This window comes from Sardina pilchardus, chromosome 2 (genome assembly GCF_963854185.1).
Source record: "Sardina pilchardus chromosome 2, fSarPil1.1, whole genome shotgun sequence".
NCBI classification, from domain to species: domain Eukaryota; kingdom Metazoa; phylum Chordata; class Actinopteri; order Clupeiformes; family Clupeidae; genus Sardina; species Sardina pilchardus.
The window spans coordinates 36,477,249-36,619,879 of record NC_084995.1 but is presented as its reverse complement, the minus strand read 5'-3'; the positions used below and the strand labels follow the sequence as shown (position 1 = coordinate 36,619,879).

At 43.2% G+C, this 142,631-nt stretch overlaps 10 protein-coding genes and 1 long non-coding RNA gene across 13 annotated transcripts; 3 read left to right on the top strand and 8 right to left on the bottom strand.

The window, feature by feature from the left end:
- Positions 1-418: 418 nt before the first annotated feature.
- vipr1a (vasoactive intestinal peptide receptor 1a) lies at positions 419-20,216 on the bottom strand. 2 transcript variants are annotated; one of them, XR_009937181.1, is made up of 14 exons: positions 19,961-20,216; positions 18,226-18,313; positions 15,214-15,324; positions 9,528-9,643; positions 9,267-9,364; positions 7,323-7,446; positions 5,904-6,057; positions 5,556-5,616; positions 4,780-4,846; positions 4,605-4,696; positions 4,298-4,427; positions 3,132-3,173; positions 2,734-2,985; positions 419-1,889 (listed from the first exon to the last, which is right to left on the bottom strand). XR_009937181.1 is itself a non-coding variant. In XM_062529326.1 (13 exons), exons 1-13 carry the CDS (start codon positions 20,012-20,014, stop codon positions 2,791-2,793), a joined length of 1,332 nt encoding a protein of 443 aa, XP_062385310.1. In that variant the 5' UTR covers positions 20,015-20,216; the 3' UTR covers positions 419-2,790. The 2 variants fall into 2 exon arrangements, 1 of the variants encoding a protein (XP_062385310.1); XM_062529326.1 differs by having other exon boundaries at positions 419-2,985.
- A 7,809-nt stretch (positions 20,217-28,025) lies between these two features.
- si:dkey-29d8.3 (uncharacterized protein LOC556220 homolog) lies at positions 28,026-32,111 on the bottom strand. The gene is made up of 7 exons (XM_062529314.1): positions 31,579-32,111; positions 31,315-31,459; positions 31,010-31,123; positions 30,718-30,862; positions 30,280-30,425; positions 30,026-30,165; positions 28,026-28,461 (listed from the first exon to the last, which is right to left on the bottom strand). Exons 1-7 carry the CDS (start codon positions 31,676-31,678, stop codon positions 28,325-28,327), a joined length of 927 nt encoding a protein of 308 aa, XP_062385298.1. The 5' UTR covers positions 31,679-32,111; the 3' UTR covers positions 28,026-28,324.
- An 8,973-nt stretch (positions 32,112-41,084) lies between these two features.
- LOC134072553 (methionine-R-sulfoxide reductase B2, mitochondrial-like) lies at positions 41,085-43,019 on the bottom strand. Its single transcript, XM_062529301.1, has 5 exons — positions 42,849-43,019; positions 42,323-42,429; positions 41,918-41,994; positions 41,566-41,713; positions 41,085-41,371 (listed from the first exon to the last, which is right to left on the bottom strand). Exons 1-5 carry the CDS (start codon positions 42,955-42,957, stop codon positions 41,264-41,266), a joined length of 549 nt encoding a protein of 182 aa, XP_062385285.1. The 5' UTR covers positions 42,958-43,019; the 3' UTR covers positions 41,085-41,263.
- A 1,226-nt stretch (positions 43,020-44,245) lies between these two features.
- dnajc1 (DnaJ (Hsp40) homolog, subfamily C, member 1) lies at positions 44,246-49,485 on the bottom strand. Its single transcript, XM_062529289.1, has 11 exons — positions 49,176-49,485; positions 48,227-48,328; positions 47,986-48,032; positions 47,371-47,536; positions 46,959-47,056; positions 46,657-46,841; positions 46,186-46,352; positions 45,948-46,067; positions 45,587-45,635; positions 44,960-45,441; positions 44,246-44,652 (listed from the first exon to the last, which is right to left on the bottom strand). Exons 1-11 carry the CDS (start codon positions 49,326-49,328, stop codon positions 44,584-44,586), a joined length of 1,638 nt encoding a protein of 545 aa, XP_062385273.1. The 5' UTR covers positions 49,329-49,485; the 3' UTR covers positions 44,246-44,583.
- A 4,591-nt stretch (positions 49,486-54,076) lies between these two features.
- bmi1b (bmi1 polycomb ring finger oncogene 1b) lies at positions 54,077-59,847 on the top strand. Its single transcript, XM_062556671.1, has 10 exons — positions 54,077-54,439; positions 57,277-57,403; positions 57,513-57,609; positions 57,737-57,792; positions 57,867-57,917; positions 58,040-58,148; positions 58,304-58,343; positions 58,482-58,577; positions 58,776-58,856; positions 58,996-59,847. Exons 2-10 carry the CDS (start codon positions 57,289-57,291, stop codon positions 59,398-59,400), a joined length of 1,050 nt encoding a protein of 349 aa, XP_062412655.1. The 5' UTR covers positions 54,077-54,439; positions 57,277-57,288; the 3' UTR covers positions 59,401-59,847.
- Positions 59,848-62,394: 2,547 nt separating this feature from the next.
- On the bottom strand, positions 62,395-88,104 carry pip4k2ab (phosphatidylinositol-5-phosphate 4-kinase, type II, alpha b). 2 transcript variants are annotated; one of them, XM_062529275.1, is made up of 11 exons: positions 87,241-88,104; positions 73,583-73,680; positions 73,226-73,322; positions 71,546-71,698; positions 71,170-71,316; positions 70,972-71,010; positions 68,329-68,436; positions 67,439-67,552; positions 66,971-67,223; positions 66,115-66,218; positions 62,395-64,648 (listed from the first exon to the last, which is right to left on the bottom strand). In XM_062529275.1, exons 1-11 carry the CDS (start codon positions 87,382-87,384, stop codon positions 64,568-64,570), a joined length of 1,338 nt encoding a protein of 445 aa, XP_062385259.1. In that variant the 5' UTR covers positions 87,385-88,104; the 3' UTR covers positions 62,395-64,567. The 2 variants fall into 2 exon arrangements, with proteins under 2 accessions (XP_062385259.1, XP_062385266.1); XM_062529282.1 differs by lacking the exon at positions 68,329-68,436.
- A 2,614-nt stretch (positions 88,105-90,718) lies between these two features.
- nebl (nebulette) lies at positions 90,719-93,951 on the top strand. Its single transcript, XM_062529261.1, has 7 exons — positions 90,719-90,970; positions 91,185-91,279; positions 91,376-91,460; positions 91,933-92,040; positions 92,132-92,309; positions 92,729-92,844; positions 93,067-93,951. The coding sequence occupies exons 1-7, from the start codon at positions 90,902-90,904 to the stop codon at positions 93,241-93,243; spliced, it is 828 nt and encodes a 275-aa protein (XP_062385245.1). The 5' UTR covers positions 90,719-90,901; the 3' UTR covers positions 93,244-93,951.
- A 295-nt stretch (positions 93,952-94,246) lies between these two features.
- Positions 94,247-101,609, bottom strand: riok1 (RIO kinase 1 (yeast)). The gene is made up of 17 exons (XM_062529250.1): positions 101,405-101,609; positions 100,860-101,067; positions 100,119-100,209; positions 98,409-98,478; positions 98,260-98,302; positions 97,890-97,982; positions 97,577-97,689; positions 97,396-97,476; positions 96,789-96,875; positions 96,472-96,609; positions 96,223-96,326; positions 96,026-96,132; positions 95,818-95,883; positions 95,606-95,725; positions 95,410-95,463; positions 94,725-94,862; positions 94,247-94,459 (listed from the first exon to the last, which is right to left on the bottom strand). The coding sequence occupies exons 1-17, from the start codon at positions 101,458-101,460 to the stop codon at positions 94,349-94,351; spliced, it is 1,680 nt and encodes a 559-aa protein (XP_062385234.1). The 5' UTR covers positions 101,461-101,609; the 3' UTR covers positions 94,247-94,348.
- Positions 101,610-102,320: 711 nt separating this feature from the next.
- Positions 102,321-116,129, bottom strand: rreb1b (ras responsive element binding protein 1b; the record flags this gene model as incomplete). Its single annotated transcript, XM_062552437.1, has 10 exons — positions 102,321-104,806; positions 105,105-105,881; positions 106,000-106,161; positions 106,309-109,078; positions 109,227-109,416; positions 109,725-109,867; positions 110,194-110,338; positions 113,015-113,178; positions 113,542-113,631; positions 115,947-116,129. Coding segments are annotated over 10 exons (5,247 nt in total), but the record flags the coding sequence as incomplete, so codon positions are not given.
- A 2-nt stretch (positions 116,130-116,131) lies between these two features.
- LOC134072512 (uncharacterized) lies at positions 116,132-133,740 on the bottom strand. Its single transcript, XR_009937176.1, has 4 exons — positions 133,393-133,740; positions 121,523-121,632; positions 116,608-116,718; positions 116,132-116,227 (listed from the first exon to the last, which is right to left on the bottom strand). It is a non-coding gene; the product is annotated as an uncharacterized LOC134072512 (long non-coding RNA).
- Positions 133,741-138,690: 4,950 nt separating this feature from the next.
- Positions 138,691-141,898, top strand: LOC134102526 (neuritin-like). The gene is made up of 3 exons (XM_062556659.1): positions 138,691-138,882; positions 139,989-140,133; positions 140,930-141,898. The coding sequence occupies exons 1-3, from the start codon at positions 138,825-138,827 to the stop codon at positions 141,156-141,158; spliced, it is 432 nt and encodes a 143-aa protein (XP_062412643.1). The 5' UTR covers positions 138,691-138,824; the 3' UTR covers positions 141,159-141,898.
- The last annotated feature ends 733 nt before the right edge of the window (positions 141,899-142,631 follow it).

Sequence of the window (142,631 nt, the reverse complement as noted above, 5' to 3'; positions counted from 1 at the left end):
AATGCTCAACGCTCAGTGCCCAGTGCCAGCGATGGTGTAGATAACAGATAGGATATGACAGAGACACAAGATAAACAAAACTGGGATCTTTCTCAATATCTCTCTCTCACTCCCGCTCAAGTTTTGAGTGTCATAACAAAGATGTACTTGGCAAGAGTATACAAGAAACATCAAAATGTTCTCGCTGAGATCAAAAACAAGGCCCTCTGCTGTCTAAGCTAGGAGTGAGTAAGTAAATATCATGTATATTGGCTTATCATTAAGCTGATAAGGATATTTTCTGATAGGGAAGATTCTGTTTTTGTTAAGAAAAGAAAAGCATCTTAAATATCTTCCAATAATTTTATAAAAACAGCATTTTAGAACACAGAATATAAATGAAAAACAGTGTAGGCTACTCTCTGCATTAGATATTTATTTGGTTTTCAACAAGTGCACATTTCAACTACAGTACCAAAATATTTACATGTCATTTACATCACAGAAGGAATGTGTCATGTGTGCATCTATTGACTAACTTTCCTAATTTCCATTATGGAAAATACATAATGACTTTTGAGGTTAGGGTTGCAAAGGAGCGGAACATTTCTAGTAAATTTCCGGAAACTTCCCATGGGAATTTAAGATGGGGAGTTTTGGAAATATTCAAAGTTGGAAACCTTCATGGAATGAATGGAAATTATGGGAATTTATGGTGATTAACTGGGACTTTTGGGCAATTACAAACTGCTTCATATATAAACATGCATATAAACATTTGGTTTATTATTATTATTATTATTAATAATAATAATAATAAGAATAAGCAATATGATTTTTTTTGTTCGTATTTTTCTTATCTTGGCATATGAAGCGAGCTAGCATAGCGGGAATCGCATTCTCCACCTATGGTTTGCATGCTAAGATAACCATCCAGTCTGTTTTTTTTTTTACTAGAATCAGGACAAAATGATGACAAGGCCACTGGGCAGCTCTGAACGGACCATAGGTTGCCGCTGATTGCTGTGTGCAGGGTAAATTTGAACTAGCATCTAATATTATGCTGCAAGATGGGTCTTTTCAACTACATTTAGGTTCTGTGTTATAGATTAAAAATGTCCAGTTCATTCCCATTAATTCCCATTTATTCCAGATCATTCCCAAATATTCCCATTAATTCCCATGGAAAGTTTCCAAGTTTAAAACAATTTCCCGGTATTTTGCGACCCTATATGAGGTATTCGTTTTTTTTATGTGCACGCATGCACCCGTGTACACATCATTACTCTATGATAGAAAATAGCCTACAGATCATGGACACCCACATTTTTAGCATCATCTTAACCACGGCTACTGATGACAAACTAGCGAAAGAAATTACATCAATGTGTGTGTAACATAGCCTACTGTATCTTATGACACATTATAATATCTATCACACAGAAAGAGAATTGAAAGAGTCTAGATCTATAAAATACTATTATTGTGCAATCCACATTATTCTGCAAACATCTGTACCATCAATAACTATATACACATCCATGCACTATAATTGCACAGTTCAGAATCATACAAACAAACATACAAACAAACAAACAAACATACAAACATAAACACAACCACATCATGTCTGTGGGACAAACATCTGCTAATTCACATTTGGCTACAGGGTGAAGAAAAATTTGCAGTTGGCCATAAAACCTAAGAATGTATGGGTCTCTATGCGTGTCATTTAGCCTACATATTATTTACACATACAAAATAGGTGAAGTGGTGCCTAAAAATAGTATTACCATTGTACTTGACATTTCTACGAGCACTGACTGATCAGCCCATCTCCAATGACCTCATTATGGAGAATAAGGTTAACCAGAGGTGTTCAACCCAAAGGCATCTGTGGTAGGTAAGTCCTGTAATAATTTGAACAGACAGCATTTCTTACTCATAATTGTCAACCTGCCTGAGAGTTGATCAATGGTGTGTTCAGCTTATGATCTCTTTTAAGACAACAGTTAATTAGTCTAGTTCTAAAACTCAGACAAACTTCTTAGCGAATGTAAATTTACTCTGCAGGATTGTATTTCCATTGAAGCTGATTTCCAAAAGACCAAAAACCCAGGACCCAATCACAACCACATATGCAGTAAAGGGCGGGCTTTATGTGATGACAAACAGAGAAGTACAATCAACAACACTGCTCAACACAACTAATGGCTACACTGATGCTGTCAGTATTAAACAATATTGATATTTTCCTTGGAATTTGGAAATAAACAACTGCATTTGAATTAACCTTCATTTACAAGAAATGTACAGCAAACACATAAGAATTGAATGTACCAATTCATAAGCTTAATTTCACTGCTGATTATGCCCCTGGGAAATCGGAAGTGAATGAAGTGTACCCTGACCGATTCTCAATTAAGATTAGAAAATTGGTCCGGTATCAGACAGACTAACAGTTAATCCCTAACTGTGGAAAACACCATTGATTTTCATGTTGGCGATTATCATGTTAAATTCCCTTTCTAAATCCACCGCTCCCAGGGCACATGATGGCCCTGAATGGAAATGGCAGAGACCAGGTGTGCTGGTGTACAGTGTAGTACATGGCAAACCCTCTGGAGCAATGCACTTTGCTTGCACTGCAAGTGACCTTGCTGCCCCACTTAGTGATAATGTCAATGTGCGTGCCATAGTAATCAGATCTATCACACTCTGCAGAGAGGAGGAAGAGGTTTGCTTGAGTCATACCCCTGTGTGGGGCACTTCTCCGACGACATGCGGTTTCCTGTCGCAGGGGCCAGGGGGTCAGACTGCTGAGAGATCGTCCGGGCCTTCGCTAGCTCGCCACGTGGTCGGACTGCATTTGGTCATCATGGTGATCTGGGTGCTGTTGTTCCCGTTGCTGGCCAGGGACGGCTGCTGGTACTGGTACTTTGTGCCATTTCCAAGAAATCTTTGCATGTGCCACCTCCTCCACTTGCGTTTGATCTCTGCCTGCACCTGAGATGGGGGAGAGAGGAAAAGAGGAGAGGGCATTAATGGTGTGTGTGTGTGTGGGTCTGAGGAGGTAAAATATGGATTATGTCTGTCATGACACTGACATAAGTCATCAGTGATAGAGTGAGATCAAGGTGATTTTGAATTACCTCTCCATTTAGGAAACAGTACAGAACAGCCACCACAAAACCCTGAGACGAGAAGAGATAGTGAGTAACAAAACACATATAATACAATTCTACTTCAGCATCTGTATAATATATTCATAAGTAACCACTTTGTGACTAGGCTTTGAATCGTATAAGCACATGCTAGTGAAACCTATTTGTTGCAGACAGAGGCTGCGGTATTGGTGATTTTGTGTTGTCTGGTCTGGTCTGATTTGGTTTGTTGTCTGTATTTATTGGTAGAGGCCCATCATGAGTGTGAAGGGGGCTGAGTCTGGGAAGCTAGATACCACTGTTGAGCCTCCTGGAGGCGTCATGGGCATAATTCAGTGAAACACCTATGAGGGAATATGTCTGCGCTATAACCCCATGCTTTTGAAGGCTGTTCTGTTGGTTGTTTTTGTTACTGTAATTTCTTGACTATTTTTAAATTATATATTTTTGGGCTTTTTGCCTTTATTTGTATAGGACAGTGAAGGGTGAGACAGGAGGTAAGTGGGAGAGAGAGATAGGGTGGGACTGGGAAATGACCGCAAGCCGGACTCAAACCTGGGTCCCCGTGGCACTCAGACCCTTACACGGCATGAGCGCTGCAGCTTAACATCTCTCCTGTGTACAATTGACAAAAATAAATAAATAAAGAGGCCATCTCCCTGAGGACAGAGTGGTCTCAATTGCGAAAGTGACAAATGAGAGGGACTAAGGGCACAATCAGAGGTCCAGCCACATGTGAAGGATCAAGATGTCATTTAGGATATATCCAGAAAGTTATGGAAACTTGTGTATAAAGATCCTACACAGATATTTACTAAGGTAGAGAGATATTAGCAGTGGACAGTAACTAAGTTGTACAAAATCATAAGTGTGATCAAATGTGTTACACATTTTTTTTTGTCTTTGGTCAGCAGTTTGGAAAAATATTGGAAATATAAGCAGTGGAAAAATATTGGAATATTTTTTTTGGAAGGATAAGAGATGAATAACACCCCACATTGCATTTATCACCTGACGATAAGACAAGCCGACATTTAAAGAATCTAGACCGTCTGCACCCGGCGGGAGGGAATCCCTGGGGCCTTTAAAAGAATTGCACATTTGTTTCCATGATGGAGAAGAGAGAAGATGCTGTGTGTGCTGTAGTGATTTACCTGGAATGACCCCAAGACCAGGTCGAACACATGCCTAATAGCAGGGGCTAGATGTACAGGAATGACTGCAAATACTATGTAGTTAATCCCAAACAGAGGAATCAACAGCAATGTTGATTTAGCCAACCTCCTGTGACACATACAACATTGGAATGATTATTAATGGTTAGACAAAAACATACACAAAGCAACAAAAAGCCTATACCAGTCTAATACCAATGTCATAGTGCCACCACTAAGCGTATCATAATGTACTAATGTGTTATCACATAAGTATCACATAAAAACATCTACAGGGGAAGCTCACAAGTATTGGTTTGACTCATGTCGCCCGATGTCTCTGCAGTTGATCTTCTGCCGAAGTATCCGTATGATACACATGAAGAGAATGAAGGTCACCTGCATGAATCAAATACACTGCATGAAAATGTCTGTGTCTCCCCCCAACAGGCTGTATGGCCCATGTCAAACTGATGCATTACCAATATAGTCAATATGATGGGTACTCGGATGATCAGCCAAATATGGTCATCAATCAAATCCCAGCATCTATAACACATGAATAAAGCTATTGTGAAATAATGATTAGGCTATGACAATGACAATAGATCTGCCCTCCTTTGATACTACTTTGATGCAATCATTCCTATTCTGATGCACACACTTCTGACACTTCTTGCATTACTGCCAAGTTTTGAAGAAATATAGAGTATAATTACTAACAGTCTTGATGTCATAAATCGTGTGAGTGATCATGCCATGATCCAATTCCGTATGAAATTCTAAAGTAGAAAGCACCTCAAGGGTGTCCTGCACTTGGCTAAAAATAGCCTTTTGGTGACCTCCTAGAGGAGCCATCGTCCATCACTTCTCAGAGGAAACAGCCTTGAGAGAAACGCGCTGAAATTGCATTTACAGTGTCATTTGAATCACCGCCAATGGCTCCGTTTGTAGAGTAAGACATGGTCATGGCCATATGAAGTGTACTGAATCCTACAATCTTCCTTAATCTCTAACAAGTGCCATGGGCCTCCTGAGCACTATGGAGCCTCAGGGTTATTCCTTTTTCCTCACTCCCTTTGTATTACACTTACACACCGTCGTCACCGATACACCGATTCGAGTGACACACCACCACGTTGGGTTTCCATGGAGCCGTCTTTGTGGAAATTGAATTTAGGAAAAAAAGAACAAGAACAACCTATTCCAATTCTGCAAATTGTGTTTCCCCAATGAAAGACAACAAGGTCGATCGTACCCGGCATCAGTCTGGTGAGCCATTGTGATGCTCCACGCCGTGATGAACACTGCAGGAACTCCTGGTCACGGCCGAGCGGTGAGTGGAGAGAGAACACAGATATAATTCAGCAATTGGGGAATTACACTCCAATTAAATATGGTAAACAATACACAGGGAAGAAAAGACTGACAGCCCAGTCAGATGGTGGTAGCGTTGGTCGCCGAACCATGAAATGGAAAATTACAAAACCGATAAGCCACCGACACTGATAAGTGTTTCAGGACTATCACTTTCAACAGTGTGTAGAGTGATTCTCATTCAGGAATGTTCCCTAGTACAATGAGATTCAGAATGCACTCCACTTACCCCAGCCAATGAGAATGTACCACCAGAAGTATTTTCTCTCGGAGAAGAACGACACCGCCAGAAGGGCATGAAGATACAGCACTTCCACCAGTAACCAAAAGTAACTGGCCATGGCTCCATACTGGAAGAATACCATTGCAGCCCTGCACCCCACCTGGGACACAAAACACAAGTCAGTGATCAAGTTAAGGCAGCAGCATAAAAACACACTGTTTTTATGACAAAATATTGGAAGAAGGTGTCCGTTGGAAACGCAGACTGAAAGAGGTTCAAAATATTTCTGACACCTGCAACTGAGCATTAACATGGTATTAATTTTTTTTTAGCTTTTCCTGACACGCTGCAATGATTGATATTTTTATTGATTGATATATTTATTCACTTCACACCATCATCCAAAAAGATACTAGTTTTTGATGCATAAAATAGTATTTCATTATCGAATATACAGTAAATCAATGGCTTCATATTGCAGCATGTCGTACAAAGACAAGAAGAGCAGAAAGTGCACTCTCTGACCACGACACCCAAGTGAACACGAGTCAGACAGACTCCTGTGAGAATATTCTATGTTGATGGAAGGTAAATCAGATGAAGTGCTTGACCATTAGCTGAGCAGACACCATTATCTTAACTCAGCAGCTGCAGCTAAGCTGCTTACGCCGTTAACAAGGCATCATTTACACGAATGTCTAAACAAATATCCAAACAGCCACCAGTCTCTGAGTGGAGACATAAAGAGGGACATGTGCATTTCCATGTTATATAGGGCGGCTTTCCCTCGGCCAGTCCCCATGCTCTATACACAAACTGCCGTTGCTCAATATTCTTAAGTGTTTGACAAACACCGCAGCTCCCTGTATCCGGATGTATGTAATGCCAGTGTTTCATAAGCAAGCCTTTCTTAAAAGGGATCGAGGACTCGACAAACACAGCTACACCCTCCGTGAAAGCAGCCGCCGTGAAAGAGCACTTGAACCTGTTCCGCGTATACAGTTAAGCTGGGGACAAAACATTCCCGCAGGTGGGCTTGTCACATGCACTGATTTAAAGCGGTGTGACTTGCAGTGGAGTGGTTGAGGATATAGGCAGATGCTGTAAATAAAGCTAAAGTGTCTTTGGCATATAGGCTAAACTCAGGGCAGGACATGGAACTGTTCTAATAGCCTATGACTGATACAACAAAACGTAACGTCGGAAAGTAATCTTGCTTCTCGGCTTTGTTAGGCAGTCTACAGGACAACTGCACAGGTGTGTGTGTGTGTGTGTGTGTGTGTGTGTGTGTGTGTGTGTGTGTGTGTGTGTGTGTGTGTGTGTGTGTGTGTGTGTGTGTGTGTGTGTGTGTGCTTGTTTGTTTGTGTGTGGGTGTGTGTGTGTTTGTGTTTGTGTATGTGCATGCCAGTAATGAGACTCACTTACTGATTCAGAGGGGCACTCCTGATCATCAAACAGAACCACATCCTTAACAAGCACTGCGATAGCCTTCAGTATGAAGGCCATAAACAGGTTGATGTGGATGTAGTTTCTTGTGCAATGTAGTTTCCTGGGGAAACAACAAGATGGGACATTCATCAGAAGTCTCAGCTGAAGCATAGTTAACAACACTGACTGAACGACATGCATCCTGAGATGGATTGTTGGATTTGTTCTGCATAATCTAGTCTAGACTACAGAGTCCTCCTAGTTTGAGGTAACCACTTTTCCCAGCGTCCCGGTTCATTTGACCTGACCTCTTGATGGGCGTGGAAGCGCAGCGGTTTGCTGCCTGGCTCGGGTATATATGAGTCCTGAATGTTGTGAGTCCCGGTTGCCTCGGATACCGAAGTCCCTTTAAATTCCTGTCTTTCCAGTTTCCTACTGGCCCACCCAGAACCCATCCCTGCACTATACGTTACTGACCACAATTGCCTGATTCCACCTCCCCCTCTGATTAACGATGGGTGACAACGCCATTTAGATAAGCTTTACAGGTGGACCATTTGCAGCCGTGGTGTACTGGTTAGGGCTTCGGGCTTGTAACCAGAGGGTTGCCGGTTCGATCCCCGACCAGTCCACCACGGCTGAAGTGCCCTTGAGCAAGGCACCTAACCCTTCACTGCTCCCCGAGCGCCGCTGGTTGGGCAGGCAGCTCACTGCTCTGGGTTAGTGTGTAATTCACCTCACTGTGTGTGTGCTGTGTGTGTTCACTAATTCGGTTAAATTGGGTTAAATGCAGAGAAACGAATTTCCCTCACAGGATCAAAAAAGTATATATTCTATTATTTTCTATTCACTAAGGGGCAGGGATAGGATGGATAAATAAGGATGTGCATGGAGGGAGACAGAGACACGCTTTAGACAGATCATAGAGATCCAACAGTTGTTTCTATTCCTCTTTCAATGATGATTACGTAACCTAGCATGTGCGGCCAGTGCAGAAGTGAAGTTTAAGAGCAGCCAAATGCTCCGTGTGAGTGATTAACGCTGTCAAACTTCACTGAATATGACACAACTGTTTTGCTGTTAGAGACGCCTGTCTAAACACAGTGTGCTTCATGCATCCCATTCCTACGGTCAAAAGTCTAGACCCTCACTGAACCCTGTAATGTTATTGCAGGACTGTGCGATGTAAACATATCACTCCCTTTATTTACTTGAACACACACACACATACACCCATAAACAGAAACACAGAGACCTCACCAACCGCCCACCCACCCACCAACCAACACACACACGCACTCACACACACACACACACACACACACACACACACACACACACACACACACACACACACACACACACACACACACACACACACACACACACACACACACACACACACACACACACACACACACACACACACACACACACACACACACACACACACACACACACACACACACACACACACACTTACAAACTTAATGAGAGAGAGGAAGACACCGAAAGTGACAGAGAGAAGTGGCGGTTGCGGGTTAATAGTGTGTGTAATGTTTTAAAAGCTAGGAGAGGAAGCTCCAGTGTTTAAGGCATGATTAACAACGAGCGCTAAGCATCATGTCTCTGCAGCTGCCTGCCAGGTGTCAGGCTGCACTGGGAGGTGCGCGCCACTAAGTGTTTGATTTTTTATAGGCAGTCATCTCCCCTCTGAGACCGCACTGTGCTTACGACGGGGTTGCAACATTAGGGAAAATGTCACCATGTGTTTGGTTTGCTCAAGAAAAGAACAGTTTTTGGGAACTGACAGCAATTTAGGAACAGCAAAGCCTTCAAAATTCATTTAAAAATCTTCAAATATACATAGTACTGTAGGTAATTTTGTTATATCTTTACAGCATTAGGAATAAAAATGTATGGTCTGTATGCAAACCTTACCTAAAGATGCACAGAATGACTATGGCTGCAGTCAGGGATACCAGAGAGAGTACATGACCGATGGTGTAGCCAATTCTCACTGATGACAAGAAATGCTCCTGTAATACATAAACAGAACATCATGCAGTGAGACAGTGCACTCTTTGAGACAGCAGCCCATTTTGATACCTACTCAACCCCAGGATAAAACAATTCCACAGAGATGACCGAGAAGAACAAATGGATACAATATAGTGGAGGCGTCAGAGGTAGCCTACGTACCAGACTCACTACTTCGTCACTGAAGGTGCTGTTGGGGTTGTAACCACAGCTCAGAGCAATGGCCAAAGGGTTGATCTCTGACCAGCCTTCCGAGGTGCAATACCTTGATACGTTTCCTGGAGGCAGAGGAAGCAATGCTGTTTTCAGGAATAGGCCATTTGCAAAGAGGAAGGACAGCATGTTCTTTGTAAACCACACAACTTTTGAGGGACACGTTCAAACCTGTGGGAAAAAGTGAACGGTCCAAAAAAAAATCTATATGAATTATGTCAGCAACTCCACCGGTGGCTTTAACAGTGGCTTTCCCAAATGTTCACATACCAACTAAAAGAGAGACATATCCATAACTAATAATATATAACACATCAAAATGCCCCTTACTGGTTATCATTGTACCTTGACAAATGATTAAACTGACCCACTGTGCCGGGGCTTTCGGCACTTATCACCACTTGTAACTAAGAAAACACTTCACATCCTCTGTAATGAATATATACACACTTGTCCTTATAACCTTGCCGGCAACCCAAACCTTTCAGAGTGGAAGAACATTACACCACTACACTTGCCCTATCCTCAGTGGAAGCTCGGCAGGGGAAAGCTGGCATCTACAAAGGGGTACATTCCCAAGTCCCCACTGAGGCTAAACACAAAGGCATGCAGCAAAGTGCAACAGGTGCCATTTTAAACGTGCACCACAAAAAGTCAGGTGACGTGGAACTGACTGACCATCCGCCATTCAGACTGTCCGCTGTTGTAGAACAGAGTACAATTCATGATCTTTATCAAATGCTATTACACATCTTGCTAAGCATTTACTAAATAAATTACATGCAAATAATGTTCAGCTGTGGTCATATATCAGGACCATGTCAAGTCACCATGTCACCAAGACAAAGCAGGTAGTTGGATTCATTCCCAATTTATCATGATCAGTCATCTCCATCTATTTTCACCTGATCATATCAATTCCACAACAGGGGAATTCTTACAGTATTTCTGGTTATGTATCTTCAATGTCAAGCTTATTTGTCTGAAACACAATAATAAGATCCCAACAGACTATGTGGCCTCATCTCAAAGGACATCCATAAATCATTAGATACTACAATTAGAGAGATTGGACATGAATAAAACATCAGTAAATGTACCCCATGCCACAGTTGCTCTCATTACAAAAGCATGCTCCCCTCCAGAAGTGTGTTGCACCTCCATATTTCTGTGAGTGGCAAACAAGTAAAATGGAACTGATTTAAGCGCTGTCTTCTTATGAAAGCCATAGATACACACATATATGCCTCTAACTTCATGAATCAATTACAATCATATGAGGACTTCTTGCATGATTTAAAATGAGCATGTTGTAAGATCAGGATGCCTCTTTTTTTGCACCACTACTCATAAGCAAAGAAAAGTCCTCAGGCTTTGTTGCAGTTCGGCTCAAATGAACAAAAAAAGAGTCTGCAGTATTCCCATCATATCAGTAATAGGTAGAAACACAAAAATACTCCTGTTATCCAAGGATTTAGGATGACTGTATCTTCAACACATCTGATATTAAAACGGCGAGAACAAAGCCTTTAATCTTGATCAGTGACTACAGGCTTCGGCTTCCTAATAAACACACTCTCACTCAAAATCAACCTCAATCCACTCATCCTAGATTTTGGAATGACATATGCCAAAGACAATTGTGTGGATAATCTCGGAGCAGGGAGGCTAAGTTAGGTGAGATCAGCTGCTGCTGTTTCAGTGCACAGCACAGAGAGATTTGTTTTGAATGAAGGCTTGCCAAAAGAATGCTTTCATCATCCCAAGAAACAAGAGGGGGAGGATTTTCAGCGACATGCGTGACGCCACCGCGTGTTTGGCGGGAGGTAATCAACCAGCATGCTGTTGTTGCAGCGCGGCCTTTTGAAGGGGCCTCATCACAACACTGCAAAGCATGCTGGGCTGTGGATCTGGACAAGGTCTTACCACACACACACACACACACACACACACACACACACACACACACACACACACACACACGTGTATGTGTGTGTGTGAGAGAGTGTGTGAGTGTGCGTGTTTGAGCAAATGAGTGAAAGGCCAAGAGGGCATATGTGTGTGTGTGTGTGTGTGTGTGTGTGTGTGTGTGTGTGTATGAGAGAGAAAGAGTATGCGAGAGAGTATAACGAATGTGCAGGTCCTAAAGGTCCCCTAATGACACAGTTGACCCATGTTAGGGGCACAAATAGCCATGACCATGCTCTCATGGGTTAGGCATCACGCGGTTGGCTGATGAAAGAGTGAGACTGCAGTCATTTCTCATTTGTGTATTTGATCAGAGCTATTGTAAACGGCATCATCAAGCATGAAATTCGTGCTGCACATCCTGGTTTGCGGTTGACATAAGCAAATTACCTACCCAATTTGCCAGGTCATTTATATCAGCACTTTGAATACGTAGGAGAAACACACAAGTTAGCGTGTCCCAGTCATAAAGCTTTGGCCTTGACAGCGGCATATATCAAATACAGTATTTGCCCACATGACGATGGACAGAAATCAATCCTCGCAATAACCTCACAAAAGTCAAACAAACTAGTAGACAGACAGTAAAGAAGATGGATGACTAGGAACGTTTCCCCGCATGAGCTCCTGGCTAAGGAGTTCAAATGTGTTGGGACATGGGAGTCTCCACCCAGGCTGAATTTATGGCATGTCCCTCGACCTGCGTGGCGCCAAGTTGCGTAACGCATGTTTTCGTTTCCAGAGCCGCATAAAAAGACATTACCACTCAATCTGAACATGCGTCAAGACACAGACTTTTCGCTGGAGTCTGTAATACCATAATGAGCAAAGGAGGATTTTGTAGGATTTTCCTATAACTGCAGAAGTATATTAATGTCTCACCTCTATTAAAGGTGAGAACCTTAATTGAACTAATATGTGGAAAGGGGAAATTGATCATTGTACACCGAAGTAGGTAAAAATTTTGGTGCACAATCCAAATACAATCCCAACCATATTGAGCACAGAAACCTGTTTGTATGTATTCGGTGATGGATTACAGACTGACTTTTGGTGTTGCACCTGCTGGATTGGCTGTGTAACCAGTCAGTGGAAATGTACAATCAACCAGGCATTCAAAACTCATGGGTGTCTTGCCAGCACATTTGAGGCTTTATTGGCTATTCTCCATCAACCCTATGATTGACAGGAGCTCCCTCTTGCCCTGGGCTTCACTGAAGTGGAGAGCTCTATGAAATACACCCCACTCCCCACAGCATCAACCTCCACATTCCTACAGCAACCCGTATCTGCCTGCTCTGTCCAAGGCTTCAGGAGTGCTATGCTTACAATAGGGGAACTTTATCCTATATGTACAGAAGGGATATATCTAAAGGTATTTATAGAGATACACATACACACATACACAGTTATGTGCACACTCACTGATATGCATTGCACAATACACATGGATCTACGAGTTCATGGATGCACTGTGGCTGCATTTCCCTCATGCACATCTGGGTTGCATCACTGATGTCCAGAGGCTATCTTTATGGTGAACTCCTGGCCCACGTGAAGACGATAAATCCACCGCATTTCACCCCCACAGCATCTAAATCCTTCAGGCCTTGCTCTGGAAGTGTTCCAAAAGCTACTCTCCCAAAGCAAGAATTTAAAACTCCAATAAAAAGCATACTCTATTCAAGACTTTGAACTGGCCTGAAATCAAAAAAAGATTAATTGCTTCAAAGCTTTGGCAGGTTTTGATTTAAAAATGATGGACTTCTGATTACAATTAATCGAATAGATAAAATTGTAAAACGCTTTTATTCAAAGTATGCAATGACAAATCACTACCCAATGACTAAAGTATGAAACAAGAAACTTTTACTTAATCTATTGTTTTATGTAGTGTTTTACTATCACTGTTGTTATGACATTGATGCAGACACACACACAACACACACACACACACACACACACACACACACACACACACACACACACACACACACACACACACACACACACACACACACACACACACACACACACACACACACACACACACACACACACACACACACACACATTTACCTAGTTAAATAGCCAAGACATAACCATAACAGCCAAAAGACATGGCACTCTGTGACAGACAGACAAACGGGGGCAGATACAGGAACAGAAATAATCATTTGCTGGTCCACCCCAAAACTCCCACGCTGGTTGCCATGTCTGTTTTCAGACACTGGCGCTTTTCCAGCGAGCAAGGCCCTCCAGCCTCACGAGAGCAGCCCGTCAAATTAACTAGCACATCTTTCTCCACTCAGGCACCCCGCTGAGCTGCCGAGACCCTCTAATTAATGAACGAGTTAAAAGTTTCACAACAACAGCAGGACAAACACACACATGCGTTCGGCCCATCTCAACGTCGCAGCAACCTCCTCAGGTCAGAGTGAGAGCTAATGATCTGCCTGCCAAGGATGCTGGGAAGAACGTACACACACAGAAAGTCTGCTTCTCCATGTGCGGCCCCCACAGCCATTAGGGGCTCAGCCTGAGCTGCTTCTTAATTACAGGCGACGATTCAAACAAGTAGACACCCCTACCCCTGCCCTGCTTTTCACAAAATATCCCTGCCAAGAAATAATAATAACAATGATATGATGTAGATATTTATCACTCCCTCTTGCCCTGTATGTTTGTGTGTGTGTGTGTGTGTGTGTGTGTGTGTGTGTGTGTGTGTGTGTGTGTGTGTGTGTGTGTGTGTGTGTGTGTGTGTGTGTGTGTGTGTGTGTGTGTGTGTGTGTGTGTGTGTGTGTGTGTGTGTGTGTGTGTGTGTGTGTGTGTGTGTGTGTGTGCGTGCGTGTGTGTGTGTCAGTCAGTGCGCACATTTGTCTGAGGCTAAGAGTTTAAACATGAACACTCTACATTTTGCGGTTTTCATGCATGTTCTCTACATGACACCTTTACCCATTTAGGCCTCAACTACCTCTTGCACCTTCCCTTCTGCATTCTACAGATTGTGACAAAGATGCAACCACAGGAGTCCATAAATATGTCAGCATGAGTCACGTAATTCCTTAAACTGCTCATGTCAGGTCACCGATCTTACTTCCTGTTCTGAATTTGAACGTCAAGTCAACATTTGCAACTAAGCTGTACACCATGCATGTGGGAGGGAGGAAGCAGCATCAGGCAGGTCTTCAGTAGGACAGGAAGAGTACATGCCTGACTATCTAGTTGAACTGCATTATATCCTTCCCTTTGATGTGCGAGAACCACATTCGGGGGGACTTTTTTCTTTACTGAAATGATAACACCCACACAATCAGTTTCATCATGTTTTGTTGCACATCATGTTTGACAGTCCTTCATGTCAGCCCTTCAATCGTCCAAGGGGGATCTGTTAATCCACTATTTCAAGAGGAATTTTTTTTCTACCATGCTCTTTAGGGTACACAATGTAAAACAAAAAGAAAACAATGACTCAGAACAGCTAAACGTCTATGCTTTTAAACCCTAAATAGAATCCAGTCTGAACATAGTTCACTAGACTGAAAAATGGAGAAACAGAAAGGCTTTGTTGTGGTACTGTAATGGAAGCACATACTGTAGGCATGACCCAGGTTACCCTATTCCATTCCAGTGGGACAGAGAGAACACCATCTTCAGTATGTGTTACCTTTGGGGTGGCCAGACACAAAGCTGAAATAATCCGGGCAGGGTATGGTGACCACCTCTCCCACATGGGCTGATGGCCAACAGGCAATCTTGTCCCACGAGCCCAGGCAACCTGAGAAAAGAAAATTGACATGTCAGAGGACGGGGAGAACACACAACAGACACAGGTTGGCAGGGGTTGAGTCTTATCAGTGCTGTTAAAGAAATGTAATAGACCCATATCAAATCTGATACAAGGATACTGTGGCACTGCCTCCTATATCAAATCTGATACAAGGATACTTTGGCACTGCGACAAAAAAAAATGTTAAATGCTTTAGCTATGATTCTGAACCCCATGCAGGGTTTAGGTGCAGGTGATGCAGGTGATTCTTTCTACATCGGCAAACAGTTTTATGACAGCTCCACTTACACAATTGAACACAGACCACCAACACTCAAAAGTGCTCCCCACTGTGTATCTCATTAGAAAACATGTACATCACTGCTTGACGTTTTCTGCACCAGAAAGCACACAATAGAGGAGGGCACTAGTACCTTCACAAGGCTGCCTGCATACTAAAAGCTGTTGCTCTCAAAAATCTTATTGTATGACGGGCAGCTCTCACAGACGGAGAACCATCTCCTTTGTGGTTGTTTTGAGGACTTGACCCTACGGCTAACAATCGAGGACAATACCACAGAAGAGACCATGCAATCTCAGCTCATTGCATCGCAAGCGAAACCAATCTGTGTATCAGCCTATTCCACATTACTCCTGGGACGAGTCGACGTTGTAATTGATAGCGCACGGTCTCACTGGCACTACACTAGCTGTATGATCTCAACTTGAACTGTGTCCAGTAACTGCTCTGTCAATTATAATCGTAATTACAGTAATATTACGCTGGTGTTACTGAGCATGGGAATCATAACACAATCACAACCACAACCACACAGTGAGGTTCACACTGACTGGGACCCTTTTACGTCTCTGAAGATTCTGGGAACCAGAGCCACCTATTTTTTTAAGTGATATACTGCGTGAGAACATTATATCTAACGTCGATATTTCTCTAGAGCCAGAGTAAAGAAAATGCAGCCTTGAGTGCACTGCAACAGCAAATAATAGAACACTAAATATTGAAAATATTCATTCAATCCTCTTGAAGAAAACGTTTCAATCATCTTGTGTTTCACTCAAATAATGAACCAAAAACAGCAGTGAGGCAGCACATGGTGACCCTCTACCTCGTTAAAAAATTGACATAAATCTGACCAACAGTTTTAAGTTATGAGAACCCAACTATAATACTCTCCACCCCACACAGGTCATTACCATTCCTGTGCCATCATCTCCGCTGTTTTATTGCTGTGCGTCTATAGAAGAGAAGCCACCTCATAGCCACCTCATTCATCATAATTAAGACCGTACAGGATGGGAGCACTCATGACATGAGAACACAAATCATCAGCTTGCTTACAGTTTTTTACAACTGTTTACACATTTTCCAAACTCTTTCGTCTCTATTTTTCAAAACTCTACACATAAAACCTACAATTGCTCACACCAAATGCAAAATGTGTTAAATCTCCAGCAAAATGATATCAACACATCTTTAAAGCAAACATTCGCCTCACAGTAAAAAGACTTTTGTCATAATATTACATTTTGGATACATCAAGCACACACTGTTGTTGAAAACCTAAAGCTCGTCAGTCTAATGTATATTTCCATACAAGAGTGAAAGTCATCTAGCGTACAGAGAGAAGTTGAAATACACAGTAAACATGTAAGCAATATTGAAACCAAAACTAGTGACTTTTCCCCAAAACCATTTGCTGTTGTGTACACAGTATTTTACAGCCAACAAGAAAAAGGGAAGCAAAATACAGTTTTAATTGTTTACACACTAAATATTTGCTTTCACATTTTTTCTAAACATGTATTTCTAACACCATAACCCCACACCAAATCTGCAAGACCATATACTAATTCTCAGTGTTTGACACAATTTTCAATTCCCTAAACACAATTTGCAAAACACTGCACACAATGTTCTCCCACACAAAAATCTAACAGGAAGTGACTTGATTTTGTTTTTCAAACACAACATATCAAAATGGCACATTCATTCAACAGTGCTTCACCATCTCTCTCCTGACATGTGTAAACACTCATTACTGAACACCATCCAATTACTGCCTTAGTATAGGTGAATAGATGTACTATATATAGGTATAGACCCTTTCAATCTGCTCCTTGAAGATTTCCAGTTGAGATGTTCAGAACCAACGCAGATACTTTTAAATGGGTGTGTATATTCATAGGCCTATTAGACCCTTTCAACTGCAGAAACAAAGATGTGTGTTCCCAAGGCATTTCCGGAGACACAGAAAACAACACGAGCTAATGGTAACTTGGGGACATTTCATTTCATTTCAATGTCATTTTCATTCCATTTATTGTGAATAAGTGGGGAATAAGTGTGCAATTTTGCAAGTTGTGTTTGAAAAAAATAATGTCAAGTTACTTCCTATCATTTCTGTCAATTATGTGTGAGGTTTTGCAAAATCTGTCGGGCTATGTTGTTTGAAAGACATGTTTAGAGAATTGTGTGTAAAGCAAAAACATTTGTTTGTAACCGAAAAAAAACTGTAATGTCAGTAAATGTATACCACGAAGATCTGGGTTGGCTTCAGTGGCTTCTAAGAAGCGATGTGTCAAAATGACACAGGGACAACACGATTTTGTGTTAATTTTGTGTTAATTTTGCAACAACAACAACAACAACAAGCAAACAAGCAAACAAAAAGGTAGGCCTACATCTTTTTGTATACACATTTTGTATACACATTGTTTTGAGAAAGCTTAACTCTGAGCACAGACAGAAAATATGTTAAAATTGCACATCTTTTTTTAGAGTGGTGTGCGTGTGCGGGTGTGTGTGTGTGTGCATGTGTTTGTGTGAGACAGAGAGAGAGAAAGAAAGAAAGAAAGAAAGAAAGAAAGACAGAAAGAGAGAGAGCATACCTGAAGTGACATTCTCCACTTGAGACAAGCACAACTCTCTCTTCTTCTCTGTGTTGATCTCAACACCACACGCCTGCACTGAGCTCAGCTACAGTGATGAAAGAGAGAATACACTTATTACACTTATCAGAGACAATGCTGCAAAAGGTTACATGTATCCATCATCAACCAACCATGGCAAATTAGAGCACGCTCAGAATAAAGTACAGACTGCCAGTGTATGAAACAATGTAAACATTTCATAGACTTGCATAGAGGTATGCAAAAGCTACGGTGAAATTTCTCGTTGTGAAGAAAAGACGAACTCCCAGTGCAGAAACCTCTTTTGCTTGAAATCAGGTTACTTTCACCTCGGGGTTTTAGAGGGTAAGGACTTTAGTACTTTAGTCTTTTAATTCTCAACCTCCTACATTATAGGGGGGATATTCTGTTTGGCAGTACAATGTCCATCTTAGTTCATAAGGTGACCATAGCACAGCATTATTACATCTATAGGTAGATTGGGAATGTTTATCTTCTATTGCAAATATACAAATGCTATCACTCTGAATATCAATGAGATTCAAATATTTATAAACCATGGTTATATGGTATCATAGATTGTCAGAGGGTTTTCCCCTATGTCTGCCACGACTTCTTGAAAGCATAGGCTATACTCTCAATTGTAGGATTGCTTACAGTATATGACCTGAGCCATACTGGACTGGGGCACTATTCAGATTTATCAGCTACTTTGGCAGATGAGGCGCTTCAGTGGCCACATAAATCAAGCCTTTACTACACCGCTATTGTTAGTCGCGCACTGTGCCCACATGGCCACAAAGGACGATTCCTTTAAGTATGAGTCAGCGTGATTCATCATCAGGTTAAAACCATAAAACGCCTTGATAAGATGGTACCCTTCATACCAAACACTGGTGCTGCTGTTACTGAACTTGCCTCCTATTGGTGAAGCCCTACTGTTACACAACATTAAAGAGGTAGCGTGCGTTATTGATCAAATCATAACATTAGCCTAGGGAAATTGCAAATTCGTAATCAAGTAGGCTACCTGAAGTCACAGACATCATGGAGTATTAGGATGAGTTGGTGATGTATAGCTGAATTCCTAATCAAGGACATCTGCTTGACAGGTGGACAACAATGGTTTCCAAGGCAGGAAGGCTAGTTTTATTACTTCGAACTGTGTTGCAACCAAGGGGGACACCATTCCGTTTATCATATATCATCAATAGCCAAACAAGCTGCTTCATCCAAAAGGGTTTAACTAAAGGAATGTGATTCAATTGTAGTTTTGCCACATCATCCTATGCAACATTTTACTCCTTCTTATCTACAGGCTCGACTTGAATATATAAATTTACCTTAATAACATGTTAATTTCCCCCCTCTATCAAAATAATCAGGTTTTCAGCGCATTGTAACACAGAGCATCGTGCAACAGTGGACGGTTTATGTATTTTAAATAAATTGTTAGGCCCTAACTTAAATAGCGACCTTTGTGTGGACAAAGTAGCTTATCTACCCAATAAATGTCTTCCCAATTTAACCAGGTCAATGATGAATAGTTTCGACTGTTCGGCAATAACGAAAGTATTTCAAGAGTTTAAATGCAGGCTACAACGCCAATTAACTAAATTATACATTATTTAAATTAGACGTACATTACATTTCATTAAAGTTGACCATCAACCAAAGGAAAACAATCTGTTATTTTGCAATTGCTTATACTCACCAATCGCAACGAAAACAGAAGAAAGGCAGATATGGCACAAGTATCCATGTCCATGTGTGCTTAACACTTCGACTTTTTACTTCTTCCGCTTTTGTCTGTGTCCTTGCCACGTAATGTCTACTTTTATATTTCACTGATTGGTTTAGCCTACTATGAATCTAGAACCGTGTGTGGCCGTCAGATACTCAGCTCAGGTCCAGGTACAAGTGATAATCCTTTTGATGGTACATCCTACCTCAGTGAAGTAGGCTTTAAGAATGGCTCCCTACCCACATGGATGTGCGCTCAGAACACAAACCTTTGGAGACTCACGGACGCTGGCAATTTAAGAAAGTAGGAGGATAAATGCAAGCTATTTCTAACCATACAGATTATGCTAAATTTGACATGGTATAATGCCTGATAGGCTCGCTATTGTAAGCGTCATAGTTTCAGTGTGTGTGTTTCAATCTGGTTTCTAATTGTATACCAGTATTTTAATGCCTAGAGTCATCTGTAAACCAGCGCACCAAAACAAACACCCTATTACCGTAGTTCAGAAAACTGTTCTTAGTGTGTAGTGGAGTGAGACATAAATCCTCGAACACCCCCTTGAATCCCGTGAAGCATCGTTAAAAACAACGTATACGGGTAATTCAATGATTAGAAGAGCAAGATGAGTGTGTTCAAGAAGAAGACTCAAATGTTACAAGAAGATTTGTATTGTTATTTTATTGCGTGTGTCATCTGAGATTGCATGGGACAAGGGCAACAATGCCATAAATCTCATCACCTGTGACGTATTTTTATGTATTTGTTTTTAATGGATTTTTAGGATGAACATATTTATATCATGCAAAAGTGCATGTTTTGATTCCGATAAGCATAAGCTATAGTTTTTGTCATTTAATGATTGGTCGTTCTTATTTTGTTAAAAGCCTTTTGCGCTATAGTTCTCATCTTCTTAGATAGAAACAGCCACAGATAAAAATCCTCAATATCATCCTGCTTAATTATTTGCATAGTGACAGGGATCAGCACATGTCCGTGAAGGCATATGCAAAGAGAACAGCCTACAGGTGAATTGAGTGCAGCAGAGGAAAGAAAACGATCTTGTTGAGTTCACACAGAGAATCCTTGAGCTCCACATCTCTCATATTGCAGGATCAGGAGCCATTAACTCCCTGAACAGAGGTCAGTATCAATCAGACTTTAAGTGCACAAATGAAAAAAAAGAGAAACATAAATACAGTTTCTCTCACCTGCACAGCAATTATGGCTTCATCAGCATACAGGAAGTTTTAATGGCCATTTAGAGTAACTAAGGTCAAATCTTGAGATGAAAAGTCCATGACACATAGTGTCCATGCATAAGGTGTGAGAAAGTGCTATGCTCAAATCATTCTGCACTATTTCAGTAAAGTCAACAATCTCATAAACAGTGGTTGGTTTGTACTAAAAAAAATCTGTTCTCTGTGCACTGAGACCCTAGAGTAGGGAGGATGCGTGCCAAAGCCCATCAGCTCCATATTCATGTGCCGTTGGATCCTACGGCTGGGAATGGAGTCGGCACCTTGACTGGCGGAGCAGATAACATGTAAATTGTTTTCTCTCTGCATTCTCTTGGTCTTAAGCGGGTGCAGAGCTGCCTGTGTCAGTGCGTCCAGCTGTCCTAGCTGCACAGACATAATCCAGTCCTGCAGTGCAGCTATACCCCTGAGGGAGTTAAAAAATACTACCAACTATCACTGGAGTTTGCATACAAAGATTTTATGCATAACAATGAATTCACATTACAGACCATTCAGTGCCTTTCAGATGTAAATGCCCTTCAAAAGAAGACAGCGCTCAGTGCAATTGTGTACTGAATGCAAAGAAACATGATGATTATAATATTATTGGGCCACCGGACTAAAGTTGTTTTTTGTTTTCCACTTTTAGTTGAAGTTTGACTTTTAATGACAGCAAACTTGTAATGAAAATCTTTGAGTGTTACAATATTTTCCAGAGTGGATCAGGCACCAAATGAATAAATGGTGCATAACTTAAATCCAGGATTCTAGCCAGCTTACAAGAGGCAGTGGGTACTTTCCCAGAGAAGTTGATTTTTTTGGGACCATTTCAGTGTGCACTGCAGGGAAAGCAGAGGGGGATGGGATGGGGCTCTGAATACTGTACATAGTTGTACACCTCTTTAGGCTGCAACACCCACCCTATGAAATTACTTGTAATGAGTTATGTACATGCAGGTTAAAGAAGAAACCTGAACCTGAAACACTTTCACTTCACAATTGAAAGTCTATGGCCGATTCACTGTCTTCTATTGAACCAAGATACTGGGACTTAAACGTATTGCTGTGTGTGTGTGTGTGGGGGGGGGGGGGGGGGGGGGGGGGGTATGTTGGAAGGGGGTGTAGCCTAATCAATCAAACTACATATGTTAACATCTGTATTGAACTATGTCCACTGCATTCATTTCACATTTGCAAAACATTTTTTTTACTCAGTAAATCTGTATACTGCAATACCTACCTCTTCAAATGAAATATGTATTTTTAATGACCACGTCTGTTATTGTACAAAAGTTTTCAATTGATTGCTGTTATTGTTATATCCAGCTGTTTGTCATTCATCATATTTTGATTGGAACCATTACAGATCTCGATAGTACAACAGATTTTTGTAATTTTCCTATTAATATCACAATGTGGTATTATTTACAGTTGCCATTACTGTCAAGACAGAGGTTCCTGCAGTTTCTCATTACAATTCTGCTGACTTGGAAAGCAGAGCAAACTTTTAATTTGCTTAACTTTTTTCAATGAAAACAAAGATGTAGCTTGGAGGTCCTTTGGGAAAACATAGATCTTCTCTATGGAGAGAGATAGCGTGACAGAGAATGTGGTTAGAGACAGCATGACTAATTACCTGTCTTGCCTCCACACAACTTTGCAGAGCCTCTCTCAGCTTTATTCATACAGTTTCACACTGCAAAGAAGTCCTTTGCAGGTACATGGGCGGTGGCAGAGATAGCAGAACCTCTCCTGGGTGATCCATGTTATCAACAGAAGTTGATACAAGTTCAAACACCTGCAAACACCAGCAAGGCCTAGATCTTTGAGTCCATTGTTTGCATTGTCACTGTATCTGGAGGTAACATAAAATATCCAGCGTTCCAGACACATGAGCTTGAGTATTTAAATATGATGTTGGATTGTGTAAGTCCCTGTCAAAACATTCAGTGTTTTGTTTTTTAAAAGAAAACAAAAACAAAAAACAAAAAAATCTATGCACCTTTTACCCATTAGCCTTCAAATCAGACCTCACATCAGACTTCCCTCTCCGCTGGGTCATCATGAAGATTCCTTAAATTCCATAGCTGTCACGGCTGTCTGAATCCATGCTACCAATGGTTAACCATAGCTTAATATATTCCTAAATAATCCCTTCATCGTAGCTGACTTATCACACAGTTGTTTTTCCGAAACATTTGCATCTCCACTAAGCTTCTCTGAGTTGCTCAGTTGTTGCTCAAGTTTCTTCCTTAGAACCACCCAGTGGCCTCTCCACTGCTCAAGACCCCCTCAGACTGCCGTGTTGCTGCTCGTCCAAACCTAACTGCATCAACAGCCTGTCATGTTCAGGTTAATCTGTTTAAAGGTGTTCAGACCTGGATGCTGAGTGATGCCTGTATTCATCATCAAAGACCTGTGTCTTTAAGGCACCTCCAGCGGGGACAATAACATAAATGGCATTAGGAGACATAGGGTGCTAATGGCATGGGGGGGAAGAGGGGGGGGGGGCCTGTGCTGTTGTAATAGGCACGGTTGTGTCTCTGAAGGGCTTTGGACAAGTTTAGACTCTCCTCTGGTTAGGGTAAGCTTTGATCTGGTTAAGCCCATTTTGAAATCACAACACCTACAGGGGATTTTGGCCACCCCCCAAAGTGCCAGGCATCATAATGCGCAAAAGGCTCATTGCACGTCATTCTAACTGATGCTTACTGCAAAATTATTTACAGGCCATTTGTGATGCACTTCAGGCGAGAGAGAGACATACAAAGAGAGAGAGAGAGAGAGAGAGAGAGAGAGAGAGAGCTTATACCTTACATGTACATTAGGTGCATGAATACTGCTTGAGAGTTCCACAGCAGGACATTTCCCAGGTCCACTGTCTTTAACAAGCCCCACTCTCTATCAAATGCCCATCTGTTGTCCATATGATGACACATTCTCAGTGTTTCAACGTCTAATCATTAACCAAATACAGACGAGTGTTCCAAGCCATTCATGCTGAGTAAATTTACAGTAGGCTCTTATTTCACTCAGAATGAAGCTTTCATCTGGTTCATGATTCATGAGTTGAGCTTTACTGTTGCTTGTGTGCTTTTTGTTGAGTGCAGTGTGTGTAGGGATTCCAGTTGCAGATGAATGACTTTCGACTTGATCAGGATGTTCCAAGTGACCGTTTTGGAGAGCAGGATGCATCTGATAAGTCTCTGCAACTCATATCAGCGCCCACCCTTAATTATTCATACGGCAACACTTTTAACCAGATGAGGACGGAGGGACGCTGGAGTCACTGGCCACAGCAAGGACACGATAGCCTGATACTCCTGACCGAGGAGGTCTGTGTGTGTGTGTGTGTGTCTGTGTGTGTGTCTGTGTGTGTGTCTGTGTGTCTGTGTGTCTCTCTGTGTGTGTGTGTGTGTGTGTGTGGTGGGGTGCTTATGTATGTGTAATGTCTAAAGATGATGTCATGTAATGTGTAAAGAGTAGATGTAAACAAACCAAAAATAGAGATTCTTCTGAGAGTTTCAGAAAGAATAAATGCATGATATGGTGGACATGGCTAGATGTTAAGATGAATATCAATGCATCTAGAATCATGATAAATACTAGCATCATTGCACAATTTTAAGTCTTGATATGCCCAAGCAAGCACTGCAGAAATCTTGTGTCTTCCCACAATCTAGGAATCACTCAGGCAGAGATAAATCCTGTGTAGGTGTGCACATGTTGCAAAACCCTCGGCAGTCTAACAGAAAACGCACCACCAGAGCCACTGACTGAACATTACAGAATTTTGAATTAATTTGATGAATCAATTATTATGTTAAGACTCAGTGGATGTATTACCAGAACATCAGTAAGCTAGGGGTTTGTTACTTTAAAGGGACTCTTCACCGATTAGCATTTAGCTTTGTATCTTTAGAAAACCAGTCATGTTTTTGAATGGTCGTGCATCATTCCCTCTGTTTGCCTTGAGATGGGAGAAATATGGATTTCAATGAAATCCATGAGTAGGACTTCCTGGTTTCAATGATGTAAAATGATGATTTTTACATCATTGAAAGCAGGAAGTCCAACATTGAAATCCGTATTTCTCCCATCTCAAGGCAAACTGAGGGAATGATGCACGACCATTCAAAAAGATGACTGGTTTTCTGAAGATACAAAGCTTAATGCTAATCGGTGAAGTGTCCCTTTAAGTCGCCCTTCAGTCTACATTTACATTGATAAATTTATCAGACATGGTTGTCCAAAGTAACTTACATATGTCAACTATATTCCAAAGGATTATATTGTCCCCGGAGCAACTTGGGTTGCACTTTCAGGATACTGCACGCTAGCCCATCTCCTTAATCACTACACTACCACCGCCCCAGTAACAATAATAACAGTAACAGTAACCGGCATGAATAATCTCATTCATGCCGGTATACTGTGTCTTTCAATCGCCATTTCCCAAGTTGTGAGGAATGGTTTTGTTTTCCAACATACTGAAACAGCATAGAGGTTGGATCAAAGATCCTTCATTACTATCCACTTTAACCAGCCCTCTCTGGTTGGATCGTAAAAGATGAATGTGATGCCCTTGTGCTGATGTGAGGGGTGCCAGAACAGACACAGAGGTCTCCGTCAAGACCCTTCTGATCATCTGATTCCAACAGGGCTAGATCTCAGCAGTGTACTCCGCCTTCATCCCGACCCATCGGAGCATATGGCTGTTTTTTTATAGTGTAGATTAAATCTACGATGACCTTTGACCTCTACCTATAGGAGACTGCCAAACGGAATTCACTTAAGTTTGATTGGAGTGGCAGACCAAGATGTCTTGTGTCAAGAGGTGCTCTCCAGTAAATTCTTTCTATAAATCAAGATTCGACCAGAAATAAAGTGAGCCTCTTCTCTGCAATATGCTCCACTGGCTTTTATGTGGAACTATGAACGTGAATCTTATATTGTCTCATCGCCATTTCAGCTGGAAAAAAAAATTGCACACTGAAACCAGCAGACCATAGAAATCATGACTAATGTAAATATGATGTCTGTGATAGTTCATCAAACCATACAGGAAGGTGCACATTGATTACAGATATCTAGGAGGAAACATGTCACGGGATTTACCTAATCTTAGATTTGGTGTGTTTTATAGACCTATCTGATGTTGAACTGCAAGTAGCATTCCATAGAAACACACTGTTTGCACATATATAAACAAACACCGATCACCATGTTTGCCGGGTGATACACTGCACCCATCTATTTGAAGGTCCAACAGACTACATACACCCTTTATGTAGTAAACCATTCAGAGTCCATGTAAGTGTTTGCTCAGAGACAGATGTTGACTTTGGTATACAAATGCATAGTATCTGTTTGAGAATATACAGCTATAACGACTGTAATTTATCAACTTGTGACATGTTCCTCAGATTTTTAACAGATCTGGTTGCGTGGTGAACTAATAAGCTCATACAAACATCAGCCGTTGAAAGACACTTGTTTGGTGCCTTCATTTTTTTGTGATTTCACTGTCCATTGGCAGCCTCTTATTACAGACATGCATTTTTGGTTTGATTTCAGATTGGTCCTATCGTTTGCCTAAAAAAGGGTTTCAGAGAAGGTTGTTGATATTTATAGCAGATGGTAACCCTCCTAATAATAGCCCTGTGGCTTTATTTCGCAATAACAGGGCTGTTCTGTTAAGAGAGACACCTCTTACTCAGAGTACTGTTTCCCACTAAACTACAGTATGTACTAGCCTGATTACCATCGACTTTCAAAGGCTCTGCGAGACTTTAGTCTGACCAACAGCCTGTGCTAACACGGTTTCTTGCCAGCGCTGGTTGACCCGCCTCCTTTAAGTGCCTCGATTTGCTACTGGTAGATGTCAGAAAGCGGATTGCCGAGTTTAAACCAATAACAACACTCTTTCCTCTGCCTTGAACACGCCTCTACCCAGAGCCGTTGGAGCTGCTCAAAGTTGATTGGTTCTCGACCAAAGGGGGCAGTTCCGCAGATTTCGGGAACTCAGAAATCCTTCTCAATGAGCAGTTGACCAGACCAGCAGCAAAAGCCTGAAGGCGTTGCGTCACTGGGAGGGCGTGCCAGGCTAAGTATGTACAGTACATGGAATAATCCCCATGTGTCCATGAAACTGATGGGCAGTGAAGAGCAATTTGCTAAAGTTGATTTTAAAAAAAGAATGGCTACTAGACTACTTTAGCACATAGCTTCCTTAGAGGGCTGATTCATATCAATTACAGTATGTGTTTCCTCAAGTGTAATTTCTTTAGTTGTAAAAGAGATTAAAAAAAACAGGACGAAGACTTTAGCTTTACCATGAATGACTTGAATAACATGCATTAAAGTGCCTTTAAGTTCCATCTCAGACCCATCTGATGTGAGGCACTGACATAAGAGTTCTTCATTTATCAGTACGGTCTGTGACTGTGCTGAATGTCCTCTGATTATAGCAGATGTTTCTCTGTGTACACAGCAGTTCATTTACGACTGGCAAGGTGAAATCCCCAACACTCAAGACAAATTATTTCCCAACATGTTTGCGGCGGCCGATGACGCATCCATCACAATACTGCACTGGCGTGTGCTGAAGCAGAAAGAGACAGGCAGTGGTGAGGCTGACCTCCATGGGCCCTCTCCACAGAGAAAAGACCTCAGCCAACACTGCTACAGCCAACACTGCTACAGCCAACACTGCTCTCCCATTCCTGGCAAACTGAAGAAGCTCACGCAAGGGCTCACGCAACACACAATGAGGACACTTTCAATAATTATTTAGCTATAGAGTCATTTATTGATCATAATAAATATAAAAATAGAAAATGTGAGTAGGCTATTGCAAGTTGTGTCTTGTTAAAAATACATCATTACTTTGACCTTTCAAGAAAATGTTAATGAGGTATCTGTTATACAAATATAGGGCTGTTAAAGATCAGTAAAATACCTTCTAGATACTGTATGGCAAGCAAGATAGTTATGGCATATCATGCCTGTATGTGTTGCTGACGTGTCAACTGGGGCTAGTGTTGATGTGGAGTACTGTATATGTAGGTAACAGTGCCGCATAGGGGTTTTATCACTGCTTGGTTTCATTTCTGGGTGACATTGTAGAGACACCACTGGACCCCTGATAAAGTGGCTGCTTCCTGTGTTTCCATATCACCATGATGACTCGAACTACAAACAGCAAACAGGCCAGGACGAGGAGGACAACTGTGAGACACAAATCAGCACCCAAAAGGTTAATCTGAGTTCGGATTTCACCTCCGAGGCTCATTAACAGAGGGCTCACTAACAGAATTCTGCAAGAATGATTTTATTTGTACTTGAGAACCAATTCTGAACTATTTTTGTTTTTTGCTGAGCATGAACATTTGAAGTCCAAATAGGTGAATTGCAAATCAGCTGATTTTGACAATCTCTAGCACCCCCAGATGGCCACATGCAAGCCAATGTGTGGGAGATGTTGCGAACATCATAATACAATTATGACTTAATCCCACAAAATAATGTGTCTAGACAGTTTAGATTAAGTTAGACACACATGAAACCATTTTGTCAACCATATGCTAAGCATTTAGTCATTAGTGTTGAATGAACAATTTAACATTGAAAATGGTTGCACAGGAAGAACGGGGAGGGGTTGCTTTTTCTCTCTTTTTTTCTTTTTTTAAGAATATGTACCCATTTTCGAGCTTCTATTGCGTTCCCTCACAATAGTTTTACATTCCTTCGTAAAATCAAAACTATTGCGAGGGAATGCAAAAGGAGCTCTAATAGTCGGGCCTACATCTCTTATGCTGATATCTTCAGGCACAATCACCAGACAAAGGCTCGGTCAAGTGTCAAAAAACAGGATGAGTAATAATTTTGAGTGTACGTTTGGAGAGGGAATTGCTGTTTTTATGCCTTATGGGCACAGGCCTATACTTAATTGCTTAATTGGCCAAACTAAATTAGCCTGGATGCCAGACCGAAGTTTAGCCCCGCCTACATCCTTTTTCTGCAGGGAACTTCGGTCTGGCACTGCTCCGTTCAGCTGCTACTATTCCAGATACAGATCTGTTCGGCCCAATCACATTGTCAGGGCGGGCTTTACGTGATGATTGACAGATGAACAGCAGTGACGTTCACGGCTGCATGCGTCCTCGTTCGACGAGTTGGGTGTGAGAGACCATGTTGGCTTAGGTTGATTTTGATTGCAACAGAAACGCTATGGCTATGAATGCATAATTTGTTCATGCAGTTTGGCCTTTCGTTTAGCTTAGCTATTGAAACGGAGGTTTTATCACGGATTCACACAACTATTTCTGAACACTTAGACCAACGTGGATATGTGGGAAAACTTCACTTCAAATACTTCATAATCGCAGCTGAATGGAGCAGTTTCAGACTCAAGAATTGAGTATGACGTCGTCAGGCTAAAACTAAATGGCATTTTTAGAACTTTAGACAACCATGGAGTTTAAACAGCATTTTCATTTTGCAAAGTGTGAAGCATGTTTCAATTATTAAACCATCAAAGTGATTCTTTTGTGCATCTGAGTTGTAGAGATGGCTGTGTGTGGCTAAGGGCAGTTAGGATTTTTAAGAGAATTTGATGGGTTCAAATGTTCTCTACAAAATGGTTATGCTGACCTACAAAGGATTAACCCTTTAATCTTTAATCTTGAGCTATGTTGCTTTTACCTTTTACACAATGTACAAAACACACCTCCCATTTTAGAGTTCCCAAAAGAGCTACAGAAACATTTACTTGACACCTGCAATGGCTCACCTGTAAACTTAGCATTTCGTCCAGGTGCTTCAGGGTCATAGTGTTTGTAGACATTACCGACCAGAGCCATTATCACCACAGGATATATTGTGAGGATGTATCGCACATGTCGGTCAATCACAAAATTCTCCACAATAAACCTACACCCAGGAAAAAAATGATTCACTTATTATTAGAGGTATGTTTTCTCATCACACCTGCACACAGCAATGAAATAAATAAAAATAATAAGTGAGAAGAAATGTCTGGCTTACCACCCAATGACCTCAATCAGAAGAAGACAAAGAGAGGCTGTGGCCGCATCTGTTTTTGACACCCCAGAGATATCCAGCACGATTGTGAAATTAATGAGTGTGGCGATAGTCGTCCATGTAGCGTAAAGAGCAATGCCATTCTGGACCTTTGGGAACACATAATAATAACCATGTTAACCAAAATAACAAAGAGATATTATGAAAAGTAGAAGGAACGGACAGTCCAACTATCTCTACAAAACAACACTCTTAACCATGAAAGCGTAATTAATAAATAAATAAATAAATAGGTTAAAATAAAATAAATACATTAATGTAAAATGCTTGATTAATAGAAAATTGCAGAAGGGGGAAATCATGGTCCTTATTCTCTCAAATCTGAAGGTCTGTGATTGATTGCCAGACCCTATCATAAGACAATGTTGTTGTGACACATACGAGTACTCTGATGCACCAGAGATCTTTGGGGTGATGCTGACTGAGCCAGTTGCCATGTGCACTGAGGCCACGACAGGAGAAGAATATCGTCAGGTAGTTGGAGAAGGCAACCAGAGCTAGGACTATCAGTCCAGGGATCATCTGCCTGTGGGCATGAAGATGCAAAATATGACAAATAAATTAATTGAACCATCACAAAACTGTAAGGACATGCTGTCTATTGCAGCTGTCAAAAAAAAAGTCAGGTTTTTGCTACGAAAGTAAACAGTGCTTCAATGTCACTTTAGCCTACTCTCTGTCCCATAGGATTAGCCAGGTGATGTTTAGAATCATATTAATGATCCAGGAGATGAAAAATCCGTAGGGAAGAACTGCTGGGCTGCAGTACATCCAACCACTGGAGTCCCTGCACATAGCGCACAAGTCACACACATGAGTAGTACCAGATCTCAGGGTGGCAATGATGAGTGTCTCTCTGTGTGTGTGTGTGTGTGTGTGTGTGTGTGTGTGTGTGTGTGTGTGTGTGTGTGTGTGTGTGTGTGTGTGTGTGTGTGTGTGTGTGTGTGTGTGTGTGTGTGTGTGTGTGTGTGGCCCTACCTTCTACAAAGCCACGTGAGGATATAAATAAGCATGATTAAGAGCCAGGTATATATAAGACCCCAAATGGAGAAAGTCCATCCCGCAGGTGTGATTTCAGTCTCGTATTTACCGGACACATCTCCTGTACTTTGTGAGAATGGACCTATGATATAAAGTACATTTAAAGCAAACGTTGATGACTCGCGTGAACAGAGGCTACCGAAACAAGTCTTATCAGGCTGAAAATGTCAAAAACACTAAATAGGCAGCGACCGGTCCTACCTTTCCCAGGACCTGCCAGACCGTTAAATGCCAGGGCCGCGACGTAAACCACAAAAGATAGTAGGATAATCGCCACACGGGATGGGCTGTGGTCTCCCATAATGATAATTGGCAAAACAAACCGTATGTTTGGAGAAGTAGGCGCCTGGTGAAAAATCACAAAGTAACAGGCTATCAAACGTTCTTTGGCAACTTTTAAAGTCACCTATAATGTTGATTTCAAAGCCTGCTTCAAAGAGAATATTTTAAAGTTTGATGGACTAGGCTTATTACATAGGGGTTTTTTCATGCGCTCATGCTGTTATACAAACATGACTTCCTGTTTTGACATATTCTGCTTCTGTTTCGCAACTAGCCTACCATAAACTTCAGAGTAAATGTGCATCCAAAAATCAATGTCTGCCAGTTTGGCGCACAGCAAGCCCTAGCTAGCTCACACCTTCACCAAGATATTCTAAGAAGAAATCATTAAAACCCTCGAAACAAGAAAATCACTCGCATCTTCTCGATCTTCTGCTTTCTGTGCATGAAAGGCTACCCTTGTCTCTGCTCAGACCGAGCCAACTTATGCTTTCGGGTGTTTCTCTTTTCTTTTGCCCCTCTTTTATCCTGTCTCACTACTTTGCACACAAACGTCATTGTCCCCGTATTTCGATGTACTTGCAACAGCTGTGGTAGCGCTACAGCACCGTGGTCGACAGATGAGCTGCGCCTGAACCAGTGTGCAGCCTATTAAGTGCAATATCGCCACCTATTGGATAGCGTAGGCTAAGGACGACAGAATGGAGACCTAAATTGACCTAGCCTAAATAAATCTGCCAACAACTTGAAACTTGAAACTTGAAACTTGAACTTTGCAATTCCTTCAGACATGATATCTCAGAAAAGTATTGACTCAGATTACTAATCCATTAGGCCTCTGAGACTATAGAGACCACACACCATTTTTTGAAATCAGTAGGCTACCATAATTCATTGATTAGCCTACAAAAATAATGTAATGTAATCTGAATAAAATGCCTCTGGATTACGTCAAAATAAAATAGTCAAAAATGAAATGCAAAAATTTGTTCCACCAATATTTCTTTTCTTTTTCACTTTCAAGATCATTGTGATGCAGCATTAGCCTACGTAATAGCCTACTCTTGGTAGGAGCATGGCACTTTTTGTCTGTTTAAGGTGACCAAATTAGGAGACTTAATTCTTGACTTCCTGTGTTATTTGATCACTTACTTCCCCTTAATGTTTAGATGTTATTCAAGACAACTTGTAACTGGACTACAAGGTGCCTAGAATGCCTGGAAACAAATGCCTAAAAACACCCTAATTGTGTATGCAGACATCTAAAAGAACATGGGTAAGGACCTCATTTGTTGTATTTGATTAGGAAACAGTTATATTTGTTGTCATTATCAACTTTCTACAGTTAAATAGTCTATACATTCATGGTCCTGTTTCTGTTACACAATATTCAGGGAGATACACAATTAGAAGATTCCCACCACTGCCGTGTAAGTTACCAGCATGTCAAATTCATGATATTGTTTCTTTGATTCTGATTCCAAAACCTATTTTTTTTATAGCCTATATATATATTTTTAAAATTCTCTCTACTTCTTTTCCAGGGTTTTTGGGTCCATCCTATCGATACTTCTTATTTGGCATGTGGATTTCCATTATTTTGGCAATATTCATTCTTATCCATTTAAGAAAGCAAATCGAGGAAGTCATACAGAGAGTTAAAGCATTGATGCATGAAAATGTGACTTCAGCACAGGATAATGCATCTGTGAATGATGATTATTGGGAAGTAGAGATACCTGAGTAATCTTTTCTAAGATCATTGCCACCTGAAGGCCAAACTGCTGTTTTCTGATTATAGGCTACACGATCACTCTCTCTATCACCATACTACGCTCAATCTTTGTTAGAATGTGTGTCTGACACAACTTGCCAACCAATGACAGTTACAGCCACCTTCTCCTGAAGTAGCCTAATGTTGACCTCATACAGTACAAACTGCATGGATCCACACAAAACATTGTATTTCCTTGATATTTGCTAATTGTGTGAGCTGTTTAAATGTCTCTGAGAGAAAATTTTAGTTTTGATATGTTTCATTGCTCCATCAATGTCTATTCTTTATTTTTTTATACTGAACACCACCTCTCAATGTTGTCTTTCTGTAAACCATGGGCATACTGTACCTCAAGGCTGTAGCCATGCAGTCAACATTGTGTGTGTGTGTGTGTGTGTGTGTGTGTGTGTGTGTGTGTGTGTGTGTGTGTGTGTGTGTGTGTGTGTGTGTGTGTGTGTGTGTGTGTGTGTGTGTGTGTGTGAGTGTGAGAGTGTGTGTGAGTGTGTGTGGTTGGAGTGGGGGCAAATGTGCATAGGTGAAATCAGTCCCTGCCATTGTATCACACAAATCTATGAAACGATGGGGTATATGTGTATCTGTATATGTAAGGGGAGTGGCCCGGTTTAAGGATGAATTACACACACACACACACACACACACACACACACACACACATACACTTCACTTAACAGAGATCAGACCATCACACTCTCGTTATTAAACCAGTAAGCGTACCACTTTCCAGTTTTTAACAAGTGATTATTTTGGACAACAGTGAGTGATACTAGCATAACATTTTTGGTAATGGGGAGACATTTTTTTGAGCATTTTTGAATACTCAAAGTATATTGGTTACAGCCTTGACATACCTAGCCTGACTCTCGCCAGACCCTTGTAGTTCCGCCATGCTCCACCAGAGGCATTTCGCTGAGCTCAGACAGCGAACTACAGGATCTGGCGAGAGTCAGGTTATGACATACCTGCTTCTAACCCTATTTGGGGGGAGCCATTGGGCTAATTGATAGTCAACAATCACCCCTTTCCCTGGGGATTTAAGACCTCCTTACCTGTCCATATACATCACACGCATCATCACAGTGTTTGGAAAGCCTCCCACTTTACCTCCATTTCACTTGGAACGCTAAGCTCATATTAGCCCTTGTCCATAGGGGGGTGCCAGATAGCATCACTAACAGGTAATTTCCATCACAGGCATCCCAAGACCAAGCTTGCTACCAGAGGTGAAGTCCGGCTTCAGAAAGTAAAAATCCTTCCAGTTTTATTTTTTTACAACCATTCACTTCATCAAATGATTCCAATGAGCAAAACTCTTAGGTAGATTGGCTAATCACTGAAATCATCTGTGTTAAGTGCATGCAGGTAAAACCATTACATGGCAGGACTGACTTTCTGTAGCTGGACTTTTACATAAATGAACATGAGCTTGACCTAACATAGCTCCAGTTCAGTTCTAAATGGCCTTCATACAGTACATGATGAGATTGGGTGTGTGTGTGTGTGTGTGTGTGTGTGTGTGTGTGTGTGTGTGTGTGTGTGTGTGTGTGTGTGTGTGTGTGTGTGTGTGTCAGAAAATGACAGACGAAAAGTAAATAAATCATATAGTTTCAAGCAACACCACAAGCAATCTTTGTGAAGATGCTTTAAGAAGATGCCTTAAGAATTTACTTAAGAAATGATTTGGTATATTTAGATGAGTCCAATGATATGTCATTGAATAGCCTATAGAAACATACAGAGCTCAAACTCTGATGAACTCAAATTATTTTCAAGCTTGCCAGTGCAATGCGAGCGTGAATTCAAAATTGTGTCATCTAGTGTTTTCTCACCACAGCCACCACACCCTGACCTTGATACTTCTTGGGTGGGTCTGTATATACAACACATCAGACAAGAGCCACGCATTATATCCATCCTGACTGCTTTGATATGTCATTTACTACGAATTTCAACTATGATACACACATTTAATTCTAAAGCTTGAGGATTTGAGGATTTCATTGCTTTCACTGAACAAAATGGAAGACATCTGGGGTAGGTCTGAAACAGCATCTAAATTGTGATGTGAATAAGCACAAATACAACATGTTTTTTTGAATGAATTTCTGCTTTTGTAGGTCTGGTAAAGGAATTCTCGCTGGTCAGTCCATCCACTGAATACATTGGCACATGGTATCGCTACTCTCTACTTGCAGCTGGTGTCCTCAATATCTTGTTGATGCTTCTAATAAAATATTTGGAGAACGGCTCAAGGAAGTGGTGTAGAAAACTACATTCACAGTACTCCTCTAACCCACACAAATCCTGGCAATTAAAGACGTCCAGTAGAAGACAGAAATATTATTTGAGCAAGCTGTGAACTCTGAAAGCCGATTAAAAAAAAAAAGTTCCGGCCTAGACTATTGAATTAAAAGGAAAAGGTTTGCTTTTGTTAATAAAATGCTTGACTTCAATGAAATGGTTTGTTGTGAAATGCTTTGAGGTCTGCAGTCATCAGCATAGATAATAGCTATATATTATAGATAGTATCATTTATTGCATATTGACACTTTGATCAATAATTTCACAACTGTATAAGTGCTTATTATTTTGTGTTATGTGTTTATTTATGTGTCAAGAAAGGTTTTTGATCATGACATGTCTCCACTAAATACATTTCTATGTGGCTTTGATTATAATTATAATGGAATTACAGAAATATAGCTAAGTGTATTTCCAAAAGGTGATCGATAGAAAGAAAATGTTTTGCTTTTTCATGCAGATTTCATTCAACATTTTCCTCTGCCATCCAATTGTCTCCAATGATTGCAGAATAAGTGAAGATGAACAGCCATTAAAATTACCCACCTTGTTCTATACACCTGAAGCACCATGCTGAGGTTGGGATTGTTCACGGCTCAGCCCAAGCCACTGTGCTTTTGTCTTATTTACAAAGTCAGGACATTTTGAACTCTAACACTGAATGGACAGTTAAAGGTTGAGGAGCAATTTGCTGAATCTTGCAACAAAATGTATGGGATTAGAATTATAGACTGCAATTTTAGACTATGATGGCATGAGGATAAATGAATATTTTTTTTGACATACCCGGAATATGCTGTCATATTTAAATTGAGAATGTGTTGCAGTGAATAAACAGCACTAATTATCACGACTTTCTGAGGACTACAGCTTGAAACGGTCAACCACAAAAAGGCTGCAGTGGTTAGCATGGGCTTCACCCACTGGAGGAAAACAACAACCCTGTGACCCTAAGCTTAACAAGCAATTGCATGTTTAGCCTATGTTTGACATTGTTCTTGAATATAAAAGATCAGCTGTTGAATGAAACGACTGATCCTGACAATTACTTTGTGTATTAAAAATAAATGGGAAACAAGGTGCAACAGTGTTTTGTCTGTTTTGTGGTTTGATTTCATTGTTTTTTGCTCTCAAGGCTTGTTTCTCTGTGACAGTGGCGATTCTAGACCGTTTTAACAAGGGTGGGGCACTGATTAATTCAAGGGAGGCATCTAGATGAACAGAATCAGGCTTAAGTTGTTAAATTAGCACATATGCATGAGTAAAGCACCAAACACCATACTCATAAATTGAAGGACAAAGAAGGACAAAGACCATACTCTCACAGCAAATTTCTTTGCATTCGGATAAAATGCAAATATAAATAAACAAACATATTAAAGTTATTTACCTAAGTTGTCTACTGCCTGCTTGTTTGAAACTAATGTTGTTTTTGGCAGCTTGTTTATAATTTTAGTTTTAGCTTGACACAAAGACTAGACTGTCATTTTAGTTTTTAGTAGTCAAGTTCATATTCTTTTTAGTCTAGGCAAATTTCTGTCTACTAAGATTCTGAGAATGTTGGTCTTATTTCAGTCAGAATGATCCATCTCTATTTTACACCAATTAAAGGCTAACCTTAATCTAAACTAATGTATTTAAACTGGCTTGCTGATTAGCCAGCTATCTGCCCATGAGGTAGAATCCATGGAAGTATACTGTAATGTTACATTCATGATGCTACAAGAGAGAATATTACCCTAGGCTATGGGAAGTATAATCTCAATTTAGTGAATTGTGCACACATTTTACTATATTGTGACAGAAATTACAGAAATTAAAAAAAGAGCACAATTACTAATAGTTCCTGCTCCTGAGGTCCTTTCTGCCCCAAGGCGGTTCCAGCACATGAATTGGCTCCTGATCCAGAGCCGTCCAATGGCTTTCTAAATGTGTACTAATTGTGCCCAAAGTGCTCTTGCTCTCTGATTGCTTCAGACCCTCTCCATCCACCCAGTTTGAATTTGTGGATGTCTGACATCCATTTTGTCAAGGTACGGTCAGGGTTTTGGATTGGACGTTTGACCTGTTTCTGTGGCTGGTCCTTTCCTCGTATTCTTATGTTTTATTTTATTTTATTTTTGTTGCTTAATTTCCCCCAGTCTGCCTCTGTGATGCTTGTCATCTGTTTTGCTCACTGTGTCTTGTTCCTGTTTTTTGGCTAAGGTATCAGTGGTCAGAGCCTACACATGTCATCAAGGCCACAAAGGCAGATGCTGCAAGCTCTCGAGAACTTCAGACGAACACATCTGGCAGGTCTGTGTATTCACTCGAGCGTCAGGAAACACTAGGTATACTTTGAGGTGTTGTGCTGTATATTAGCTTGTTGCATTCATTTTTTGAGTGATTTTGATGTATTTGATGACAAAGAAAATTTAAATTACGTAATATTCTCCTTTCATTACAGATATGGAAGGGGAGTGGCCCGGTAAGGATGAATTATTGTGGTTTTTTTCTCAGCACTAGCTAAAATATTTCCAAAATGGCAATATAGGCTGCTGTTGCACTTGCATCCCTCAGCATGAGAAGGCTATTCATTGTATCAAATTCTCTTATAGGGTTTTTTGGACCATGGATCCGTTACTTCCTCTTCTCTCTTTTTTGTCTTGATGTCCTGTTGATCTATCTGAACACCTACCTGTATAGAGATCTGAGAGAACGATTAAGGGCACATATGACTTACATGAGATCTACTGTTGTGACAAACATCGAGTCTCAAGAGCATATTGATGAAGATGTTTAAGATGCATCTTGAAAATGTTCAGCTGAAACTGAAGCAGAATGACTCAAAGCATTATTTCACTTAAAGAGCAAAACATGATTTGCAGTTAATACCACTTGACTCTTGTCAGACTCCTGAGGTTACAATTTTTAAGAAATTATATCTTCCTGGAATATTGCACTAGCAACTAGAATATCAATTGCAATTCATGCAATCTAACATCATATGGAAACACACTGATATTGTGTTCAATAAATTAATTTGTGTTAATAATTATGTGACTCCTGTTGTTACCTTGCCAAAGATAGAAGGTTAGGATTGCATATTATAATCTGTAGTCTTTGATCATCCTGTAGACCTCTATGTGTCCTCACCACAGTCACTACACCTTGACTGAGTGACCTCTTGGGTGGGTCTGTATTTACAAGCATTTAATGCAAGACTCAAGCATTATACCCTATCCTAGCTGCTTTGGTATAATTATATGAATGTCATTTGTGATACACTCACTTAATTGTAAACCTTGATGTCAGGATTTTATTGTTTTGATTAAATGAACATTTGAGGAAAAAGCAATGTACCAATCAAAACCATTCAAACTGTACATTTGCATTACGAGAGCTTTCTGAACACAATGCTACGAACATTTTCACACAAAACAAGAAGTAAAGGCCTAATATCTCTCACCAGAGGATGTGCAGTGGTCTTATCAATGCTAAACTTCTCTGGAGCAGAGCTTACTTTTCCTGAGCAACTTTTGCTTCGCTGAGAAACTGTCATCACGGAAAATTGTTTTCATGAAAAGGTATACATTGGGGGCAGGGAGTAGGGGTCAGGCACTGTGGTGCAACAGGCTACAACGCTCACACCGCCCACGGGGACCCAGGCTCAAATCTGACCTGCGGTCATATCCCGATCCCACCCAATGTCTCTACCACTTGCTTCCTGTCTACCTCTTCACTGTCCCATCATCAAAAAGGCCAAACATGTCCTTTTTTAAAAGAAAAAAAAAGAAAGAAAGAAAATGTGTACATGGTCTGCAAGCCTAGATGGTATGTGTCAACAACATCCACATGAATAACAGGACCCAAGTTTTCCCAGCAAAAAAATTGCCCAAAGCATCACACTGCCAATTTGCTCTCTTTGCAGTGCATCCTGGTTCCCCAGGTAAGCGACACACACACAATCACACACACACACACACACACACACACACACACACACACACACACACACACACACTCAGCCATCCAAGTGATGTAAAAAAATACTTAATAAAGTTAAAACAAAAAACAAAACAAAAAATTAAAATAATTTGCTTCCCCTAGTCTGCTTCTGTGATGCCTGTCTGCTATTTTGCTCACTGTGTCTTGTTCCTGTTTTTTTTGTTAATACTAGCAGTGGTCAGAGCCTACAAATGCGACCAAAGGCCACAAAGGCAAATGCTGCAAGCCAGAGAACTTCAACCGAACACATCTTGCAAGTCTGTGTATTCGCTCCAGTATCAGGAAACACTAGGTACGTGTTGATACATATTGGTGAGTTCCATTCATTTTTTGAGTGATTCTAACGTATTTGAAAAAAAAGAAAATTAAAATGATGTAATATTCTCTTTTTATCACAGCTATATGGAAGGGGAGTGGCCCAGTAAGTATGAATTATTAATATTATTATTAAAAAATAATATTTCTAAAATTTCAGGCTGCTGTTGCATCCCTCAGCATGATAAGGCTATACTCATCGTATCAAATTCTCTTACAGGGTTTGTTGGACCACCGATTCGTTACTTCCTCTTCTCAATCCTTTGTCTTAATTTGCTGTTGCTCTATCTGAGCGTCAACGTGTATAGAGATCTGAGAGAACGATCAAGGGCACATATGACATGCATGAGATCTACTGTTGTGACAAACATCGACTCTCAAGAGGATATTTATGAAGATGTTTAAGATGCATTGTGAAAGTGTTTAGCTTAGTGAAACTGAAGCAGAATGACTCAAGGCATTATTTCACTTAAAGATCAAAACATGATTTGCAGTAAGCACTGCTTGACTCTTGTCAGACTCCTGAGGTTACCATTTTTAAGAAATGATGCCTGGAATATTGCACTAGCAACTAATATCAGTTGCTTCATGCAATCTAACATCCTACAGAAACACACTGATAATGTGTTCAATAAATTACATTTGAATTTGTGTTGATCATTCTGTGACTTGTCGTTACCTTGTCAAAGACACAAGGTTAGGATGGCATATTATAAACTGTAGTCTTTGATCCTCCTGCAGACCTCTATAGTGTGTCCTCACCACAGTCTATTGACAGTGAGTGACTTCTTGGGTGGGTCTGTATTTACATGCATTTAATGCAAGGCTCAAGCATTATATACCCTGTAACCTGGCTGCTTTGGTATGTAATTAACATATGAATATCATTTGTGATGTACCCATTTAATTCTAAACCTTGATGTAAGGATTTCATTGTTTTGAAGACAAAGTGGAGGACAAGTTTAACATTGGGGGTATGTCTGACATTAGTCTAAATTGTAATGTGAATAAGCACAAATGCAACATGTTACAGAATTCTTGGTTTTATAGCTCTGGTTAAGTCATTTTCACTCACTACTTTCAGTTGGTGTCCTTTGCAATGAACTGCAGTACATAGTAAAGTCAACTTGTCTGACGGCTCGGTCAGTCATGTTACAGGAAATCCTGTGTTACTCTAGAATGACGCTGCTGTGCCAGTAAGACCCCTTATTCTTTCACACTTGGTTTGAAGCTGAGAGCGATGCTGTTGATACAGAAGCGCTGACCGCTGGGCTCTGGGCCGTCCTCAAACACGTGGCCCAGGTGAGCGTCACACTGTCAGAGTGCACAGGGACAAAACACACAGGCCAACTGCATTACAGAGGAACAGTATAAAGTCATTTGTCAAACATCAATTAGAAAACAGTGAAATAGTCACAATATAATTCCAGCTCCATGATCAGTATCGTGTCAGTATAAGATGTAAGCATTATGCCACACATATCTCGTATGAATTTGGGGCATCTTACCTGCTTACAAATGACTTCGGTTGCTGTGCTACCCAGTGAGTTATCAGCCCGCCGCAGGATGTTGGCATGACCTTCATCCCGCTCCCATGTTCCATGGGCCTCAGTGAAAGATGGCCACCCGGCCCCCGAATCAAATTTAGACTTAGAGCTAGACACATGACAGAGGGATATGTCATCATGCATTTCATCAGTCAAACTCAGGCTCGCTGTTTGTTACATCAGTGTGAAGGTATATAAAATAATGCAATCTGTTTGAGTCACAGTTTCCAGAGCATAGACATCTTCACCATCTATGAGAGAACTCATTATGAACTCATTTCATTTCCATTCGGCACAGTACGTATGAGCCTACCTAAAAAGGGGAGTGTCACAGCACACACAGTGGTACATGCCCTCTTCCGAGTGGTTTAAGTAGATGCCAGTGAAAGGCTAGAGAAGGAAAGTAAAATGCATGAGCTCACTATTTTAGTGAACATGGAGATACCGGACTTCTGCTTTCTAACAGATGGTAAGTTATTTTAGAGTTGAAGGAAGCAGTTTTACATCTCTCCCAACTGTCTCTTCTCAAAAAAGCTTGTGTTTGCTTGTGTCTACAGAAACATGTATAATTAATTGCCAGTTTTTACTGCAACTCAACTTCAAGTCATTGTTACTATAGCATAGCCTACATACTCAATGTAATTCATATTGACCTTGTTGTCCTCTAAAGCTTCTTACATGGCATTGCAAGTGAGCTGTCACCACCCTATGCACTCACCTCTTCTGTACGCCTCTCTCTTGTGACTGTGTACTGTTCTGGGGTCAGTTTCTTCTTCCAGTCTGTGTTCGCCCATGACTTATCGTAACGTGTCAGCGACCTCAGCTCTGGGGGCATTAAGCCACAGTGTTGGCACCAGGTGAGTGGCAGAGTTCACTTCATTATTATACACTGGCTATAACACAAGGGTTATTTGGTAGCCTACTTTGATTATTCTCCTTTTGTATTTTGATATTGACATTTACCAGACCTTCAACTGAACACAGATTTGTACTTTGGTTAATCTGAAATCAGTTGTTCATGTTTAAATACATTTGATTAGTTTTTCTTTTCTTTTTTTTTTGGAGTGCACTGTGGATTTTCATTGGCTGGCAGTGAATAAATATAATTGGATTCAGAAACTAACAATGTCAATTTGACAACCATTCCCATTCTAAATTTGCATTATGAGAGCTTTCCAAACACAATACTCACTTCTACAAACACATTCACTCAAAAAAAGAAGTAAAGGCTGAATGTCTCTCACCAGAAGATGTGCGCAGTGGTCTTATCAACACTAAACTTCTCAGAGGCAGAGGAGACTTTATAGACACTTCACCAAGCAGCTGACAGAAGCGACTGACCATCCGAGCCATTTTCTAATAGACCCCTCAGCAGAGGCTATAGCACAGTAAGTTAGACAGACAAGTGTGTGTGGACACAGTCCGCGTTTCTACTTGCTACCTCTCCCATTACACAAACGCTGATGAATCGGTTGGCAATAGAGAGGGGGGTCAAAGTATACTGATAAAGAGTTCGGAGGATATGTAGGTCAAGATCATTTATGAATAGAGAACAGACTCTTGTGAAAATAGGCAGTTTATTGGTGAGAGGAAGTGTTCCAATATTCAGAGGAATCTTCAAGCTGGACTGCATTTCTTTTTGCTTCAGAGCATTGGATCCTTCACAATTCTATGATTTGAGATGGTTTTTTTCCCAGAATGAAGCTAAGCTAACACAGACTGTATGTGTGCTCTCAGTGTGATGTAGGCATCATCTCATTGATATTGGCTTAGATACCAGTGGGTTTGTTTCGATGGGGCGCAGAGCTGTAACTGACCACACAGTCTGGTTTTGATCACGCTCTCATGGGCATACATGCCATGCATACATGGCCATAAGCAACACTATAGTGACCGGTGAAAAGCATCCGAATACTTTTGAAGTGTCAATCATAGTATTTTTTATGAAAACGATGTGAATATCCCATGTGCCCAGAATGTACATATAAATACTAACGAATACTACCAGGGGTCACATGCAGTCAGAAATGTACACTGTCATGTAATAAACACTGGTGGACATTCAAATTGTTTACATACACGGGCAGAGCGAATACTGGGTCTGCATACTCTATCCACCGAAACACGTAGGCCTTACAGTCCACTGCACTCAGGAGCATGAATATGTCTGGTATTGCCATCCCTTCACACAAGGCAATCTCTGCTCAGGCATGTCTCATTTATAACAAGCTTACAAATGTAACCAGAGGGAGGTGTGTTCTTCTCTATCTTCCAGTCTTCACCTCTTCACCTTCCACCCTTCTAACACCTGTGCACTCACTGGGCCATTTTCCTCTTACTACCTTCTGTTTTGTCAGATTGAGTAGACGTGATAAGTGTGTATTTACTCCAAATAAGTCCTATCTTGAGGAGTCTTCACCCTCCGCCCTTCTAACACTTACTGGGCCCACTTCCTCTTTCTACTTCCTTCAGTTTTGTCAGACCGAGTAGACTTGATACTGTGTATTTACTCTAAGTAAGTCTCCCAACTCACTGTTGATTGGTTGTTATTCCTTAACTGTAAGTCACTGTTGGATAACAGAGCCTGCCAAATGATTTTGTGGAAATAACGTTTAAATGAACACACTCCATAATGCCTCTGAAAAGTTATTTGATTCATGGATTTATAAAAACACCTTAAACAATGTTGACAGCTTCCCACTGAAAACAGATAAACTATGAAGCAAAAAGGGGGCAAGGCAAGGGATGAAATGCAAAATGAAAAATAAATAAAAACATTTTCAGCATATATTGCAACAGACGGTTTCGCAAAGGAGATGTGAAATTCTCCTGAAGTATAATGCTAAGGCTTCCATATCGAGTAGAATCTTGGGAATTGCAGATGTCTGGTAACTGGGTTCTCTTTCAGTGTGGAGCTTAAGGCACATGACAGACAGGTGAGAGGTAAAGTGAAAACCCAAGATGGCTGCCGGAGGGGAGTCAGCTTTTCGCTTGCTTCCGTTTCTGTATGAGTTCAGCCAGCAACTTATAACGAATCATACACTCCTCCTAGGAAAAACAAAATGGAAAGACACGTTGGTTAGGTTCACAAGGGATCAAAACCAAATGGATGAAATTCGATCAAACATTCTGTCAATCAAACATGTTCAGTGGAAGGAAGTGGCCATACATAAGGATGATAGATTTTACTAGCCTTCCTTTATTAAAAATGCCACCCTGTACTAACTAAAAATAACACAAATGCATTCTCGCTCATACTTCTACTTGAAGTAATTTATATGACGGCTCTTTCCGTTGCTTATTTCCATGCTCTGACTGTGGTGGTGATTGTCAGCTCAGGCCACTGGTCACCCACCTTGCTCTTTCCGGGCACCACTTTAGCAATCTTGTCCCAGCGTTCCGTGGTGCCACGTGGGTACTGCTGCAGCGCCAGCTCCAGAAGTTTCTGCTGGTTCTGTGTCCACACGTCCTCCGCGGGGGCAGCGCTGGCTTTCTCCTTCTGCGCCGCCGGCGCTTGCGCCTGCCTGTCCTCGTCGCTGTCCTCCTCCACGGCGTCAGGGTCAAAGTCCCTCTGGCGACGGCTCCGGTTGGGCTTGTCCTCCGCAGCCGCGGCGCCGCTCCCGTTCCCGCTCCCGCTCCCCGCGCCGCCCGCGGTCCTCTTCGCTCTCCTCCTCAGGCCCTTCGCCTCCGTCTCCTCCCCGCCGTCTGGCTCCGCTGGCTGCTCCTGGGCCAGTGGCAGCTCCTCGCGCTGGGTCATCAGGTTGTCCGGCACCGCGCCGGATTTGGACACTTTACCCCCTAAAGAGGCACCCTTCAGATCCGAGAGCTTCACCATCCCTGCACGGATCACAGATCACAGAGTCAGACATCAAAGACAAAGGGAGTGGCCCAGTTCCTGACTGGTGCGATTCAAAGCCTTCGCACATACTGTACCAGTATGGACTTATTATTGAATAATCTTCAATCATTTTAATAATCTTACCTGGTGTGATGGTGATATTGTCTTTGGCTTGTTTGACCTTTGTAGTTACCTATCAATGATGATAGCTTGATTAAGTTGCATTTATGGCATGAACATAAACATGAACATGGTAAGCACTTGGTTCTGTACTGCACAACCACAACAATCTGGGGTTAAATATTAAATATGTGCTATCTGCAGGTTAAATATGGACGGCATATCTGACATGAGACAGGCAGACAAATAGAGACACACACACACACACACACACACACACACACACATTGTTATTCTCCATTTACAACACAGCCACTCACTAATGATTCACCACTAGTAACATACTATATGCGTTTTGAATGAAGCCGCACAAATACACACACACCTCTGCCACGGACCTGCCCAGGTCATGGGCAATCTTCTCCCACCGTCCCGGAGTGCCACCAGGAAACTTCACCATGCACCTGCTTAGCTGGCTGAGGTCTTCCTCTGTCCACTCAGGGACCTGGGGCAAATAATCAACAGCACAGACGGTTAAATAGGTCCTCTGCTGCCCTCAGCAGGAAGAACATATGTGTGAAGGGAAACAAGTGCATTATGGGAACTGGTAAAGAGGTACATACTTTCTTTTTCTGGGATTTTCTGTCTTCTAGCCAGTCATCCATCTGGTCTTCGATGTCTTCAATGGATGCTGCCTGGTCATATGGAGCTGCATAGTTTGCATCGGAGGTGCTGGGTTCATAGACAGGGAATTCTATCTTCGGCTTCTTTACTTTGGGGCGCTTTTCCTCTACAAAGAGTCAATTTAAAAATATGTCTCATTATGAAGAATCAGGTCATTACATCTCTCTATGCTGTGGGTTTAGATTTTGTGTTAGATTTGTACAACCCTATTTATAAATGGGCTTTATTCAAAATAGAAGAAATTCTTGACTGCGACGGCTGAAGTATTTCCAATAACAATGTCTTATAGCAACTTTAAGAGACGTCCCATATCAATTGCTTTCTGGTGTGTCAATAACTGTGTATAAATCTGATCATCCTCTCATAACAATTCCTTAAAATGTGCTCCTTAAAGCGAGTAGGTGGCTCACTTTGTTGTGCCTCCTGTGCAGCCAAGGCCTCAGCTTCCTCCTTCTCCTGGACCTTCATTGCTTGATAGTCTTCATAGTACTGCTTCACCTCCTGAATGACCTGAGGGAGGGACTTCACGGAGAAGTACAGCCAGATGCTCAGTTTGAGCGGCAGGATGTCATGCCACTGGGGCTTGTCATAGGACCTGATTAATTCAGAAGATGGGATGGAATATAGCTCAGTGTTCACTGGTAGTTCGATGACAACAAGCTGGGTGATCTGATCTCCATTAAAAACGTATCCAAAGACAATGACTTCTTACCGTTCATTCTTCTCCTGGTTGACACCCTTCCCATCCTCCGTGCCCTTGTTACTCATCTTTTTCTTTTTCTCTTTCTTCTTTTTACTCAGAAGTTCATCCTGCACAAAATGACAAGGAGAGTGAAGCAAAAAGGCATTAACGAACACACCTAATCAAACATTAGGACTAGAGCTGTTTGGATGGACTGGACTACAGTCTTCATGCAACATGGCTTCTGTAGCTTCTTCCACTCTAAAAGAATCATTCACCCAGTAGGCCTGGCCTCATCATCAATTCAAGTCAATTCAATACAAGTGTACTTAATGTTGGGTTGAGTACCATGAATTCTTACACACAGTAATGTGCTCAAACCATTAAGAACTACAAAGAGGGGGCAACAATGTCTATTAACACGATCATGTGAGCTACTCACCAGCTGCTTCTCCAGATAAATAGACCATATGACTGCGTAGTGACCAACAGTCAAGATCAGGAAGAGAAGGAAGCCTAGCTCTGCATTGCTCATCTTCCTCACCCGCCGGTAGTAGAACACTGGCTGTCTCCAATCAGGGAGTCCATTGACCAGAATGTCATTGTACCTGTGGATGGACATTGCGAGAGACCAAGCAGTTTGTTGTATGAACCCTTGTGACCACAGAGAAAAGTGTAAATGGCAAACAAAAGACATGATGCATGCATAAGTAGTCGATACTTTGAATGATTACTAACTGCAGGATATACAGGGACAAAGAATGGCGACACATATGTTGAGGGTAGATGGATAAAGAACATTTGTGCTGACTGCTCAACCGGCTGTACATTTCAGTCTATACCATTTGCTTAACAGCCACATCCAACTACTTAATAGCTTGTTAGCAATCACTGTTGTAACACTAGTAAAGGCAGAGTGGTGGAACAGCAAGCACGCCATAGAAAACCGTGCAGTAGATTGTTTACAACCAATTACTGCAACTGCTAACCTGCATTGTTTGTCAGAAGTAGCATCTCACTTGAATATTAAAAGTAAAGATAAAAAGCAGGAACTCACGTTTGTCTCCTTTCTTCATCCTTCAAGACCTCATAAATTGCCACTAGCTGAAAAGCAATTACCAAAAGACAATTAAGCTTTAGTCTCAGTATTCTCCAAACAGCCACACCACACAAGCATCATACAGTCAACAGAATGTCTTCACAAATGTTTATACTAGGGGCCTGACTGCAAACCTTTAGACCTGAAAAAGGTCTAAAGATGGAGACAGATGACGGTAATTTGGGACTGCAGGGCTTACCTGCCTGAACTGTGTTTCTGCATTTTCATCTTTGTTCTTGTCTGGATGCAGGGTGAGGGAAAGCCTTCGATAGGCCTTCCTAATGTCTGCGGACGGAGCATCCTTAATGGAGAGCAAAGAGAAAGAATGCGTAAGATACATGGGGATTTAGGGGAGTGTTGCATGGGGAACATATGGGTGAGTGTCCAAGACAGCTCCTCTCCTGTCCTGTGCCACATCACTGGTGCCACCTAGTGCATTTTCTAGCTTTAGTAGCGCTAGTATTAGTGTGAAAAACAATTCAAAACGAAATCGAAAGAATTGGTCCTAAAAAAAGATTAGAGTCGGTCGAAAAAGCCATGACAATTCATAAGACAGGGCTCTGGGCAAAGTTTATAGCATCAGGTATTTCGAGGGTTAGGCTAATGTTTGCTAGATTCTTTGCATCAAAATAGGGTCGGCTAACATTATTATTTTTAAAAGGATCCTTGTGTGTGAACTTTCCACAGGAACAGAGTTTGTAAACTACTACTCGATTATTTTATCAAATAAGCCCGACATGTCTCTGTAGCGTGGAGTTTTCAGCCCAGTAAAGACACGTAGTTGCCACATATGTTAGCCGACATCTGTTCTGACCATGGAACACTGAAGTGACCAGTCAATCGAAAGCCGACTGGTTTAGCCGTACCGCGTCCGCGTCTCGGCCAGGGCATGCACTCATATCCACAACAATGCGTTGACTAGAATCTCAAGATCTAATGGTGCTGATTAAACGGCATTAAAACAAGACTGTAGATAGTGCATAGCCCATAGTAGGCTACGCAATGGCCCAGTGACGACGAGAAAAGCTTTCTGTTTAGCATAAGGATTAGGACAGCAAAGTGCATACCATTACGGTTTAGGTCTCGGATACGCGTACATTCAACAAAGCGCAATGTAACAATTGAATTATATGAGCTCTGTCTGTTACCTGATCCACCGACAAGAATTCATAGAATGTTTGCGGTATTTCTTCAACGAGATCGAACAGCTCCAGGTCTGCATCCCATGCAAGTGTGGGGATTGGTTTCTCGATGGAAAGGCAGAGTAGTAAAGCACACATGGAGACCCATGATGAGGTCATTCTTAAAGGTTTCCCTTTCAATTACTCATATAAAAAAACTAGGCCACTAGAAGCCTCGAAAACAACTGATATATCCGATTCTTCTGTTGGGCCTACAAGTCAAGGCATACTCTCTTTTCCTCCTGAAGTCGAACGTGGCTACCGCTTCCCCATTGCTCTTAAAGGGAACGTGTCACTGTTGCCAAAGCTACTGAGGATTTCCTCTCTCTTGGCCCTCGGTGCACCTCAGAAGTCTGCCACAGGGTGGCGCTGCGTCTTCCCCATGGCCAAGCCATCCGAGACTGTCCTTCAAGGTTATTGGCTACATAATGCTCACTAAATATATTACCCATCATATCCAAGGCTGTATATCTTCGGCCTCAAGTAGCCCACACATGCTTACGCATACATAGTAACACTATGGGCTACGTTCTAAAATGAAAGAGCACAAGAATGAAACTTCACATCATAACAGGAACAAAACTTTAGCCTACTGTGTTGCCCTTATGTGGATCCGTGAAGGTTGGCATTACTATCACATTATTTCATTCTTGTCCATGCACAAAACGATGCAAAGCAACAGCTTATTAATGTATAAAGGCCCATGCGTAATGGGTTGAATGCCCAATGCGTAAAGAATTGAATTTTAATTGAAAAGTCGTTAGTGATAGGCCTATAGGCTGCGAATAGACTGCGAACAATAGGCCATTTAATAATGTTAATTTAGCCTAATATATTTCAAAAGACATCAGGCCTAGATTATGAAAGTACTTTATATACTGGCAAAGGAATGCTAGGCTTTGGTTTCCAATTGAAATAAAGTGATGGGCTTTGCAAGCGTGGCAACTCGTTGAGATCCTTTTGCAAATATCTTGTCAGAATGTCGGAACAAGTGCCCTATACCTGTTCTGTTATCCCTGCTATAACTTATATAAGGTGCACCCAATGGCCAGGGATCAACAAAATGGCTCCAATCTAATCACTTATCACGCCACAGTTAACTTTCAAATATAGAAGATTTAGTTTTTTTTTTATTATAGGGATTGACTCAAACTCAATTACTCCTCTACCCGCACGGCCAGTTTCAGTGTGAATATAGCCTAGCCTATATGTAAAACAAATACAGGTCTATCTGAAAACAAAACAAAATCACTAGGCTAATAATATTCGTCATTGCCGTTGGGGCGATTCGTTTAAATATATATAATAAATAAAAACTGATCTATTGATATTTCATCAGTTAAAATAAGAACTTTTGAAGTGGACTATACGAATTACACACATCATCAGGCCGTTAATTTCAGACATTCTCCGGGAGTTTTATCGGTATCATGATTTAATTATGGACAGAGACATGCCTTCATGGCAGCAGATGAGGAATGCATAAGCTCAGGTGTGATCGGCAAAACAAATGACTTTGCCCATGAAAAATGCATTAGCCTAAACATAAATATCCGTTTATCAATAGTCTTCCAAATTTAATCAAAAGTTAAATCCTGATCGTTTCATATATTCAAGAGTGAACAGCGCTTGCTATTTGCAACATCGCGTTGGGGATGCGCATTATTCGGATAAGAAGGCATGTGTTTGACACTAACCCGTCACTTATGGACAGTTTGCTCTCCGCAAAATGAATGTAGGCTACAAGACAGACAAAAGACTATCCCACTTTCGTGAACTTTATAAAATAGGCAACACTTAAATTAGCCTAAATAAACAGATAGGCTAAATAAATAACTAATGAAAAAAAATGTTGACTAGTTGACGAGTTTATAATGAAACATGTCTGAAGGTGATTACTGACATGGTAAAGAAAATGACTGTTTCCATCTTCATCCACATGTCCCAAATCGCAACATTTTTTGTCCATAAAATATTCAGCGAGACATTACAGAGTTGACGCGGCAAGTTCTTTAGTTCTTTCGCTTTATCTGGCTGAAGATCACATGCACCGTTTAGCCGTTAAATGTCCTATATTGATCTGTTTTCTACTGCTGTCTGTGTAAAGCACTTTGAACTGCATTGGTATGAAATGCACTGTAAATAAAACTGCCTCGCATTGTCTTGCATATGTGATTCAACTTCAGTAATTAGGCTTTACATTCTGATAGCATCTATTTGGAATGAAGGCTATCGACTGGTGTGCAAAGACTGTATCGTAACCAAGAAGGTTAAGCCTCTAATATGACTGCAGTAACATGCATTTGGATGAACTGAAGACTTCACCTGATTGACACGCGCCACAGTGTGCATGCCAATTATGAAGGCCCATTGACTTGAGTGAAAGCCATTCTTAGAAGCAGCTTCTTAGAAGGCCATAACACAATGAAGTAAGCTTTATTAGAAAACTGGCAGTGATAACATGTCAGTGTCAACGTGTAACCAAGAGAAAATTGTAGTGATATTATAGTCCATAGGCTACATAATAACACAGCCTAGCCTATTTGTTTTACAAATAAATAGATTTCTGCAACCTATGCGCGCTCTCTCTCTCTCCCCTTCTCCTTCTTCTTCTTTTCTAGCAAGTCTTTCTTGTCTGTGAGATACCTTTTCTTCCGTGTAAGCTACCCTTCAAGTAGGCCTAGGCTAGGCAGCTCACATGGGCATATAGCCTACATCCCTAACTTTGCCGCACTGCCTTATCTGAGGATATTCCGTAATTGTTGATCATAGAAGACCATAATAGAATGTCTTGTGGTCACCGGATATCACAACAAAAGCATCGAAAACCTACTCAGTCACTTTTACAGGTTACTTTCACTTTTTTGACTGTGTAATTTTTTATCATTATTATTATTATTATTATTATTATTATTGATCGCGGATAGGTTGATTTCCACAACTGTCATATGAGCGCCTAAACCAAATGGTTGGTGGCTGCTGGATCCTGAGTTATACTGCTGTAGTTCCGTGTATGTAGCGTAGCCTAACTTAAACTTAGTCGTATTTACCCACTCGTCATCTAAACACATAAAACTGGAAGGCTGAAAGGTTCTCGTCGTAGCTCAGGAATATTTCGGCTAGGCCTACTCTAGAAAGAATCATTCCGCGCAGCTCGTTTGGTCTGAATCAAGGTTAGCGGTAGGCGTCGTTTCTATCATCAGTTAGGCCTATGTTGAGCTAATTTGCGGGGTCGTGTCTGACTTTAAAACGTACCCAAAAATCAACAGTTTTGCTGCGCTCAGCTGTGATCCTTTGTTTTAGTCCCAACGTGCTCTCGCGCATGACGTCAGGGAACCTCCTTGACTTGTAACACGTAGCAGACTGCCCTTTCTCAGCAGGCTGTGCGGTCATTTATCGTCATATGTCTAAAATTAGCCAGCGCATATATTTCGCACATTTGCGTGTAGGTTTCAGAGACAGGAGAGTGATGTAGGCCTATGTTACTGTTTGCCACATTACAGGAACACCTAAAAAAGAAGAATAAAGTTCAGTGATAAATGCTTCACGTCTCAGCACATATCCTCACTGTCACAAACAATTAGGCGATGTCGGGCTGCGCTTGTAACCTGAGACTAACATATAAAATGTGTGCGGTTCAAATGTGATAAGTACGATACTAGATAGACCTATTTAACATTCGGACCCAATGATAATGCTAAAGCGTATAGTTGGTCTGAATAAATCCAACGCACCTTTCAGTCATGTCACATTAGACTAAATAAAGTTATTCTCGAAGGATAGTTTTGTTTGTTCTGTAAAATAAAGTCTATTTTAGACATACTTAGACATCATATGTGTATTTGTTCCTTTAGTGGATGACTGCTGTGGGCGGCTGTCCCAGGACAAGATGAGAGATCGAAAGGGTTCTTGCCAGGCCAAGCATTTCTTATCTCCATAGATCCACGCATGCACAATACCTTTTCGCTATAAGCTATATCCCTACTCATAAACACGGCACCCAACAAGAAGTCGGTTGTTTGGACGTATGAATTGTGAAGTGCTTCTTGCCCACCTGACATCCTGAGCTCAAAAGTAGTTCGGCCCATCTTGTTAAATTGCCCCCTCTCTTTCAATGAGAATGAGTGATCGGTCAACTTTCTCTGTTTTCTTTTTCTTTTCTTTTTTTTTGTAATCCTTTCACACTAATGAAGATGCTCTTGGTTAGCTCTTGCTTCTCTAATACATGTAGCCAACCTTTGTGATGTGACTACAAAATAAATAGCCTACAAATAGGCTAATACATAGGCCTATTTCGAGTAAAACAGTCGTCAGTCCAATATTCGGTCACGTTTCGACAAAAACCCGCAGCGTCGAAACGGCAGCAGATTTAAAAAAAAAAAAAAAAATCAACGATACAATCGATAAACATTCAACCATTAGATAAGGTGTCTTTGAGAAAAATAACACTAAAACACAGACTTGAATGTGCAATATGAAGAAGATAACTTGAGAAGTAACCATAAAGCATTTGTGTAGTGCATGGACCTAGGCTACTTTTCAGTGCTTCTCAGATTTAACTACACAATTAGTCTACATTTTAATCATGGCCCGGTAGAGCATGCAACTATAGCATCAAGGAAATTATGGCACACAAATTGCCCAAACTGCATGATACCAATTCGAATTGATAGCAGCCTGCTCTATCGCTTTGGTAAAGTAGGAAGCGCTGGTCTTCATCTCTCATCTATCTACTGACTGGTGCTGCTGGAGGAGAGTGCACCCGAAGACAAAAAAAGAGACCCTCCTCCAAGGTTGGGGTATTGATGATCTCCTACACACCGCTTCTAATTCCCAGGCTACCCTCAGGAATGGGACCACGTGACAGCACGGGGCGGTCGAACTACAAGCCATTTTGGGGACGGTGTCAGTTTCCACTGAACCATCAGACACGGCATTTTTTAAACCGCTGAATTGCGCGATAGACCTCAACAGTTCGATGAGAGAAGTGAAATAATTGCTTTGGAGATCAAATCATTCCGTCACCTTGAATGTTCAAGGCTTACCGTGGCGCGTAAAAGGCAATTGCGTAACTACAATGAACTCGACGGTGGTGCGTTAGAGCTCTTGCAATTGACAGCGTCTGCAGCTCAATCCAAGATGGCCGCTTTGGCTGCATTCATTTTTCTCTGATCGACTTTCAAGTTTCATTGTCTATCAATCTCGCTTGGATACCATCTTGGATAAACCTGGTGAGTAGGATGGAATTTGACTTAAAATTCTGACGAGCGATGATGATATAGGCTATTGAAATATTCGTACCGCTATAGGGAGTAGCTGTTGTTGACTGCTTGCTTGGTGCGAACATGCTCTTTGCTCAATGCAGAAATGTTTAAAATGTGTCTCTCTTTGATACGTGTCACTGTAATTCTCTCAAAAATAACGCCGCCAGTACATGCACATCTTATCCAAAACATTCTAATAGTGATACAATTATGTTTCGCTTTCTTTAATATGTGTAGAAGGCGTCAGGTTGAGGAAAGCCAGTGGAGAAATGAGTTAGATCTCAGGATGGATCACATTTTAACAGTTATTTAAGTCCTATTATTCAACATGATGAGCTGATATTATAGAAATGAGAACTGTTGGTGATGTAGTGATGGGCAAAATTGACAGCTGGACATTCAATGATTCTTTCAGCATTTTAGGAACTTATGTTCGTAAGCAGAGGTTTCTCGTTAGATGTGGATGCAGTAGGAAGTCATAGTTTCCAACATTGTTTAAATAATATGTTTTTATGTCGACCTGTTAGCTTAGGTCATCTTGTATAGATCAATAGAGTAGCCCCATATGCTTTCTTTGCTCGTTTTTGGTTTCTTTGACGCTTTTGGTTCTTCTCTTGAGTCTATTTGTAGGCTACCGACGATAACGTGTATCCTCTGCTTCAGTCAGATGTCAGCTTCCACAATAATTTTGTATCATGCTGTTCCGTTTTCACTTTACAATCACAACAATTAAATGATGTCAGGTTGTCTTAATTTTAAACAATAATTTCATTGTGAGAGATGGTTTTGGCCCCTGTAAGGTGTTCTGGTCATAAACGCTTTAGAGCAATGACAAATCATGACACACAAAAATCACACACAAATGTGTGGAAAACATGAGGTACATGACTATGGTAGGCCGATTATGTAGGCCTAGAAGCATGTAAAAAAAAATCATTAACAGTGTTTCAATCTGGTTAATCTTACTCGGTGAACTGGTAGTCGTGCGTCAGGCTTTACGCGTCATTTTAATAGTAGTGTCGCCTAGTTGGACGGCCATCCCATCATTTAGAAGTCTACAATAGGATCATCTGGTCATACTTGTGTCATTATCAGCAGCATATAACCTCAAAGCTGAAGTCATAGATGCTTCTCCTCAAGAAACACTAGCCTACAGTTTACTGTAGTCTATAGGCTACTACGACAGGAACTTTTCAAACTTCTCAAATCTTCCCTGTCTGTTTGTTCCAATCAACATGGGGATAATCTGAAGAAATCAGTAGGCTATAATGTCAGTCATTAACATGCCTTTGTTGGGCTGAAATGATGACTTTATTGGTTGACTGCCTGACAACAAGTAATTGTTTAGGACATTACAGTTAATTACATCTTATTTCTTGTCTTAGTTTGGCAAGACAACAATGTTTCTAAACCTATAAGCCTTGTCTCTATCACCCTTCCACGCCCCTGGAAAAGGAACCAGGAGTTAGGCTACTCTTGCCGTCTTCATTTTCTCAATCAATGCGAAATTAACATAACACCTAACATAGTTGCGAGTTCTAACAGCTGTTACAGTAACATATTCACTATTAGTGTGACGAGCACGGCACTCTTGCAAAGTTATGCCATGGTTTTGGCGCCAATGCTGATTTTTTTTTTTTTTTTTTTTTTTTCTCTCCCCGTGTTTTACAACCGTGCAACCAAAGCCTTGTCCTGTCAGGCTAGTTCACGCCAGAGTAAGGTGTGCGATAGGCTACTTTCTAAAGGCACAACTGTGGTGCTTTTGGTTGTAATGACTTACAGGTGTAGGATAGACCGGTCTTGGTTAAAATCTGTATTTCTAAATGGTTGAAGGAAGTCTTTCTTGGAGAAAAAAAACTAGCGTCTCAACCTTGGATCTAGCCTAAGCAATTGAAACCCATTGCTTAGACATGAGTCTGCAATATTAAATAGCGTTGCCAACGCAATAGCATGAATGAAGTTAGGCCTTGTTGGGTTTTTTTTTATTATTATTATTATAAGGGCCTATTTTTATTATTAATCATATTATTTTTTTAGGTTTTTTATTGCCTTGCATTCGTTTATCAACTCAGGAGTGTCATGCCCCACTGTATGATAAGTTAGCTTTCTTCACAAAGAGAAAGTCCGTTTTCTCGAGAACCAGTCAAGGGTCAACATTGTAACAAGCTTTTGATACTCCCTCCGTCCTGATGGGAAAACCACCCGCTCAAGATCGTCACGATTTAGATTACTTAACTCAATCGCGGAGTTGTGTGAATATATCTTGACAGTAGAACATCATCCTTTATGTAACAACTATGCATCCTTTTAGGAATATCATAAACACTTTGGACATCGTGCTCGCACAATCACGTGAACAAACTCGCGCATGAAAGGGCCAATATGGCAGCCACGGCTGAGCTGCACGCCGATTGTGATTCCGAGAACCATTGAGTGTGCCGCTAAAATGTAACGGATTATGTGGCACCTATGACATTTTGTCGTCACATTGGTCTACACCAACACCCATACCTCCGAAATACTCACCGCTCAATTGGCATGGTGCCAAAAATTACCAGTTGCTATAGTAACTGTTAGTGCTGGTATTTTGGCATCTGTCCATAATTATCCTTACAATATTGGTTCACCTTATCCGCGTAGGCTAATATGTTTGCGGACTGATGGGTTTCGTCTTGCGCAGTTCACGTGTTAAAGATAAAAAATAAATAAATAAATAAAAACCATCAGTTAGACTGAATGATAACCTTAGCTGTTGGGCTGTTTGTGGGTATTTGCCACATTTTAATTAAATACATTTTCTGCAGACTTCTAATTCCATGATGCACAGAACAACAAGAATTAAGATAACAGAGCTGAATCCCCACTTGATGTGTGTGTTATGTGGAGGTTACTTCATAGATGCCACAACCATTGTTGAATGCCTACATTCCTGTAAGTTCCTCCTTTCAACTCATTTTCATTGCCTGATTTATCATGCTTCAATGTAAAACAGATTCACACACTTTGTTATATCCTGATTTAATTATGTCTGTGTCCCTAGTTTGCAAAATGTGCATTGTGCGGTATCTTGAGACCAGCAAGTACTGCCCTATCTGTGATGTTCAGGTCCACAAAACAAAGCCTTTGCTGAATATAAGGTAGGCCTACAGTGTATCCTGTTGAAAACATATGTATCAAGTGGCAGCTTTGAGAATAGGATACAACAGATACAATTTACAACAAAACAGAAGAGACTATGTTTTTTTTTTTTTACTCTTTTGGAAGGTCGGACAAGACTCTTCAAGACATTGTGTACAAGTTGGTTCCGGGTCTTTTCAAAAGTAAGTTTGTGTTTAATACAAAAACTAATGGTCTGGTTGTTTGGAACATAAATAACTGTAGTATATTTTCTCAGATGAAATGAAACGGAGACGAGATTTCTATGCCGAACATCCTTCAGTTGATGGTAAATGAATCAAAAGATTTCACTTGCATTACTCAAACCTGTACAGAGGGTGAAGTTGTTGTGTTGAGTGATATATGTTTTTTTTGTTGTTGTTGTTGTTTTTTACTGACCTCCTGTCACAGCTGCAAATGGATCGAATGAAGACAGAGGAGAAGTGGCTGACGAGGACAAGAGAATAATTACGGATGATGAGATTATCAGCCTCTCCATAGAGTTCTTTGACCAAAACAAGTAAGGCTCATCTGTTTTTTTTAAAACTGTCAGCGATCACAGAAGTCATTGCATTTGATTAGAAAAAGGTGTAAAAATATTTGGGCCATACAGGTGTTTACTGTGTATGAGGTTGGTTCCATTTAAACCTTTTTTCTTTTTGCTGTTGTTTACAGACAAGAAAAATCTGGAGAGGCTAAAAGTGTCACTAAAGAGGTGAGAAAAATATTACTGTTACTGTTTTAGATAGTAAACGAGGTAAAGATTGTCATACGCAGTTCAGTTGGAAAAATAAGACTGACCGTTGATCGCTGAAGTTTTTAAAGTATTTTGTATTTTGTATTTCTATTATAGAGTGTGAAAAGGTACTTACAGTGTCCAGCTGCAATGACTGTCCTGCATCTAAGAAAATTTCTGAGGAGTAAGATGGACATACCTTGTACCTTTCAGGTAGGATTCTCATATCATTCCCTTCACAAACGAGTTACATGTTGTTTTTCATATATTTTATGTGTGTATAGTTAAATGAGCCAATATTGTAGGCCTTGTCTTCTAGTCAAATGAATATGTGATGGTAGGTATTGTATCTGGCATATTAATTTGTGCTGTATAATATGGCTCATGTTTTTCTCACTTTTTCCACTCCAGATTGATGTTATGTATGAAGATGAACCACTTAAAGATTATTACACATTAATGGACATTGCTTATATCTACACTTGGAGAAGGGTATGGAAACTGATTTATCCACTTATCCATGTATTTTTGGTTTTGAGTGGTTTGATGTTTCAGTTACAATTTCAATAAGGTCCATTATATGTTTTGGAATATATGATGGCATGATCGAATGACTGCATTCATCTTCCAGAATGGACCACTGCCCCTGAAGTACCGCGTGCGACCCAGCTGTAAGAAGATGAAGCTCTGCAGTCCCAGAGAGGAGCTGAGCAGTGGCAGCGCTGGCAGCGCTGGCAGCCGCCCCGAAGGGGAGAGTGATTCGGGCAGTGATAAACCCTGCAGCCCTGCTGCCAGAGACCCCTCCACCTCCACCTCCACCCCCCCACTAGCCAGCCCCAGAACTGCGTTGCAGTCGGCCCAGTCTGGACTCTCACACACCTCCACGATCAATGGCCTGTGCTCCTCCTCCGGCTCTGCCACCGCCACCACCACCAACAACAACAACTGCAGCTCTGGCCCAGCAAACAGACAGCTACCCCTGAACAGCAAAGCCTGCAAGCCCTCGGCTGTGAATGGCTCACCCCCTCTGGGGTGACTTGACCAAAGACTGACCCCTGTTCTGTCCCTGTCCATGCCAACAGAGCTGATCTTTTTGTTTGTTTGTTTATTGTAGTTGTGGTCATTTGTGATAAAAGAAGAAAAAACAAACACAGTCAAATATTTTGACATCACATGCATACGTTTGTCAATGTATGTAGCCCCTAAATGAAAATTGAAGTGATGCACAACTTAAGTGACCCTGGTGTTTTACCCGCAGATATGGGTTTTTTTGATCAAGGTGAAATTCTGAAGCTTTTCAGTTTCAGTCAAGTTTGCTGATTTTGGTTTTAATTTGACTTTCCGTAAATAATTTATATTTCATTTTGTCTCTAAAAAATCCTTGGACTTTCATCATAGATCTTCTCAAAAGAGATTCCAGTCAGGCCCAAGGTTGCCCCTGGAAATGTTAAGTTTATAATATAGCCTTATTATTGAACTTAAAGACAGTATTATGGGGGTGGAGTGGGGTGGGGTGGGGGGGATTAGACTTTATTGTGAGTGAGAAATATGTCTTCAGTTTTATTTTATTTTCACTAAACTGAAAATATCCGTTATCAGATTATTGGACATACATTATTGTCAAATTGAAACATCAAGACAAAAATGAAAGAAAAGTTGCAGTAAGGGGGTCACCATGACATTTTGAGAAGATACATCTGTGTAAGCATTTATGAGGTGATTGCTCTCGCTCAGTGTTTAGAGTTTGCTGTCATGACTTCTTGTACCCACTAGTTATTTGTTAAATTTATTGTACCATTTAGCCTACTGTTGCTGCATAGAGGGCGAAGAAACTTGTATAAAATAAACATTTTACATTTTATTATGAAACCCTACTTACTGTTTGTGTGTTGGCTTCAATTTTACACTTTTTGGGAATAGACCAAATAAAGCAATGGATAATCACTAAAATTGCACTGCCATGGGCTAAAATGACAAACTGACCATTTCTAAGAAACACTTCTGTACGCGTGGTAATTAGGCTACAAGAAAAACAAGCCTACAGTTTGTGTTTTTTTGACTTAGACAAACCATAGCCTATAAATTAGTTGCAGTGTTTGACCTAATCCCCACTGGTAGGATCTGAAGAATTATGAGACATTTATTGACCGTTATTGTCATTTCCCTCAAAGCCTATGCTGCAATCAACAGCACCAGTTTTCAGTAAAGCGAGATACTGTAGGCCTAAACGGCATCGGTAATGATTCACTTGCCGTTTTCAAGTTGCTCAAAAAATCTGCCCTCCTTTGTGAGGCACCTCTTGAGATTTCAATGCCTTGTCTTTGTTAGTTTGCAGGCCTAATAACTGTTGAATGAAATAAATAAACAACAACAAAACCCCTCATACTTTTATATCGATTTTTTACCTTTCAGATGGACGATGAGGCCTGAAGCGGTGAGTGTAGCCTACTATCCACCGTTCATATAGATGTTATAATCTATCGAATACAAATAAAACACAATATTTTATCAGCCTATTTATAACAAAAGTTAGCCTATAAAGGTAGTCTATAAAATGTAGGCTATTTATTAATCAGGAAGACATAAAATAGCCTAAGGGGACACTAACATTTGACTGTGGTGAATGACTTGGCACGCCTATATTCTAAAAGAAAATTGACCATTTATTCATCAGATTATTTTATTTTTCAAGCCAAAAATGTTTATTTTGCCCTCATCAGTGCTCTAGCCTATTTAGACTTGAAACAGTTGACCTAAGAATGACTGACACCACCCAATAGGCTAGCAGTTGATCCCATAAGGACAAATTTGAGTCTAGCAGCGGCCTTTTTTTGAATGGTCAATACGTCGACGCACTTGACTTAAAAAACATTGGCTACATTTACCGAATCTCCCCTCCGCTCGGACCTTTACGAGAGGTTAGACTAGGCTACCCCATAGGCTACCTTACGCATGGGTCACGGTCGCAAAACCTTGATGCTCAATGTACATGGCCTTAACACCCCGTTTTCACCAGAAAATCAGGGAATGAGGTTGTTCTGATATCAACGGGCAATATTTGAATTACGGCTGCAAAGGCCAAAGACCTCAGGGAGAGATCCATTTATGTTAAATATCCATCAGTTGGTCCGTCTTAAGCCACAGCCTCCCAAGGCCGATATGTCTCAATATAGCCTACGCGATGTATTTTTAGTGTAGACCCTAGCCTAAACGGGAAATGGAATAACCTGTGAAGCCCATCATTTTATGGGAATTTCTGAAACATGTGACAAACAGTCTAGCACTCACCGTAAAAAATAGCGGTGGCCTTTTGACCAAAATATAGATCACAAGATGTGGATAAATTGTTGTTAATGTAGGCTAGGCAATCACTAGAATTTCGATTGGGACAACATAGGCTATGGATTAAAAGTCATTCGGTTGCTTATAAGGTCAAGTTTGACCCGTCACCCCTAGTCGAAGTTTTGACTGAACTGTTATGTTTCGTCTTTACATATATTTGCTGTAGTAGAGAAACACAGATTTAATGGCTCCTTCCTGGTAACTCCTATTTATGCCTTCGGGGAAGGACATGACGCCAGTTTGCGCACTGATTGACAAGCGCTCCGGCCTGCACACGTGCTTGCTATGGAGCGCTGTGGGAAAATGTGTAGTATGTCGCCTCCTGCCGGTGACCAACACACCTTGCATGTAATGCAGATTCATTGCACAAACCAATCAATATGCAGTACTTCTTTAGGTCCGTTTGTGGGCATGCATCTGTCATTTTCAGAAAGAGTAGTCTAATCTCGCCTAATGCAGTTCATTTGGATCTCTTAAGATACGAAATGACATGATTCCAGGTATTATGGGCATACCATCATTTCTTATGTATGCAATTATATGTAATATGACAGACAATGCAGAATTTCTACTTGCTAGTATGCTTACAGTGTCATTCTCATCTACAGTCGTCAAGACATCCAATGTATGACACTGAGGAATGCAGACATTAAAAATGCCCCAAATCACTTGAGAAAAAAACACCCGGCAGAGCAATGATCAGATTTATTGAGGAGTGTCTTGAGAATGGGGTGCATTACAGCACATGAACATGAGATTGACACTGGCTCCCACAACTGAATTCACAACAACTATGATGCATAGACAACAATGGATTACAATGTTCTACCTTTCACCAGATTGATGATGTTCATCACCTCATTATCATTTACATGCTCCTTCTCAAATGAAAACCACATTTCACTATCACCATGGGGGGTGGGGGTCAGTTCAATGCTCGTATTCAATGTGAACTTACTGTAACCTTTTATAAATTTACAATGCATATAGGGTTACAAAGTCAATTACTAAACAAGCCCGGAGCTCACCTACTGCTAAAAATGAGTTCAACTTTGAGTGAGAAGTTCTTAAGTCAAAGTTGAGAGGTTCAAATTTATGTATAAAGGCATTTTTTTTTTTTTTTTTTCACAAAGACCTTCTGGCAAATCCATTGCACCTGACATAGCTGAGGGTTTCATTTTTGTATGAGCTACATGTAAATGTAAATAATGTTTCAAGGGGTAGTGCAAGCTTTAAACTGTTCAACGTCCAATGGGATTACAAACACCAGCCAATGAACTCCAACAATTCGGGGTTCAATAATCCAACTTCAGACAGCCATCGGCAGAAGCAGCAAAACAGGTACAAGCTGTTAAAGTAGACTAGTAACGGGCAATGAACCCACAGCAATTAAAGTCAACATGTTAAAGGTTTGCTTGATCATTGAGCTTAAGGAGTAACATTCAATGATAAATCACAAAGTTAACATACACTATGTCTACACCAGAATAGCAGAGCAACCTCAATATTCTTTCGTTATATATATCCATTTTTAAAAAATAACATATATTCAATCTTTTGTTTTTAAAAAAGAAATATAAAATTAAACAATTCAGAGTAAAAAAAAAGGCACACCCCTCGCACAGTGTAAATATTTAGAACATTACGTAGCGTATTTTTAGGATTGCTTAGAATTGCAAATGAAAATGCCGAGGAAAACAAATACATCCACATACTTCACTTAACACTATGCCAAGACTACACCAGATTATAACTACGTAAAGAGAAACATGACCAAATCCTGTTGTTTTACGCAACATTCTCTCATTCTTTGATGTGCTGCAATGTTTCACAAAGCGTTAGAATTCCTTGAAAAGTTTTGCATTCCCATCAAGAGAATGGCACACATACTAACACTTGTTCTTATAATATTAAAACAAACAAATGTAAAAATATATATTATATTGTATTCTATAAGACAAAAAAAACCAAGCAAACAAACAAACAAACAAAAAACGCAACGGACCATATTTCTTTTCAACTCTCTAGACTATACTATAGTGATTTTATGCCAATATGGTATGTGGTCTACAACTCTATGAACTAATACACATAGTACAGTACCACTACTATTGCATTTGTCTTAGTTTTTTTTTCTGCAACCAGTTTCATTTGCATAAACAGTTTGGTGCGTTAGAATAAGTGCAAAGTATAACATTGTCATTTTTGGAGTCCATTTCAAATGGGCAAATCCATAAAATCTACACTCTGAGTGTAAGCCCTCATGACCACAGAGGGAGTTTAGTCTGACAATGTAAATCTCTTTCTCTGATATTCCCTTCTTACCTATTCCCAAATACAAAATATACTGAAATGTTGAACTTAAAATGAATATCACTTAGCTATTTCAATTCCACAGGCAAACAGCAACATGCTTGTTCATTTAAGATACACCATCTCAGCAATATATATTTATATATAAAAAGTAAACAAACGGAACATAATATAAAGCAGCTTTGACAATGCCAGTGAGGATGTCAAATACAGAAGAACTCACAAGAACACCACTCAACTTCCCACTCAACGATATCTAACATACAGGTATATATTTGACACATAACTACATTACATCATCCCACCCTTATAGTTTGAAGAAACTATAGTAATAATAATATTATTAATAATAATAATAATAATAACAATAATAATAACAATAATAATAAAACACAAGGGGAAAAAAATGTAAACGGCCCTGGGCTTGGAGTCCAAGGTGATGGGTGTGTGCCGGTTCCGTCCCCCTGGAGCAGAAGCTCCATTGCTGGGCTCGCGCTCTCCCCATCCAGCTCTGCTGAACACCACTCACAGTTCTAGCTCACGCCAGGTTAGGACATGATGGTGGTGATGAAGTCGTAGAACCTCTTGGAGTATTGCTCAGGGTTGACGGTTGAAATCTCTGCCCCAGACTGCATTGAGAGAGGTCAGTACAAATGGAAATTTAGTCGGGCACACCACCAGAAGTCAGCTACCTGTTTGTGAAATTGTTTAATGGTTAAATGCATACCACAATATTCCTTCTAGTTTGCCAGATGAACTATGGCATATTAACTCATACACTTGCTGCAGTTTCAGTATATTAAAGTAGTTAAAGTATATTATAAATGACCTGAATAAGGCACCTTACAGAGTGTGTAAGAAGTTAAACATCAATTCATCAAAGCAAGTTGATACACTATTCAATTGGTGCTTGTCACAATATTATTATCAAAATTTAATATAAATTTACCTCCTTTTCACTGTCAAAAGCATACAACAACTGACAATAAACAGCCATCTATGATCTAAGCATGCTGATCTTCTACTTATGATTAAGTGTTAGTAGAAGTGCAAGGAGTGCAAGGAGTGCTAGGCTATCTGCTTCACCAAGACCGGGTTGAATGAGAGCAACCCAGATACGACCGTCTCACCTCCCCGATTTACAACATACCGGGCTGACAGGTCAGCAAAACTTCTCTCAAAAGTCTAATTAGCTAGGGTACAGTAGATTTCATTGTTGCTATACCCAAATCCTTCAGCTTTCTATGATTCTGCTTGTTACCTTGCTAGATAGTGTTATCACAAGTTATTTAACCATGGAATGTATCACGTTTACACGTGTTGGCAAAATTAGATTTTAAGAAAATTTGATATTTTAGCGATAAAATCAGTTTAATTAGGCTAGGCTATATTGTTTTCAATCTAAATATCCTGACAGTAGGCCTACGCGACTTGAAGCTGGTGGTGTGCTGTGGTGTGCAACGCAAGGCAACACGATTAGAGCAGACCTTTTGTTGGATGACCCATTTCTATTCTATTTCTGTCATTCGCGATACTCTACTATTTTGAATGAGAAATATGATGCCTATAACTATGCATATGAAAGTGTTGCTTGCTACTCTCCTATCTACAATCTTCTGTTTCTGTGATCTGAAATCATCCACCACTGTCAGGTATGGGAGTTCAGACTGTCGCACCAAAAGGAAATTAGAGCGAGTTGTTACCAAAGCCTCTGACATACAGTAATTGGGTGTGAGCTCCCTACAGTCCATGTTGCGCTCCTCTGAGCGCAAACCATGCTCGATAAAATTGACTTGACTTGACTTGTGCTTCCAGATCATCAAAGATTCCTCTCACTAGAGTTGGGGGAAAATTGATTCTGTTCAGTGTCGCAATATTTTGTGCATGCAATTATATCGATACTAGTAGCTCAAAGTATTGCTTGACCTGCACCATGCCATGACAAAGTTGAACAATGTTATTTTCCTTGTTTTTTTGTAATGCCTTCGAATAATATGGGACACGTGAATAGCAATGTATCGCAGAATTGAGTTGCAATACTTGTTGTATGGCAATATGCTAAGAATCAGTGGTTTGATCTGGTTTGATCACTCACCCCATGCTTTACTGTTTTGGCTGCATGAGCGGCTTTCTTCTTTGCGTCATAAGGAGTGAGGATGTCAATCACTCCCATGAAGTAGACCTCTCGTTTAGGAGCATCTGATGAAAAGAGAGACATGATCTGTCTGAATAGTTGTAAGTCACACCACAATATTAACAATAGGACTGAGACATTACAAGCATGTTTCCAAACCCTCGCCCTACGCATAAACAACAAGTGTCCTATGAATATGAATACATGAATATTGGATATCATTCAAAACCACCTTAGATGTTTAGTCATGTCTGTTGAAACCATCAAGATATGCCATGAGATTACGGAGCACAGCTGCCATGTTGTTCCTCATAGAACAAGTGATTAACTTTTTCCATCAGTGTAGTTTTGAGACCGTTATAAACAAGACTACACTTGTTTATATGTCTACATATGTCTTGTTTATTAGACTACACTGTCAAGTTTCCACATTGACATTACTTTATCTACACATTCATGTGTAAAGACACCTTAAATATTTACCTTCCCTGCACTTAAACATTAATTGTGCTCTTTGAAAATCAAACAACTGAAAATTGGTGCTAAATCTTTTGTGGAACCTTGCCACTTTGTCCAATTTTTACGCATGAGGAAACCATTGCAGCATTTTGTCATCCAAAAGTAGTTTATCTCCATATAATGATCTCGGTAGAAAATGTTCAGAAGCTCTACAAATTTATCGAATTCAAGTAATTTAAGCTAAACACTGGATTTGAAAAGCCAAAAAGCCCAATGAATCACAGCATTTTCATTCAGTTACCTGTGCTTGGAATGAAACACAAATGACTCAAACTCAAGCTGGAGACTTGACACTCACTGTCATGACTCCGGATGGCGTACACATCGATGGTGGGGTCAAACTCGCCGGGCCCCAGGGGCTTGTTGCTGTCCAAGGTGTTGCTGGGGCTGTCTGGGGGGGTGCCCGTGGCCCCGCCATCACTCTCCGCCCCCTCCTCCTCCCCGGCGTCGTTGTCCTCGCTCTCCTCCTCGGGCTGCTCCTGCTCCCCTCGCTCCACGTCATGGATGCCCACCAGCAGGCTGTAGTCCATCAGCTTCAGCTGGGACAGAAACTGCACAGCGGAGGACAGAGAGAGACAGAGAGAGACAGACAGGGAGGAGAATGAGGTGCCGTTAGGACCAAAGGGAGAAGAGTTGTAGAAGAGTGTAGTTGTGTGGAAGAAGGCAAAAATGAGGGAAGGAAGGAGAACGTTATTTCATGCCAACGAAATCAGAAAGCGGAAGTATGCCAAAAGAATTCTAATGTCACTTGGGAGTGAAAGCAAACCTCAACATCGTTCTTTAGCTTCTCCAGAAACATTTTTTTGCTTTCCTCGTCAATGTAGATCTTCTGGCCATCGTTGATGAAGTCATTGTCTTTGTATGTAGGGAGCTCCTTAGTCTGGACATAAACAGAATAATGCAAAGCATACACAAACATCTGTTTTTGAATACATTTTTCATCACTTCTATTAATTAAACAATCCGTATCTGTGCTGATAAATTAAAATATATTGTTGATTTACACTACTATATGTTGTTGACTAAAAAGATGACTTATCTGACACACATTGGTTAACCTTAAAATGAAAACATATAAAACTCAATACACTCATAATGTTACGTAAACCAAATGTGCACTAGAACACATTCAGGTTATAGACCATGAAAGATGCTGGTGAGATCATTGGATGAGAGCTACGTTATCCGCTCCCAACACCCAGTCACGTTTGTGTCACATTTGTAGGTAGCTGAACAGAGACACTGTGCAGGGGACAGAAACAGTTTCATTAGTGGCCCCTGGCCCCACATTGTACAGTAGCTCTACAGCTGCCAATTAACAGGCCGCATGGCTTCCAAACACACTTCCAAGCAGTCTACTTTGTCTGCTGTGCTGTCCTCTTCAAATAAATCTCCACTACTCGTTAGTCTCTAAAGCCCAACAGCTGTCAAAGCGAGGAAGGGAGATCCCTGACTCCCTCCAGGAGAGAGTCAGGCCAGCCTGGAGACTCCAGACACATTTCAGTTGCGTCTATTGTGGACTAAAGGTAAGGCAGCTATGAGGCCTGAGCCCAGGCTAGAAGCGTCAAGTCTGCTGGGGTGGGGGGTCGGGTGGGATGGGGGGGTGGGGGGGGGGATGGGGGGATGGGGGCACACGTCCTGCCGGCGGGTCCTTACGTGTTTGATGGCACAGTAAAATCGCGTGGCGATCCGGATGGTTTGCAGCTTTTGGCTCATGCGAGACTTGGGCGCGGGCGGAGCACCCTCCTCGGTTTGGCGTGGTTGCTAAGGAAGTTGGGGGAGAAGCAGCAAGCCTGGTTCATTATCAACTCACAACCTCGGGGGCCTGTGCTGCCTGGAATCCCATAATATGGAAAATGATAGGACCGAATATAAACAGCTAGGGGTGCATCTCAGTGAAAATAATTCACCAATGGTTGTTACCAGTACTTTCAAAGAGAATTCAACATTTGTATGTAAATAAATATCCATTAGTTTAATCATGACTACACTGTGATTTTAAGTTGGAAATACTGTGTTTGTGGTAAAAAAATATATTCCAGAAAGCACAAGCTTGAATAGCCAATTTCAGCATTGGCTTCTTGCAAATCAGAAAGCTTAAAATGACAGTGGGTATAATATAACATTATCGTACACGATACTAATCACTATGTAATGCATTTCATAGTTCTACATTTGTTTAACATGGTAGACATTAATGTTTAGTGAGTTTTAATTGTTCGTTACTCTTAAATAATGTCTTGCATAGGCCTACATGATCACTCGCTTCCAACACTATACTGTAGTACAGTCAGTTTGCAATAAGTGTCTTCTTGTGAAATGAAATATTAGCATTATCGACCTAATCGATATTAGCATTATCGACCTAATCGACATTTAGCACCATGTCTCAAACTTCAACAGACTGCAATATACATGCAGAGTTGTTAATGATCACCTTTGCACCCTCACTGCCATTTTGAAGTTATTTGAAATAAGTATTTTTATCTATGATAATTCATGAAAACTACATCATGAACAAAAACATGTATGGCTAAGCATTATGAGTAGAAATGTCATGCTTGGAAGCAGAATATACACAGACCAGAAAACAAGGAACCAAAAGCAGAGTTGATCATTTTGCACCAACATTAAAAGTAAAACATGTAACAGTATTATTATTATTTCAAGCAATACAGATAGCTGTATGTAACACAATAAGACAACAGAAGAAGAACATGATGACTGAATCTTTGAGTGTAAACTTCAACAGACCTCAGTTCTAAATTCTACATTTAGCTGTTCATATGTCTTAATGCCTGGTCTGTCTATCAATCATATCAATATCTAGGGGTACATAAACAGGGGGATTCTCAATCATATCAAAAGGGTAACATGCAACATTTGGGGAAACAGATGCACATGCATTTCATACACATGCCCATACATGATGCATGTATGAGAGAAACACTTAAACATTTCTATGCTTCTGAGTAAGAGAAATAACAAGTTAATTGTTGAAGGACCTTTACTACTTATATGTGTGCTGCTCTAACTGTGGACAACAATATAGACAAAAATATTCTTGCATTTCAATAATTGTCTTTGACATACTGTAGATCATGAAGACACTCTAAAAGGACATTTTCTTGTGAGTTTTAACATGAGAACTCATCCTGAAAAAGCGATATACAGCGCCCTCTACATTCACATTATTTGGGAGATTCTTCTTATTTTCAAAATGATTTATTTTCTAACTCTTCTATGACATCCCATAACATTGGAAATAAAAGGTGAGGATTTGAGACCATTCCCCTTTACAGAATCTCTCAAAATCGTCAAAATCTGGGGACTGAGATAACCCTGTCAGAAGACTCGGCATGTGTTTCTCTCCATTCATTCTTGCAAAACCCACCTTGAGTGTGTGTTGGCAAATGGCTCTTACTTAAGCCGACCATAGACCATAATTCAAGTCCCACTAGCATTAAGCCACACCAGACAGCCATTTACATGTGTCACTTAATGACAAAAAAAGCCCTTTTCCCGACAATCTATTAGCATGGAGGTTACGTCTGATGTTTGTTTTTAGACTTGGTGACCCCAAGATGCATTTATTTCAGTAACTATCCAGCGGGGAGAATATGTTACCTGTCTTACCATCCTCCTCACGTAAGGGTAAAATAAACATGTGTCCCTTTCCATGCCTTTTTTTTAACACCTCTTTTTACTGTTTACTGTTTCCGAGGGGTAGCAATAAATGTAGAGGGTGCTGTATGATCATTTGTAGATGTAATTCCCACAGTATAACAGAACGAGGGTAACAAATCATCCAATATGTGCAGCTGCGGAGAGCTTTAGTAGAGGGCATACACAAAATACATGAAATGTCCCACTGCATAGTCACACACCTACTGCCTTCCTGTGTCAGATATCATGTACTAGGTACTCCGTTCATTTACAAATATTACCAACATAGCAAGTGTAAACCAGAAGTAAGGCCAGGATAAAAACAAATGAAACCAATGACGGAAACGAAAGGCAAAGGAGGAGGACCACAACAAGAGAATGATCACATGATCAACTGTGTTCTTCTGCGTGATGTTGTTATCACAGGAATGGAACAGGGGGTTAAGGGGTGCCCTCCCAAAACAGATCTCTCACTGGCCACATCAACAAAAGCAGACATGCAATGGATCTCACATGCAAGTTTCATGCCCTATATCTGAAGTGTTCCCAGATGCATACATGCAACATAAGCTGCCTCTGTCAGTCACAAATTCATTTTGGTCAATTTTTTGCAAAAAAAAAAAAAAAATGTACCTTTTCCTTCTCACTAGCCTCTCTGGACACAGTAGATCCCTAAAGAAAGAAAAGAAACAGATCACTTGGGAATAATTCATTGCAGTTTTATGGCCATGGAATATTGTTGATTTTTAGAATACAGGATTCACTATATCAAGGGAATCAATCAGCACTGTCGTTACAATATATTGGTGCTGCATCCCCGATTTCCTTTACCTTGAGGTCGTATTTTTTGTAGACAGCCAGGCGGTGGCTGAACACGTTGCGCGTGACGATCATGTACGTCTCGTCACCGTCCACTGTGAGGCGGTACATGCCCAGGAACTGAGGGAGCAGTGTGTTGCCATGGCACTCCACAATGTACTAGAAAGGATGCAGACACACACCGAGACAGGCAGGCACACACACACACACACACACACACACACACACACACACACACACACACACACACACACACACACACACACACACACACACACACAGAAACATACACACAGAGAACATGACTAAGTGACCCCTGAGATGGAAATTGCCCAGCAGCCTGCAGCAAGATGCCCGCCAAGCGCCGAGCCTGTGCGCGTCCTCTCACCTGGTGGTACTTCTTGAGGATGTTGTGCATCTCGGCTACGTCCTCGCTGGTGATGATCTTGATGACGTACCTCTTGTTGTAGGACGTGTGGAAGCGAGCGCCGCTGCGGCCCTGAGCATCGCTGGGGATGGGAGCGCTCCGAGTCAGAGAGTTCTGCCAAGGGTGGGGGGGAGAGTGGAGGGCAGAGGAATGGTGTGTGTGCGTGTGTGTGTGTGTGTGTGTGTGTGAGTGTGTGTGTGTGTGTGCGTGTGTGTGCGTGTGTGGGTGGGTGGGTGTGGGTGGGTGGGTGTGGGTAGGTGGGTGTGGGTAGATGTGTGGGTTGGGTGTGTGTGTGTGTGTGTGTGTGGGTAGATGTGTGGGTTGGGTATGTGGGTGGGGGGTGGGGGGTGAGTGAGGAGTGAGAGTAAAGGAAAGATGGAGATTATTCAAAATCATATTCCTGCCTGACATCATGAGCAAAAACCAAGAGTATTAGCCATCACATGAATAGATTTATGTAAATGCCCCCGAGCAAGAGCTTAATAATCGGCAAGGCCACCAGAGTGTTGTTATCCCGCAGCTCTGGAACACAGATGGATTAAAGGTTACTGCCGCGGAGGCGCAGTGGGACATGCCATGGTGTGTGTCCTGAGGAATTCTGGGAGAGGAGCCAAGGCCACCGTACATGTTCTGTTTGGGCATCTGGCTACGAATTTGGGGATTCATTTGCTGTCCACCTGCACAGCCCAAGCGGCAGACTGGGTCTAATGTTGCACACATTACACATAGCATCTGACTGTAATGCTATTATGAAAGACGAGACATAATCCGTCCTATTTCGGGATAATCTGCAAAGGTAAAAGTTATGGTTTACCCCTGCGGGACAAATGCCAGGTGTCACAAGCAAACACCTCAGGATGAAGCAGTGCAGCCATCGCTCCTCTGTGCAGAGCGGTTACCCTGGCAGCCCACGCACTTGAGGAGACTGGGAGCTTAGCTGATAAACGACAAGCTGACACTCCTTTTCTCTGTGTGGCTCAGGCTGATGAAAGCTCTCCTGCTTCAAGGCTGCTGCTGCTCTCCTTTGATTTAGACGTACTAGCGTGTGTGTGTGTGTGTGTGTGTGTGTGTGTGTGTGTGTGTGTGTGTGTGAAAGACTGTGTCTTTCTTTCTGTATTTTTCCATGCATGCTTTTCTTTGATTTTGAAGAATTTTGCTTATGTGTGTGTGTGTGTGTGTGTGTGTGTGTGTGTGTGTGTGTGTGTGTGTGTGTGTGTGTGTGACAAAGTATGACAGTATATGGGTAGGACTGCATCTCTTCTTTATTTTTCCTGGTGTACTTTTCCTTTTTAGTAGAATAGTAGATTTTAATAGATTTAGTAGAATTGTGCTTATATTTGAATGTGTGTGTGTGTGTGTGTGTGTGTGTGTGTGTGTGTGTGTGTCTGTGTCAAAGACAGAAAGTAAATGAGTAAGACTGTCTTTCCTTCATTGTTTTTCCTTGTGTTCTTTTTCTTCTGATTTAGAAGATTTAATTACTATTATAAATTATTATTATAGTACGACGTGTGTGTGTGTGTGTGTGTGTGTGTGCGTGTGTGTGTGTGTGTGTGTGTGTGTGTGTGTGTGTGTGTGTGTGTGTGTGTGTTTTGTTTCGATCTGTGTTTTTCAAAAAAGAAGGAATAAGCAAATCAAGCCTACCTGGAACTCCTGGTCATCAATAGAGAATCTCTCCCTGAGATTCCGGAAGACAAGCGGACAGTACTCCTTGAATTTGAAATGGCTTGGCATGTTTTCCCTTGGGTTTTCAACATCACAAAAACATCCATCACAATTTGCACATGATGTCACAAAATACTAAGTACAGGAAAACTGAAAATCTGTTACGCTAACGTCAAACTGTTTACAATACATTGCATAGTCTGGACATAACTCACTACCTCACTCACTCAATACTCACCTGACACAAATTTATTTAAGAAATGTGTGATATCAGATTCTACTTTCTTTTTCAATTCTAAATTGAAGGGGAAAACTGTGATGGGATGGGTTTCTCACTTGTTGAAGAGGTGGTTGTCCACCTTGATCTTCGAGTTGGCTTTGAAATCATCAGGCATCAGCATGATGGGAATCTGGATGTGACTGAGTTCATTAATCTACAGAGAAAGAGAGAGAGAGGAGAGAAAAAGAGAGAAAAGAGCAGAGCCAACATGTTTACCACCTGACCATATAACAAATGCAGTTGTGCTCAGGTTTATGAACCCATGCTAAAGTTGCCAAAAAGAGGAATAATAATAAAAAAAAACAATCTTCATTGTGAATGAATAATGTATCGTAAATAAATAAATGTTCTTGAAGGCCTGTTATTTCATGGATCCAGGATACTATGCATCCTGATAAAGTTCCCTTGGCCTTTGGAATTAAAATAGCCCCACATCATCACATACCCTTAACCATACCTAAAGATTGGCATTGTTTTATTTCAGTTAGCCTAATAGCTGTCTCGATTTGCATTAAGAGATTATCGGAAAGTACCCCATGCCAATCTCTAGGTATGGTGAAGAAAATAACCGTTAAGTTGCTGCACAAGTTCATGGTTATTTCTAGTTCTGCTCCACATCTGACAAATACCTCAAAATGATGTCTTGGTAATGCAACAGTTTCAGGCCTTGTGCTCAACAGTTATTTCCTGTCATAACGGCTAAACTGTCTCTGTCTCTGAATATATAGGTGATGACAAAATGCTGCTTTCAACTAGCAGACAGCAAAGATTTACTGTCAGCAGACTAGGAGGTGCACTGTTGGCTCAGGGTCAAAAACTACCTTCCATTTCCATCCAATATTTCAACACACAGGCAAAAAACAGCTAACACAATGTGCACGGATCAATGACAAAGTCCTTAGTGGCCAGGCAAGGAGTAAATATATCCCACCATAAACAAAATGGCTTCAACAAAAAGGTCAAACCCCACTGAAAATGTCACACATACGCAGAACTGAATCTTCTCATTTGCCAAGACTGATATTGTCTGAATGACCTCTGATAAGGTTGACTGCTCACTCCGGTCCATCTGGCACACACAAACACCGGTCGAGCAAGCAGTGCATTTCCCCACCGGAGACTTTGGTATCCAGCCTGCCCGTATGACATGCTCTCCATCAAACATCCCTAATACAAACACAAACACACACACGCACACGCACACACGCACGCACACACACACACACACACACACACACACACGCACACGCACACACGTTCATGTGATGTGCTATTTCTGCACTTCTTCCTGTATCCTCCATCTGTCTGCGGCACCAGGGGGCTCACTCTCATCTGTGAAGTAGCCACTCCACCAGCCCTGGCTCTTATGGCCGTCTTAACACTGCAAACTGCTGCTGCTGGAGCTGACGCAGCTACAGATTATTCTCACTTCCTGGACAGCTTTCATACAGGCTGTATGAAGGGCCAGCGTTTTTTTTTTTTTTTTTATGTCTTCTTTGGGGAATATGACTAAGGCTTCCAACCTAGAGGTGACTGTATACCCAGAGTTCTGAGCATGCTTTTAAAGGCAAACTGTAGCCTAGTTGTGAATAACAAACAAAATCTGAAAGTGTTGTTAATTCAAATTTCAACAGCAGTAATTCACAGCGCAACACTGAACACAGATCCTACTGTGTGTGGGGGTTAATGCCAACACTAATGTTGCAGTGAGGTGTATACACAGATAACAAGGTATAGTAGGTCAGATTTAATCCACTCAAAATTCTATATTTACTTCCATTAAATTGCAGTGACAGACTATCTATTTGTTTTACTGAACCAAGGACAGAAAACAGATAGATATTACAGATAGATAGACTAGACTAAAGATAGATATCCTACTAAATAACTGACAATATAGATAGATAGAAAGATAGAAGTTGAACCTACACATCTGCATCTAACCAGAATACGAAACCAGAACTCATAAAAAGAAAATGACACAAACCTAACTCATCTCTTCCACAATCTGGCTCCTCTAAATGCACTGCTAAGCTTAATGTTTCCCTCGGCCTCCAGGATGGGGGCCAGCCAGCTATCAGAGGGGATGTCATTAGTTTCAATATGAAAAGTGGCAGTGGAGGCAATAAAACGGTAGTAGCAACGGCAGCAATCATCAAAGAACTGCAGCCGTAAGAATATACTGCCAATGGGGTGTATTATCAGTTTGCAAAGGTAAGTGGCAAAGTAGGCAGTAACGTTAGGAATCCTTTATCAATGCAATTGGCTAGGCGGGACCAATGATTTCAAAGTTAACATAGAGTCTATGCCCATTAGAATGCTACGATTGGAACCATCACAGACCCTTTTCCCGAAGTGAATGAGAACAAAAAGGCATAGCAAATACATACCCTGCCTTAGTGTCTTTGCTTACTCACACGATCAATGCATACCAATCGATTACAAAACAGTAAAAAACCTATACTCTCATCTAATTAGCCATCTCACCCCAGAAGATACCTCCTCACTTTATTTGAGGCCATCCATCATCGCCCGTCGTCATCAGCATCTTCCTCTGCGTCTCACCTATAGCCTGACTTACGAGCCGCTCAAGGGACTCGTGGTTCTGGCGGCGGTCCCGAGAAATGATTCAGAGGGTACGGTCTTCTGACACGCTCCAGATTTGCTGTGCAGCAGACACAGTATGGGATAGTTAGTCTTTCACCTAACTGCTCACATCAGGCCCACACGCACAAATTGCTGTAGAGTCATTTCCCATCCCTTAGCGCTAACGCAGCCTCTATGAATGTGAAGAGGAGCACTCCAAATTTAATATACTCTCTCATCTCAGGGAGAATTACGCATTCCTTACAGCAAATAGAAGCTTTTTGAATCTTAAGACATATCTGCTCCAACTCTATCTGGCCTGTGGTGTCCAATGTCAAACGAAGTCTATACACACACAACACAACCCACACAAAAATGGTTAAAAATCTAATTAAATATCTGGCCATAGTCACACTGGTTTCCCTTTGCATTCAGCGTGCTCCCTACAGCTCTAATAAAAACACCCACATACTGGCATAATCTCACATCAGGGAACACATTAACACAAGACAATAACACAAAACTGCAGACAGAGGGAAGGAGTCTGGCAGCAGTGCAGCAGGAGAACCATGAACAGACCAGCAGCGTCTCTGGGAGGCCCGGCCTTTAAACAGATAGAGAGGGTGGCTGCGCACAGTGATTACATTTGCTGCTCAATTATAATGGAGACCACCGAAAGTCAAAGATGACAAATGTTCCACTGGGGTATATTTTTAGATTGTATGATAGAAGGTGAACGTCAGCACAGGAGGTACTTTGCATTTGTATGAGACGATTTTGTTCAAGAATGGCAAGCTCTGCTGCAAAGCTAACATTATTGAAGTCATCAAGGGTTTTGAATTGACTGATGGCTGAAGTGTGGTAAGACGTAGTTAGAAAATTGATGCGTTTAAGAGCAGAAGTGAACTGTGATTTTGGTGGTGTTGAGGAGTAGGTCATTGTGAGAGCTTCTACTTCCTGGATATCCATTTAAAAAGCACAAGTCTCTGATTAGAACTTTGCTCTACATACAGTGTTCATCCAAAATGTATCCAAAAGCAATACAATTAAATTCATATGGGCATTTATTTATATATTAGTATCATTGATTTTATTCAAATAAACTGAGGGTTTAAAATAGCTAGATAACAAATAGAGACATCTTCTCAGACCGTATAAGGCTACAAACTCAGGTCCTGTTGAACAGACATGTGGTGTCTGTGCAAATTAATTGTCTTGTATAATGTCACAGTTCCGCAACGAGACCATCATAATTAACCCATTTATAGAGAGACTCAAGTGTCTCATTTGTTGGCTGACACCACCTCATCTTTGCGCTACAGGGGAAATTGAACTGTGGAGTGCAAAGGAGTTAGACTGGTCTTTGTCAGCCCATTTTTTTTTTTTATATATAATGTTTTGATGTGACGTTCCAAATTAGCATTGATCACTTCTCAGAGTGATGCTGTTTTAGAAGTGCCTGTGAGGTTTTGTACAGAATTAAATGTATATTAATATTGAGTGAGAGGATGAATCAGAGCCAACAGCTCCACCCCCTCTTGGCTGTTTGAAGCAGGGCCTGCCATCTCTGATTATGTCAGTGAGCAGGGAAGCTGGACCAAGCACATATACACATACACACACACGAGCGCGCGCACACACATGCACACACACACACACACGCACACACACACACGCATGCACTCACATACACACACACACACCAAGGCCCACAGGGAGCGGTATTCAAGCTGCAGCTGCTTAGGCTGAGACAGAAGAGGACAATCCAGGGTCAACCTTTTTCTCTAGCCCTCTCCCTGATTCTGTCCATCTCTCTCTTTCTCTTTCTCTAACACACACACACACACACAGAAAAAGAGAGAGTCCTTTCCATAGAACATTTTAACATTCATTGCAGCTACCTGAACATTTATGCAATCATTGCAGACACACAGAAATGAGTCAGCTCTTCATTTCAAGAGTAGCTGTCTTTCAACTCAGTGCTCTGGGCACTCTATTCTTCAGCCTGTACCACAGTGCTGTGCTGTGCCCATTAAAATAATCCAACTCCCCGGATATCCACACATACTGAACGCTGACTACTGTACATGTCAGGCAAAATTCTCTGTCAGCTGAATCCAAATCCCATGTAATAGTCTAAATCCTGTCTGCATGATTTCTGCATGAGTGGGTAAATGTTCATGCACTAGTTCCCTTTTGGTCGCAGAAAGGTTATGCAATCAACATACAATGTGGTCTGAATGAAGCGATTGAAATCAAGCAGACTGGAAAGGCACAGAGCGGCCAGCGACACCATCAGAGTGGAGCACCATCCTAAACAACCATCAGCGCGTTCAGCAGGAGATGGCTCTGCACCTGCTGCCCATATGGACCAACCCGCCATCTCCCACAGGCTGTGTCGTCAAAACAAACAGACGGAAACCACAACACTTATGTCCATCAAATGCAGGCACACCACAACAGAGTCACTTTTGCCGATTATCTTTTGACAAATGAGTTATTAGAAAGCATCAGAGCAGCAGATCTGTGATCATGAATAATGTAGCACAGTCTTTCGGATTTCAGTCAAGTATCAACACTCCAAATGACCACACATCAAGAGTTCGCGAGAAACTGCAGCACGTTTCTACAGGTTTTCCTCCTCTTGTTCCTTTAGAGGTTGCCTAGGGCTGCCTTTGGTCACCAGACAGCCTTTCCATATTCTCATCCTTTCCAGAACGCAGTTGCCCTTGACTCACCACCACATGCTCCCATTCTCTCCAAGAAAAACAAAGAAAATCTGTGCCAATACTCCAGCTATTCTCCATCAGAATGCAGCAGCCATCTGTTAGGTGCACACACAGGTTCCATCCCTTTGCTGATTTCCTGCCTATCCACACACAACTTTTTTGAGGCCTTTGAGGCCTGCACTTTCAAACTATTTTCAGGTCCTCAACCCCCATGGGTACTGCTCTTTCTATGGATCTTCAGCGCAGGTTGGGTTGGCTTGTAATTAGGGCAATTCATCAGCATTCATAGGTCACATTAAAAAAAAATAAAAGTGGATGAAAAGTGGAGACAAATGAAAGACAAATGAGAGTCATGGATGTGGATAGGAAAAGCGGAGGATGTACAAAACTGGCTTTAAATGAAAAGGTAATGGCAGAGAGCAGAGATAACAAAGCCCACCGTCAGCATAGATAAGATGAACAGCAATCGGATCCGGGCCTGATATTGATTACATGGTTTCCAGCTGTAGCACTGTTGGAGCAACACAACCAACAGGATAATCTACGGCCCTGCCATCTGGGAGTATCCAGCTGTTTTTTTTAACAGACAGCACTAACACTTCTAGTAGTAGTAGTGCTAGTAGTAGTAGTAGGTGGCTAGTAGTTGCAATAATTATAATAATAATTATAATAATACCAGTAATAAATATAAATATAATGTCAATATTGTTGTTAACATGCATAAAATGCAAATGCGAGGGCATCTGTGCGCTGGTCTGGTCAATTAGCAGTGAGTGCACTCCCGAGAGGTCTGAAGCGATCCTCCTCACCCCCTCCAGGTTGGAAAAGGAGGGAGGATGACTCAGCCCGTCCTCTCTGCACACACGGTGCACTAATCCCCTCCAACTGGTCTAAAAGGAGCGGCTAGCCCACTGGGGAGAACAGCCAAGGCTGGCAGAGCACAATCAATCTGAAGGGGACGGGGGGAGCAGAAAAAAAATCTGTCCGTTTTAGCAGAACGGAGATTTAATCCGCCCAATGGAAACCCAAACTCGACATGCCCTGTCCTTAGATTAAGGTTGGAGGATAGAACATGAAGTATTATTGTTTTGGGGTTGTTTGGATGGAAAAATTACTTCTCGTTGTCTGTTATGATACGAAACTGTACGGCTACAGTATGATATAGAATAGGTGAAGATAAGCACAAATGACATCTACAGTACATATAATTTAGAAACAAACGAAGGCGAAGAAGAAGCTATACAGTGTTAGCTTTAGATGATTCCAGCAGGCTAAGAAAGAGCACTGTTGTCATAAATGCATCTTGCAGTTAATGAGATTAATCTTGCAAACTCCAATGAGTCGTGAGTAAATATAATCACTTAAAATTAGGCCTGATGCTGGTCTGGTGCTTGTAAAAATTTAATTAGCAAGGCATTAATGCAATCGTATGACTGGTGATGAAACACTTGTGTTCCTCCTTGCCACATGGTTGCAAACGTTACTTTTAAATTCACATAATACATTATATAGCTTGCTTACATTTGAATTATAACGCTGCATACTGAGAACTGTTTAAAAAACCTTCATGCCTCCCACCCTAGGACAAAGAAATTGCAATTCATTGCTGCTGTGATTTGCTGCTTGAACTCTAATAATAAGGTATATAATAAGGTAATCACCTATTGCTAAACACATAATGTAGTCTATGTTTCTCTCTGCCACCGTGGCACATTGTTTAGCTTTGTTGGACGCCCTCTCTATCTAGATGCAGCAGGTTCGTGGATGCCTCTCAGCCCCATATTCCTCCAGCAACACAGGGGAAGTGGGGTGGTAGTGTCAAAAACAAGGTCCTTCCTGGCAAACTCTATTGCTCAAATTCCAACCCTCAATTTCATCAAACTGAATAATTCTGATGAACCAACACACAAAGTCTCACCGGCAGGGAGGAGAGGCAGTCCCCACTGCACCACACAGTCAAGGATTTTTGAGAGGACTTGTGGTCATTTTTTCAAATTTTTTTTGTTGAGGGAGATTTAAGATCTAAGATCAGCTCGCACTGCATGTTCTCAGAGCCTGTATTTCAGAGCCTCGGTGCTTCAGTTGTGCCTTCAGGTCTGTTTTCACTCTCCCAGACCGCAGTCAGCAGTTCATTACCGAAGTCAATACTTCTGATGTGTGAGTGGGCGCTGTGCTCTCCCAGTGCTCAAAGGCAGACAAAAAGATCCATCCTCAAGCTTTCTTTCTCAGAGACTGTAATTTTGTGTGTCACTACTACGTTGGTAACTGGACTGACTACAAAAATCTGCTTGCCTGACTGCATGATACCCTGTGGGCCTTGCTGTGCATGACCTCTGGATTGCTTAGTAAAATTATCTAAACTTCACTACAGTTCACTACATCTGTCTGGTCCCTGCAGATGAGTCAATTTTGTAGTTTCATCTGTTGCAACTTGAAAACGCATTATGAATAAACTTAAAAAGCATTATAAACAACACTTTGATTTGATTCAGAGAGAGCAGTGGTCCTAGCTTTCTTTACTTGAAAGCTACCTGCCTGGTATCACCGCTCATGAATAAACGTAAAAAGCATTATAAACAACACTTTGATTTGATTCAGAGAGAGCAGTGTTCCTAGCTTTCATTACTCGAAAGCTACCTGCCTGGTATCACCCCTCATTTTCATCTCACTGAGATACTAGTCTGGCTCGTCTCAATGTATTCACATTTCCCTCGAGAGGGGAAGACATCAGTTTCGAAAATCGAAAGTGGCTGTGCTAAATGATAGTAGCAATGACTGCAAACATAAAAAGAAAACCTGCAGTCGGATGAATGTGTACTTTTATACAGCAAAGGTAAATACATTTCCTGACTGCCAATGTGGTTTATTATCAGTTTGTAAAGGTTAAAAAAAGTAAGAAGTAACGTTAGAAATTCCTGATCAATATGATTGGTTAGACAGGAGTCAGGACCAATGATTTCAGAGTTAACACAAAGTACATGCCTATTACGATGCTAGGGTTGGAAGCCATTCCCAATGGAGAGTGCCCAGGCTCTCTTCAAAAAGTGGAACAAAAGCCAGTTTGATGGAATTAGAGCCCATACGGTAAATCGGTTTGCTGATATTGTCGGACGATATTAGCTATTTGCCGATCTATGGGTATCGGTGTTTATAATAGCTGACAATTAGTTCTAAATTAAGTAGTTATTTGAGGTTTTTGAAATCCTCAAATATCAAATTCAGTATCTGTCTTTAGGTTCAGGCACTAGGTGAAACCTAGAAACCTTGAAAAGCATTAGTGAAAGTCTGATTCTTCCAAATCACAACAATTTACAAGCACCATTCCCACAACAGGGAACAGTGTTGGACAGTCTTGAACATGGTGGATGTGTTCTGAAAGAGGTGAGCCAGTCAAGGACACAGGATGACCGTGAGCAGTCTGCTGACAGTGGCCTTTCTGGTCTGCTGCCATTGGGTCAGTGGCTGACTCACTGTAATGCTGCTTTGAGATCAATCCTGCTCATTCTCCCCCCGGGTATATTTGCATCACTTATTTACAAATAGGAAAGTGAATGGGCTCTGCTTCTAAATTGGTGGTTGATGGATTTGTGCTGGTGCAGAGAGCACTAGTTTGTAAGCACTTGCACTTTTAAATCAATACATCGCTAGATCCAAGAAGTGCTTTGTGTGTTATACAAATGGGCCTTTAGGCCTACTGGTCTTTTATAGTGCTTTGCCATCTTGATGGCAAACCAGCTAACCTGTCTTTTTTTATCAGGTGCATCAATTAGTGATCTTATGGAAATGTGAATATACACAGTATGCTATTGTAACACCTAACTGGGCCTTAATCCAATTTTTAGAGAGCACAACACTGTTGACCATTTAAACAGTGTTCGATAGATTGTTCCAGTGGTTTAATAGCTTGAGGAAAACAGATGACTATTGGATCATCAAAATGAGTACGGCTGTGTCCTCTCTGTGCACTCATGCCTCAACAATCACTGCAATCCCCCTTTATGTGTAAACCCATGAGCTGCATTTGAATCTACTCTGAGATGTGATAAGGGTTAAGAATATCACCAGCTCTCAAGGAAGACCAGATGCTTTCTTAAGCCGCCTCATCTGTGGGGGTTATACCTAGCTAGTAGCCAAGCACTGTAGTAATATGTCAGTTAGATTGAATCTCAACAGACCTACAATGCCAGCTGCATTCTATAATCAGTTTGAACAACGTTGAACAATGAAACATCTGCAATGCTTAATATACGACTGGTTCAAGAAGTAGGCATGCAGCGTTTTCTTTAACTTCATGAAGGGAGATGTTTTTTATGGTATGGGATGTGGGAGTGGAGAAAACTGCAGGGGCACTAAACTAGGCTAAGGTAGGATAAAGTGCAGTTCAGTAAGTAATTGCAAGCTTTATGTCTTTTATAACGAGACATTTTGGGAAAATCTATTCAACATCAGGAAAATCTGAGTGCATGGCCATTCTAAACAATTAACTATTTCCACCTTAGCTGATAAAAAAAAGTCCACTTCAACTCAATTTTGGTAAAATATGAATAATACAATGTCATCAGCATGTGAGTGACTGTATAAATAGACAATGAACCGATTCTGATGTCATGGTGTACAATTATTTTGAAACAAAAGGTTTTTTTTTTTTAATTATTATTATTTCCAGAAAAGTAACACTTTTTAGGATCAATAGGGACTTGGGCTTGAGTCGGATTTAAAAGAAATTACTTGGACTAGACTCGAACACTAGGGACTCGAGATTGGACTCTAATTTTTGGTTTAGTGACTGGACTACAATACTAGTACAAGGTCAGATGTAAGTTAACTGTATTTCAAACAAACAATCCACTATCCACTCTAACTAATCACAAAAGCTGCAGCTAATCGTGCCGCTCGCAACTCTGTGCAATGGTTAAGTTTGACTTCACAACTATGAGTTTTAATTCATGTCATCTTTCTTGTGTGACAGACAGTGAAGGTCACCCAACAGGAGTGCTGAGCTTCTTATGCACTAAGCATACTCACCAATCAGAAGTGGCCCAACTCAGTGACATTTTCATAACTATGTCACTAATCAAATCGCAATCTGTCAGAAAAATTGCAATTACATATTTTCTCCAAATCAACAAAGTGGATAAAAGACTACAACTTAAAATAGGCTCAATTTTTTTTCCAATTTTGAGTGTGTACAGTATGTGTGTGTCTGAGATATTGATCTCTCCTGCTTCCTGTCCGTGTATGCTGGAACCAATCACAAACGACCTTATCCACCAGACGCACCCAGATCATCCGTCTAGATTGGTTGAAGGACTATCCAAATGCATACAGAATAATTTGAACTATGCCTATTGAGCATGCCTCTTGTGCAGTAGAAATACAGAGCAGACTCCCCAGGCTAATGTTCAATCTTAAAAGATTGAGCTAAGTCTGGTGATAGCCAGACTAACAAATCCCACCATGCCCTTGAAACAGCTTGTACATCTCTACTCATCCCCTGCTTGTAGCATGGAGCTTCAGTATGAGTGTCGAAACGGTCTGAAACCATGAATTTACAGAGCGCCACAATGGTAAACTCTAAAATTGCAGTAGGCCTAATTCAGCCAAGGTTGCCAAGTTCATACATAAGAATAATAATTTGCTTTCTTGTACAACGTTAGAAATGGTAAGATAATACAAACTTGGATCCTTGGGAAAACTACTTTAAAAAATGATTTGGGAAACCCCACAAGTGAGTCAGAATTGGGCCCCATCTAAACCAAAGTCGGTGGAATGGGTGATCTTGCTGCTCATGAGCCCATCTCATTAATAATTTGTATGGTAGGAGCAGGCTTCACTCAGTCTCTTAGGTTTGTTTTTGAGAGTGCTAGTCTGCTAGACCAAACTTATATGTTTACTAAGAAAAGGAAAAAAGGTCGCACTTTGCATTTAAACGTGTTTTTATTGCACGTTTAAATGCAAAGTGCAACCTTTTTTCCCATCTCATTAATAGGCATATAGGCCAAATTCACAAAGAGTTTCCATAACATCAGATTTTCCCAGGTATTCAAGAGTGAAAAATCTTTCACAGACAGTCTATGGGTCATGCATTCCTTCCCATCACTGAACACTCAAGAAAGAAACAACCACAACAAGAAATAAACTACAAAACAAAAAAGAAAGCTCACTACATACGACAGTAAAATGCACCATGCATGAGCACATGAATGAACAACGTGTAGGCCTATCTGCTTCAATCTAAAGGAGTTCATAAACTCTCCCAGTTGCATCTCAAAGCCGGCATAAAATACCCTACACTTTCTCTTTCTTGAGAGCGTTTAACTACTAGACAACTCCATCATTAACTCAAAAGTCAATGGGCTGCTGAGAGTTGCAATTGTAACCTGTGTCTGCATCTATATGAGCCAAGCCTTTCAATCCTTTCCCACAAAACTTTGCTTGAGCAAAGATGTGAAATACTATCAGATTGATTACGCAACAAATAATCGAGGAATGGACCCACATTCAGACATTCCGACACCAAAGGTAGGGAACCATCACTTTCTTTTGCTTCTCTTTACCATGCTGGTAAACGCCTATTTGGTGCTCATGGTTTCTGTAAAATGCACTGAACAATTTAATTGTAGACAATAGACAATAACCAATCTCACAATGTACAACATGTCCATATTTAAACATTTAGGAACTCTTAACACTGTCTGCCTTTCTTCAGTGGGAAATGTGTGTTTGAAGCAGTGCTGCCAACGTTGACTTTTGTGTGTGTGATTTACAGGCTAAAACTTCCGTACAAACCAGACAAGGCTCCAACTCAGACACGCCTTTTTTTGTCCAAACCAGTAGCCACTCCAGGCTCGTAAAAGGAGCCTGCATCTAACTGGGACCCGGCGTTAAATCTAGTTTTTACGGTACATTAATTAGCCTAACATGGTCTCTTGTTCCTTGTAATATGGCTTAATAACTTTTCTGTCTTCTTTCCTTTGTTACTCACTGTAATCTAGCTTTCCAGTATAGCTGACATGAACCTGGAATAGCCATGATAGCAATACATTCAATACAAGCACATCCAAACTTTAATGTGCTGCTGTGGCCTTATGTTATCTCATATGTAGGCTAATGTTTGTGTAGGGAAAATGGCATGAGCTCTGTCTGCCAATTCTATGTAAAAGTATTGTTTAAAAAGATGGTTGCTGCATTATTTGTGTACTGTATATGACATTTATTTACTTGATCACACTGAAGCTTATGACCTAATCTAAGACTAAGAGTGTACTTGTTACCCTATAAAAAATATGATAAAGAAAAAAATGTTCATTATCAATGAGGCATAAGGGCCGTCACCTCAGTGCCCAGGGACCGATGATGGTGCGTAGTAGCCTAATAAATAACCTAAGTATGAATTGATTGACTTTGGTTTAAAGTGACAACCATTTCAACTTCAAAGCTTACCGTAGTAGGCTATGGTTTGGACTAAATGGCTGGACTACTTTCTTAAGCTGGACTTTTCCACATCTGGATATTTGTGATTAAATTAATCTTGATGTAGGCTACTGCTATTACTTATACCCTAAAACAGCAAGAAAGGCCATGTGTAATTTCCAATGCATTTGATTTATCTAGCCTGTTTCCTGAAATAGAAAGCAGTAGACTTACAGAAACCCGAACAAAACAAGAAAACAAGGACCACAAACACTCTCTGGTCCGTGCCTAGGACATACTGTTAGTAGACTAGACATGAATAGCACAGCATCTTGGGAATCAGATTCAAGTTTGTGCCATAAAGAGTGCACAAAGTCCCTGTGGACCAATTAAACATACCTGGGAAACACATCTAGTTCTTTCCTTTAATTAACTGGTCCAATCTATAATAACAATAATAATCCTTAATAAAAGAAATTGCATCATTCAGAAACTCTAAGGCCACGTTGCAAGCGCCAACAGATTGTGGTCTCCAGGCATCAGTGCCACAGCCTCAACAATTCTCCACAATGCTTTCGGCACTGGTAAGCTGACATTACTACAGTACATGAACTGACAAAACTCACATTTACTGGAGGCGTTGTAGTTTAATCAGTGTAGCGACAACGATGGTGTTATTACTAATGGTCAGTTATAGTGACAGTGTATTTGCCATTTGAAAACATCAGGACGAACGTCCATACCACATGTGGTTTTGCGTTGACAGATAAATTGCTGTAACGTTAGTCAGCTAATCAAGAGCCAGCTGGCCACACCACTGCAAAGTGTCACTCCTGAGGTCAACCCAAAAAAACTACTGTTTAACATTCCCATTAGGCATGTTTATGTTATGTTTTCATACAACATTATATTCTGCAATAAAGATATGACAAGCCGGCTAGCTTCCCAGTTAGCAAAAGAACACAAATACCTCTAATGTTACTCACCGAATGGTTTACACCCCACATTAGTACGCTGAGGAGCGGGTCACTGGCGCGAAATAATTTCACCTTTTGAGCCACGAAGTGTTTCTTCTTCGTTTTGGTTTTACTGGCAATTGATGCAGCAAGGCTGCTAGCGGCAGAAGCCATGTTTGGTTCAGCTGTTAGATTGTTAATTAACGAATGAATTTACAGTAGAATTCTGAAAAAGCTGACGAACTAATGTTAGCTATGTTGGCTAACTGTGACAGTCCAAGCTGCACATCAAATAAAGTGTCCGATAGAAGTGATGTGTCGCCCCGTTCTTCAAATCTTCAAGTCCATGCATTCCTCTTCAAATGAGTAGACACATATCCAAATGCAGGTGATATCACAGGGTTCCACTTGGATGGCTCGTGGCAAAGTCTTTCCCGTTACAATGAAACGTCAAATAATAGAATCAGGTAGTCAACGTTTGACAATGTAAACTGTCATTGACACAAGCTTGAAGGTTATCGTTCGTTAGCAATCTGTGCGGCTAGCACGTCTTCATTCCATCTTATAAATTTGATTTCGGCAATAATCACACAATGAGAATCACTGCGATATGAAATTAACATAGAGTAGAGTAATGTAAAGCAAACGCATCATAGAAGCAGTTTGCACGTTTTACGATGAACTGCCTGAAAAAAGATGCATCACCTTTAAGGTTATTATATGCGCTTATGTATCTATTTCACGACGACCGTATTAAAAAAGACTACAGAACAATGCAACAATGTGTTAAAACATTTTCTCGTTCAATATTAGTCTATAATTCAAATGCTATCCGACTTTCTTCATCGAATGGCTTCGCTAGAAAGCTGCAGCATACTGCCCCATTGAATCTGTTCGAATGCTGGATTGATGCTGCAGCTGGAAAAGACCGCTCAATGCACGAGAATGGCTTTGCGCCGCACGTTGACATATTAGTTTTATGTTTGGTATAGAATTATTGCCCCGTACCTCTTGCTCGGTAGGCTAAATAAAAGAGGGGCTACAGTCATTTTCCGTTCAAACTTAAACCAGGGTAAATACACCAATCATTGGGTTTAACCAAATCAATTTATTATTTAAAATAATAATAATAAAAACTGTGATAATGAATGCATTGTAGTCTATCCTTGTCATTGCTATGGTCTGTTTGCAGTAGAACATAAGCCTACACAAATGAGGTTGTCGGTGACTCCAATCAAAAATAGAAAAGAGGAAACACATTAGATAGTATAGACGTGGGTGTTAAATCCCAAATCTCAGTAATTTCTGGGTTTCTATGTCGAAGTAATAGGCCTAAGTAATAGCCTATTCTGTAGCCTAGATTTTAGAGGGTCAGACACACAGTTCATAAGAGTTAGGCCTTTAGGCTATAGCCTAGTCTGAGAATAATTCTACAGTAGGCTACTATGTAAAGAAAGTTCGCATGGTCTTTAATGTAGCATCTGGTCTCTGATTCAAAGTCCCTGTAGGCTAAACCAAATTGGGAGATTTGCTGGTTAGAAAACTAGGCCTTCCTCTGAAAACATGTGTAAATACTGTAGTATCTTACCGGGACATGGAGCTGTAGACTGGCACACAGACCGTGACAGACACACACACACACACACACACACACACACACACACACACACACACACACACACACACACACACACACACACACACACACACACACACACACACACACACACACACACACACACACACACACACACACACACACACACACACACACACACACACACCTTTAACACCTCTTATTACTAGGCCTAGTGAATTTATTCTCCAATGTTTAGCTGGCTCTTGAGCACAAGAAATGTGTGAATCCTTCTCTGCTACATGAAAATAAACTTGAACTTCAACTTGAAATGCCACATAGGGCACTCACTAGCCTCTTCCCTCCATGGCTCGGCCAAATTCGGGCGAACTAAGGCAGGGCTGTACAGTGCCATCACATATGCAGCACATCCTAAAAAATCAGTCTGTGCAACAAAAAATAACGTTTTGTCCCTATCTGAACACGGAGATGTGTTAAATAAAAACAAAACAAAACAAAACAAAATGCAAGTTGTGTTGTTTTTTTTGTGTTGTAAATAGCATTAAAGCCATTGACGAGGCTAAAACAATCATTAAATGTCTATCCTAATATGGAGAGGGTCTCTGCAGAAATATTTCCCTTTGCAATTGTAATGACAAGGTATAAAAAATTACAGCCGGTTTGTGAACCCATTATCTCTTTTCAGCTGCTGTCTTCTTATGTGGAGAACGTCTGTATATATAGGCCACAAGTCCATTACTGAATATGGCACAAGCTACTGTCAATGGACGCAAAAGGTTCGATAACCGACCTGTAGACACACACACACACACACACACACACACACACACACACACACACACACACACACACACACACACACACACACACACACACACACACACACTGCATTCTATCTCTCACAAACATTGGCACACAAAAATATTGATGCACAGCACAGCTATGCATAACATGAACATTGCATCTCCTTTGGTTTCACATAGTTTGTCTATTGTTTGTCTTAATAAAGAAAACACAAGTTTAGAAAGACACACACACACACACACACACACACACACACACACACACACACACACACACAGTTATGCATGCACACAAACACAGACACATACAGCTGGTACAGTTTGGTACATTTACAGTTGGGCGACAATTAAAGCAACGTCCAGTATGGTGTCAGGTTAATGAATACTAATAATTAATCACCTGAAATCAACAGTGGGTATACATTGGCGGCAGGTTCACAATCTCACACCTTCATCTCCTTGCTCTGCTCCTGGAAGTGTTTTGCTTAGGACTACAGAAGTACTTCATTGTGTTCCACGACATTGATGCTGAGACTGAATGGCCTATTCATGGGTTTCATCAGGTCCCTTTCCACAGAAGTATAAAATCAAGCAGCTATGAATACGGACTGCAAGGTACTTGATTAATACACCTGTGGAAAGGGACCTGATTAAATTCATGAATAGGGGGACAGAACATATGGGCTGATGGTTACTGAAAAAGTAGGCAAACCCCCAGACACCTTGCAACCAACATTTCCTTTTTATCCAATTTCCTGCAATATGTCATGACAAGAAATTATGAGACAATAAAAGAGCATTGGCCTATTGACAGTGACAGTCTGCATCTGGGAATGAAACTGGCTTCGAAATTATTTGATATTAAATATACTCGACATACCTTTTCAGCTTTTCCCATGAGCGCTGAGGTTGAGGTTGAGCCTAGGCCTCACATGGTTAGGCTACAGAAACATAAATTCATATTTGACTTGGGTAATTACAGCCTATCATTGGGCACTTCAGATGCTACACAGTGAGTAATGGGTTTGGCTTGGACCGGTTTCACAGTGTATTGCACACTGATCCCATGTTGTGTTGCAAGTGCCAGCTCACAAGCTGGTAGGCAGTAGGCAGGAACGGAACACCGAATGTGCAGTGCGCTTTTGCGCATTATTTTGCCTCGTATTTGTCTAGCAGCGGCAGTGCTAACCGACGGGAACCACCCCTTGAAAGCCTTATGTGATATTCCAATATACGACTTATTTGTCGACTACATTTTTACATATTTTGTGCTTACTAGATATTAACTAAAATGAACCCATCCTGCGCACGGTGTGGCAAAGTTGTCTACGCGACTGAAAAAATAAATTGCCTAGATAAGGTAGGCTATCTAGTGTTTTTCTTTAGATTACTTACTCAGCAACATTATTACACATTTTATACACATTGCCCTCGTGGCATGGTGTTTCAATGACGGAAATTGAATCTGAATTCTCATATTGTAGGCGTTTACCAATTTAGCAACTTTGAGCTACTCGACAACATTTGTTCCTTTAACGATTATTTCTCAGTACTCTGTCTTTAATTTTCTGTAGTACTGGCACAGAGGATGTTTCCACTGCGAAGTGTGCAGAATGCCTCTCAACATGAATAACTATAAAGGCTATGAGAAGAAGCCCTACTGCAATTCGTACGTTAAATAATGTGGGGAGGTCTTTATTAACAGAAATATTTAATCTCTGATATTTCAGCAAACGTGATGCCAATTCGCTTTCTCCCTCTCCAGACACTACCCAAAACAAACATTCACCATCGTGGCAGACACCCCAGAAAACCTGCGGCTGAGACAACAGAGTGAACTGCAGAGCCAGGTGAGCCTCTGACCTCTTACACAGTGCTAGCCGTGCTGTCCACTGCACCAGTATTACACAAATACCAGTAATTTTAGGATTTAATCTCAATTAATTATTCAAGCGCAACAACCATTTGGTAGCCTATACTGTAATTCTAATCTAACCACAAAGTGAGAGTGTGGCAGTAAGATATGTGACCGGGTGCGACACTCTGAGATCAGCAGGAGGTGAACCTGGCAGCTGCCATCACTGCAGTGTGCTCCAAGATCCCCTCAAGCATGCCCACCTGGCAGCCTGCACAGCAATGCCAGGCCTGTGCTGTAGGGGTCTCACTCACAGCCCAAACAGACCAGACTCAACCAACCAAAACAAAAACAAACCAGCAGAGACACTCACCCTGTTCTGTTCTTAGGTCAGATCCATCTCATTTGATGTCACCCTCCGCAGGCGTTACAGGCTGGTGGTCTCTCTCTCTCTCATACACATACAGGTCAAATACAGGAAGGACTTTGAGGAGAGCAAGGGACGAGGGTTTAGTATTGTCCTGGACACACCTGAGCTTCAAAGACTGAGGAGGACCCAGGAACAGATCAGCAATGTAGGCTGGCTACTGACTCATTTTATTATCATATCTACAAGGATATTCCAAAGACCCTGATACGGTATGTAACATATTTCTTTTCTTATAGGCCAAATACCATAAGGACTTTGAGCTGTCAGGTGTTCAAGGTCTCTCACAGGGGACGTGTGGACATTACTTGGTTCGAGCACAAGTGAGGCCAAGTAAGCAAGAAGTTGGAAACACATCACACAAGGGTGTGCATCAGTACATTATGGAGATGGACCGAAAGCCAGGAATTATTGTGGGTATGTAGGTGACCATGAAGATTGGGTCTCTAATACATTTCATGGTTTAGCAGTGTCTTTAATTGTTTGTAGCACTTTATATCTTATCCTGGGCACTGATACAGGGCTTAAAGTGCTTGGGCACTGGGCTGGCATTCAGGCATCGGCCAGACCATTTAAGATTTTAAAATAGTTAATGATATACACAGTATAACGGCTGAAAATGTCTGATAACTTAGGGCATAGACATTTTCAGTGCTGCTGATCTTGTGACCTTGGTGTTGCTACAGCAACAGTATTCAGAGCAACCATTACCACCACATGCTTAAAGTTGGCTCGTGTCTTCAGCAGCGAGAGTGGTTTTAAATGATTATATATTAGGTAGAGGAAATCTGGCTCTAGGAAAGAGCACACTAATAAGCCTCTTATGATGTGTCTAGCTCCAGTTCTCCCAGGAGCTTACTACCCAGGTGGACATACTCAGGGCCACAGCTATATGCACCAGACCAGCATGCGTTCCCTTCGATCAGTACAACACAGACCACATCCCACCATGGTGAGAAGGCTGATGTTGGATATATACTTTTTTGTTTCTCTTTTTTTTTAATTTTCTGACGCAACTGAAACTTTTTCCGTTGTCTTACCATTCACATACATGTTATGCAGTATTTTACATTTTGTGAAGCATTTTAAATACATATTTTTTCTCTGTAGACATTGGTTTCCTGTTCGATAATCAATATAGTTCATTTTATGTGCCGCCCTGTCTCCTGAATAGACTGTGTACAGAGCTCTGTATGACTACACTGCACGGGACACTGATGAGGTCTCCTTCAGGGATGGTGACATCATCCAGCACACACAGCCCATAGATGACGGTTGGATGTACGGTACAGTGAGGAGAACCGGGCGTTCTGGCATGTTACCTGCTAACTACGTAGAAGGCATCCGCTAACGCTAGAGAGACCTTACCCATTAAACAGCAACTGTGTAAGAGTCTCGGGGGCCCATTTGTAGACAGGACCAAATTGTAATGTACCGGTCGTGTTTAGTACGGTTACATATAAATATATATATATTTCTGTATGTGTGGTCTGCCCTCAGCCTGAAAGTGAATTTGAAACAGCCAGTAAGTTCACCAATACATATCAATTGTGCATTATTAGCAGTGAACAGAAACTGTTTCGTAACAGTCTTGGGGCCCTTTCGTATACAGGAATAAATAGTAATGATGTATGTTACCATTCTTTGATAGCCTGTGTCGATAAGGCTTTTATGATCTTTCCTGACAATATATAGTATCTGTAATGGTTCACAGTTACATATACTTTTGCTATTGTGTTTCAATTTTGTATGGTCTCTTGTGTTGCATAGTTTAAAGAGACATATTTTACAAGCAAATGAATCATGTAAAGAGATGGACTTAGGTTTTTATTTAAAATTATATTAAATTGGCAGAAGACATGTAACAGATCCTTTTTCGTGATTGTGAGACATGTATCTTCTTCATTTTTGTATTAGTGTTGTTTTTTCTTTTCTAAAGAAAGCAATGTCCCTGGTGCAGTATTCATGTTAAAATTAATATAATGTACCAAAATAGGGAATGATATTTGTTACATCTGCATACAAAACTGTGCATATTAAAGTGGTTCCATGGAAATTACTGAATCACATGCTTTCTTATCTTGGTGTATATGAAGAGCTCAGATACAAAACAAATCCACCTGACCACTTTTATTTTCACAGTTCACGTCTTTGGGCATTATGTATCAGTGGTACTTGATGGGTTTTGAAGTGAAACTATTTGATTAACATATACCATGTGTGGCGAGCATTCACTCACCATCGTCATCTCATTTTTGATGGAGGTGGCATCTAGAGGCATCTGAACTCTTCATGTTTTAATAAAAATGCTTCAGTCTGAGAATTCTTTTTGAAAACAGCACAATGGAGCAATCTCCTAAAAATCTGAAATAGTTTATTGTTATGGTTTAGGTGTCAATAACCATGATGAGGAAAGTGGTGTGAAGTTTGGCAGAACTGATAAGTGTCTTATCTTTTCATCTGCCTTTCTTCATCTTGGCCACTTTCTCTTTACGCTTCTTCACATGTTTTGGAACTTTATTCCTTCGTTTCTCCCTTTGGGCTTCTTTAGCCAATCTCTTTCTCTCCTGAGAGGAGAAAACAGTCACATGCAAAACAATTAGTCTGCATTCATGGGTATTTAATTATTCATTTACATGACAGAACAAATGAGACTTCTAGACAAAGTTGGACATAACCAAAAACTATTGTATGTTTTGCCTTTGTGGGCTACTACCAATAATAATAATAATCTTGAGAGGGGTAACTCATTGTCCTAACTCCAGAGACTCACTTGAGCTGCATATGTCATCAATATAAATAACAAGAGAGACAAGCACAAAGCATGCTTACCTTTTTGTCCACTGCTGATACTTGACTCTGGTCATCTTGTGTGGGCGCATCCTCTTCATCTGAGCAGTCTGAACCCTCCTCTTCTTCGGATGAACTAGAGTTTCCCTCTTCTGAACAGCCCTCCAGCAAAGCAGGCACCTAGGATGAAATAATGAAATGAGCACTCAAAAGTGAAACGGTGAAACACTCAAAACTTTATGCCTCACTTCTTTCTCACCAAACACATTCTGATTTATATTAGGTCCAGTTATGCATATTTGCCTGTATATTTATATATCAGCCAATTTGAAATGGCTACTTAGGTTGACCAAAATGGCTCCAACAACTGCAAACAGTCTCTATTTGAGCTCATATCTTCGCATCTGCATGGTAACAATCAGCCACACTGACATACTAACAGAAGATTCATCTACTAATTTACTTCAGCATGTGTTTACATTCTGACATATGGCAGTATTACTGGGCCTAGAACAAGATGTCCTAGGCCCTGAAGTACAGACAAAAATTGTCTGTACTTCAAGTTATCAGGCATTTGTGAAGACGCCATATATACTGTAGTCTCACTGCCTATTTTCAAATTTTAAGCATACTAGCTCACGCCTGAGTTCAGGCACGGTGCCTGAACACTTTAAGCCCTGAGTATTAAATATAAACAACATCAATAGTGGTAGAACTTGGCACTCACCGTCTGAACTCCAGACAGGTCTTTCCTCAGGCCTGTGACGGTCTGATACAGGACCTGCAATTCAGTCTTAATTAGTTACGTCTTGCATTATGAATGTGGCCCAGAGTCCCTGATAATCAATATGGATGAAAGACACAGAGCAACACAAGAGCTATATAGGATATGTCTGGTGTGAATCTTGCTCGTTAAGACTCACATTGTCGTTTTGCGAGCTGTGAACAGATTCTTCTTCCTTAGCCCTCATCATGGAGTCTACGTCGCGCTCGTAATGGCTGACTTCTGTAAGAGTGCGTGGAATGTAGGCGTTCTTGAACACCTAGAATACACACAGACAAATGATATAACACTACTACACAACTCAACTTAGAAACGAATGTTTAGTAAGGCCATGACAGTTCTGTTCCTTACCTCATCGTCCACTTTGTCCTGATTGGACCTCTCCTCTGCAGTCCTTTCAGACGATATCTCCATAGCCTAAAACAGACATTAAGTTCAAGGAACCAGAGGAAAGGACTTACTTTGACCATACTTTGAACACATTATGAGCACAATATGCAACAAGAATTTAACAAACATAATGAAGCACAACATTCCACCACTATAGAATGCCACTGACCTTTTCCAGGTACTGATTGATGTTCTCACTGTTAATGGAGGGGTCTGTGACAAACTCAAACAGCTCACGAACGGTCATCACTGCCACGTCATGCTTCTGAAAGAAGTCTACAAACACAGGGGTTAGAGACAACATAATAAGGAGGCCATTTAAATTAAAGATATGTGGTTATGAAGAACAAATAATACTCCACTGACCATTAACATTAGTGCAGTCTTTCCGTAAAAACTCCAAGGCATGAGGGTGGTCATGTTCCACAGACTGTGATACATCTATAATGTAAGCATCTCCATTGTGATACCTTGATAAAGAAATGGATAAAACAATTGGTATCAACTGTAAACACACTTACACTATAAGTCTGTATTAACAAGTAGTTCCTTAATGTATCCTATGCCGTATGTGGCTAACAAAATGGGGTAAAATCGGTGATTTATTTCTCTTACAACATGTTAAACTCGCTGAGATCGGCGTGGACAAGCCGGGCCTCTTGATACATCCTCCGCATGTTCTGGATCACCTGCAGGTACAGCTCCCTCGCCTTGGACTCCGACAACGCAGCGTTCTTCAGCAGTGGAGCTGGCCTGATAGAGAAAGCACCAATCATTTACACCAACAAACAATAGACAAGTATTTCATGCACACATAGTCAATAATAAACAGAGTTAATATAGACTAGAGACAATGTTTGATAGGCCTCATTCAGATAATGAAAATCCTAGCCTATAGAAGGCAGGATGCTTGAACATGCTGTTGAACATACATGTCATCTTTGCCGATGAAGCCCATGACGAGGACGTGGCTGCGTAGCATGACGGGCTCAGGACTGGGGATCCCTGCTGCTTGAAGCCTGCCATTTTCACACACACACACACACACACACACACACACACACACACACACACACACAAAGTTACAGTTACAGTTATCAGCATCACACACCAACGGAACTCAATCTGAAAGTCGACCAGGGTTAAACCTGGTACTGTATCTGAAAGATTTAACCCAGGTTGTGCATTCACACACACACACACACACGCACACACGTACACACGTACACACGTACACACACACACACACACACACACACACACACGTACACACACACACACACACACACACACACACACACACACACACACACACACACACACACACACACACACAGTTATAGGTTATCTGCATCACACACACCAACGTAACTCCACCTGGAATTCGACCAGGGTTAAACCCGGTTTGATACTGTATCTGAAAGACTTAACCACAGTTGTCTGCCCCTACCTTGCATATGGAGGGTTGGATATGCATCTGGCCACTGTTTTTTTGAACATGGTATACAAATATGGACATTGATTTCACAGTCTGCTCACCTAATGAGATTCCTCATCTCTTTTTCTGCCCATGTGCGCACCATCTTCCTCGGGTTACCTTTACAATAGCCGTGCCTGAATCTAAGAAAACAAGCACATTTAAATCAGTACAGATCTGATCATCTCAGACTTACCGTGCCTGCTATGGATCTGTAAAGTTATCAAAATACACACGCCTTACCGGAACTCTCCACTGACATATTTGTCTCTGTCTTTGAAGAGTAAAATGGACGTCTTGTAGATTTTGATGGCCCGATTTTCTCCATTAGCAGTGTTTGCGTGGTAAACGTTTGCCTAAGAGAGAGGGTAAAAGAGAGCAACCTACAGGTCACAAATTGATGTACTCACTGCCCAAACAATCCAATAGACTCTCAGTAGACCAAAAAATACCAGTAACAAGAGCAAGGGTTAAACGAAATATTTTAAATTGCGGTTCATTGATTCTGTTACATTACACTATGTCTTCAGGAGAGCTTAGCAACGGAGATGTTTACCTCTTTTCCTGTGCTAATACAACCGTTGATCTCCGTAATCACACCCCTACTCAGCATCTTGAAAAGAATCATGCGTGTTCTTGGATCCAACACCTACAACAGAAAGACATTCATGATGAATAAATAACTTTGCCTACATGTTTATTTTCAGTCAAACCATATCAAGTGGCAGACTCTCACAGTGAACAACCGCTTAAACAGGCTTATGCTAAGTAATGGGCATCAAATATTCATGACAACAACTGTAAAAGTCAATACAGCATGGCTCATGATTACAACCTCAATGGGAGTAAAAAAAATGGCTAGACAGCAGGACAAAGCTGTGAGGGTAAGACTAGCACAGACACACCACCCGAGTGCTCTTACTCACCTGTTCCACAGTGGCACGGTCTGCTTTGTCCTTGACCCGAAACCTGAAAATGAGGACACGCGCCCACGCTTTTAATATAGAAAAATGAAAAAGGAGGACGTGCTTAATGTTTACATTTCCCATTTAAACATCCAAAGAGATGGACTTACGTGTCCGCATCTCTCTGTCTCTCCATCACCTTCACTTTGTTAATAACAGAGTCGGCGTAGTTCAACTTATCTGTGAAAGAAAAGCAAAGGGCATCTTCAGATTGGTGGGACACATTTGAGCAACTATTGTCTGAACTGGAAGTTAGCAACATATAAAATAAGCTTGAGATGCTTATCATCATTTGAAATATTCTCACATATCAGCTTCCGTAAATAAGTGTGTTCAATGTGGAGATGTTTGCTATTGCAGATGTAAATAGAAAGTGGAAGAGCACATTTTGGTACATGCACTACTATGGACACACGTACTGTACTGTATGTACTATATGAACAAATATGACTCATGAAAGTGGTAGCATAGTGGTTAAGGAGCTGGGCTTGCATGTACTACCCTGAAAAGTTGTGGGTTTAATTCCTGGCTTCCATCATTGTGCCCTCAGGCAAGGCATCTTTGTAAGTCGCTTTGGATAGAATCGTCTGCTAAATGAATAAATGTAAATGTAATAAATGTCATGGGGCCCATGGCGATGATGTGATGTCTCTCTGTGCTACAGATGGAGACATCCAGACAGTTACAGAGGAAGGGGTGTCAACAAGACGGGTAAACAGTTCCGAAGGAATTCATGAATTCTAATAGGACTTGTTCTCCCCATACTGTTATGTTTCCTTGTCCCCTTTGGGTATGTGCCCTTTCCCCAGGATTCTGATCATGTCCTTTCTGTGGAATATTTTGCATGCCTCCCTCCCCACTCCTCAGAGGCCTTCTGTGGACACTGGCTTTTCTGGTCATTGTATATAAACAGTATCACATGACCATAACAAGGGCCTATGAACAGTCTACTATTGACTATTTAATGCACCCTAAATGTCCTCCCGAGACAAAATGGACCTCATACGGAAGCAATATACAAACAAATTCCCTCTCATTTTTGTTCACATCTATGAATAGTTGCTACTTTGTTGACATCCACTGATTTCAGGGATTCAAAAGTGTTATTTTTTCTCTTCTCTTGGACATTAAGCCACTTTGTGAGTGACAGCGAGAGCAAATGCAAGGTTACTGTGGTTCATCACAAAAGCATTGATTTATCCCAGGAAAACATCTGTCTGTCCTAAGGCTTATGTACTGCTCTTATGCTTAACACAACACATAGCACAAGGCAACATCGACAGGGATTCATCATTCAGCACACTAGGGTTAGACCAGATTCGAATGATTCAGAACGTTTGGCACATCTTATGTTTTGTCTTAACAGAAGATTAAGAGGCAATAGAATATTTGTTACATGGGGCCATGTGCAAGCATATGACAACAAGTTTGTCATGAGTCTGGCCAGGGGCTAGACTGGAAATTGCAGCTCAGGCAGGAAACCTGCACATTTATCTCTCCTGCTTCCTTTCCATGTTTGCTGGAACCAATCACAAACTGGCTTATCCAGCAGGCACACCCAGATCATTGGTCTGATTGGTAGAAGGACTATCCAAGCCTATAGAGTAATTATCTATGCCCACTGATCAAACCTCTTGTGCAGTAGAAATACAGCACAGACGCCCCAGACTAATGCAATGTTCAATTACAAAAGATCGAGTTTGGTCTGGTGATAGCCAGGCAAGCTCATTCTGATGGGGACCCAGGCATCAGAAGGCACAGGTTGGTGCAACTGATTTGCACAGAGAACACTTGACTCTAGACAGAACATTTTACTTTACCTAGGTTAATCTTATGTTCAAATTTTCTCAGAACTTTGTCTGAGGGAGTGGACATCTTCATCGATTTGCTGCTTGGATTCTGCCGGTTAGCCTAGGTAAAGGAAAACAACTGTTAACATGGTACTACTCAAACACTTCGAAATAATGATATCTTGACTGAAAACATATTCATTAACCATTAACATTACCACCTGGTATAAGACAAAACTATGAAGGTCTATTAAATGCAGTCAACATAAGGTGACCAGTTGTCTGTTTCAGCTTCAAAAAACGGGGACATATGTAGTTTTTCTGTATTTTCTCGGGGACTGTCCCCTGAAAATGGGGACGTCTGGTCACCCTAAGTCAACATCCAGATAAAACTTTGAAGATATTGGATCTAAACAAACAGTCAAACACCAGCAATCTGATGGTTGATTGGTTGGAATAGGAGTGTTTGGTCACTTTACATACATTATTTCTAGTTTAAACAAAATTCTTGAAAATATCCACCCTTTTATGAAATTTCTTGTAGATTTAAGTTGCTTATGGCGTTGCCAAAAGAATGATAACGAATGTCAATGTGTTCTGGACACTGGGTAATTGTTTCTAACTAGATAGTGTTTTATCAATTGAGAAAAAACTGTAAAAGAGCATGTCTTAGGCACACGGATTATGGTATGACTAGAACGTGGGGTACATTTCTGAAACCTTGGCAAAAGCAAGGACATTAGACCTATACCGACAGATAAGAAGAGCAACCTGGTGATTGTGTCCCGTCCTCAAGGCGGTGTAGCGTTTTGTGAAATCTTTCCCGTCATCCAGGTCCCACTCATCCTCGTCCTCTTCGTCCTCATCTTCATAATCCTCTTCCTCGAATGCATCAGCTACAGGAGCGTCTTGGCTTGCAACACTGACGTCGACCACAGCCTTGGAAGTATCTTCAAGTCGCTGGCCCACTTCTAAGTCACTAAAATGACATTGAATGACACTGGGCTAGTTATGATCATGCATGTGTCATCAGTACTGAGAATAATGTCAGTTTGTAGCCAGTGGTACATCAACTGGGGCTGAATGTATAAGCTCAGTTAGCCTGCTACAGGCTAATTGAAGTTATGAGACACTGATGTCTTATTGCAATAACGTTACTCTGTGCAAGAGACAGGTATGATATTTCTGTTTGCGTACTCATAAAAGAACGATCAACAATAAAACGCCAGTCAGTGGCGTAGACATTAGAAAACAAACTTCACGTTAGCGTGCTACAGCTAATGTTAGTGTGCCAGTAAACAAGTCAACAAGTCTACCTTTCCGGTCCATCTGCGTCATCAAACTGCCCGGGTACGATCAGATCGGTAGCCATCACGGGTAAATTACAACTAATTAAACAAAATGTGCATTTACGTTGTTATCAGAAAAATCGAGATAGCGATGGAATAATAACAACTCGGGTACATGTCCCATGCTTTGCTCTAATGTGAATTTCCGGCCATGTGTTCACCGGTACCGAGGAGGGTCATTTTCTGAAACGCAAACTGAAATTTGCTTCAACGCCATTTTGTGTCTTTTATGATGGGCCACAGAGAAGTTTTAATATGGGCCCCTTCACAACATTCTCAACTGTTATGTGGGCTACAACAACTTTGTGTGCTTTCTAAAGTCTTAGACCCTGACATGTAGGCTATGACTTGTATTTGAGTGAAGCGAGTTGGACCATTGACCTATGAAACCGGAAGAAAATATCCCACAAATGACCAACACTTTCTTAGTGTACATTTTATTGTTTAAATGATTTCAACATAGAATAACATTATACAAAGAACCTGTACAGGAGAAAGGAAAATAGAAAATCAAACCATATGTCAGAACCAAGATGTTTCAAGCACACTTGTTTAAAATGTTGTGTGGTGATTTAAACAGCCAATTTGGATAGGCTACAAGAAAAGAAGGCAAGAGAAGACAAAAATGAGCTGAGATGAAGCCATTGGCAAACTTTCCTGAACAAATTCACAGTCAAGTGCACATGTAATTGTAGTGATTGCTTTTCTCACTATAATAAAGATCATGAATTCCCCGACAAAATAATGATAACATAGAGTATGCATATTCAGAAACGCCCCTGAGAAAGAGAACTGACAAAAGAACAAAATTATAGAATAACATGCAAACACTATTCTAAGAATCAAACTTAAACATGTCTACGCAAACTCATTCCAATACCTCTTCTTTTTTTCTTTTTTTAGCATTTTTAGTATTAGAGTTCAATTAATTTCAACAAAACAAGACAAATTAACAAATGTAATTTAAGGCCTATACAGTATCTCATGCTTCAGAACCCACGGCTAATAGAAAATCCAAACATCACTCCATCTCTCCAACCCCTCTTAGCAGCATGAACGTGACATATCATGGCTTCTCAGGATTGCTTTCAGCGCTTTCTAGTTTCCCCAATAAATAGATTAAAACAATTCAGTGTGTTTTTATGATCAGACTAGCTGTTACCATGCAGGCTCACACATACGCGCGCACACACATACACACCACACACACACACACACACACACACAAACAAACAAACAAACAAACAAACAAACAAACAAACAAACACACACACACACACACACACACACAAAGAAGAGATAGGCTAGATTAACTTTTTTCCCCGAAACAAATACAGTCCAAGGGTGAATTAACAAAGTCTTCTGGTTACCTTGCAGAAATCTGCAAGACAACCAGCCAAAGTCATGGCCAAAGGAGTGTCCAAATCAACCACTTCTCTATTAAATTATGAATGGAAGATGCTATGCGTTCGTATAATACCATGACATGCTTCAGAATTCTATATCTGTTCATCTGAGATGCTGCATATTACTGTTTACACTGTTGACTGTGCAGGATTTGACTTTTCTGCAGCTCCATTTTGTTCTAAGTCATTCAGACTTCGGCTTTCTTTGCCAACTCACATATTACTTAACACTCCAGCCATAACCTACACATTATCAGCTTCTGCCGACAGACATCTTGAGGTTTGTTTCGTTAGCTACTGAGGTTGCTTATGTTAGCTACTAAAAAGGCTTATCTTAAAGACTGCAGTACAAATGAAGACAGGCATATTCTGTAAGGCAACGAAGCCAGCAGGGCACACAGAATACAAGCTAACCCTTCCAGCTCAAAGACAGCATTAAACAGATGCACGCAGTGCACTTCAGTTAACACAGTAATGAAATACTTATTGTTGTCAAACACACACACTGGTGTCTAATACACACTGAATTCAGCCAGAACACACACACATACACACACACACACACACACAAACATACACATAGTCTTCCTAGCTGCAAGACCAAGCATCACAGCTAGTGTCTTGACATAAAGCATGACGATCCCAGCCACCAGGGGGAACAGTCCCACAAAAGCTTGTCCACAACTGGGATTTCTTTTCTCCATCTGAATGGCTCAAAAAAGAGCAAATATTGCCCAAAAATGTTCCATCAGTGAACTGTCAGACTTGTTAAATTATAAACTGAGCATCTTTGCATTTGTATTTTTTCTTTCTGTAGGTCCAACTCCTTCAATGAGCATCTGCTCATTCCAAGATGATGCAAATGTCCCAGGCACTTCAGGTCTGCCTTGTCCCACGTGAGACAAAACACATTCAAGCCAAAGGTCTCCTTAATACTAAAAACAAAATGGAATTTTTCACTTATCAATAATACATATTTAAATGTTTCTATATCTTTCTCCTCAATCTTATTTATACAAATAGAATGTGATATAAATGCTGGATTATCATTTCATTTCAAAATTATAATCAAAAATTTTAAAATATCTGTAAAAATCCTATCCAGTTAATAGAAAATTATCTGATCTGGGAAAAAATATTAAGGCACTTTAAAAATGATCTTTGAGCTGATTGTTTTCAATTTTTCCACATGCAGAGAAATAAATGAAAAAAGTACTAAACAACGTCAAAACCCAGACCCATTTTGCACCAGTTCAGTTGCTGATGTATGGCACAAGAACAACACAAAGTTCTGTTCTGATGACTGGGCCACGGCCCACAGCCTGTCTGTCTGGCACCACTCACTGAGTGGGCTCCTGATGTTCCTCAGCCTCTGCCATGTCATCAGCCTGGCCTGGACAGGGCTCACTAGCGCCACCTGGCTGGCTTTCTGAGGAAACACTGTTGTTGGCATTGGACTCTTTTAAGGGTTCCTCTGTCGACACCCCTGTCTTCTCCACAACTGCTTCCCCCGTCTCCTCTTCCTTCTTCTCTCCAATCGCCAACTCCTCCTCCTTTTTCTCCTCCTCCTCCTTTTTCTCCTCCTCCTCCTCCTCCTTCTTCTCCTCCTCCTCCTCCTCCTCCTCGTTCTCCTCCTCTTTTACTTCTTCCTGGTTGTCGTCTCCTTTCTCATCCCTGTGTTCATCCCCCGACTCCTTCTTCTCGCCCTCCATCTCGCTCTCTGTAGCAGGGTTGGCGCTGCAGGGCATGGACTCGCTCTCGCTCCCCGAGGCGCAGGGGAAACCCTCTCCCTCCTCGGAGCCCAGCTCGTCCCTCAGCAGGGCCTCGCTCATCTCCTCGTCCTCGTCTTCGGCGTCACAGCCCTTGCTGTCTTGGGGCTTCTGGTGGATGCGCTGATGCCTCACTAGGCTGTGCTTTAGGGTGAAGGTCCGCTCACATGTTTGGCATTTAAATGGTCTCTCACCTAAACAGGAAAGACACAGAGAGTATATACTGGTCAGGCATAATTTCTGAGAGCAGAAAAACCCAGTCCCATATGCTGTGAGATTAAGAGGTGAGAATGAAACATTCGTCATAACCACCATCTAGTGCTTAGCGCAACCACCTAAAGGTGAAGAAACATAGGGAAACTTTTTGAGCAGCTTTGCTGTGCAAACACATAAACCAGTTCCAGATAATCATGACGATTTACCTACTGATGATTTAAAGTTCTCGGAAAATAAATTGTTGTCCAGTATCAATGGGAGACTCACTCTACTGACCTGTGTGTGAGCGCATGTGTCTGGTCAGGTCCTGAAGGCTCCAGAACCGTTTGTTGCACATGTTGCAGATTTTCTTCCTCTTGTCCGTCTTCCCTGAGGCTCCGTTCTCGCCGTCGCCCCCCTTGGACTCGGAGGAGCCGCTGTCTTCCTCCTCGTCGCTCTGCTCCTCTCGGTCCTTCTCTCTCTCGTCCTCCTCGGCCCCGGACGTCTCCACGCTGCTGCCGTTCGCGTCCTTCTCCGGGGTGCCCCCGTCCACCTCCCCGGCTTTAGGAGAGGGGCTCGGGGTCGGCCTCTGCTGGCGGCCCCTCTTCTTGGCCACCTCTTCGGCCTGGGCCTCCTGCAGGTGGGACTTCTGGTGGCGGTTGAGCGTGGCCGCGTGGCGGAAGCTCTTCTTGCAGGTGGGGCAGGTGTGCTGGAACTCGTCCGAGGAGCCGCTCTCCGGCTCCACCCGGGCGGCGCCCGGAGAGGCCAACGCGGCGGCGGGCTGCTCCGGTCCGTCGGCCGACAGCTTGAAGTCGATGAGCTTGCAGGCCAGGTTGGCGTCCAGGCTCGTGTTGCTCTGGGCGTCGTCGCCGTCCTCGGCGGCAGCGCTGTCGTCCAGCTCGTCCGCCCTGCTGTCGCCGTCCTCGGAGCCGCTCTGGGCGTTGTGCTCCGCCGCGGCGTGCTGCTCCTGCTGCGTGGGCTCCTGAGTCTCCGTGCTGCTGCTGGACCCGTCGGAGGACGGGTGAGTGTCTCCCGCATCTGTGTGCGCTCCTGCCTCCACATCGGAGATGCTCTCTGGAAGACACAACACAAGACAGCGTTAGAAGAGAAGAGCCACGAGGCGTTACTCGACATAACGGTTTTTTTGCTGCTGCAGGAAGATTACGTTGTCCAGCCTCCTAGCGCTCTTTACCTGCGCTTCCTTGGGAGCCTTCCTCTCCTCTGCCTTTGGAGCGCTGCCCGTTGTTCTGGAGCAGGCGGCTGGTCAGGCCGTGCTTGCGGAGCAAGTGACGCTCACAGTTGGACTTGGTGGAGAAGAATGCGTCACACTGAGGGCATGGATATGGCTTCTGACCTAGAATGCACACACACACACATTCATGTCAGTATGTGAAACACAAAATTGGCAAAATTGACTAACTGAGCAAAGAACAACTACAACACCAAGGGGAAAAGATGTTAACGAGTTTTCTACTATCTGCTTATTGACATCAGTACACACCTGTATGTGTTAACATGTGCCTCTGCAACGAGCTAGCCCAGGGAAACACCCGTGGGCAGTAGGGGCAGGTCATCTTCTGCACCGAGTTGGAGTACGCGTTCTTCTTCCCTTTGCTCTGCGGCCGTTGCCTCTGCTTGTCCTTGTTCCCTTCTTTCTCCTCCTCGCTGGTGGACTGCCGCTCTCGCTCCATCTCCATCTCCTCCAGCGCGGGCTCCACGGCGCTCGGCCGCAGGTACGGGCTGAACTTGTTGGCGTCGGTGGTGGCGAGCATCTTCTCCACGCTGGGGAACTCCCCGCTGGACTCCAGGTCCAGGCCGACGGCCATGCCGAAGCCGCTGTCGTCCATCTCCTCCGCGGCGGCGGCGGCGGGCTGCTTCTTGCCTTTCTTCTTGGAGCTCCCCGTGACCGGGGAGTCCTCCCGGGCGGCGTCCAGGCCGAAGGCGCTGGCCAGCTGGGCCTTGTCGTTCAGGACGTCCGCCCCCTTCAGCCCTCGGACGCCGTCGGCCATGCCGGGGCTGCCCGCGCTCCTGCCTGCTTTGAGCAGCGCCGGGGCGGCGGACACGGAGGAGATGATCTGCGCGATGGACGCCAGAGGGGGCAGCTCGGTGGCGTTGGTCACCGCGCACGGCTTGGGCAGGAGCGGCTTCAGCCGCGCGACGGACTTGGGCAGGTCGCTGGCGGCGAGAGCGGAGGCCAGCAGCTGCGGCGGGGAGATCTCGAAAGCCCTCTGGAGGACGGGCCGGTCGTCCGGCGCTTTGTGCGCGCTGGACGAGGGCAGCTCCTTCTTGATGTCCGCCACGGCGCGCAGGAGGGGCACGGGGTCCGCCGCCTCGCGCTTCATCCTCTTCCTCTCCGGGTCCTTGGGGATGGACAGGTCGATCGGCTCCATGGAGCAGTCGTACGCCAGCGGCGGCGGCGAGGGCGCCGCCTCCCGTTTGATGGTGATGCTGCCGGACTTGTTGGAGAAGTCCAGAGGCTGGTCCTGGTCGGCGACGAGAGAGTAGGGGCCGGCGTCCAGCTTGGCGGACTGGACAGGCGTGCCCACCAGGAGCCCGTTGGAAGACGACACGGGCTGGGCGCTCTGGAGAGCGGCGGCGGTGGCCATCACCGGCGCCAGGGCGGTGATGTGCTCCTCGATCTCCCGCTCGGGCACCTCGGGGTGGCACTTGAGCAGGTGGTGGATGCAGTTGCGCTTGGCCAGGAAGGCGGCGCCGCACTGGCGGCACTCGTAGGGCTTGCGCTGGCAGCCGTTGTGCGTGCGCAGGTGGATCTGCAGCGCCCGGTAGCTCTTGAGGTCCTCGCCGCAGTAGCGGCAGGCGGTGGTGCTGGCGATGGCCGGGTCCAGGAGGTCCAGCGTGGACGGCGGGCCCACGCCGCCCGAGCTGGCGGACGTGACGTACTCGATGTTCTTCTCGATCTCCTTGCGCGTGCTCTTCATGTGCTTCTTGCGCAGGTGGCGCTCGCAGTTGGCCTTGACGGTGAACGGGTAGTGGCACAGGCGGCAGACGTAAGGGCGCTCGCCGCTGTGCGTGCGCAGGTGGCGGATGAGCGTGGCCTTGTCGGGCGCGGCGTAGCTGCAGATGCTGCACTGGTAGGGCGAGGCGCCCAGGTGGTGGCGCATGTGCGCCTGCAGCCCGGCGGGGAAGGAGAACACCTGCGTGCAGAAGCGGCACGGGTACTCCGTCTTGGCGGCGGGCGCCTTGTTGCTCTTCTCCTTGCCGCCCGCCGCCTCCTCGTGCTTGCCGCCGCCCGGGGCCGCGTCGTACGGCACGGCGGTGGCGGTGGCGGTGGTGGAGGCGGCGCTCTCCGAGCCCATCTGCACGTTCTCCCAGCTGTAGCCCTGGTTGACGGGCGACGAGGAGGACGAGGAGGAGTTGGAGGAGGACGAGGACGAGGACTGCTTGGGGGTGCGCAGCAGGTGGCCGGTCGGCGGCGGCAGGCTGGGGCTGATGTAGCCGGGCGAGGCCTGCTGGGCGCTCATGGGCGGCGGCGGCGGGGTGGACGCCCCGACGCTGGAGCGCGGCGTCACCGGCGGCTTGGGCTTGAGCGGCGGCGCGTGCTTGGCGTCGCCCTGCGGCTGGTGCTGCGGGTGCCCGGCCGTGGCCGCCGCCGCCACCGCCTTGGCCATCTGCGACGACACGGACGTGGCCATCTTGAGGATCTGCTGCACGTCCACGCCGGCCTGCCCGCTGAGGGGCCGCACCAGCAGCCCGCCGTCGGGCGCCAGCACGAAGCCGCGCGGCAGCGGCTGCAGCGAGAGCAGGTTGAGCGCGCTGCTCTGGCTCAGGCCCTGCAGCGACACGGGCTCCAGCGGCGGCAGGCTCAGGTTGCCGCTGGCCTCCTGAGGTAGGCTGGTGACGGCCGGTTCCACGCGGATCACCCGGATGCTGTCCAGGACGGCCTGCTGGAGCTCGGCCTCCGACGGCACCGGCTTCACCTTGGACGTGTGCTGCAGGCCGAGGTGCTCCAGGAAGCCGGCCTTGCGCTCCTCCTCGGCGGGAGGCAGGTTCTTTGGCGAGGCCTCCCCCTCCCCCTCCTCCCCCTCCTCCTCCTCCTGCTTCTCATCTGCGGCGCTAATCCCGGGTTTATCTGCGCCGGTGATGTCATCGGCGCTGGGCGTCTGAGCCCCACCTGTGGCGATGGCGGGGGATTTGTGGGTGTCTGTGTGCAGATCCAGAGACTCCTGCAGGGGGAAGGCCTTGTTGCAGACCTCGCACACAAACCGGTGGAACTTGCTCGAGCATCTGCGCAGGTTGGTCTCGCACCAAACCTAAAACACACGGGACAAAGAATCTAAAGCTAGGAAAAAGCACAGCTTTTCGAAATGGAGGATAATGAACGCAAAGCCGCTCCATTTTCTGTTCAGACAAAGAGTAGCGAAACAAAAAAAAAAAAAAAAAAAAGGGTGGTGGCCAAACCTGGGCAATTTGAGGAAACTTGTGGCAGGAGAAGTCGATGAAAGCCAAGTCGCTGAAGCCGAGAGGCACCGAGGGGTTGCTCTGGATGAAGGGGCGTCCTGACGGGTCGGTGGGCAGCTGCTTGTGGATGACCGAGTTATGGCGGAGAAGGCCTCGATGAGTGCGGAAGGTGATGCAGCACAGATTGCACCTGGAGCCAGGAACAACAATTTGCTTGCTTTAATGTCTATCAATAAAAGTGTGAATTGAGAGACCTCACAGACATCAAACATTTGATGCGTGCGTGCTTGTCAAAGAATGTGTGTGTGTGTGTACATGTTACGTGCTGTTACTTGATCCTGGCAAGCAGGTTGCGCAAGAATGAATTGTGTGCGTCTATCGGTGTATCTTTGTGTGCGTGCGTCTATGTTTTTGTGTGAGAGTGTGTGTATGGGTGTGTGTGTGTGTGTGTGTGTGTGTGTGTGTGTGTCTGTGTGTGGTTTGTGGTAAGGCTCTTACCTCAGAGTAGTGTCTGGATGAGTCTCCATGTGGGACTCGAGCCCATATTTACAGATGAAGGTCTTGAAACAGATGGGGCAGTGCAGGAGCTCCTCCTCGCGCTTGCCTCGACCTCGTTCCCCCGCCTGATCCTCCAGCATCACCTGGGGGGAGGGGGACAGCGCAACATGCTCACTCCAGGATGCAGGGCCAGTCCTCTCTGGGCAGTCACACACTCCAGAGGAATGACACTAGCACATTGTTGTAGACTGTAGTAGAGCTGAGCCAATCTCAACTGTCTGATGGGTTCCTTTGATTATCAATTATACCCATAGAACAAAGGATCCAATAACAAAGGACCACACACACACACACACACACACACACACACACACACACACACACACACACACACACACACAGACACACAGACACACTCACACACACACACTAATTGCTGAATGGATGTGTGTAATGGGAGCTTTAGTACCTTTTTATTGGGGGACTGGTCAGTTAAGTCTCCATCATCCTCCACACTGGGCTTCCTCTTCACGGAGAGGCGCCTGCGCTTGGTTGGAGAGGGTGGGTTGGAGTTGAGGACAGTGCTTGGGTCCTTGTCGTGGATTTTCATGTGTCTGCAAGGTCACACAGAACACTTACGGTCAGAACGGCGCCGAGCCACAACTGACGCAGAGGCGTGAAAACGTATCTGTGCTTTTAACTGCACACATGACCCAAATAATTGGACGATCATTAAAGAAAAGTGCTGATGTTATATTAAATGAGTCTTAAAAGAGGATTAACACAAAGGCACATCATATATGTCTCTGTGCTAGAGCCCAACAGCCCAACAGATGACAAGCTCCATCTTGACAGAAATTTGCATAGATAGTGAAATTCCGATGCAGTTTAATTGGATCTTCTAAAATCACAGACTGAGCTTTCACACAAGTCACACTAGGCAGCGCCTCTGCCATAAAGGAGTCCCAGCTGAATTGTTTAATTCTCAGGTATGAAAAAATACGGGGCAGCATCACCCCAAAAACTGTAGACTACAGCTCTGTGTCTGAGGAGCCAGAGTCACCATCATCTCCATAAAGCTTCATTTACAAAAGTCACTGTTTCACTCAAGTCATTTCTCTTTCATGGTAGACTTTGACTCTAGGCACTAAACTGAAAAACATGAACTGCTGGTATGTAAAACAGTGTGTGTGTGTGCGCATGTCTGTGTGTGTGTGTGTGTGTGTGTGTTTGTGTGAACAAGTGAGTGGGGAGGAGAGTGTGGGAAGATAAAAATGCAGGGCATAAACACGGACAGCAGAGGGCTTTCTCCTCAAGAGGTCAGATGCAGAGAAGAGTCACATTACAACATGCTGAGACGTGCCCCCCTCCTCTCTTCTCTTCTCTTCTCCTCTCCTCTCCTCGGCTCTACTCTCCTCTCCTCTCTTCTCTTCTCTTCTCTCCGCTCCTCTGAGCAGCCGCTCTTCCCACCCCTCACCACCACAGAGTGCCTGAGCAGGAACAAACCCACCTTTCAGGTTCTACCACATATGAGACTCGCGACTGCCGCTGGATGTGGGTTCGGTTAGGAGCCCTCACAATCCGTGTTAAATCGAGTGTGTGCTTCGGCATGTTCCTATTCATTTGAGAACAGCCCCCCTCACGCCCACCTTCCCCCGCCTCCCCTCAACAGTGCAGCCTTCAGTACGAAAGCCTGTATAGTGCGCTATTATGTGTGCGTTAATGTGTATGTGTGTGTGTGTGTGTGTGTGTGTGTGTGTTTGTCACTCTGTGCATGCCCGCATGCCAGACTAGAAAGCAAGGGAAAGAGCGAGTGACACCGAGCGAGAGAGAGGGAGAGGAGGATAGCGAGAGGAGAGGGAGTGTATAAATGTCAGCGAGCCCAGTGGTGTGAATCTTGTTTTACATTCGGCAGCCAAGGTTATTAATAGCAGACAGGCAGCGTGATGGCCGCCCATATGTGGACCCGACTCTGACAGCCCAAATCCTGTTCCATCTCACATCTCAGCCCTCTGGCCTTGCTCACGCCCCGTTGTCATGGGAGATATACTGCAGCACATTGGCCAGCTGCGTGCTGCTACCGTTGGTCAAGCGACAAACTTTTTCAATAGATTGCAAGCGTGTAAACTGTACGGAAAAAAAAAAAAAAAAAACCAGCACGTCTCAAGCATGCCTGAGAAAGAAAAAAAAAAAAAAAACAGGACGGTGTGTTGTTGATTTACTTTAATAGAGCACCATAAACTTTATCTACGGGACTTTTACTGCAGTGTCTTGGCACATGTGCCAGAGGGCACTGTAGATTTCACAGCACACCTCTTTCTCCCTCTCCCTCTCTCTGTCGTTCTCTCTCTCTCTCCCTCCCTCCCTCTCTCTCTCTCACTCACTCACTCATTCTCCCCCACCAGATTTATCTCCAAGCTGCAGGGGGACTCGGGACCGGTGAGTGAGGGTGTTTATCTATGACCCTGAGTGTCCTTTCTTCAATGAATGGATTAGACATGATTAATTCTCTCTGTTGGGTGAATGAGTTAATATCCTTGCCCAACATGCTACGCAGTAATGAGCTTATGGCTCACGTGTGCAAATGGCCTCCTCACATCCTCAACAAGTTTCCCATTTCCTCTTCCTGTCTTGCTCTTTCTATCTCTCTGTCTCCGTCTCTCTCTCACACATACACACACACACACACACACACACACACAAACACACACCACCACCCACCCATATATGGTATCCCTGCATACCAGAGCTGCACAGGGTCCTTAATTCAATGCATACCCAGAGATGCTAAAACAAGACAAAGCAATCAGAGCACACAAAAGGGCAGCACGCTAACAAACAAACACACCAACCGTACCCCTCCCTTTTCTAAAGTAAACAAGTGCAATCACTCAGCAAGGAGAAGCAGGAAGTAAGCTGACTGCACACATGAGTGGGGATCCCCTCACTCCCCCTCACTCCACCCTGCAGTCACCCCTTTCCTGTTCCTCTGCTCTGCTGGCAGACCATTATCTCTCTCTCTCTCTCTCTCTATCCTCTCTCTCTCTCTCTCTCTCACACACACACACACACACACACTCTTTATTACACAGTAACTCTCTTTCTCTCTGTCTGTCTCTCTCTCTCTCTCTCTCTCTCTCCACAAACACTTAACGGTTTCCTGTTCAGTGTTTCTGGTGGGTCCCCAAAAAACCCAACTCCACACACTCCACGTTCCTGCAAAGCCCGGCAGCAGTGGTGATCGTTGGTGTCGGCTCCTGGCGGTCCTCGAGGCGGACGCTGCAGCTCACCTGTGCATGTTGCCGTTGGTGGTGAAGGTCTGTCCGCAGACGGAGCACTTGTAGGGCCGCTCGCCGCTGTGCACCAGCATGTGGCGGTCCAGCGAGCTGGCCGAGCTCAGGGCCTTGCCGCAGATGCTGCACGAGTGGTCAGTGGCGCCGCTCTCAGTGTTGTGCTGCGGGACAACAGGGGGGGAGAGCGTTAACATGCGGCCATGTGCTGCACCTTTTTAGTTCCGTGTGTGTGTGTGTGTGTGTGTGTGTGTGTGTGTGGCACCACAAAGGATGAGCAGGGGATGGGAATTGTACTTTTGCACACAACCGTGCACACAATACTTCAGTCACGTTATTGGGTCAGGTCTCATTGTGTTCCTATTTCAGTTACAAGTTGATCTTGATTGAATGCATCAGTTCCTGTGTGCATGTTGAAGGCATAGGTTCCTGTGAGCATGTTGAGTGCAGAGGGGGGAAGGGTACCACATAGGACCTGTGCTTGAGTGTGTGTTTGTGTGTGTGTTTGTGTGTGTGTGTGTGTTTACCTGTCTGATGTGCATAGTGAGCTGGTGCTGGGAGCCACAGGACTTGTCGCAGAGCGGGCAAATGAAAGTCGCGCGATCCTCTTTGACCTCCTGCAACGTGAAGGCAGACAGAGCAGAGCAAGCATCTCAGTGAGGGCATACCATTCCAGCACACTCCCCCTCTACCCCCCCGACCCCTCTCCCCTCAGCAGCCTCTTCCCCCTTCCCTCTACACAACCCAGCCTGGAGAGAGGGAGAGAGGGAGGGAGGGAGAGAGGGAGGGAGGGAGAGAGGGAGGGAGGGAGAGAGGGAGAGATCAGCTAGGAGAACGATGCAGCCCTGTCCAATCCCCCCCACACCACACCCACCCCACCCCATCAATTCCCCCCCCCCACCTCACCCCCCCTCCTCTACTGACAGGCAACAACAGCTGACTCCCGTCCCCCCGTTAAGTTTCCACAGGACATCAATCACTTTCGCATGAAACACATCAGGGCAAACACACGGGCCAATGACAACTCCTGCTGCAATGTGATTCAGTTACAATAGAGAGATAGCTAATCACAGCTGCTGCGTGTCATATACGGAGTCACATGCAGTTCAGGGTTTCATTGACTGGGTGCATCTTCTTCTATTTTGACTCTCGAAGGTTACCGGCCAGCACATTTCCATGTGATGAACTGAAGTGACAGCGGTACAGTGCTGTAGCGTAAAACGCTACATCAATACAACGTCCGTGCACACCATGCATTTACTTTCATGGATACCATGCCGATTTCATGGTAGATACACCCGATGCGGAGCACTGCAAATATAGCAAACTTATATCAGTAAGCACGATTAACCCAAAATGTATGATTAGATGTTTCCTGGCTATTTTCAAATGAGCGTAATCTGAATGTGTATGTGCAGCCAATCTCATCATCTTGGGTGCTTAGTCTGAAGACACACAGTGTGTGGGATTCCTTGTCCTGTTGACTCTGGGGCTAATCATTAACCTGCAATGCCCCTGGAGCACTGTGCTCAACTCCCTATCCCTTACACGTCTCCCACATAGGCAAACACACACGCACACACACGCACATGCACACTCTCCCTCTCTCAAACTTTTACAAGAACTACGCCCAAGCCCATCACAATTAGCACCAAAGTTCTCCTCTCGAAAGCAGGTCACCTCCGCAGTCTCCTCCAGCCTGAGGCGCTCCTGGCCTGAGCTGTGTGTGTGTGTGTGTGTGTGTGTGTGTGTCTGTGTGTGTGTGTTGGGGGTGGGGTGGGGTGAGGGAAGGGGTGGGGTGGGATGGGGGGTGCTCGTGTTGGGGTTGGGCGGGTGGTGGGGGATAAAACGGCAGGAGGTGTGTGTGTGTTGGTGCGTGTGTGTATGTGTGTGTGTGCTTGACGAGGTGAACACACGGGGTGCTGTGTGCTGGGAACAGTTGTTCCAGCGCTGGCGTTACGGCGGAGCACAAGTGGCCTCCCCATCTGTCTGCGCTACGTTGACAAGCAGCACTTCTGGCCCAGACCCGAGCATCCCTAATTCACCACGCCGGGACACGGCCAGACCCCTGCCGTCGGCCATCAGCCAGCCACCACCCCCCTACCCCTCCCCCTCCGCCCCTACCCACGTGTGGAAACGTGCTTAGCGACACTGACCGGGCAGAGGAACGGTTGCTTGTGGGGGTGGGGTGTTGGAGCTGGGGCAGGGAGGGGGGTTTTAGGGTGCCTGAGGAGGAGGGGGAGGGGGGGGGGGGGGGTAGAGTGCTGAGGGGGCAGAAACACCTGTTGGCTCCACAGAGGAGCGCTTCACTGGGAAGCGCACACTTTAATTGGAGGCATAAGACACGCACAGGCCACTGACAAAGGGGGGATTGAGACGGCAACAGGGACCATTTGCTGCCGTTCGTTCAGCCAAAGTTCAGGCCAGTCAAGCCCGTGAGCCACGCGGTCACACACACACACACACACACACACACACACACACACACACACCCACACACTTACATGCACACACACACACACACAATGCTCATGCCCATCCCTCTGTATCCCAACCCATCCCTGAGTCTACAAACCCAGAAGTGGTAACTGACTAAAGGTTATCCATCCATAAGCAACACAAGCATTGACTTCGACATGGTTTATTCAAGCAACAGTGAGGAAGTGTGGAGTTTCTGCAAGATGGACAAAGAGGGAAACATACTGTGTGTGTGTGTGTGTGTGTGTGTGTGTGTGTGTGTGTGAGAGAGAGAGAGAGATAGACAGACTGAGAGAGAGAGAGAGAGAGAGGGGGGGAAAGAAACAAATGGGTGAGTGAGTGAATAAGTGTGCAAGTGAGTGAACGAGTGAGTGAGTGAATGGGTGAGTGAGTGAATGGGTGAGTGAGTGAGTGAATGGGTGAGTGAGTGAGTGCACATCACATGGGCTCGTACCTGATTCCTCCTCCCCGTGCGATTGGCGGAGGGGGACTTGCTGGGCGTCTTGACGGGCGTGTTGCCGGTGGAGATGGGCTCCACGCCGCCCCCGTTGATCTGCCCCGCGTTCATGACCGTGTTCATCATGGAGTTGATGGGAGTCAGGTCTCCTCCCTCCTCGCCTCCCCGCGCCTCCTCCTCCTCCTCCTCCTCCTCCTCCTCCTCCTCCCGGGCGCTTACATCACCCTGCCGGGGCGCCCTCTCATCACCTCGCAGCTCGTTCTCTTGCTCGGCCGTCCCTGAGAGCAAAGGTGAGACAGCGGCAATTAACCCACTGATAAAAGAGGCAGTCCTGGTTAGTAGCAATGGGGGAGATGATAGAACACCGACTTTTGGACTCTCTCCACCCCCCCTGGCCAGTCAAGGAATAGGCTGGAATTGGATGTTCTTATATGTCATAAAAAAGTGCTTGACAAGGAGTCGTGCACTCGTTGCATAATTGCAGGCTGGGAGGAGAGATGGCCCTGAGTCAGGATAGGAGAGGTAGCGGCGGATTGCTTTTGCTCCCCCGCCCCCCCGCTGTCCCGCTTCGGTTTACTATCTGGCCTTATCTGAAAAGAGCTGGCCCATGTGTGTCCATTTCCATCACTATCAGGCCAGGTCACTCTATTCCCCTCACCTTGGAGGTCCTCGTGCGCCGCGTCTGATTGGACCATGTCCGTCGGCATGGCAGCGGTGGCCCCGCCTCCGACAGTCGTCGTCGTCTGTTCAGTGGAGCCGCTGTTCATGTCTACCGAAAGAGCCAAAACAAGAGCACATGAGCGATGGTGTGAACGATCGGGGTCGGTGCATGCAGACAGTGGGATGAAACACTACAGCCAGCTGGGATCACAGCAACAGGGAGAGGGTCCATCACTGGCTGTGTACAGCATCAAAAATAATACTTTTTTGAATTTGTACGCCACAATGGTGACCACACTTGTTCCACATGATTCAGTGTTAATGAAAATGACACAGAAGCATCATAAATATGATCACATTCATTCCTTAATTCCTTAATCATCAGTCATATCCCGATTTGTTGTGGTGCGACACGTTTGTGTCTTCGCAGGAAGACATCTCATCACATCACCGAAAGTTATCAAAGTTACCCATCCCTCCCGGTGACCGGGCAACAGCCGGGGCTTATAGCGTGTGTGTGTGAATGTGTGTGTGTGTGTGTGATGAGGGGGTGTTGTGCATGTAACTGAGACCATGCGGAGATTGGGAGTGTTTCCTGAAAGGATGTGGGTGGCTGTGCTGAGCTAGGAGCCCTGGAGGATGGTGGGGGGGGGGTTGGGGGGGGGGGGGGGGGTTCTGGTGATCTGAGAGAGACGCACTGAGGCAGCACAGGATCGCACACGGCGGCCCCCTCACCCAAGCCCAGAGCCTAGAGCTACACCCACAGGAAGGACCTCTCTGGACACTTCCTCTTTTAGCACATGCGCGTGGTGCGTGTTTGCACATTCCAGGAAGCTCTCTAGTCACTGTGGCTTGAGTTTGTGTTTGTAATTCGCAGACATCTGCAAAACAGATAGAAGTCCATATAGATATGAAAGTCAGTGTGGTACCCCCCCCCGACATCCAAACATCTAGCTCTCTCAGGATCTATTTTCTTAAATAGGGATGTTTGGATTTTTTTAGGCCGGGGAAAAACTGCTGCCTTGTTCAACTCATCACTCTTGAAAGCATCTTACAATGTTTACCCAAAACTGAGGTCAAAGTCGACCTTTTAAGTTCCAACTCCGCAGCAACATCTGCAACAGCAGCAAAATTATGCAGAGAAGCTGGGAGCAGTGAACTGCGAAAGTCAACCCAGCTGGTCTGCTTCTCCCCACAATCGTTACTCAAACTTCAGGGTGACCATGTCTGCAGACACACAGAGAGAGAGAGAGAGAGAGAGAGAGAGAGAGAGAGAGAGAGAGAGAGAGAGAGAGAGAGAGAGAAAGAAAGAGAAAGGGAAAGAGAGAGAGATAGAGATAGATTGAGAGAAAGAGAAAGGGAAAGAGAAAGAATAAGAGAGTGAGGCCTATGTGTAGCCTGGCCAGTTGGGTAGCAACCCGATCGAGGACCAATGAGAGCATCTCGCGCCGGGCAGAAGCCGCGCGAGTCCTGTTTAGGGCAATGGAAGAGGGGGGCTGCAGAGAGAGAACTTGCAGGCCCTGCTCTATCTGCCACAGCTGTGGGTGTTTCCATTGATAGCAATGTACAGAGCAGCGGCGGAGAGAGGCCCACCCCCCAGGAGAGGAGTGGAGGAGGAGGGGGGGGGGGAGGGGAGGGGAGGGGAGGGGAGGGGGGAGAGCAAGAGAGGACAAGAGCAAACAGCCTGAAACAGCCGAGGCAAGACCTTACTCGAGCACCAACACAAAACAAAAAACGGCAGTGAAGAGGGAGAGACGGTGGGAGTGAGAGAGAGAGAGAGAGAGAGAGAGAGAGAGACGTAGAGAAACAGAGGAAGACAGTGAGGCAGGAATGAAGGAGAGAGGAAAAGAAGGCGAGGAGGCAAGAGGAAGAGGGATGGGGGAGGAGGAGTGGAGACAGAGAGAGGCTTGGAACTCTCCTCCTCGCTGAGTGAAATACACTCACTCACACACATACACACACACACACACACACACACACACACACACACACACACACTGAGCTGAGGGACACAGAGGGAGGGGGGGAGGAACCAAGCTAGAGCAGGAAGTGGCAGAGCAAAAGAAAGTGAGAGACACAGAGAGAGAAAGAGAGGAGCAGAGACAGAAAGAGAAAGAGAAATGGTGAGAAAAGTAAGAGAGATAGCGGGGTGGGCGAGAGGGTGAGAGAGAGAGCGCCGGACAGGGCAGATTGTTGTCTGCTGCTGGCTCCCCGGCCGCGCGCTGCCGTTAACACGGCCCGTATCTTCAGCAGCCAGCAGCGTGCTGCTCCGTCAGGCTAAACCGCCCCTCTAGCGCCTGCAAAGGGGGCTGAGCTTCAGAGCTGCTGCTGCTGCTGCTGCTGCTGCACAAACCTGCCTACAGTCACTCACAGCACAGCTCTGCACCCCCACTTCAACTAGCCTCGCTCTGCTGCTGCTGCTGCTGCTGCTGCTGCTGCTACTGCGTCTGCTCACCACGATGCTGTTGCCTTTCAACATTGTCATGGAAAAATGCAGTGTTCGTGGATCAAGCACCACAAGCGAGTCCACAAAACACAGTATTATCCAACTATCAGACAGACAAACCATGCCATGTGGTCAGCGATGATGGTCAGACTCCCTGTACATTGTTTTTGCTACTTTGTGCTGTCTCGACCGTCTCAAAGGAGGAACAGAAATCTGCAACCACCAAAATACTCAAGTATCTTCACTTTGCAGTGTTGCATTTCGAGCGCTTCTAAATCGGCCCGCGAACGTGCACGGGCGTGTGAGGAACGCTTTCGTGCGTCGTCGGGCTTCCTGCCGCAGCCCCCTGTGGGAGCGGGGCCCCCCGAGAGAGACCCAGGAACTGGCCCAGAGGGGGCACTGCTGAGGGGGGGCCCCTGGCTTCTCCACGGTGGCCTTGGGGTGTGAGGGCTAGAGAGAGGGGGGGGGGGGGGTGTAGGTGGAGCTGGAGCAGGCCAGAGCTCTGAGATTAGCTCAGGATTAATGGCCTGTCATTAGCCCGGCATCCCTGCACTGAGCAATGGGGATCAAACCACGAGACGCTAATTAATTAGCGACTCACGCTAATCACAAGCAGATGGAGCTCCGACGCTGCTCGAGTGAGACGGGAGACAAAAAAAAAAAAAAAAGACAAGCAGGGGGGGATGTGCCTGTCCCCACGTATGCGCGAGTGTATTAATGGGGGGAATTATCTGGGAAGGGCCGCGCTAGGAGCAGACAATGGGTGACACAGCAACACGGACGTTGGGACAGAGCGAGGAGGAAGAGCGATGGAGAGAGAGAGGGAGGGAGGGAGGGAGCGAGGGAGGGAGCAAAAGTGAAGGGGAAAAGGAGGGGACTGGTCAGGGAAGCCACATGAGGGAAGTGCAGGCGAGCGGAGCAGCAGCAGCAGCTCTGATGGATCGCGCCCCGGCCAGGATACGACCTCATATGGCCAGGGGAAGAATGAGGGGAGAGGGCTGCAGCCCAGAGGAGCCCCACCACCACCACCACCGCCACACCGCCACCTCCAGCCCTGCTAAGCCAAGATAACCCAGAGCCAGTGGCCACTCCATCTGCCCCATCACACGCAGTCTCTCACTCGCTCCCTCCCTCCCTCTATCTCTCACTCTCACCCTCTCTCTCTCTCCTCCTCCTCCTCCTTCTCTTCACACATCCCTGCGAGAGTCAACAGCAGCAGGACAAAGGAGGCATGGAAAGTTTTTCCCCCCTCGGTCCTGCTCTCTCTCTCTCTCTCTCTCCCTCCCTCCCTCCCTCTCTCTCTCTCTTTCTGTCTCTCTCACATTCTCTCCCCCTGCCTCTCTCTCTGTGTGTCCCAGCGCTCCATCCTGTCACTAACAGAGAGCAGGAGCATTTCCGGTTTTCAGAGTCGGCTCTGGAGGCATGGGGCACGCCTCAAACGGTCTGCTACGCTCACCTCCTCCCCTCCCCCCTTCTTTCCCTCTCCCTCATCCCCTCCCTCTCCTCCCCCACTATCATCCCCCCATCTCTGCTCTCTTTCTCGCTCTGAAGAAGTTCTCCTCACATTAACTCCCAGCCTAAGTTTAACTAAAGTCGACTCCAAACTCTGACATTCAACAACTATCTATACTATCTACATGGGAATTACACATTAACAAATTATCTTAGCCTGTTTTTCATCCTCGACACACACACACACACACACACACCCACACACATAATTCATAACCACCTCCTCTACAGCTGCGAGTTAACTAACTGCACTGCACTGTTTTGTTAAGCAGTGTTTAGCAACCCTTGATCCCTTCTCAAAGTGTGCGCACACACACACACACACACACACATACACACACACACACACACACACACACACACACACACAGCCACCCATACATGCGTGCACACGCTCCCTCCCTCTCTAAGACCAGTGGCAGAGCGAGAAGCACCAGCCAGTGGGAAGCTGGGAGGGGTTTGGAATGCAGCGTTCCTACCAGTCAGAGCCAGCAGATCACACAACGGCAGTTGAGCAACATCCACACATCTCTCCACACAGCGAGAGCGAGAGAGGGAGAGGGAGAGAGAGAGAGAAGGAGAGAGAGAGATAGCCATCTCAGGAGGACCTGGAGGGCACACTCCTCCTCTCCTCTCCTCTCCTCGTCTCTCTTCTCCTCTCCTCTCCCCTCCCCTCCCCCAACCTCCTCCTCCTTCTTCTCTTCTACTGCCACCAAGCACTAATCTTAGAACTCATCTCACTTCAATGCCTTTTCACCCTCTTATCTAATTGTGTAGGGGTTTTGTGTCTGCTTATAAATGGATGAAGGATGATTACAGAATAAATGGGGCCCACATACAAACACACACACAAACACACACACACACACACACACACACACACACACACACACAGACACACACAAACAAGCACACTCCTCTGTGAGGATCATCCAGTAGGCTGTGGCATATTTACCCGTTTGTGAGTTGGGGGCCGTAGGGTTCAAGGGTCATGGAGTGGTGGGGTCACAGTCGGATAGGTGAGAGGGCAACTCAGAGACACAGACTCAGCAGCTTCTGTTCATACTGCAGGGAGAAAAAAAACACAGGCCAGATTTACACTCCACTCCATTCCACTCAGCTCCGTAAACAAGACAGTGTCACAGGGCACAACACACACAAGCGCACACACACACACACACACAGTACCATCACTGAGACAGGAGGACATATTGGCAACACATGATTAAAGGTCAGATACCAGCAGACATTTCAACACACTTCCCACATTTATTTGGCTTAAATGATCATGGTCTAAACAGTTGACATAAAATATGTTTGAAGTTAGCCCCACGAGTATAAAATTACTGCACTTAAATGACTTTGTGCCCGAATATAACAAAATAAATACATGTCAGGATGTGAGCACAATAAACAGACAACATCTCGGCAGAGAGGATTTCAGCAAACCAGAACCAAAGACACCCCTCGGACTGGCAACGGAGGGAAAAAAGAAAACATAAATGCTTCCTGTTGGTTTACAAGACTGTGCTTGTAGCACAGCGGGGAAAAGCCTGGATGACTAGGATGCAGGAGGCCCGTTTGGCGAGTCACGGAGGGTGACGTCACGCGGCGTGACATCTCCGTTGAGCGGGCCGCGCTGCCGCCCGGCGAAAAGGTAACAGGAGAGAGACGCGGCCCTGGGCTCTCGGTCCCTTGTTAAGCCGGTAAACTGAGACTTCCTGCCATCCCATAACACATCAAAGCCCCGCTGCCTGCCAAGTTTCCCTTCCAAGGCGAGCGGAGCAGACTAACCCACAGAGCGGCCAGCAGAGGCGTCGACCGCTGCAGCCGCTCACCCGCTGTGCCGTGCACCCCGACGGACGGGAGAGGCCAGGCCAGACCGGCCCGCAGGAAAAGAGACGGAAAAGAGGAGACGACAAAGGGACACTAGGAGTGGCGGAAAACAGGGATGCTGGGTGCAGCAGAGAGAGAGGCAGATGGGAGGCAGATCAGAGGGATTTGGAGACGAGACAACGGGCTAATTAAAGTCTGACGAGCACAAACATGGTGGTGGTGGTGGTGGTGGGGAGCACTTTCTGCTCGTCATCACTTTTCCCCAGTCGCTGGCCAGGGAAGTAGTGACCAAATGGCGGCCAGGAGGATTACAGAGAACCTGTAGAGGCTGGGGGGGGGGGGCAATGGACTGAGCTACTGGGGAAGAGAAAGGATCACAGGCATCACTTCTAAAACTACCTTCATGGAAATGAACATGTCACAATAGTGCATGTGAGTAATTTCTGCTTTAAAAAGTGATTCTTGAAGATGAAAAGGTGACTAACTATCTTTCCTCTCTCGTGTGTGCAATCACGCTGGGTGATGTCACAACAGAGCTCAACAGTAGGGCTGGGAGGAATGAAGGGAGGGGGGGGCCGACTGGGAGAATGACTACGTGAGTGAGGGTGCGTAAACGCGGGCGAGTGAGTCAGTGAGCGAGCGAGGGAGTGACCGGCCGGCCCCAGCGAGGCGGAATGTCTCGGCAGACGGCAGCAGCCGCCGCCACATCGGCCCGGTGACAGGCACAGGCAAGTGCAGAGAGGGCCCGGGCGGCCCGGGCAGGTGCTGCATCGCGTTCCGTTTGTGCGCCGCGCCGCGCCACTCTGCCTCCTGGATCAGTTTCAGCACAGCCCCGCGCACAGCACAGCAGAGCAGAGCAGAGCAGAGGGGAGCAGGGGGAGGGGGAAGAGGAGGGAGGAGGAGGAGGAGGAGGAGGAATGGGAGGAGGCCAATGGCGGCAGGAGCAGTAGTGATGGCATCCGGCAGCAAGGAGAGGAATAACGCCACAGGAGAATAAGAGAGAGGAAGAGAAAATGAGGCAGACAGAGGAGAGGAATGAGAGAGAGAAATGGAGAGAGTGAGAGAGAGAGAGAAAAAGAGGGGGGAGAGGGAGAATGAGGCAGACAGAGGAGAGGAATGAGAGAGAGAGAGAGAGAGAAAGGGAGGGAGGCAGAGTGGCTTGACTGGTTCGGCTGCTCTGTTTGCCTCTGAAAGCCTTGACTTAACTTCCCCTTGTCGCGTCTCTTTTATCTGCGTGCTATCTGCACAACACATAGGCACTAATGTATACATATATACAGCCACAAGTGCAGAAGCACAGACAGGAACAACCACCCCAACCACAAACACATAAACACACACACACACACACACACACACACACACACACAAAGACACAGTGTGATGCACTGATCTTCAGACAGCTGTGCCAAGTAGTCAAGATTGTAAAAAAAGAACTCACAGAGCATCAAACAGACGAAAACATATTTTAACGAGAAAACAAAACTAGGTGCAAAAAAGCTGATAGAATGATAGATGTCTTTTGCATGATAGAAAAACAAGAGAGTAACAGGGAGCAAAAAGATAAGAGCGAGGCATAGTGAAAAGGGAGAGAGAGATAGAGAGAGAGAAAGAGAGAGAGGAAGGAGAGAGAGGGAGAGGAAGGAGAGAGAGGACCCCTAAGGGGTTAACAGTAAGAGCAGTGGGGGCGGAGCGGGAAGCCCTTGGCAAAGCTGCACTCAGCTGTCAGTCCGAACAGGTGGCCCTGACGCGACCTTTGGCTTCTTTTGCATACAGCCTCCATTTTGTTTGAGGCTTCAAGGCTTAAAGCTCAACCAGCTTTTCTTAAAAAGAGAACTCACTTGTGTCCAGACGAACTGATGCTCACCAAATGTTGCTGCTCCCCCCTCCATCCATCCCCCATGGATGACTCTGTGTACGTGTGTGTGTGTGTGTGTGTGTGTGTGTGTGTGTGTGTGTGTGCGTGTGTGCATCCTTGCGTGTGTGTGTAAACAAATATTAACCAACATCATATTCCCAGTGTGGTAGGTGGGAGGAACATGCTAGGTCAACCTCACCTGGATAAAGACCGCAGCATCTTTAAATAACAGCGTTTGGCTATTTGAGGGAACAGAATTGCAAACACACACACATACACATACACACACAAAACACTTTCACACATGATGCTGTGGCTGATGGTGAGGTTTATTTCGTCCAGAGAGGCTCTTGAGCACACCACTGTTGACACACACACACACACACACACACACACACACACACACACACACACACACAGTGGCTCTGGTCGTATAGCTGCACAGCCCGGCAGCAGCCCACTGCAGAGCCACCCATTTCCAGCACTGTGCATTCCAAGCTATTTAAAACTCAGCCTGCTTGCAGATTTACCCAAGCGTACACTTCTGTTCATTATTTCATAATCATCCCTCTCAAGCCCCTCAAACCACCACCACACCACCTCCCCCCCCACCCAACCACCCACCGCCCCCCCTCTCCACTCTCCTCCTCTCCCTCCATCTTTCTCTCGCTCTTTTCATCTTTTTCCTTTTTCCGGCCCTCACCTTCCTCTCCTCCACCCTTTTTTCTCGACACAATGAGACAACGGGTCACAGGCGCGGGCCGACTCGGGGAGTGGAAGCGGCCGTGGCCCATCAGACGACCCAGCGACAGCAGCAGCAGCAGCGCTGAAGTTGAAGTAGGTCAGAAAGTTTATTTGGCAGCGCGGAGCATGTTTACACGCTTAGATCCCTCTGCCTCTCTCTACTATATTCCCCACAGTCTGACCAGCCTCCCACCCCCCTGGTTAGGCCCTTGTGATTCACAGCTCCCTCTCTGTCTCTGTCTCTCTCAGTCTCTCTCTCTCTCTCTCTCTCTTGCGGGCTCTTGCTTTCTCTCCCTCCCTCAGTCCCTCTCTGTCTCGGTCTTCCTCTGTTTTTCTCTCTTCTGCAACATCCTAGCCCCCAAAAACTCATTCGCTCCAATAGTTTGAGCTTCATCCACGCTCTCTCTCTCTCTCTTCACCCCTTGTCTTCTACCTCCATCTGCTAGACTCTTCCAGTCCCACAGTCATCATCTTGTTTTTGTTAGCGTCTTGCTCCTTTTCCCCCCATTCTCTTATTGTCTTCTTCACATTTTGCCACTTTAGCCTGCATTGTGTTTATCGTTCACACACTGTTTTTCTACTCTGTATTTAGCTCTCTCTAGCTCTCTCTCTCCCTCTCTCTCTCTCTGGTCTGTGTTGTTGTTGATGAGTACTCTGCTCTCAGTCACACAAACATGTTCACACTTACACAGGAATATGAATGAAGTCACTGAGCTGACTAAATTATTAACACAAGAGATCGGGTTTTATTGGTTGAAATCATGTGTTGTGCTGCACTGCACAGCAATAGCTTTTCACTTCCAGTTAAAGGTGCTCTTTATCTAACTTTGACTTGTTTTTAACTCATTCATCCTTCTCTCAACTTTAGGCCCCTTCACTATAGTGGATGGCCACATCATCAGCCAGGGCCTGAGGTTCCCATAGAAACTCCCATCCACTGACCTACACCTTCAAGCTGCCTCCTCCTAGCCCCTCCTACATAGCGACTCACCCAATCTCCACTCCCTCTACTCATGTCATGTGACCCCTCCCTGGCCAATCCAGTAGGGGCAGGTCAGATGACAGAGCCTGGCCAAGCTAAGGAGTGGGGGTTGTGTGAGAGGGATTGACACCTGGGAAACAGCAGGAGACAATCCATCAATCACCAAGTGTGTGTGCCTACTACTGCCACAACAGCAACAGGCCTGGGCATTACACACACACACACACATATGTGCACTCACTCTCATTCATACACAGACACATGCCACGCACACAAACAGACACACACACACACACACTCCAAAACTGCCACTCCGAAATAAGAGTCACATTGTACTTGGGCAGCTCTGCTGTAGCAGTGGGCTTTATGAGAATCAGAGCCTTGGGACAAGCTCCTACTGTATAAGAGGGCAATTCATCTGGAACAGGGGAGGGGGCAATAGCTCTACTGCCACTCTGGAGGAGGCAATTCATTTCAGTCTTTTGGGGAATACACATGAGCAGGTCTGGGCAGAGGAAAACTCATGCGAGCCAATAAGCAATTGTACATGAGCCATGCAGTTACCACATGCAAAATCGTTTCTTCTCATACAGATATGGGTTTCTCTAATCATAAACACTGCATCACGTGACAAAACGTATCCCCTTATCCACATCCATCTTTTATTGTATTTCATTTTGCTGCAGAGACATCCTGCAGAGGAGAGGATAGACACCAGCAAGTTATTCTTAAACTAAAGGCTAATGATTAATTCAGGCTCTATCACTATGTTGTGCTCCATCAATGGCGGGCACTGGGAGCCAGAACAATTACCTATCTCTAATCTCAGATCTGTGTTATGAGCACAGCCCAACCCAGTCATCCACTACATTCAGATTTGATATAGCGTACAACATATCTACATCACCCTATTTGGCAAATATTATCTCTTTTATCTAAAACTGGTTTGAAGAACATGACTGGAATCAGTTTTTTAAAAATCGTGAATTCAATGCAACCAGTCCCAAAGTCAACAAATTGAATCCATCCTGCCTTGACACTGCACTAATACCCGCGCAACGAATGCTATTTTCACCTTGTAAGTGTCATTACTCTGGATCACAAAGAGCAAGAGGGTAAGTGCCAAACAATAAAAATCAACATGCCATTGCTCATTTTATACAAGAGCCAGTTGTGTCCATCCATCCTAAGACTGAACAATGAGGCCTGATTCTGAACTCACTTTAAGCTGATGATGACTCCAAATATGAAATATAATCTCTTGTACTTTGACCTGCCTGGCACGCGGATGAGATTCACAGGCAGGGGAACGTTGGTTGGTGCTATCTTTGACATCACACCCAGTTAAAACTAGCAACACAACACAATCAAACAAGAACTAAACAAAAAAAAAAAACCCAAACAAACAAAAGTGATAGCTCAAAGCTAGGGTCGTCATGAGAAACCTGCAGAAACCCTGACATCAAGGAAAGGCTCTTATCAAGAACCCCAACATCATGATGGGACAATAGAGATAAAGTCTTAGCCACTTTTGTGTTGCCATTCTATGTTAAGTGCTGCTAACTAACCTACTTTGCTACTAACTGCATGGTTATCCCTACACCCCTGGCAGGGATGTTTAGTTCTGATTGGGTGCAGGATGCTCCACGCCGACCAGGCGTCAAGCCCTGTACATTGGCAGGTCTCTCAGCCGCCCTCAAAGTGACAAACAACTCACGGCCTCATAGCAGCAGGACACTGATGGGCCATGTTTGTCCCCGGGTGTGTTTAGCCAACAGGGCCTCCATGGCTGCGCTTTTTTGTCACACATCATGTGTCAGCGGGTCCATCAGGGAACTGGGCTGCTATGTCAGGTCACTGGTCAGGGTCAGTGGCTTGGGGAGAGCAGGAAGCCAGGCTGGAGAACTGGATACACTGCAAGCCTACAGTTTGCTCCCTGAAGTCTTCAGCACAGCATAGTGCTGTGGCTGCGACACCGGCACACCCATTCGACAAATTAAGAGTTTGTCAATAAAGCTGCACTAGATAAGTTCATTATTCTAGCATAGTCACTACTATGTTTTTGTTTGTGATACTTTACTTCCTTACTGTGACTACACTGCAGGGGAGTAGGCCTAGCCTAGCCTACCTATCCATCACTAAAACAAGATAGGAAAGGCTTCAATCAAGGTTTCCCTGATAGCGTGCTGATTCATCCAACTGCACGCAAAAAGTGCTGAAGACCTTAGTTTCTCAAAAATGAGCAACAATACCCACTGAGATATAACTGCTACATTTAAAAATGGCAATCACATCATTCATCCTTTAAGAGTGTGAAGTTTAAACCTAAGATTTATGACATGGAGATACACATTTAAGCAACTGTTTTTTTTCCTGTTTGCAGGTCTTTGTCATAAGACCCAGGCTGGATTTCATGCCCTCCTTTTGCCATTCTTGCTCTGATGAGTGCTCTATTACATTCCTCTGAACCAGGAGCACACGTCTCATACCCTGTGATAAGGGAGTTAATATTTACAGGAACTCTGGAACGAACCAGGCTACAAGAGGCACAAGTGACCTTTGCCTTGTTTCCAAGCTTCATTTTATATTTTTTTTACCTACTGAAGGTCATGTTATCCATTTTCTCTCTGAAAGAGGCTTAGGAGGTAGTTTGATGCTACATTCATTCACTTTCATTCAGAAGTCCTGAGATACATTTGTTTTGACCACAACAGTCTCTGGCTAGTTTCACTTGAGTTGCTTAGAGAAGGCAGTGATTGTTAGTAAACTTTTAAACTGTTTGTACGTTACTGATGTACCCGACAGGTTTGAAGACTTGAGGGCTGTGAAGTCAGTGCTTCAAGAGCATCACTAATCCACAGCATGTTGCATGCTAGATATCCTCCATTATGTGTGTGGGTGTGGGTGCGTCTCAGTGTGTGTGTGTTTGTGTGTGTGTGTGTGTGGTTAGGAGACGGGAGCGGCTGGGTTTCACATCACTGAATGCAGGCCCTTTCTGGCCCATTGTCTACACCACCTCGGGGCATGTTGGGATAGGCTGCTAAAGGGCTGGCTGACTTGCCTTCGTCCCTCGGGATGGCGAGAGCAGAGCGTTAACATCCTCCTGCATCCATGCCTTTCTCTCCCCCTTTCACCAAACATCTCCAGGTGTCTTTTTCTATGGTGGACCAGGGACAAAAGAGGAGGGGGAAACCATCCCTCACGCGACATAGAGGAGAGCTACTCTGGAACAGGAGGAGGGCAGAAAGATCTCTGTGTCCTTCATTTTGTAATGGCATGTAAAAACTCGGTCCTGCCTCTTCATCGCAATATTTTAAATCAGTCATCCCTATGCCATTGTGCTTTCACAACAGTCTGTCTCTTGCTTTAAGAATCGATGTTTCAAACTTAACCGAATTACATTACACTGCCGATGGTGGAGAAGCTGGGGGGCATGGGGGGTGCTTATTTAATCTAAATCAAAACAATTAACAGTGGCAGACTGATGAGTTGAATGTTAAGAGTTTTGGTAAGGTCTGGGATGGAAAGCTCTATGAGAGGAGTATTGAGCCGAAGCTTCGAACACATCTGGTTCCCATTGCTCAGCCTTCTCAGAGACACAGAGGAGGATCTGTCCAACCCGAGTGAGAGCTTCGGCGGCTCCCTCGGAGTCTGCTCTTGGCTGTTAAGACTCAGCATGGCCGCCGTGCCAGATTATCATCTACGCCTCCTCCTGACTCCGACTCCAACTAGTCCGATTCCTATGGAAAGCTACGGACATTAAGAGCTCAACTTGATGCGACGACTTCTACAAGTCCGTAAATGTCACGACATATAATGAGTCGTAACAGAGGAATGTCATTTGCTAGGCAGGATGAGGATATATCAGCAAATGGCATCTGCTGCCGAATATGCACCTCTCCACCATCCTGGCCCCATCACCCTCTTCCTCTCCTCCCTCCATCCACAGCCCTGTGTATTCTACACTAAAATGGTGAAAAATAATTAAATATATGCGTTTGTCCTTGAACAACAAACAGTGAAAGTCCTGTGTCAATTTGCAATCTTGTCTTGTGACAAAAGTAGAAGTATTAATAACTTAAAGGGTCATCACTTTTGGGGCAGCTGACATGCTGACCTAATGTTAACTTGAATTGGATCACTTAAAGCACTCTACACCCATTCATGACTAGGCTTACGAATGCATTACTAATACACCAGTTACAGGCAGAGTCAACTTCACACTGAAGATGGCCTGTTCTAGAGAAACAGGTTATACGATGCTGCTTTGCCTGACATCCTCCCCCATCTCTCTCTCTCTCTCTCTCTCTCTCTCTCTCTCTCTCTCTCTCTCACCCTCTCCACCTCCCTGCCTCCTTCCCTCCCCCTGCACCGATCCCAAATGAGCAACAAGTGTAGCTCTTCTTGAGTACCGACCCTCCCCCCTCTCTGTTCTACCTCGAGAAGCTATCACAAATCCACAGACTGTGAGCAACTGCCAGCTGACAAAACTGTTTAGTCAGCAACAGAGCCAGGGTGGGAGAAAAGGGGAGGGGGGAAACCGGGGGAGAAGAGGAGAAGCCAGTACGAGTTGTGGGTAATCTGTTCTCTCTCTCTCTCTAGATCTCCTTCTCTTTATCTTTCTTTTCTTTTTTTATCATACACACAAAAAAAAACACATGCATGACAGATGAGTTTACAGGACTCATGTTAAAACCTTCGGCAGGACCACAGAGTTGAAGTGGGAGGTTACTGTATCCAACTTCCTCCATCTTCCTCATACACAGACTGTTTCATTTCCTGTCAACCACATCCCTACTCTGCACACAGCCTCCATTTTCAGATTAGCCCATCTCTCTCTCCTCTTCTCTCCATCTGAGCATCAGTGATGGTCTTTGAGACCACAGGAAAGAGGTGTAGCAGAGAAGTGTGTTACCCCTAGCTGCTAATTAAGAGGGAAGTTGTTTCACAGTAAATGACTGCACCATATCCTGAACTACACAGGCTAAAATAGGCCAAACATCATCTGCTAGAGCTTAAGAGTTTAACATATATTTAGGGAAATTATTGTGTGCCACCCAAACCCACTATATTAAGCATTCTGGTACAACACAGAATTGAGAAATCACAATATAACATCAATGTGCATTTTCCATGAGCATATAGAAATAAACGGTCAACTAGCTATTGCAACAACAACAAAAAAAGACGGCACTAGACGGTTAGCATCCTTGATGAGAAAAAAATAAACAACAACTCTTCGACATCTCCCCAACCCACGCAGGTACAGTAGCACATTCTACATCATGTCTAGCACCTAAACAGGCCTCCCATCCCCTGTGAGAGAGAGGGAACATAATCTTATCCAAAATAGGCGCGTTAAAAATAGGCCCTGAGCGAAAGAGGATGCCCATCCTACCCGCGAACGAGTGAAGAGAGCGCCCATCACTGGGGAGAAAAGGCCTGCTGAGGTGACCCACCACTCTCCATCCTCCACAATTTAGCTCTCTGACCCTCTGGCCCGCCAGATTGGTCACTTATTCGAAATTACATTCATCATTTACAAGTTATATGAATAGATTTGCGCATCTGCTGCTTCCACCCTGACTACTACTACATTTTGGGGAAATGCCCACCAGTAAGGAAGAAGGAGGCCAAACTTTATAACTTGTATTTTAACTTCTATGGGTGTGGCTCCTCAGTTCTAAAGGTGATCCAAACCACAGATTTATCACAGGTGTGTACATTTGTTTCTACAGACACCTGAATATGCCTCACATCTATGGCATGTAAAATCAGTCAAGCTCGAAGTTATTCAATGCTTTTGAAATTGTATGGGATTTGGGGTTAACCAGATGCTTTTGGCTTCTGGGTCTTGTAGCCCATTGACAGCAGTTTGTTTCTCTCTATCCCCTGTTCACTACCCATTTAAAACAAGGGAGATTATCCCCCAACCCCATTTCATGTTGTACCATTGAGCTTAATGTGCCTTAGGCTTTTCAGCCTGCCTCAGGCTTCACACATCTGATTCGCACCGAACAAACAGATCTCCACCCAACACCTAGCTCTATTGTGCAAGCAGCCTTTTCACTGGAGTTAAACTGAGAATAGAGAGGACCAGATATAGCTCTAGTGCCGCTTCAAAAAACATGCCTGGCCATTTTGAAAGGCCAAAACTGTAATGGGAGTTACACTTTTTACACTTGATTATAACATATTTTATAAACACCCATCATTTGTTCTATGTAATCTATCTAATGGTAGTCTATCATTACTCCATCCAACCTTGAAAGATACCTGGCCACCGTGTTTCTCAATACACCTCATCTGAAAGCTGATGGTTTAAGAATCAGCGCTGAGCTGGAGTAAAATAGTGGATGATACTGCCTCCCTAGGCCTCCTGGAGACCCGTGTAGAATTTCGTAATGGAATGTGAACTGTTCATCCGGATCTGCACTCTGCTCTTCCCTGACTCTCGAAAGTTAAACGATCATGGGAAAAAGATGGGAGGAGAGCGATCGAAAAGCCAGAGGCAGGACATACATTGTGTACAACATGTACTAAACTGCAACTTAACCTGCTCTACAGTATAAAACTACTTACTTGTTTACAAACAGTAGCACCGCGTCGACAACTTGTTTGCTTAGACTCAACCTTACAAACAAGAGTTCATATGTGTGTTATATAGTCCAGGCTACTGATCAGCAATGACATCTTCCATGTTTAGTTCCATCTTTGAGGAGAGTATCTGATGAGGAAACTCGCGCCGTTGACTCGACGCCCGCATTATACTTCCTCCTTTGGGACGACATTTGTTCCTAAATATCCCTTTTACTTGACGGGTATCTAAAGTCACAATGCAGAGATGATGATAACGATATATAGAGTGTACTGACGAGATGAAGACAACCCAAATAAACTATTTGGAAAACATCTCTGCAAGGTCAAAACGTAAAAAGGACGCGTGTTCACCCCCCCACGTTGGCTCAGATCAAAGTACACTGAAAGATGTGGATGCTTCGCCGCTCCGTCGAAACAAACTTGGTTTCAATCTCACGTTATCAATCAGTCATTCGGTCTCAATATACAAGTTAAGTTGAACCACGAAAGCAAAATACAACAAATATATTCTCCAATCCTCCATCTCGAGTTACCGCAGCCCAGGTAGTTATAAATACATGTGCGCAAAGGACGGACAGTCAAATTCCTGTAGTCAGGCGATCAAACTATGGATGAGAGTGAAACTAGGAAGCGCTGCCGACCTGTAAAGAAAGCTAACTTTATCCACACATCTCATTCGAAACTGTTCTAAACTTCAGTAGTATTTCACAAACTCATTTCGTTTAACATCTGTCAATGTGTATGGCAAATATGAAACCAAGCGATGCCTGTTGCATTGGCAAACTTTTCAAACTAGCCTACTTACGTTTGACTTTGTCGGGGTTGGGCTGCTTGCGCCGAGGCATAGATGATGGTGAATGGAGATGATGGACTTAGAAAAAACTGCAAACTTGTTCCGGAGAGCAATCAAAATGGCGTTTCTGATGATGTTCAAAGTTCGTCAACTCAATAATTTAACCCCCCTCAGGTTTCTCCTCAAAAAGAAGTAGGCCTGCGATGGAGAATGTCGACAGTCGACACCGGGGAGAAAACTCACTTTTTCTTCTCTTTCTCCCACTTAGGTCGTTCCTAGGCGCTGCTCACTAAACCTGATAAGTAGACGCATCACGTGTTGCTCCTAGTCTCCAAGGGGACGTGTTACTGAGGCTGCTGCCACTGCGGTTCAGCATGTGAGCATCTCTACGGGAGGGGTCTCCATCGAGCTGGGAGGAGGGGTGGAGAAGTTACCAAATTGTTATCTTCCCTGTCTGAAACTGCTTCGGTGGCGTCACAGAGTGGGGGATGATTGTCTGAAGTTTCACACAGCATCAAATAGTTGACTTTACAAACTATCGTGTAGCCTAGTCTAGGCCTGGGTTTTAAGTAAGACAACCCGATGAACCATCTAGCTACTGGACCAACTTTTACCTAGAATAGGGTATGTTAGATAACTCAGCGAAGTCTTGCGCAAAAGTTTTTTTTTTACCGTAGCGAAGTAGTGAAGTGTCATGTTTAACCTATATTTTACATTGCAATGTCTATTATATTCCTGGATTTGCCATTCCCCGTTTGCTATACGCAATGGCAGAAGTTTACCCCATCTAATTCATGTTGATAAACCTACGTTGCCAAGAAACGGCTAACGTACCTCACGCTAAAAAGTTATGTCGCTCGTGCGTCACCACTACTGTATTGATTGTCAACTCTAACATGCATTTATGTATCGAGTTTGGTAATAATATGTTGATGAAGGTGGGGGAATTGTAACGTATTGATTAAAGAAGTGTGGCTTAGAAGAGTTCTTTCGATGCCATGTTTGTGACGGTGATGCAATCTTCCCCTAGCCTCGCGCTCTGGCGCCTCCAGCCCATCACATGAGACGAACACCTGTTGGTCGTTACGGTGCAACAGAGAACATCACTCATCTTAGTGATACTCTGAAAAGAAAGAAATAGCATTTCTGCTCACCTGAGAGACAACTCAAAATTAATACAAATTATTGATTTGTGCGATACTTTAATGTTAATGTGTCAGATTTGGTTTGTTCAGTCGCAGAAGTTACAGTTCATCACATACCAAATTGATTCCTTTTTGTGCTGCTCTGACTGAACAAAACAAAACACTCATTAGCCTAACAATTAGGTTTCACTATAATTTCCCCTTGTCTTATTGTGGATAAAAGCTACATTGTGGCTACATTCAGCCAAAAGGTATAGGCTTCTGACATCAGCAATGAGATAATTGCCTGGACATCCTTTCGTCTTAGTAGGCTAAGCTTCTAAGATGCAGGCTTGCGTTTATCATATGTTTCTTATTTTGATTTAGGATGTATTGTTCCCTCAGAATATCACCACCAATAGTAAAAGTAAGGATATAATCGTAATATGAACATGGAGTTTGTATTTATTCAGGGAGAAATCAGACTGTCACGGTTAACATAATGTACAGACTAAACAACAATAACCAGATATGTTGGGATAGCAAGAAAACAAGCGAAACACCATACCTTCAAGCAAAATAAGTCCATGGCTCAACATATTCACAATTCTTTACATATTTGACATTACTGTAGCCTATGTACAGAACATATGAAAAGAAACAGAAAGTGAAAAGAGCCATTGACACTGTGAATGAAGGAGTTGCTCTTGTTATGTGTTACACACGCCCTTTGTCATCTCTGTTATCAAGCTTGCATGGCATCTGGTTGGCCTGGTCCTTCTGAGGAGACTTGTGGTGACTGACTCAGAGTGAAAACAGCTGGTCTACTGAAATAATATTCTATCAGCAGTAGAATTCCTCCTCATCATAGCATATAACTCTGGTCCTCTGTCAGTGAGAGACGGTGTGATCACGGTAAACAATGATATCTGGCAACTGGAATGTGCTCTCATCTCTTTATGCTGTGTTTGGTCTTTCTTTGAGTGTTTGATGGTAGACCTCTCAGAAGGGAAAAAAAATCTAAATGACACAACATCACAGATGGTTGCTGACACAACTTCTGTCCACTCTTCCAATGGCAAACTGCTTCACAATTTCTCAAAAAGCAGGCAAGCTCTGTTACAACGTGCAATATGCTCCCACTACAGGAATACAGTAGCTGATATTTTGACTGAATACATGGTATTAGCAGTCATCCATGCAAGTGACAATAATGAAAATCTATGTTATATGCCTATTATCTTGGATAAGCAATTGTCCACTGCAGATGGAATTTGACTATTGGAATGAAGTTGCCAAAAGTTGTGTCTGTATATTCCTGTGTGGTCTCTAGAGTCATGCATGCATATGCATTGTGCTGTACAATGGGGCTTAAGTGGGGAACTATGAGGGTATTCTAGGTGTTGATGTTTATTCAAGACTGTTTCATCAGATAGGCTACTGATCTAATCCTATCTAACTCTGCCAGGTTAGATGAATGTTTTTAGCAAAGAGAGATTAGGAGGTGTGGTAGGGCAAATGTAAAAGGTTGACACTGTCTTTGATGAACAAAGGAATTGCAATTGTCATGGCTGATATCATAAGGCTGGGTAAGCATGTAAAACAATATCAGCCATTGCTGTTGTAGGCTGTTGTAATAGTCAATTTACAGACTAACTGTAAAATGAGTACCTAAAGGAATTCTGGGGAATACTGAGTTGTCCATCTCTGCTAAATTGACCACTAGAGGGCAGTCCTCCCTTGCACAGAGCTTATGTAACAGTACAAGCCCGACCTTGTATTTGCACAGCCTCTGACACACTACAACCTGCAGAGTTGCCTGTGGCCTACATGCTATTTCTCATCTCACCCAGCCAAAACGTTTACAATAGATATCACAGAGTTTTATAACATTGCATTAGTTCAACGGATTTAGCCTAGGTGGCACGTATAGTCATTATTATTTTTTGCAATAATACAAAATCTAAAACCATACGACACCAAGGCAATGCATGAAGGTGACACATCGTACAACTATAGAGGTCCTTCAATAATCAGAGCAATTCAATTGCAATTTAGGCTATAAATACCAATGTCATGGCCGTTAGTAAACAGACAATAGGAGGCATCAGACGAGCACATGGGATATGTGTTCTTGGAAGGCTGACTACAGAAACAGTGAAACACATTGCCCTCCAATGGTGGTTTTCATGAACTTGTCAGTTGTATTCATACACACTGATCTCCCCCAGTTGCCCTCTCGCCCCTAGCTATTGTGTGAAAAGTGCTGGACTTGATTACATGCCACTAATACTCACATATCCACTGGCTCTGCTGTAATAGTGTATTTTGCATAACAATAACGTCATTATCAAGAATGTACACAGCAGGCTAATCATATCAAATAATGTATACATAATAAAATGCATTTCTGTAGTTGTGCATTAAACTAAAACAGTTGTTCTCCAGACAATACTATGGTGTCGTAAACTAGTCCAATGAGCTTCTTAGACTCCCAGAGTATCTGTAATGCTGTTCAACATTAAATTAAGCTTAAATTAAGCAGCTGTTGAATTGATGGAGAATAAGACAAACGTTACCTTTAATGATGTGTCATATGAGTCATTAATCATTGACATGCTATTACTCATAATGACAATCATAATCTCTGTACAAGGGTAAAGTTGACTTTGGACTGGTCATCACATAATGAGAATGGCATTAAATATTGTAAGAGTAATTAATTTATAGGGTTTTATAAAGCAGATATTTGTTCTGATGGCAGCTACTCCTATTCTGTATCAGCATCGGTTTACAGTTGTTTCAATAAGATTCTCTTTTAGTATCAGTCTCCCATGCCACCCCCTGCATGATGCCACACTGGAGGGCTGTCCTGGTCGCCTATTGAAATCCGCCACTGACTCGCCTGTAGGTTTCTGCTTCGTCCCCATCCCATTAAATGGCTAATGGCCTTTGTTTGGCAATGCATTCAAATCAATACTGTCAACAGAAACATTTAACTTTTGTAGAAATGCGTTTTACTAACCCTTTCAAGAGGACCTCTGATTGTGAGTATTGATGAAAGCACTGGTTACTCCAGCCAATTTAGTTTATCTCTTTGTTTAGGCATACTCTGCACTTCTATGTTTTTAATTAGGGGGAAACAGCATTACTGTTTTACAGCATTACTGGCATTGGTTCAACTTCTTGCTCTAATAGCACTTTGACACTTTACTGAAAAGTGCTTGTTAAATGGATATGTAAACATGAGTAGTTATTTGCTCGATGCATGTCACGGGTGACCATTCTGATGATCTAGTCTGGACGCATCTGTTATCGCCTCGCCTACGGTCAGTCATTTTTTTTTATTCTGTTAGTCATTTCTGTATGTTTCCACAGACCATGCACATATCTGCATCTGTTGTTGAATCCATTTATCTTTCAGACTGTTTTAATAAGTAATATTTGGGCAATGGTTACAGACACTTTAGTTTCTATCTTCAACAGGTAGGCCTATTTTAAATTATAAGAAAGTTATGACCCAAGTACTTTCTCCATTTACTTTACAATGATAGAGGAAACAAACCGATTTCTTATGGCATGTAGCCACAAATGTGGAGACGAGGGGGCTTTTAAGTTTGAAACACAATAATGTTTGTTTTGCTGTTGTTGTTTTGGTCACAGGAGTGTTGTGTATGCCGTGTTGATTTGTTCTTATTGTCACAGACCCCCCACTATATCCTGTAAGTGGTGAATACAATCTAGGCAGCAAATGTCAAGGGACCCAATTATCTCACAGTCGGGTGCTTGCGCTCAGACCATGGGTCAGACAACATGGGACGATTCCCAAGCACATACCCTGCCCTGAATGCCAAATACAGTCGTTATGTTCAACATGGCTCACAGTCATCTGAGTTCGCAAAAAGGTAGCGTAGGCTACTTCACGACAAAACAATTCACAGTTTATTTTAGGCGATTACCTGTCAAATTACCAATCACTGTCTACGTAAATGTCCATATGGCACAACTCCCTGATTCCTGCTGTTACCACTCTAACTCGTGACCTTTTGGGAAGAGAAACAGCGAGAGCGTTGGATGGTGTAGGAGGGAGTGCATCCGACTAATATTTACGTCACTGAATCATCGCTGGCAACTCCACCCTTGTCTAGTGATGTGCACTACCGCTCACGCTGCACTTCGCCTCGCCTTATCGACTGCGGAGACAGGCGAAGGCGACCAAGAGGACCTTGGGCATCCTGAACTCCTCGGAGATGTCTTCTAATATAACTACTTGTGTCTTCACGCAACACGTCATATTCGATTGGTTGAACTGATTGTACGATGGGACTAAGTTTGGCCAGTAAATTTATCTTATTACTCCTTTTTTTGGAACTGATAGGTAAGACTTTTTACTTTTCCATCGAATTTCCACGCACTCTAAAATTATTGTGGATTGCAAAGTGGCTAAACTGGATTGTTGAATTATTGGCATTATCATATGACAGTTAAGTGAGGAACGCTATCGTAAAACTGTGGCACAACTATAGAAGACTGCCTGGGCTTTTGATATTTTAGTACAGCAAAATCTATTCGGCAAACAAAGTAATAGGCTATATAGACTGAAATGGGTAAAACGACATAGGTCGTCCCATCTGTAATAAAATGTCATAATTAAATATTATGATGAGTAGCCTATTAATGCTTAGGCTATAATTAGAAATGAACGGGCTTAACAACCTACAGGCCTACATTTTTTACTGAACAAATCTTTTACTGAACAAATCTAAGGTTTAACCCAAAAACTTTCAATCTTTCAACCCGGATATGTACCTAGGTCTCATCAAACTTCAGGCCTGTCATATCCCTCAGCTAATAGGCTAGTTTGCATGTGTAATTGGTGTTGGCTTTGGGAGAGCTGGAAAAGGGTTGCATTACCAAAAGGCATTAGAGGATCTATGTGCAATACTATCCAGCTTAAAGTGATTGCAGATGTTCACTTCATCAATTTATTGATTCGAAGATAACCGCATCCCAGCACGTCTGGAATTCCCTCTGTACAGTAATCAACCACGCCTGGTTGGTCTACTAAACTCTTTGCGCCCTTTGGAGACTGCGTGCGTTTTCACGTTCCTTGTGTATTTGTCAATAACTGCCTGCTTTTTCTTTGAAAGCAACACTCACGTGACGTGTTATATTTCGATCAGATGACTATAGTTGGCTATAACCATATTTTGTATGGGCTACCTTGTTAAACTATGAACATTTAAGAGATGGGCTGATCTGGGCTGCTTCGTAGTCTCCAGACCCAGTGCAATGAACCAACCAACTTTATGCATCATATCGCCTTCAATCATTTAATCATTTAGGGGACCTTTCCAGTCTATTGAGTCTATTTTAGCCTACCAGATGGTATTTTTGTCCGAAACTCAAATATGTGAACTATTTAACTGCCATGGCTTTCAGTCACTATTGTCTGTGTCATTTTTCTTTAAAAATCTTTTTCAGCCTCTAGGCCTGACTCGGTAGATGCTGCAGGGGCATGTGACGCGGTATTCAAGGGTTTCTCTAACTGCTTGCTAAACCTAGGGGAAAACATGGTCAACTACCCTCAGGCCCTCAACGACAGAGAAAACCTTCAGACCCTCTGCTCGTATGTATTAACCCCTTCAAGAGTGACTCTTTTTTTCTGAGTTTGTTTCTGAAACAATGAACACGTTAGGACTAAAAAGTAAAAGTAGGACTGAAGAATGAGTGGGCGCATGCAGGCGCAACCAGGGACAGGCCCATGGGTAACTTGCCAAGAAACAGGCAGATGGCCCAAGCACGTTTCAGTCTGCGTCACCGCAGGACTCATCATACGATGACAAATACACCACATTTAGAGAAACATTGCGATTTTATATTATTGGACAAGCATCTCACGCACCACATTCTTATCAAATAGCCTACCATTAGGTATTTCATCCAACAGCCTGGGTAGTCTACTTTACCAGACTGACTTATTGACGGGCTGGTCGATGACCAGCTGTGACTAGTCATTGTGTAGGTAGCCTATAACCACACACTACCATCAGGACTTAAGCAGCCCACTTGCAAATCTGTGGCAGTGCACCATACACATAATGATTAAGAAATATAGCTGTAGTAGTCTGGTCATCTGCAGCTGGTCATTAACTGTGTCAGAATGAAAAGTTGTTATAGTCATTGCATTTCCTTGTGTAGACTGAATAGGTCATCCGTCTCTTAATTGGGAAAGGTCACTTGAGAGGTCATTGCAATGTATTGATGTCTGAGTCTACAGTCACGCACACACTGGAATGTGCGCCCAGACAGGTTGACATACGCATGCACACAAACACGCAAACACACAAACACACACAAACAGAAAAGACAGACAGAGAGAAAGAAGCGCAGCACTGAATTGGATCTTTTCCCCCATTTTGCAGGTATTGGGATGACTTTCACTCTTGTGCCACCACAGCACTCGCTGATTGCCAAGAGGGTGCAACTGAGATCTGGGAGCAACTTAAACAGCAATCCAGGAGTTTTAACTTTGAGGGGAGCCTATTTGAACTGTGTGCAGGAAACAGCAGGGCATTTAAACATAGCTTGTCTTATGGAGTAACGATAATGTTTACAGCTCTTTCCCCACTGGTGACATGGCTTTCTTACTGAGACGGGAAGACAAAATAAAGCAAAGCCAAGGACCGCCATTAGGCAATTTTGCCTAATGGGCATCTACATCTCATAGGAAGCAGTGCATTAAACCGTAATTATGGAGTTATGGCATGGGACAACAGGCCATTATCGCGAAAAAAAAGTATTTACTGTGGTTTGCCAGGTTTTTAATGCATGATAAGATCGGCTGCTTTCCAAGCATTATCCAATGACAAGTGATTATAGTATTTATTTTCTGTTGAAGTGTATTGCACAATTTTCTTTTTTTGTTTGTTGTCAGTCTTGATGTTGACCTAATTGAGTTGAAAGATATCTCTAGAGTATGTTGTTGGGGCATTTAGAAAAGAAGTTCAAACTCAGGAAATATCAGGTCTTAAGAACTCATCTAAATCAAATTAGCAAATCAGCAAACGTTGTCTATTCTCACAAAAAAATGGCGATATGTTTTCATGTGTATTGCTGTGGTAACAAAGAGTCCTGTGATTTAATTCAAGTTTGTTTGCTTGGACATACTTCCTTTTGCACTTTTGATATGCTTTACATGTCATATATTATTTGTATATACTTATGAATAAATTATGAATTACTATCAAATATGTCTGGCTACAATAAGACCAAGGAAGTAGAGAGAAAAACATAGTACAATGCTTCAATGAGTATCAGTGTGTTTCTACGATGTATTTCTAGACACAATGAAGACTACAAAACAATTGCAATTAAAGTGAGTTTTTACCATATTCTGTATGACAGTGGATTTTTAGCATATGTGTGATCATCTCTTTCAGAATAAATTATCTGAAAGGTTGTGCCACATTTTCACTGAATGTTTCTCTTGATGTTTTGTACAGGCCTGCAATTGATATTGCACAAATAGGCGTGTTCAGCACTTGGCTAACTAGAGTTTGGTAATAAATGTAAATGTAAATAAATGTAAATTATTTAGAACCGCAGGGAAAACCAAAGCCCTGTGACTCAGTTTAGACTAAAGCCTGCCCCTTGATGGCAACCAAGATCTGTCACTTGCATGGCCTAATTTTATGGGTTTCTTTTTTTCCCCCAAGTCATAACGAACAGGAATGTATTCCAGGAATGGAAGCTTATAAAGTTTGAAAATGAGCATAAACATGTCACAGAAGTGACAGAACCCCTAGTTAGTCTATTGCATTGGCAGAGAAGCCTCTTGTGACATATAAGTCATCCCATGAACACAAGGCGTATTGCTGTCATTCACAAGGCGAGTGACTGCATTAGATGGGTTAGAGACGGCTTCGCACAAATGCATGAGATATATTGCAAGCTGTGGTCCATTCTGAAAGATGGCATTGTTTTTCTTATCCATATTTTAATACAAATGTCCATGCTCCTCAGTTGTGTGGAAAAGTACACGGTTTCCATGACAACCACTGTTCCTGTTACTCCAGTGATGTATGATGGAACAGACAACTTGCATTATTTCATGTAAAATTTACA

What these genes read in the sequence shown, in the direction of transcription:
- vipr1a (XM_062529326.1), bottom strand. Translation starts at nt 20,014, where the DNA reads ATGGACATGGATACTTGTGCCATATCTGCCTTTCTTCTGTTTTCGTTG. An exon ending in TGTGTCTGGCCACCCCAAAG is followed by an intron (nt 9,644 to 15,213) that starts GTAACACATACT and finishes CTCTGCCTCCAG; the next exon opens with GAAACGTATCAAGGTATTGC. An exon ending in ACTGTTTCCTAAATGGAGAG is followed by an intron (nt 2,986 to 3,131) that starts GTAATTCAAAAT and finishes CCCCCATCTCAG; the next exon opens with GTGCAGGCAGAGATCAAACG.
- si:dkey-29d8.3 (XM_062529314.1), bottom strand. Translation starts at nt 31,678, where the DNA reads ATGGGAGACCACAGCCCATCCCGTGTGGCGATTATCCTACTATCTTTT. An exon ending in TCTGGTGCATCAGAGTACTC is followed by an intron (nt 30,426 to 30,717) that starts GTATGTGTCACA and finishes GTGTTCCCAAAG; the next exon opens with GTCCAGAATGGCATTGCTCT. An exon ending in CTGATTGAGGTCATTGGGTG is followed by an intron (nt 30,166 to 30,279) that starts GTAAGCCAGACA and finishes TCCTGGGTGTAG; the next exon opens with GTTTATTGTGGAGAATTTTG.
- LOC134072553 (XM_062529301.1), bottom strand. Translation starts at nt 42,957, where the DNA reads ATGGCTCGGATGGTCAGTCGCTTCTGTCAGCTGCTTGGTGAAGTGTCT. An exon ending in GAGAGAGGCGTACAGAAGAG is followed by an intron (nt 41,995 to 42,322) that starts GTGAGTGCATAG and finishes TTCCTTCTCTAG; the next exon opens with CCTTTCACTGGCATCTACTT. An exon ending in CCGAAGTCATTTGTAAGCAG is followed by an intron (nt 41,372 to 41,565) that starts GTAAGATGCCCC and finishes GCACTCTGACAG; the next exon opens with TGTGACGCTCACCTGGGCCA.
- dnajc1 (XM_062529289.1), bottom strand. Translation starts at nt 49,328, where the DNA reads ATGACCTCATCATGGGTCTCCATGTGTGCTTTACTACTCTGCCTTTCC. An exon ending in AATTCTTGTCGGTGGATCAG is followed by an intron (nt 48,329 to 49,175) that starts GTAACAGACAGA and finishes CTCTCCATTAAG; the next exon opens with GATGCTCCGTCCGCAGACAT. An exon ending in TTTATCTGGAGAAGCAGCTG is followed by an intron (nt 47,057 to 47,370) that starts GTGAGTAGCTCA and finishes CATTTTGTGCAG; the next exon opens with GATGAACTTCTGAGTAAAAA.
- bmi1b (XM_062556671.1), top strand. Translation starts at nt 57,289, where the DNA reads ATGATGCACAGAACAACAAGAATTAAGATAACAGAGCTGAATCCCCAC. An exon ending in AAGCCTTTGCTGAATATAAG is followed by an intron (nt 57,610 to 57,736) that starts GTAGGCCTACAG and finishes CTCTTTTGGAAG; the next exon opens with GTCGGACAAGACTCTTCAAG. An exon ending in ATATCTACACTTGGAGAAGG is followed by an intron (nt 58,857 to 58,995) that starts GTATGGAAACTG and finishes TTCATCTTCCAG; the next exon opens with AATGGACCACTGCCCCTGAA.
- pip4k2ab (XM_062529275.1), bottom strand. Translation starts at nt 87,384, where the DNA reads ATGGCTTCTGCCGCTAGCAGCCTTGCTGCATCAATTGCCAGTAAAACC. An exon ending in TTGATGACCAGGAGTTCCAG is followed by an intron (nt 71,699 to 73,225) that starts GTAGGCTTGATT and finishes CACCCTTGGCAG; the next exon opens with AACTCTCTGACTCGGAGCGC. An exon ending in ACAAAAAATACGACCTCAAG is followed by an intron (nt 71,011 to 71,169) that starts GTAAAGGAAATC and finishes TTCTTTCTTTAG; the next exon opens with GGATCTACTGTGTCCAGAGA.
- nebl (XM_062529261.1), top strand. Translation starts at nt 90,902, where the DNA reads ATGAACCCATCCTGCGCACGGTGTGGCAAAGTTGTCTACGCGACTGAA. An exon ending in AAGAAGCCCTACTGCAATTC is followed by an intron (nt 91,280 to 91,375) that starts GTACGTTAAATA and finishes CTCCCTCTCCAG; the next exon opens with ACACTACCCAAAACAAACAT. An exon ending in CCCAGGAACAGATCAGCAAT is followed by an intron (nt 92,041 to 92,131) that starts GTAGGCTGGCTA and finishes CTTTTCTTATAG; the next exon opens with GCCAAATACCATAAGGACTT.
- riok1 (XM_062529250.1), bottom strand. Translation starts at nt 101,460, where the DNA reads ATGGCTACCGATCTGATCGTACCCGGGCAGTTTGATGACGCAGATGGA. An exon ending in GAGATGAGGAATCTCATTAG is followed by an intron (nt 96,876 to 97,395) that starts GTGAGCAGACTG and finishes TGAAAATGGCAG; the next exon opens with GCTTCAAGCAGCAGGGATCC. An exon ending in TCAATCAGTACCTGGAAAAG is followed by an intron (nt 95,884 to 96,025) that starts GTCAGTGGCATT and finishes TGTCTGTTTTAG; the next exon opens with GCTATGGAGATATCGTCTGA.
- LOC134102526 (XM_062556659.1), top strand. Translation starts at nt 138,825, where the DNA reads ATGGGACTAAGTTTGGCCAGTAAATTTATCTTATTACTCCTTTTTTTG. An exon ending in CCTTTTTTTGGAACTGATAG is followed by an intron (nt 138,883 to 139,988) that starts GTAAGACTTTTT and finishes AATCTTTTTCAG; the next exon opens with CCTCTAGGCCTGACTCGGTA. An exon ending in AACCTTCAGACCCTCTGCTC is followed by an intron (nt 140,134 to 140,929) that starts GTATGTATTAAC and finishes CCCATTTTGCAG; the next exon opens with GTATTGGGATGACTTTCACT.